Raw genomic sequence first — 144,179 nt, 5'->3', positions numbered from 1 at the left:
GACAGCACAGCAGGATCCTGATCGTTGCTGCCTGTCACACTGGACGATATCGCTAGCGAGGACGCTGCAACGTCACGGATCGCTAGCGATATCGTCTAGTGTGACGGTACCTTAAGATCGCCGATCTGACACTTTGCTGTGCACTGTGTCAGATCAGCGATCTGACATGCACAGCAGGGAGGCTTCCCGGCGCCTGCTCTGAGGAGGCACTGCGAAGCCACCTCCCTGCAGGACCCGGATGCAGCCCCGCGGCAATTTTGGATCTGGGCCTGCTGCAGGGAGGAGGTAAGAGACTCTCGCAGCAACGCGATCACATCGCCCCCTGAGGAAGTGTCTGGTATAGACACGAAACGTACGTCGGGGTCACCCGCCATCATTTGGGGCTCATTACCATCTGAGTAGTGTTGTGCACTGGGCCAGGTAAGTTTTGCCCTTAATTTATGATACAGTCCCTTTACTCTGCGGATCTCCAGCTGGGCTTGATCTATGTTGATTTACCTTGACCTTTTTTTTATGCCTTACTTTTGGCTTTAAACCTTGCTATAGAGCTCCCGCTGCTGCTGTGGATCCCCACATTATTATACAATACTTGGGCTTTATTTATTGTGCCTTATTGTTGGCTCTACTTACCTAGCACATGGACAAGCATTCAAATGTAAATCAGATAGATGTACTACCTCTGAACTCCCATGTGCACCTCACTACTGTATGTACTTCCGTGTCCTTGTCCTGATTGACAATTTTATTATGTGTTTTTGATTTTTTAAAATAAATTTTGTACTTTCTTACTAATTATTGGTTACTCCAGTTTTTCTCCTATTTATATAGTTACATTACGGAGTCAATAAAATAATGTGAATGTGGGTTGATACAACTTAGTATCTCCACCTTTTGGCATATTGAATATGCAATGGGGTTTTTTTCTTCTGGGTCTATAATATGATTGCAATATATTAAGAGGATAAAAACTTTGATGGGAGAGCAGCTTCTTTAAGGGTAACCGCCATTTTATTTTTTTTTCACATAAATCAGTATACAAAAATAAGTAACTTTATATCTTATCAGAGAAATATGCATTTTCTTCTGGACTGATCATTCACTTAAGTCTGTATTCTACATGATTGCTCAGTGGTTAGCACTGTTGGGGTCCTGGGTCTTTCTGCTTCTAGCTCCTCCCTAAAATGTCTGTGTCTGCCTCTAGCTCCTCCCCAGAATGTCTGTCTGCCTCTAGCCCCTCCCTAGAATGTCAGTGTCTGCCTCTAGCCTCTCCCTAGAATGTCGGTGTCTGCCTCTAGCTCCTCCCTAAAATGTCTGTGTCTGCCTCTAGCTCCTCCCTAGAATATCTGCGTCTTCCTCTAGCTCCTCCCCAGAATGTCTGTCTGCCTCTAGCTCCTCTTTAGAATATGTCTGCTTCTAGCTCCTACCTAGAATGTCTGTGTCTGCCTCTAGTTCCTCCCTAGAATGTCTGTGTCTACCTCTAGCTCCTCCCTAGAATATCTGCGTCTTCCTCTAGCTCCTCCCCAGAATGTCTGTGTCGGCCTCTAGCTTCTCTTTAGAATGTGTCTGCCTCTAGCTCCTCCCTAGAATGTCTGTGTCTGCCTCTAGCTCCTCCATAAAATATCTGTGCCTGCCTCTAGCTCCTCCCTAGAATGTCTGTGTCTGCCTCTAGCTCCTCCCTAGAATGTCTGCCTCTAGCTCCTCCCTAGAATGTCTGCGTCTGCCTCTAGCTCCTCCCTAGAATGTCTGCCTCTAGCTCCTCCCTAGTGTCTGCCTCTAGTACCTCCCCAGAATGTCTGTGTCTGCCTCTAGCTCCTCCCTAGAATGTCTGTGTCTGCCTCTAGTTCCTCCCTAGAAAGTCTGTGTCTGCCTCTAGCTCCTCCCTAGAATGTCTGTGTCTGCCTCTAGCTCCTCCCCAGAATGTGTGTCTGCCTCTAGCTCCTTCCTAGAATGTCTGTGTCTGCCTCTAGCTCCTCCCTAGAATGTCTGTGTCTGCCTCTAGCTCCTCCCCAGAATGTCTGTGTCTGCCTCTAGCTCCTCCCCAGAATGTCTGTGTCTGCCTCTAGTTCCTCCCTAGAATGTCTGTGTCTGCCTCTGGCTCCTCCCTAGAATGTCTGTGTCTGCCTCTAGCTCCTCCCCAGAATGTCTGTGTCTGCCTCTAGTTCCTCCCTAGAATGTCTGTGTCTGCCTCTAGCTCCAACCTAGAATGTCTGTGTCTGCCTCTAGCTCCTCCCCATAATGTCTGTGTCTGCCTCTAGCTCCTTCCTAGAATGTCTATGTCTGCCTCTAGCTCCTCCCTAGAATGTCTGTGTCTGCCTCTAGCTCCTCCCTAGAATGTCTGTGTCTGCCTCTAGCTCCTCCCTAGAATGTCTGTGTCTGCCTCTAGTTCCTCCCCAGAATGTCTGTGTCTGCCTCTAGTTCCTCCCTAGAATGTCTGAGTCTGCCTCTAGTTCCTCCCTAGAATGTCTGTCTGCCTTTAGCTCCTCCCTAGAATGTCTGTGTCTGCCTCTAGCTCCTCCCCAAAATGTCTGTCTGCCTCTAGCTCCTTCCTAGAATGTCTGTGTCTGCCTCTAGCTCCTCCCTAGAATGTCTGTGTCTGCCTCTAGCTCCTCCCTAGAATGTATATGTCTGCCTCTAGTTCCTCCCTAGAATGTCTGTGTCTGCTTCTAGCTCCTCCCTAAAATGTCTGCCTATAGCTCCTCCCTAGAATGTCTGTGTCAGCCTCTAGCTCCTCCCCAGAATGTCTGTGTCTGCCTCTAGCTCCTCCCTAGAATGTCTGTGTCTGCCTCTAGCTCCTCCCCAGAATGTCTGTGTCTGCCTCTAGTTCCTCCCCAGAATGTCTGTGTCTGCCTCTAGTTCCTCCCTAGAATGTCTGTGTCTGCCTCTAGTTCCTCCCTAGAATGTCTGTGTCTGCCTCTAGCTCCTCCCTAGAATGTCTGTGTCAGCCTCTAGCTCCTCCCTAGAATGTCTGTGTCTGCCTCTAGCTCCTCCCTAGAATGTCTGTGTCTGCCTCTAGCTCCTCCCCAGAATGTCTGTGTCTGCCTCTAGCTCCTTCCTAGAATGTCTGTGTCTGCCTCTAGCTCCTCCCTAGAATGTCTGTGTCTGCCTCTAGCTCCTCCCTAGAATGTCTGTGTCTGCCTCTAGCTCCTCCCTAGAATGTCTGTGTCTGCCTCTAGTTCCTCCCCAGAATGTCTGTGTCTGCCTCTAGTTCCTCGCTAGAATGTCTGTGTCTGCCTCTAGTTCCTACCTAGAATGTCTGTGTCTGCCTCTAGTTCCTCCCCAGAATGTCTGTGTCTGCCTCTAGCTCCTCCCTAGAATGTCTGTGTCTGCCTCTAGCTCCTCCCCAGAATGTCTGTGTCTGCCTCTAGCTCCTTCCTAGAATGTCTGTGTCTGCCTCTAGCTCCTCCCTAGAACGTCTGTGTCTGCCTCTAGCTCCTCCCTAGAATGTATGTGTCTGCCTCTAGTTCCTCCCTAGAATGTCTGTGTCTGCTTCTAGCTCCTCCCTAGAATGTCTGTGTCTGCCTCTACTTCCTCACCAGAATGTCTGTGTCTGCCTCTAGCTCCTCCCTAGAATGTCTGTCTGCCTCTAGCTCCTCCCCAGAATGTCTGTGTCTGCCTCTAGCTCCATCCTAGAATGTCTGTGTCTGCCTCTAGCTCCTCCCTAGAATGTCTGTGTCTGCCTCAAGCTCCTCCCTAGAATGTCTGTGTCTGCCTCTAGTTCCTCCCTAGAATGTTTGTGTCTGCCTCTAGCTCCTCCCTAGAATGTCTGCCTCTAGCTCCTCCCCAGAATGTCTGTGTCTGCCTCTAGCTTTTCCCTAGAATGTCTGTGTCTTCCTCTAGCTCCTCCCCAGAATGTCTGTGTCGGCCTCTAGCTCCTCTTTAGAATGTGTCTGCCTCTAGCTCCTCCCTAGAATGTCTGTGTCTGCCTCTAGCTCCTCCATAAAATATCTGTGCCTGCCTCTAGCTCCTCCCTAGAATGTCTGTGTCTGCCTCTAGCTCCTCCCTAGAATGTCTGCCTCTAGCTCCTCCCTAGAATGTCTCCATCTGCCTCTAGCTCCTCCCTAGAATGTCTGCCTCTAGCTCCTTCCTAGTGTCTGCCTCTAGTTCCTCCCCAGAATGTCTGTGTCTGCCTCTAGCTCCTCCCTAGAATGTCTGTGTCTGCCTCTAGTTCCTCCCTAGAAAGTCTGTGTCTGCCTCTAGCTCCTCCCTAGAATGTCTGTGTCTGCCTCTAGCTCCTCCCCAGAATGTCTGTGTCTGCCTCTAGCTCCTTCCTAGAATGTCTGTGTCTGCCTCTAGCTCCTCCCTAGAATGTCTGTGTCTGCCTCTAGCTCCTCCATAAAATATCTGTGCCTGCCTCTAGCTCCTCCCTAGAATGTCTGTGTCTGCCTCTAGCTCCTCCCTAGAATGTCTGCCTCTAGCTCCTCCCTAGAATGTCTGCGTCTGCCTCTAGCTCCTCCCCAGAATGTCTGTGTCTGCCTCTAGTTCCTCCCTAGAATGTCTGTGTCTGCCTCTAGCTCCTCCCTAGAATGTCTGTGTCTGCCTCTAGCTCCTCCCCATAATGTCTGTGTTTGCCTCTAGCTCCTTCCTAGAATGTCTGTGTCTGCCTCTAGCTCCTCCCTAGAATGTCTGTGTCTGCCTCTAGCTCCTCCCTAGAATGTCTGTGTCTGCCTCTAGCTCCTCCCAAGAATGTCTGTATCTGCCTCTAGTTCCTCCCCAGAATGTCTGTGTCTGCCTCTAGTTCCTCCCTAGAATGTCTGTGTCTGCCTCTAGTTCCTCCCTAGAATGTCTGTCTGCCTTTAGCTCCTCCCTAGAATGTCTGTGTCTGCCTCTAGCTCCTCCCCAAAATGTCTGCGTCTGCCTCTAGCTCCTACCTAGAATGTCTGTGTTTGCCTCTAGCTCCTCCCTAGAATGTCTGTGTCTGCCTCTAGCTCCTCCCTAGAATGTATGTGTCTGCCTCTAGTTCCTCCCTAGAATGTCTGTGTCTGCCTCTAGCTCCTCCCTAGAATGTCTGCCTCTAGCTCCTCCCTAGAATGTCTGTGTCAGCCTCTAGCTCCTCCCCAGAATGTCTGTGTCTGCCTCTAGCTCCTCCCTAGAATGTCTGTGTCTGCCTCTAGCTGCTCCCCAGAATGTCTGTGTCTGCCTCTAGTTCCTCCCCAGAATGTCTGTGTCTGCCTCTAGTTCCTCCCCAGAATGTCTGTGTCTGCCTCTAGTTCCTCTCCAGAATGTCTGTGTCTGCCTCTAGCTCATCCCTAGAATGTATGCGTCAGCCTCTAGCTCCTCCCTAGAATGTCTGTGTCTGCCTCTAGCTCCTCCCTAGAATGTCTGTGTCTGCCTCTAGCTCCTCCCCAGAATGTCTGTGTCTGCCTCTAGCTCCTTCCTAGAATGTCTGTTTCTGCCTCTAGCTCCTCCCCAGAATGTCTGTGTCTGCCTCTAGCTCCTCCCTAGAATGTCTGTGTCTGCCTCTAGTTCCTCCCCAGAATGTCTGTGTCTGCCTCTAGCTCCTCCCTAGAATGTCTGTGTCTGCCTCTAGTTCCTCCCCAGAATGTCTGTGTCTGCCTCTAGTTCCTCCCTAGAATGTCTGTGTCTGCCTCTAGTTCCTCCCCTGAATGTCTGTATCTGCCTCTAGTTCCTCCCTAGAATGTCTGTGTCTGCCTCTAGTTCCTCCCTAGAATGTCTGTGTCTGCCTCTAGTTCCTCCCTAGAATGTCTGTGTCAGCCTCTAGCTCCTTCCTAGAATGTCTGTGTCTGCCTCTAGCTCCTCCCTAGAATGTCTGTGTCTGCCTCTAGCTCCTCCCCAGAATGTCTGTGTCTGCCTCTAGCTCCTTCCTAGAATATCTGTGTCTGCCTCTAGCTCCTCCCTAGAATGTCTGTGTCTGCCTCTAGCTCCTCCCTAGAATGTCTGTGTCTGCCTCTAGTTCCTCCCCAGAATGTCTGTGTCTGCCTCTAGCTCCTCTCTAGAATGTCTGTCTGCCTCTAGCTCCTCCCTAGAATGTCTGTGTCTGCCTCTTGCTCCTCCCCAGAATGTCTGTGTCTGCCTCTAGCTCCTTCCTAGAATGTCTGTGTCTGCCTCTAGCTCCTCCCTAGAATGTCTGTGTCTGCCTCTAGCTCCTCCCTAGAATGTCTGTGTCTGCCTCTATTTCCTCCCTAGAATGTCTGTGTCTGCTTCTAGCTCCTCCCTAGAATGTCTGTGTCTGCCTCTAGTTCCTCACCAGAATGTCTGTGTCTGCCTCTAGCTCCTCCCTAGAATGTCTGTCTGCCTCTAGCTCCTCCCTAGAATGTCTGTGTCTGCCTCTAGCTCCTCCCCAGAATGTCTGTGTCTGCCTCTAGCTCCTTCCTAGAATGTCTGTCTGCCTCTAGCTCCTCCCTAGAATGTCTGTGTCTGCCTCTAGCTCCTCCCTAGAATGTATGTGTCTGCCTCTAGTTCCTCCCTAGAATGTCTGTGTCTCCCTCTAGCTCCTCCCTAGAATGTCTGCCTCTAGCTCCTCCCTAGAATGTCTGTGTCAGCCTCTAGCTCCTCCCCAGAATGTCTGTGTCTGCCTCTAGCTCCTCCTTAGAATGTCTGTGTCTGCCTCTAGCTCCTCCCCAGAATGTCTGTGTCTGCCTCTAGTTCCTCCCTAGAATGTCTGTGTCTGCCTCTAGCTCCTCCCTAGAATGTATGTGTCTGCCTCTGGCTCCTCTCTAGAATGTCTGTGTCAGCCTCTAGCTCCTCCCCAGAATGTCTGTGTCTGCCTCTAGCTCCTCCCTAGAATGTCTGTCTGCCTCTAGCTCCTCCCTAGAATGTCTGTGTCTGCCTCTAGCTCCTCCCTAGAATGTCTGTGTCTGCCTCTAGCTCTTCCCTAGAATGTCTGTGTCTGCCTCTAGTTCCTCCCTAGAATGTCTGTGTCTGCCTCTAGCTCCTCCCTAGAATGTCTGTGTCTGCCTCTAGCTCCTCCCCAGAATGTCTGTGTCTGCCTCTAGCTCCTTCCTAGAATGTCTGTGTCTGCCTCTAGTTCCTCCCTAGAATGTCTGTGTCTGCCTCTAGCTCCTCCCTATAATGTCTGTGTCTGCCTCTAGTTCCTCCCTAGAATGTCTGTGTCTAACTCTAGCTCCTCCCTAGAATGTCTGTCAGCCTCTAGCTCCTCTCTAGAATGTCTGTGTCTGCCTCTGGCTCCTCTCTAGAATGTCTGTGTCAGCCTCTAGCTCCTCCCCAGAATGTCTGTGTCTGCCTCTAGCTCCTCCCTAGAATGTCTGTGTCTGCCTCTAGCTCCTCCCTAGAATGTCTGTGTCTGCCTCTAGCTCCTCCCTAGAATGTCTGTGTCTGCCTCTAGCTCCTCCCTAGAATGTCTGTGTCTGCCTCTAGTTCCTCCCTAGAATGTCTGTGTCTGCCTCTAGCTCCTCCCTAGAATGTCTGTGTCTGCCTCTAGCTCCTCCCCAGAATGTCTGTGTCTGCCTCTAGCTCCTTCCTAGAATGTCTGTGTCTGCCTCTAGCTCCTCCCTAGAATGTCTGTGTCTGCCTCTAGTTCCTCCCTAGAATGTCTGTCTGCCTTTAGCTCCTCCCTAGAATGTCTGTGTCTGCCTCTAGCTCCTCCCCAAAATGTCTGTGTCTGCCTGTAGCTCCTCCCTAGAATGTCTTTGTCTGCCTCTAGCTCCTCCCTAGAATGTCTGTGTCTGCCTCTAGCTCCTCCCTGGAATGTATGTGTCTGCCTCTAGTTCCTCCCTAGAATGTCTGTGTCTGCCTCTAGCTCCTCCCTAGAATGTCTGCCTCTAGCTCCTCCCTAGAATGTCTGTGTCAGCCTCTAGCTCCTCCCCAGAATGTCTGTGTCTGCCTCTAGCTCCTCCCTAGAATGTCTGTGTCTGCCTCTAGCTCCTCCCCAGAATGTCTGTGTCTGCCTCTAGTTCCTCCCCAGAATGTCTGTGTCTGCCTCTAGCTCCTCCCCAGAATGTCTGTGTCTGCCTCTAGTTCCTCCCCAGAATGTCTGTGTCTGCCTCTAGTTCCTCCCTAGAATGTCTGTGTCTGCCTCCAGTTCCTCCCTAGAATGTCTGTGTCTGCCTCTAGTTCCTCCCTATAATGTCTGTGTCTGCCTCTAGCTCCTCCCTAGAATGTCTGTGTCAGCCTCTAGCTCCTCCCTAGAATGTCTGTGTCTGCCTCTAGCTCCTCCCTAGAATGTCTGTGTCTGCCTCTAGCTCCTCCCCAGAATGTCTGTGTCTGCCTCTAGCTCCTTCCTAGAATGTCTGTGTCTGCCTCTAGCTCCTCCCTAGAATGTCTGTGTCTGCCTCTAGCTCCTCCCTAGAATGTCTGTGTCTGCCTCTAGCTCCTCCCTAGAATGTCTGTGTCTGCCTCTAGCTCCTCCCTAGAATGTCTGTGTCTGCCTCTAGCTCCTCCCCAGAATGTCTGTGTCTGCCTCTAGTTCCTCCCCAGAATGTCTGTGTCTGCCTCTAGTTCCTCCCTAGAATGTCTGTGTCTGCCTCTAGTTCCTCCCTAGAATGTCTGTGTCTGCCTCTAGCTCATCCCTAGAATGTCTGTGTCTGCCTCTAGTTCCTCCCCAGAATGTCTTTGTCTGCCTCTAGTTCCTCCCTAGAATGTCTGTGTCTGCCTCTAGTTCCTCCCTAGAATGTCTGTGTCTGCCTCTAGTTCCTCCCTAGAATGTCTGTGTCTGCCTCTAGCTCCTCCCTAGAATGTCTGTGTCAGCCTCTAGCTCCTCCCTAGAATGTCTGTGTCTGCCTCTAGCTCCTCCCTAGAATGTCTGTGTCTGCCTCTAGCTCCTCCCCAGAATGTCTGTGTCTGCCTCTAGCAACTTCCTAGAATATCTGTGTCTGCCTCTAGCTCCTCCCTAGAATGTCTGTGTCTGCCTCTAGCTCCTCCCTAGAATGTCTGTGTCTGCCTCTAGCTCCTCCCTAGAATGTCTATGTCTGCCTCTAGCTCCTCCCCAGAATGTCTGTGTCTGCCTCTAGCTCCTTCCTAGAATGTCTGTGTCTGCCTCTAGCTCCTCCCTAGAATGTCTGTGTCTGCCTCTAGCTCCTTCCTAGAATGTCTGTGTCTGCCTCTATCTCCTCCCCAGAATGTCTGTGTCTGCCTGTAGCTCCTCCCTAGAATGTCTGTGTCTGCCTCTAGCTCCTCCCTAGAATGTCTGTGTCTGCCTCTAGCTCCTCCCTAGAATGTCTGTGTCTGCCTCTAGTTCCTCCCTAGAATGTGTGTCTGCCTCTAGCTCCTCCCTAGAATGTCTGTGTCTGCCTCTAGCTCCTCCCCAGAATGTCTGTGTCTGCCTCTAGCTCCTTCCTAGAATGTCTGTGTCTGCCTCTAGTTCCTCCCTAGAATGTCTGTGGCGGCCTCTAGCTCCTCCCTACAATGTCTGTGTCTGCCTCTAGCTCCTTCCTAGAATGTCTGTGTCTGCCTCTAGCTCCTCCCTAGAATGTTTGTGTCTGCCTCTAGCTCCTCCCCAGAATGTCTGTGTCTGCCTCTAGCTCCTTCCTAGAATGTCTGTGTCTGCCTCTAGCTCCTCCCTAGAATGTCTGTGTCTGCCTCTAGATCCTCCCTAGAATGTCTGTGTCTGCCTCTAGTTCCTCCCTAGAATGTCTGTGACTGCCTCTAGTTCCTTCCTAGAATGTCTGTGTCTGCCTCTAGCTCCTCCCTAGAATGTCTGTGTCTGCCTCTAGCTCCTCCCTAGAATGTCTGTGTCTGCCTCTAGTTCCTCCCTAGAATGTCTGTGTCTGCCTCTAGCTCCTCCCTAGAATGTCTGTGTCAGCCTCTAGCTCCTCCCTAGAATGTCTGTGTCTGCCTCTAGCTCCTCCCTAGAATGTCTGTGTCTGCCTCTAGCTCCTCCCCAGAATGTCTGTGTCTGCCTCTAGCTCCTTCCTAGAATGTCTGTGTCTGCCTCTAGCTGCTCCCTAGAATGTCTGTGTCTGCCTCTAGCTCCTCCCTAGAATGTCTGTGTCTGCCTCTAGCTCATCCCTAGAATGTCTGTGTCTGCCTCTAGTTCCTCCCCAGAATGTCTTTGTCTGCCTCTAGTTCCTCCCTAGAATGTCTGTGTCTGCCTCTAGTTCCTCCCTAGAATGTCTGTGTCTGCCTCTAGTTCCTCCCTAGAATGTCTGTGTCTGCCTCTAGCTCCTCCCTAGAATGTCTGTGTCAGCCTCTAGCTCCTCCGTAGAATGTCTGTGTCTGCCTCTAGCTCCTCCCTAGAATGTCTGTGTCTGCCTCTAGCTCCTCCCTAGAATGTCTGTGTCTGCCTCTAGCTCCTCCCCAGAATGTCTGTGTCTGCCTCTAGCTCCTTCCTAGAATGTCTGTGTCTGCCTCTAGCTCCTCCCTAGAATGTCTGTGTCTGCCTCTAGCTCCTCCATAAAATATCTGTGCCTGCCTCTAGCTCCTCCCCAGAATGTCTGTGTCTGCCTGTAGCTCCTCCCTAGAATGTCTGTGTCTGCCTCTAGCTCCTCCCTAGAATGTCTGTGTCTGCCTCTAGCTCCTCCCTAGAATGTCTGTGTCTGACTCTAGTTCCTCCCTAGAATGTGTGTGTCTGCCTCTAGCTCCTCCCTAGAATGTCTGTGTCTGCCTCTAGCTCCTCCCCAGAATGTCTGTGTCTGCCTCTAGCTCCTTCCTAGAATGTCTGTGTCTGCCTCTAGTTCCTCCCTAGAATGTCTGTGGCGGCCTCTAGCTCCTCCCTACAATGTCTGTGTCTGCCTCTAGCTCCTTCCTAGAATGTCTGTGTCTGCCTCTAGCTCCTCCCTAGAATGTTTGTGTCTGCCTCTAGCTCCTCCCCAGAATGTCTGTGTCTGCCTCTAGCTCCTTCCTAGAATGTCTGTGTCTGCCTCTAGCTCCTCCCTAGAATGTCTGTGTCTGCCTCTAGATCCTCCCTAGAATGTCTGTGTCTGCCTCTAGTTCCTTCCTAGAATGTCTGTGTCTGCCTCTAGCTCCTCCCTAGAATGTCTGTGTCTGCCTCTAGCTCCTCCCTAGAATGTCTGTGTCTGCCTCTAGTTCCTTCCTAGAATGTCTGTGACTGCCTCTAGCTCCTCCCTAGAATGTCTGTGACTGCCTCTAGTTCCTTCCTAGAATGTCTGTGTCTGCCTCTAGCTCCTCCCTAGAATGTCTGTGTCTGCCTCTAGCTCCTCCCTAGAATGTCTGTGTCTGCCTCTAGCTCCTCCCTAGAATGTCTGTGTCTGCCTCTAGCTCCTCCCCAGAATGTCTGTGTCTGCCTCTAGCTCCTCCCTAGAATGTCTGTGTTTGCCTCTAGTTCCTCTCTAGAATGTCTGTGTCTGCCTCTAGTTCCTCCCTAGAATGTCTGTGTCTGCCTCTAGCTCCTCCCTAGAATGTCTGTGTCTGCCTCTAGTTCCTCCCTAGAATGTCTGTGTCTGCCGCTAGCTCCTCCCTAGAATGTCTGTGTCTGCCTCTAGCTCCTCCCCAGAATGTCTGTGTCTGCCTCTAGCTCCTTCCTAGAATGTCTGTGTCTGCCTCTAGCTCCTCCCTAGAATGTCTGTGTCTGCCTCTAGCTCCTCCCTAGAATGTCTGTTTCTGCCTCTAGCTCCTCCCCTGAATGTCTGTGTCTGCCTCTAGCTCCTTCGTAGAATGTCTGTGTCTGCCTCTAGCTCCTCCCTAGAATGTCTGTGTCTGCCTCTAGCTCCTTCCTAGAATGTCTGTGTCTGCCTCTAGCTCCTCCCTAGAATGTATGTGTCTGCCTCTGGCTCCTCTCTAGAATGTCTGTGTCAGCCTCTAGCTCCTCCCCAGAATGTCTGTGTCTGCCTCTAGCTCCTCCCTAGAATGTGTGTGTCTGCCTCTAGCTCCTCCCTAGAATGTCTGTGTCTGCCTCTAGCTCCTCCCTAGAATGTCTGTGTCTGCCTCTAGCTCCTCCCTAGAATGTCTGTGTCTGCCTCTAGTTCCTCCCTAGAATGTCTGTGTCTGCCTCTAGCTCCTCCCTAGAATGTCTGTGTCTGCCTCTAGCTCCTCCCCAGAATGTCTGTGTCTGCCTCTAGCTCCTTCCTAGAATGTCTGTGTCTGCCTCTAGTTCCTCCCTAGAATGTCTGTGTCTGCCTCTAGCTCCTCCCTATAATGTCTGTGTCTGCCTCTAGTTCCTCCCTAGAATGTCTGTGTCTAACTCTAGCTCCTCCCTAGAATGTCTGTCAGCCTCTAGCTCCTGTCTAGAATGTCTGTGTCTGCCTCTGGCTCCTCTCTAGAATGTCTGTGTCAGCCTCTAGCTCCTCCCCAGAATGTCTGTGTCTGCCTCTAGCTCCTCCCTAGAATGTCTGTGTCTGCCTCTAGCTCCTCCCTAGAATGTCTGTGTCTGCCTCTAGCTCCTCCCTAGAATGTCTGTGTCTGCCTCTAGCTCCTCCCTAGAATGTCTGTGTCTGCCTCTAGTTCCTCCCTAGAATGTCTGTGTCTGCCTCTAGCTCCTCCCTAGAATGTCTGTGTCTGCCTCTAGCTCCTCCCCAGAATGTCTGTGTCTGCCTCTAGCTCCTTCCTAGAATGTCTGTGTCTGCCTCAAGCTCCTCCCTAGAATGTCTGTGTCTGCCTCTAGTTCCTCCCTAGAATGTCTGTCTGCCTTTAGCTACTCCCTAGAATGTCTGTGTCTGCCTCTAGCTCCTCCCCAAAATGTCTGTGTCTGCCTGTAGCTCCTCCCTAGAATGTCTGTGTCTGCCTCTAGCTCCTCCCTAGAATGTCTGTGTCTGCCTCTAGCTCCTCCCTGGAATGTCTGTGTCTGCCTCTAGTTCCTCCCTAGAATGTCTGTGTCTGCCTCTAGCTCCTCCCTAGAATGTCTGCCTCTAGCTCCTCCCTAGAATGTCTGTGTCAGCCTCTAGCTCCTCCCCAGAATGTCTGTGTCTGCCTCTAGCTCCTCCCTAGAATGTCTGTGTCTGCCTCTAGCTCCTCCCCAGAATGTCTGTGTCTGCCTCTAGCTCCTCCCCAGAATGTCTGTGTCTGCCTCTAGCTCCTCCCCAGAATGTCTGTGTCTGCCTCTAGTTCCTCCCTAGAATGTCTGTGTCTGCCTCTAGTTCCTCCCTATAATGTCTGTGTCTGCCTCTAACTCCTCCCTAGAATGTCTGTGTCAGCCTCTAGCTCCTCCCTAGAATGTCTGTGTCTGCCTCTAGCTCCTCCCTAGAATGTCTGTGTCTGCCTCTAGCTCCTCCCCAGAATGTCTGTGTCTGCCTCTAGCTCCTTCCCAGAATGTCTGTGTCTGCCTCTAGCTCCTCCCTAGAATGTCTGTGTCTGCCTCTAGCTCCTCCCTAGAATGTCTGTGTCTGCCTCTAGCTCCTCCCTAGAATGTCTGTGACTGCCTCTAGCTCCTCCCTAGAATGTCTGTGTCTGCCTCTAGCTCCTCCCTAGAATGTCTGTGTCTGCCTCTAGCTCCTCCCCAGAATGTCTGTGTCTGCCTCTAGTTCCTCCCTAGAATGTCTGTGTCTGCCTCTAGTTCCTCCCTAGAATGTCTGTGTCTGCCTCTAGCTCATCCCTAGAATGTCTGTGTCTGCCTCTAGTTCCTCCCCAGAATGTCTTTGTCTGCCTCTAGTTCCTCCCTAGAATGTCTGTGTCTGCCTCTAGTTCCTCCCTAGAATGTCTGTGTCTGCCTCTAGTTCCTCCCTAGAATGTCTGTGTCGGCCTCTAGCTCCTCCCTAGAATGTCTGTGTCAGCCTCTAGCTCCTCCCTAGAATGTCTGTGTCTGCCTCTAGCTCCTCCCTAGAATGTCTGTGTCTGCCTCTAGCTCCTCCCCAGAATGTCTGTGTCTGCCTCTAGCTCCTTCCTAGAATATCTGTGTCTGCCTCTAGCTCCTCCCTAGAATGTCTGTGTCTGCCTCTAGCTCCTCCCTAGAATGTCTGTGTCTGCCTCTAGCTCCTCCCTAGAATGTCTGTGTCTGCCTCTAGCTCCTCCCCAGAATGTCTGTGTCTGCCTCTAGCTCCTTCCTAGAATGTCTGTGTCTGCCTCTAGCTCCTCCCTAGAATGTCTGTGTCTGTCTCTAGCTCCTTCCTAGAATGTCTGTGTCTGCCTCTAGCTCCTCCCCAGAATGTCTGTGTCTGCCTGTAGCTCCTCCCTAGAATGTCTGCGTCTGCCTCTAGCTCCTCCCTAGAATGTCTGTGTCTGCCTCTAGCTCCTCCCTAGAATGTGTGTCTGCCTCTAGTTCCTCCCTAGAATGTGTGTGTCTGCCTCTAGCTCCTCCCTAGAATGTCTGTGTCTGCCTCTAGCTCCTCCCCAGAATGTCTGTGTCTGCCTCTAGCTCCTTCCTAGAATGTCTGTATCTGCCTCTAGTTCCTCCCTAGAATGTCTGTGGCGGCCTCTAGCTCCTCCCTACAATGTCTGTGTCTGCCTCTAGCTCCTTCCTAGAATGTCTGTGTCTGCCTCTAGCTCCTCCCTAGAATGTTTGTGTCTGCCTCTAGCTCCTCCCCAGAATGTCTGTGTCTGCCTATAGCTCCTTCCTAGAATGTCTTTGTCTGCCTCTAGCTCCTCCCTAGAATGTCTGTGTCTCCTCTAGATCCTCCCTAGAATGTCTGTGTCTGCCTCTAGTTCCTCCCTAGAATGTCTGTGACTGCCTCTAGTTCCTTCCTAGAATGTCTGTGTCTGCCTCTAGCTCCTCCCTAGAATGTCTGTGTCTGCCTCTAGCTCCTCCCTAGAATGTCTGTGTCTGCCTCTAGCTCCTCCCTAGAATGTCTGTGTCTGCCTCTAGCTCCTCCCCAGAATGTCTGTGTCTGCCTCTAGCTCCTCCCTAGAATGTCTGTGTCTGCCTCTAGTTCCTCTCTAGAATGTCTGTGTCTGCCTCTAGTTCCTCCCTAGAATGTCTGTGTCTGCCTCTAGCTCCTCCCTAGAATGTCTGTGTCTGCCTCTAGTTCCTCCCTAGAATGTCTGTGTCTGCCTCTAGCTCCTCCCCAGAATGTCTGTGTCTGCCTCTAGCTCCTTCCTAGAATGTCTGTGTCTGCCTCTAGCTCCTCCCTAGAATGTCTGTGTCTGCCTCTAGCTCCTCCCTAGAATGTCTGTGTCTGCCTCTAGCTCCTCCCCAGAATGTCTGTGTCTGCCTCTAGCTCCTTCGTAGAATGTCTGTGTCTGCCTCTAGCTCCTCCCTAGAATGTCTGTGTCTGCCTCTAGCTCCTTCCTAGAATGTCTGTGTCTGCCTCTACCTCCTCCCCAGAATGTCTGTGTCTGCCTGTAGCTCCTCCCTAGAATGTCTGTGTCTGCCTCTAGTTCCTCCCTAGAATGTCTGTGTCTGCCTCTAGCTCCTCCCTAGAATGTCTGTGTCTGCCTCTAGCTCCTCCCTAGAATGTCTGTGTCTGCCTCTAGCTCCTCCCAAGAATGTCTGTGTCTGCCTCTAGCTCCTTCCTAGAATGTCTTTGTCTGCCTCTAGTTCCTCCCTAGAATGTCTGTGGCGGCCTTTAGCTCCTCCCTAGAATGTCTGTGTCTGCCTCTAGCTCCTCCCTAGAATGTCTGTGTCTGCCTCTAGCTCCTCCCTAGAATGTCTGTGTCTGCCTCTAGCTCCTCCCCAGAATGTCTGTGTCTGCCTCTAGCTCCTCCCTAGAATGTCTGTGTCTGCCTCTAGCTCCTCCCTAGAATGTCTGTCTGCCTCTAGCTCCTCCCTAGAATGTCTGTGTCTGCCTCTAGTTCCTTCCTAGAATGTCTGTGTCTGCCTCTAGCTCCTCCCCAGAATGTCTGTGTCTGCCTGTAGCTCCTCCCTAGAATGTCTGTGTCTGCCTCTAGTTCCTCCCTAGAATGTCTGTGTCTGCCTCTAGCTCCTCCCTAGAATGTCTGTGTCTGCCTCTAGCTCCTCCCTAGAATGTCTGTGTCTGCCTCTAGCTCCTCCCCAGAATGTCTGTGTCTGCCTCTAGCTCCTTCCTAGAATGTCTTTGTCTGCCTCTAGTTCCTCCCTAGAATGTCTGTGGCGGCCTTTAGCTCCTCCCTAGAATGTCTGTGTCTGCCTCTAGCTCCTCCCTAGAATGTCTGTCTGCCTCTAGCTCCTCCCTAGAATGTCTGTGTCTGCCTCTAGCTCCTCCCCAGAATTTCTGTGTCTGCCTCTAGCTCCTTCCTAGAATGTCTGTGTCTGCCTCTAGCTCCTCCCTAGAATGTCTGTCTGTCTCTAGCTCCTCCCTAGAATGTCTGTGTCTGCCTCTAGTTCCTCCCTAGAATGTCTGTGTCTGCCTCTAGTTCCATCCTAGAATGTCTGTGTCTGCCTCTAGCTCCTCCCTAGAATGTCTGTGTCTGCCTCTAGCTCCTCCCTAGAATGTCTGTGTCTGCCTCTAGCTCCTCCCTAGAATGCCTGTGTCTGCCTCTAGCTCCTTCCTAGAATGTCTGTGTCTGCCTCTAGCTCCTCCCTAGAATGTCTGTGTCTGCCTCTAGCTCCTCCCTAGAATGTCTGTGTCTGCCTCTAGTTCCTTCCTAGAATGTCTGTGTCTGCCTCTAGCTCCTCCCTAGAATGTCTGTGTCTGCCTCTAGCTCCTCCCCAGAATGTCTGTGTCTGCCTCTAGCTCCTTCCTAGAATGTCTGTGTCTGCCTCCAGCTCCTCCCTAGAATGTCTGTGTCTGCCTGTAGCTCCTCCCTAGAATGTCTGTGTCTGCCTCTAGCTCCTTCCTAGAATGTCTGTGACTTCCTCTAGCTCCTCCCTAGAATGTCTGTGTCTGCCTCTAGCTCCTTCCTAGAATGTCTTTGTCTGCCTCTAGTTCCTCCCTAGAATGTCTGTGGCGGCCTTTAGCTCCTCCCTAGAATGTCTGTGTCTGCCTCTAGCTCCTCCCTAGAATGTCTGTGTCTGCCTCTAGCTCCTCCCTAGAATGTCTGTGTCTGCCTCTAGCTCCTCCCCAGAATGTCTGTGTCTGCCTCTAGCTCCTCCCTAGAATGTCTGTGTCTGCCTCTAGCTCCTCCCTAGAATGTCTGTCTGCCTCTAGCTCCTCCCTAGAATGTCTGTGTCTGCCTCTAGTTCCTTCCTAGAATGTCTGTGTCTGCCTCTAGCTCCTCCCCAGAATGTCTGTGTCTGCCTGTAGCTCCTCCCTAGAATGTCTGTCTGCCTCTAGTTCCTCCCTAGAATGTCTGTGTCTGCCTCTAGCTCCTCCCTAGAATGTCTGTGTCTGCCTCTAGCTCCTCCCTAGAATGTCTGTGTCTGCCTCTAGCTCCTCCCCAGAATGTCTGTGTCTGCCTCTAGCTCCTTCCTAGAATGTCTTTGTCTGCCTCTAGTTCCTCCCTAGAATGTCTGTGGCGGCCTTTAGCTCCTCCCTAGAATGTCTGTGTCTGCCTCTAGCTCCTCCCTAGAATGTCTGTCTGCCTCTAGCTCCTCCCTAGAATGTCTGTGTCTGCCTCTAGCTCCTCCCCAGAATGTCTGTGTCTGCCTCTAGCTCCTTCCTAGAATGTCTGTGTCTGCCTCTAGCTCCTCCCTAGAATGTCTGTCTGCCTCTAGCTCCTCCCTAGAATGTCTGTGTCTGCCTCTAGTTCCTCCCTAGAATGTCTGTGTCTGCCTCTAGTTCCATCCTAGAATGTCTGTGTCTGCCTCTAGCTCCTCCCTAGAATGTCTGTGTCTGCCTCTAGCTCCTCCCTAGAATGTCTGTGTCTGCCTCTAGCTCCTCCCTAGAATGCCTGTGTCTGCCTCTAGCTCCTTCCTAGAATGTCTGTGTCTGCCTCTAGCTCCTCCCTAGAATGTCTGTGTCTGCCTCTAGCTCCTCCCTAGAATGTCTGTGTCTGCCTCTAGTTCCTTCCTAGAATGTCTGTGTCTGCCTCTAGCTCCTCCCTAGAATGTCTGTGTCTGCCTCTAGCTCCTCCCCAGAATGTCTGTGTCTGCCTCTAGCTCCTTCCTAGAATGTCTGTGTCTGCCTCCAGCTCCTCCCTAGAATGTCTGTGTCTGCCTGTAGCTCCTCCCTAGAATGTCTGTGTCTGCCTCTAGCTCCTTCCTAGAATGTCTGTGACTTCCTCTAGCTCCTCCCTAGAATGTCTGTGTCTGCCTCTAGCTCCTCCCTAGAATGTCTGTGTCTGCCTCTAGCTCCTCCCTAGAATGTCTGTGTCTGCCTCTAGCTCCTCCCTAGAATGTCTGTCTGCCTCTAGCTCCTCCCTAGAATGTCTGTGTCTGCCTCTAGCTCCTCCCTAGAATGTCTGTGTCTGCCTTTAGCTCCTCCCTAGATTGTCTGTGTCTGCCTCTAGCTCCTCCCCAGAATGTTTGTGTCTGCCTCTAGCTCCTCCCTAGAATGTCTGTGTTTGCCTCTAGCTCCTCCCCAGAATGTCTGTCTGCCTCTAGCTCCTTCCTAGAATGTCTGTGTCTGCCTCTAGCTCCTCACTAGAATGTCTGTGTCTGCCTCTAGCTCCTCCCTAGAATGTCTGCCTCTAGTTTCTCCCTAGAATGTCTGTCTGCCTCTAGCTCCTTCCTAGAATGTCTGTGTCTGCCTCTAGCTCCTCCCTAGAATGTCTGTGTCTGCCTCTAGCTCCTCCCTAGAATATCTGTGTCTGCCTCTAGTTCCTCCCTAGAATGTCTGTGTCTGCCTCTAGCTCCTCCCTAGAATGTCTGTGTCTGCCTCTAGTTCCTCCCTAGAATGTGTGTCTGCATCTAGCTCCTCCCTAGAATGTCTGTGTCTGCCTCTAGCTCCTCCCTAGAATGTCTGTGTCTGCCTCTAGCTCCTCCCTAGAATGTCTGTGTCTGCATCTAGTTCCTTCCTAGAATGTCTGTGTCTGCCTCTAGCTCCTCCCTAGAATGTTTGTGTCTGCCTCTAGCTCCTCCCCAGAATGTCTGTGTCTGCCTCTAGCTCCTTCCTAGAATGTCTGTGTCTGCCTCCAGCTCCTCCCTAGAATGTCTGTGTCTGCCTGTAGCTCCTCCCTAGAATGTCTGTGTCTGCCTCTAGCTCCTTCCTAGAATGTCTGTGACTTCCTCTAGCTCCTCCCTAGAATGTCTGTGTCTGCCTCTAGCTCCTCCCTAGAATGTCTGTGTCTGCCTCTAGCTCCTCCCTAGAATGTCTGTGTCTGCCTCTAGCTCCTCCCTAGAATGTCTGTCTGCCTCTAGCTCCTCCCTAGAATGTCTGTGTCTGCCTCTAGCTCCTCCCTAGAATGTCTGTGTCTGCCTCTAGTTCCTCCCTAGAATGTGTGTCTGCATCTAGCTCCTCCCTAGAATGTCTGTGTCTGCCTCCAGCTCCTCCCTAGAATGTCTGTGTCTGCCTCTAGCTCCTCCCTAGAATGTCTGTGTCTGCCTCTAGCTCCTCCCTAGAATGTCTGTGTCTGCCTCTAGTTCCTCCCTAGAATGTCTGTGTCTGCCTCTAGCTCCTCCCTAGAATGTCTGTGTCTGCCTCTAGTTCCTCCCTAGAATGTCTGTGTCTGCCTCTAGCTCCTCCCTAGAATGTCTGTGTCTGCCTCTAGCTCCTCCCTAGAATGTCTGTGTCTGCCTCTAGCTCCTTCCTAGAATGTCTGTGTCTGCCTCTAGCTCCTCCCTAGAATGTCTGTGTCTGCCTCTAGTTCCTCCCTAGAATGTCTGTGTCTGCCTCTAGCTCCTCCCTAGAATGTCTGTGTCTGCCTCTAGCTCCTCCCTAGAATGTCTGTGTCTGCCTCTAGCTCCTCCCTAGAATGTCTGTGTCTGCCTCTAGCTCCTTCCTAGAATGTCTGTGTCTGCCTCTAGTTCCTCCCTAGAATGTCTGTGGCGGCCTCTAGCTCCTCCCTAGAATGTCTGTGTCTGCCTCTAGCGTCTCCCTAGAATGTCTGTGTCTGCCTCTAGCTCCTCCCTAGAATGTCTGTGTCTTCCTCTAGCTCCTCCCTAGAATGTCTGTGTCTGCCTCTAGCTCCTTCCTAGAATGTCTGTGTCTGCCTCTAGCTCCTCCCTAGAATGTCTGTGTCTGCCTCTAGCTCCTCCCTAGAATGTCTGTGTCTGCCTCTAGTTCCTCCCTAGAATGTCTGTGTCTGCCTCTAGCTCCTTCCTAGAATGTCTGTGTCTGCCTCTAGCTCCTCCCTAGAATGTCTGTGTCTGCCTCTAGCTCCTCCCTACAATGTCTGTGTCTGCCTCTAGCTCCTCCCCAGAATGTCTGTGTCTGCCTCTAGCTCCTCCCTAGAATGTCTGTGTCTGCCTCTAGCTCCTCCCTAGAATAACATAGTAACATAGTAACATAGTTAGTAAGGCCGAAAAAAGACATTTGTCCATCCAGTTCAGCCTATATTCCATCATAATAAATCCCCAGATCTACGTCCTTCTACAGAACCTAATAATTGTATGATACAATATTGTTCTGCTCCAGGAAGACATCCAGGCCTCTCTTGAACCCCTCGACTGAGTTCGCCATCACCACCTCCTCAGGCAAGCAATTCCAGATTCTCACTGCCCTAACAGTAAAGAATCCTCTTCTATGTTGGTGGAAAAACCTTCTCTCCTCCAGACGCAAAGAATGCCCCCTTGTGCCCGTCACCTTCCTTGGTATAAACAGATCCTCAGCGAGATATTTGTATTGTCCCCTTATATACTTATACATGGTTATTAGATCGCCCCTCAGTCGTCTTTTTTCTAGACTAAATAATCCTAATTTTGCTAATCTATCTGGATATTGTAGTTCTCCCATCCCCTTTATTAATTTTGTTCCCCTCCTTTGTACTCTCTCTAGTTCCATTATATCCTTCTGAGCACCGGTGCCCAAAACTGGACACAGTACTCCATGTGCGGTCTAACTAGGGATTTGTACAGAGGCAGTATAATGCTCTCATCATGTGTATCCAGACCTCTTTTAATGCACCCCATGATCCTGTTTGCCTTGGCAGCTGCTGCCTGGCACTGGCTGCTCCAGGTAAGTTTATCATTAACTAGGATCCCCAAGTCCTTCTCCCTGTCAGATTTACCCAGTGGTTTCCCGTTCAGTGTGTAATGGTGATATTGATTCCCTCTTCCCATGTGTATAACCTTACATTTATCATTGTTAAACCTCATCTGCCACCTTTCAGCCCAAGTTTCCAACTTATCCAGATCCATCTGTAGCAGAATACTATCTTCTCTTGTATTAACTGCTTTACATAGTTTTGTATCATCTGCAAATATCGATATTTTACTGTGTAAACCTTCTACCAGATCATTAATGAATATGTTGAAGAGAACAGGTCCCAATACTGACCCCTGCGGTACCCCACTGGTCACAGCGACCCAGTTAGAGACTATACCATTTATAACCACCCTCTGCTTTCTATCACTAAGCCAGTTACTAACCCATTTACACACATTTTCCCCCAGACCAAGCATTCTCATTTTGTGTACCAACCTCTTGTGCGGCACGGTATCAAACGCTTTGGAAAAATCGAGATATACCACGTCCAATGACTCACCGTGGTCCAGCCTATAGCTTACCTCTTCATAAAAACTGATTAGATTGGTTTGACAGGAGCGATTTCTCATAAACCCATGCTGATATGGAGTTAAACAGTTATTCTCATTGAGATAATCCAGAATAACATCCCTCAGAAACCCTTCAAATATTTTACCAACAATAGAGGTTAGACTTACTGGCCTATAATTTCCAGGTTCACTTTTAGAGCCCTTTTTGAATATTGGCACCACATTTGCTATGCGCCAGTCCTGCGGAACAGACCCTGTCGCTATAGAGTCACTAAAAATAAGAAATAATGGTTTATCTATTACATTACTTAGTTCTCTTAGTACTCGTGGGTGTATGCCATCCGGACCCGGAGATTTATCTATTTTAATCTTATTTAGCCGGTTTCGCACCTCTTCTTGGGTTAGATTGGTGACCCTTAATATAGGGTTTTCATTGTTTCTTGGGATTTCACCTAGCATTTCATTTTCCACCGTGAATACCGTGGAGAAGAAGGTGTTTAATATGTTAGCTTTTTCCTCGTCATCTACAACCATTCTTTCCTCACTATTTTTTAAGGGGCCTACATTTTCAGTTTTTATTCTTTTACTATTGATATAGTTGAAGAACAGTTTGGGATTAGTTTTACTCTCCTTAGCAATGTGCTTCTCTGTTTCCTATTTGGCAGCTTTAATTAGTTTTTTAGATAAAGTATTTTTCTCCCTATAGTTTTTTAGAGCTTCAATGGTGCCATCCTGCTTTAGTAGTGCAAATGCTTTCTTTTTACTGTTAATTGCCTGTCTTACTTCTTTGTTTAGCCACATTGGGTTTTTCCTATTTCTAGTCCTTTTATTCCCACAAGGTATAAACCGCTTACACTGCCTATTTAGGATGTTCTTAAACATTTCCCATTTATTATCTGTATTCTTATTTCTGAGGATATTGTCCCAGTCTACCAGATTAAGGGCATCTCTAAGCTGTTCAAACTTTGCCTTCCTAAAGTTCAATGTTTTTGTGACTCCCTGACAAGTCCCCCTAGTGAAAGACAGGTGAAACTGCACAATATTGTGGTCGCTATTTCCTAAATGCCCAACCACCTGCAGATTTGTTATTCTGTCAGGTCTATTAGATAGTATTAGGTCTAAAAGTGCTGCTCCTCTGGTTGGATTCTGCACCAATTGTGAAAGATAATTTTTCTTGGTTATTAGCAGAAACCTGTTGCCTTTATGGGTTTCACAGGTTTCTGTTTCCCAGTTAATATCCGGGTAGTTAAAGTCCCCCATAACCAGGACCTCATTATGGGTTGCAGCTTCATCTATCTGCTTTAGAAGTAGACTTTCCATGCTTTCTGTTATATTTGGGGGTTTGTAACAGACCCCAATGAGAATTTTGTTACCATTTTTCCCTCCATGAATTTCAACCCATATGGACTCGACATCCTCATTCCCTTCGCTAATATCCTCCCTTAAAGTGGACTTTAGACAAGACTTTACATAGAGACAAACCCCTCCTCCTCTCCGATTTTTACGATCCTTTCTAAACAGACTGTAACCCTGTAAGTTAACTGCCCAGTCATAGCTTTCATCTAACCATGTCTCGGTTATTCCCACTATGTCAAAGTTACCTGTAGATATTTCTGCTTCTAGTTCTTCCATCTTGTTTGTCAGGCTTCTGGCGTTTGCGAGCATGCAGTTTAGAGGATTTTGTTTTGTTCCAATCTCCTCACTGTGGATTGTTTTAGAAATGTTCTTACCTCCCTTCAGAGTATGTTTTCCTGGGTCGTCTTTGTTCGAGTCTAATGTTTTTCTTCCCGTCCCCTCTTCTTCAGAATGTCTGTGTCTGCCTCTAGCTCCTCCCTAGAATGTCTGTGTCTGCCTCTAGCTCCTCCCTACAATGTCTGTATCTGCCTCCAGCTCCTCCCTACAATGCCTGTGTCTGCCTCTATTTTCTCCCAAGAATGTCTGTCTGCCTCTAGCTCCTCCCTAGAATGTCTGTGTCTGCCTCTAGCTCCTCCCTAGAATGTCTGTGTCTGCCTCTAGCTCCTTCCTAGAATGTCTGTGTCTGCCTCTAGCTCCTCCCTAGAATGTCTGTGTCTGCCTCTAGCTCCTCCCTAGAATGCCTGTGTCTGCCTCTATTTTCTCCCAAGAATGTCTGTCTGCCTCTAGCTCCTCCCTATAATGTCTGTCTGCCTCTAGCTCCTCCCTAGAATGTCTGTGTCTGCCTCTAGCTCCTTCCTAGAATGTCTGTGTCTGCCTCTAGCTCCTCCCTAGAATGCCTGTGTCTGCCTCTAGCTCCTCCCTAGAATGCCTGTGTCTGCCTCTAGCTCCTTCCTAGAATGTCTGTGTCTGCCTCTAGCTCCTTCGTAGAATGTCTGTGTCTGCCTTTAGCTCCTTCCTAGAATGTCTGTGTCTGCCTCTAGCTCCTCCCTAGAATGCCTGTGTCTGCCTCTAGCTCCTTCCTAGAATGTCTGTGTCTGCCTCTAGCTCCTCCCTAGAATGTCTGTGTCTGCCTCTAGCTCCTCCCTAGAATGTCTGTGTCTGCCTCTAGCTCCTTCCTAGAATGTCTGTGTCTGCCTCTAGCTCCTCCCTAGAATGTCTGTCTGCCTCTAGCTCCTCCCTAGAATGCCTGTGTCTGCCTCTAGCTCCTTCCTAGAATGTCTGTGTCTGCCTCTAGCTCCTTCCTAGAATGTCTGTGTCTGCCTCTAGCTCCTTCCTAGAATGGCTGTGTCTGCCTCTAGCTCCTCCCTAGAATGTCTGTCTGCCTCTAGCTCCTCCCTAGAATGTCTGTGTCTGCCTCTAGCTCCTTCCTAGAATGTCTGCCTCTAGCTCCTTCCTAGAATGTCTGTGTCTGCCTCTAGCTCCTCCCTAGAATGTGTGTCTGCCTCTAGCTCCTCCCTAGAATGTCTGTGTCTGCCTCTAGCTCCTCCCTAGAATGTCTGTGTCTGCCTCTAGCTCCTCCCTAGAATGTCTGTGTCTGCCTCTAGCTCCTCCCTAGAATGTCTTTGTCTGCCTCTAGCTCCTCCCTAGAATGTCTGTGTCTGCCTCTACCTCCTCCCTAGAATGTCTGTGTCTGCCTCTAGCTCCTCCCTAGAATGTCTGTGTCTGCCTCTAGCTCCTTCCTAAAATGTCTGTGTCTGCTGTTATGTTTGCTAATGACAGGTGTTATGAAGGCAATCCAGAAACACAGTGTGCTTAGCGATCAGAGCGCACACAGTGATCTGACAAATACCCAAAAATACAAGAACGAGCTCTGAGACGTGGAAACTCTGTAGACTGCACACCTGATCCTATCCTAAACACAACTAAAAGCGGCTGTGGATTGCGCCTAACAACTACCTAGGCAACTCGGCACAGCCTAAGAAACTAGCTAGCCTGAAGATAGAAAAATAGGCCTGACTTGCCCCGGAGAAATTCCCCAAAGGAAAAGGCAGCCCCCCACATATAATGACTGTGAGTAAGATGAAAAGACAAAACGTAGGGATGAAATAGATTCAGCAAAGTGGGGCCCGATATTCTAGGACAGAGCGAGGACAGTAAAGCGAACTTTGCAGTCTACAAAAAACCCTAAAGCAAAACCACGCAAAGGGGGCAAAAAAAAACCACCGTGCCGAACTAACGGCACGGCGGTACACCCTTTGCGTCTCAGAGCTTCCAGCAAAACAAAAGACAAGCTGGACAGAAAAAAAGCAACAAAAAAGCAAAAAGCACTTAGCTATACAGGGAAGCAGGTCACAGGAACAATCAGGAGAAGCTCAGATCCAACACTGAAACATTGACAAGGAGCAAGGATAGCAGCATCAGGCGGAGTTAAGTAATGAAGCAGTTAACGAGCTCACCAGAACACCTGAGGGAGGAAGCTCAGAAGCTGCAGTACCACTTGTGACCACAGGAGTGAATTCAGCCACAGAATTCACAACAGTCTGCCTCTAGCTCCTCCCTAGAATGTGTGTCTGCATCTAGCTCCTCCCTAGAATGTCTGTGTCTGCCTCTAGCTCCTCCCTAGAATGCCTGTGTCTGCCTCTAGCTCCTTCCTAGAATGTCTGTGTCTGCCTCTAGTTCCTCCCCAGAATGTCTGTCGGCCTCTAGCTCCTCCTCATCGCCATAGAACTTTATGAGCACAAACTGTCATCTCTCAGCAATGAGGAAATTTGCCTTCACTGAAGATATTTTTTTCCTGTGAATTAATGATGAGTCCAGGAGGGGCTGGTCTCTTGCTGCCCAACGTATCCCACCCTTTTGACTAGTGGTATCTTAGCTGTACACAGGTCACCTGTAACTGGCCGGTATAACGCATGGGAGTGAACATCAGACTTCCTAGAGAGCAGGACGAGATTGGAGGGATTTAGCAGAAACCTGCAAATATCGAAACTTGTTCCAGCTTAATTATTCTGACATTACCCCACACAATTCTGGAGCACCTATTGGGGATGTACCTGGAATATTCCTCCTGAAAATGGATAAGTAGACAACTGGGCGTTATCATTCTCTGGCAATGAGGCGTGTTCCTTCACACTGAGACGCTCAGATATAAGACAGTATTTATGGGCGACAGTCTAAACGACAGCCGGAACTCACATCATTTCAAGAATGGTTTTGATTCAGTTACATAAAAAAGGAATACAAAAAAAATACGTAAAAAATAATTGAACACAGTAGAACAAAAATTAAAAAGGCAGAAAATTAAAAATATCTGCTGCGCTCCCCGGCAGCATGATTCAGACCTGCATGGGCCTTTGTGAAGCCTTGAAAATGCAGCTCTGAGACATGTTACCTGGGAGTGCAGCAGATATTTCTTTGGTTTTATACTGTTGTGTTCAATTTATTTTACACTATTAGATCAAAAAAAGCAATTCTTTTAAGATGCGATTGCCGTCTATTGTTTTGTCTGTTGCAATTCCTGGAGTATTTTGCACAGGGACAGGTGAGCCGATTGCTCCTCCGCACAGTATGTATGGAGCACACCCCGTTCTCATCACATCTTCAGAAGGAATAGGTTCTATGAAGAGGTTCTCCAAAACAGTCATTCTTTGGAGGGGGGAAGCAAGTAAAAACTGGTAAGACCCTTGTCAGCTATGGGGACGTGCGGAGGTATTCACAGGACCCCGGCTCGTACTGACCCAGTTGTTGCACTGAGGTCCTGTGAATTGTTCTGCTCATCTGTAGTCAGGAGCGATAACTGCGCCTCTATAACATCCCAATGTGATGACCGTAAGTCTGGGTTTACCGGCAGTCCCATGTAAAACCATGATTACACCAAGTGTCAAATTCTGCATGTCTGAGCACAGCTTATTAACGCCGGACACATTCGTCAGAGAACTCCATGAGATATTGACGTTGTATAAAAAGACAATTTTGTTGAATTTTTTTAATGAGGTTTTTCAGGTGAGATCATCATAAGATATAAGTGCTACAGTTTGAGTGCAATATCTCTAGATGGTTGAGATTTAGCGGACCGGTTTTTAGGGAGGTCACAGATTATTATGTGGATCTGCCAATCTAGACACACACGGATGGAAGATCAGGCACAAGTCGCAGGGGCGTCCCCAGACGCTGACCCCCTTATTGATGGATGGGCCTAATCTTTAAGAACCAGTGGGGCCTTCACTTGCTCGGCTACATCTTTTCCCAACAAGGCTTCCACTATGGAGAGGGCAAACTCAAAGCTGGTGCCAGGGCCGCGGCTGGTGATGAAGTGGCCGTCCCGCTCCACCCGGTTGTCAGAGTACTTGTAGTGACCTGAAGGGGGCGCAAGAGAGCTAATAAGACCATTAATATATACTACGAGGAAAGCATAAAGAATCAGTGCCAAAGGCCAAGAACAACGACTGCAACCTTTCAAGTGGTCTTAACGGTTAAAAAAAAAAAAAAAAAAAAAAAAACACAACAGTACCTCCATTCATCATCTTGTCCTTAGCCAGAGGGTGAGTGGTCACACTTCTTCCAAATCCTATTCCATGGGCCAGCAGCGCGGTGGGACCTGTGAGGAGCAGAATACACATTAACCCTCTATAGGATGCCAGGTAGGTAAGGGGGCTTAGGTGCAAATGCTACCGCCACCTCCTGACCCCCTAAGGCGACACTCCTACACATAGGGGAAACATCTGCCAGGACGAAGGTTGCACACTCTTAAGGTACCTTCACACATAACGATATCGTTAACGATATCGTTGCTTTTTGTGACGTAGCAACGATATCGTTAAGGAAATCGTTATGTGTGACAGCGACCAACGATCAGGCCCCTGCTGGGAGATCGTTGGTCGCTGGGGAAAGTCCAGAACTTTATTTCGTCGCTGGATCTCCCGTGGACATCGCTGGATCGGCGTCTGTGACACCGATCCAGCGATGTCTTCACTGGTAACCAGGGTAAACATCGGGTAACTAAGCGCGGCCCTGCGCTTAGTAACCCGATGTTTACCCTGGTTACCCGGGGACTTCGGGATCGTTGGTCGCTGGAGAGCGGTCTGTGTGACAGCTCTCCAGCAACCAAACAGCGACGCTGCAGCGATCCGGATCGTTGTCGGTATCGCTGCAGCGTCGCTTAATGTGAAGGGGCCTTTAGTTTAGGGGTGGGCTTCAGATCTTAGACCTCATTTGTTTACAAAAGGAGGTCTGATAGATTCCCCTGTGACAACCAGAATGCCCCAAACTGAGGGCTGGGCTCCTCCCTATTTGAGTCCGGTAGGTTGCAGACCCCCGCACATGTGGTGGATAAGCCCCTGACTCATCTAATTACAATCGGCCATTCTGCAGAGGGAGAAGTCAAATCTAACAGAGCATTCAGGCCCCAGAAGTGCGGTGACTGCAGCAGGCAGGAGAGACTGCACTGAACTGTCGGTGTGCACAGTCGAGCTCTCAACATATGGTGAGGAGGCAAGTCATGGTAATTAGGGAGCAGGATGGAGCGCTCATCTGCACAACGAATGAAGATGTTTTCCAGAAAACCAGGAGTAGAAATGCTCATCTCATAGAGGCCATGTCCCTTATGTGACCACCAGCTTGGACAAGACTTCGCACATGACCCTCTTGTGTATATTTGCACCACACAGCGTCCTTACCGGCACATATGGCGGCGATCAGACCCTTCTTGGCATCTTGTTCTTGTAAGACCTCTTTTACTGCAGGAGACTGGAGGAGAATAAGACAGGAGCATGAAGTGCGGAGAACCCACCACCACCAGCGTCATTACCGGCCTACTGATATTTCTACAAGACGTATCACCTCTGACAAGTTCTGAGCGCCCAGATTACCTCCCGGGAGCACCACCACATCATAGGGGCCCTGGAAGAGGAAAAAAAAATAAATAAAAATACATATACTTTCCTGGACCTGCTGAGCTACAAACCCGTTATTATGAAGATTACTAGCGCAGACCCCCAACAATCACCATGTGATGGAGTGTATGCTCTCAGCCTGTCTTCAGCAGCGCACCACTCCTATCTCCCGGTTCCTGGGGGTGGAGGGGCACACTCCTTCAGGCTGTGCAGCAGGTAGACCCCACAGCATTGCCTTTAAAATTTAAACAAGTGCATTGAAGATGTAATTAAAAGTGGACGACTAATTATTGCTTTACTCATTGGGCCTCATTAATCACACTGCCCATTGTATCCAATCACAGCTCAGCTTTCATTTTTACAGTGTGGTGTACAAAGTGAAACCTGAGCTCTGATTGGTTATCCAATCTAATCTAGCTGAAGCTTAACGAGCAGACAGGACGCTCAGCGAGGGTCGGTACAGGCAACCGGCAGCCAAGTGTATCATCTAAAGGCATAAAGAAGGAGGAAAGTTTGCAAAGATTTCTCAACTTAAAAAAAAAAAAAAAAAATCCAGGAATCGCTGGGTTAAATTGCAGACCAGAGAATAATTGGCAGGAGGAGTCTTCCTAAATTAGTCCAAGCCATGTCAGATGGTGGAGCGCCAGAAATTCTGACCTTTAGCTGCAGCCCTCACCAGTTATATAACAGCGCAGCACACGGCACTACAGGCTGAGCAGCCATGTTAGAGAAAAAAAAAAAAAAAGTATAAATAAAATTATATATATATATAACTTTTTTTTTTATTAAAGAAAAAAAAAAAAAAAAAAGGTCCAGCCCCCACTCATCAGTTTGCACTAGAGCTCTGAGCAAAGTGGATGGTGAGGGCACAGTGCAGACCTTCCCTAATATCCCTCTATTTAATGGAGCAGCTATACTAAAGGCAGCAACACCCATCACTCACATCTGCCGCACATCAGCCTGTAGGACATGGCCGACCCACGTTCATTAGACAGATGCCAAAAGGACAAGGGGGTAGGGCCTGTTGGATTTTAACATGCCTGATCGTTTGTTCTCACGGAAGATGAGGTGCCCTTCTGCCATTTCCAATTGGTCTTCCTTTCATGGCTGCAGTGGAGAAGTCCCATCTACAACACATGACCGCTGCAGCTAATCTACATGCTCAGCTGGGATGATTGGTTGCAGCGGTGAAGCACTATTGGTGGGATTCTTACCACTGCAGCCCTCAAAGATGACCCATGACAGCCGCAGCCAAGCATTAGCTTCAGTGATCTCATATTGACTTCAACGATTGGCTGCAGTGGTCTCGTGGTTGAAGCAAGACGTTATCGCTGCAGCAGTGAAAACTAAAAACCACCAGGGAGCAGCACAAGGAGGCAGGATGGAAAGTTTTCCATACGTTCTACTCTTCCATGGCTCTGCCCCAGGTATTGGTGAACATGTCTCCTGTGAGGATGGAGGATTGGAGAATATCTACAGCCACATGCTGGACGAGCCACAAGGGCCGGTTGCTGGTGGCCTCAGAGCCAAGTAATAGCCGCCAGTGCGCTATGGTAAAGGAGAGGTCTAGAAATGGAAAAACATGGCTGGTTCCTTCCTTGAATAGCACCTCCACAGGTTGGCTACGGTACTGCAGGATCGGGTTCATTCACTTCCATGGATAGCGCCGCCCCAGGTGGTCTATGGTACTGCAGGATTGGCCTCATGCACTTCCATGGATAGTGTCACCACAGGTGGTCTATGATACTGCAGGATCGGCCTCATTCACTTCCATGGATAGCGCCGCCCCAGGTGGTCTATGGTACTGCAGGATCGGCCTAATTCACTTCCATGGATAGCACATCCACAGGTGGTCTATGGTACTGCAGGATCGGCCTAATTCACTTCCATGGATAGCACATCCACAGGTGGTCTATGGTACTGCAGGATCGGCCTCGTTCACTTCCATGAATAGCACCACCCCAGGTGGTCTATGGTACTGCAGGATCGGCCTCGTTCACTTCCATGGATAGCGCCGCCCCAGGTGGTCTATGGTACTGCAGGATCGGCCTAATTCACTTCCATGGATAGCACATCCACAGGTGGTCTATGGTACTGCAGGATCGGCCTAATTCACTTCCATGGATAGCACATCCACAGGTGGTCTATGGTACTGCAGGATCGGCCTCATTCACTTCCATGGATAGCGCCGCCCCAGGTGGTCTATGGTACTGCAGGATCGGCCTAATTCACTTCCATGGATAGCACATCCACAGGTGGTCTATGGTACTGCAGGATCGGCCTCGTTCACTTCCATGAATAGCACCACCCCAGGTGGTCTATGGTACTGCAGGATCGGCCTCGTTCACTTCCATGAATAGCACTACCCCAGGTGGTCTATGGTACTGCAGGATCGGCCTCGTTCACTTCCATGAATAGCACCACCCCAGGTGGTCTATGGCAGAGGTCCCCAACTCCAGTCCTCAAGGCCCACCAACAGGTCATGTTTTCAGGATTTCCTTAGTCTTGCCCAGGTAATAATTGCATCACCTGTGCAATGCAAAGGAAATCCTGAAAACATGACCTGTTGGTGGGCCTTGAGGACTGGAGTTGGGGACCTCTGGTCTATGGTACTGCAGGATCGGCCTCGTTCACTTCCATGAATAGCACCACCCCACGTGGTCTATGGTACTGCAGGATCGGCCTCGTTCACTTCCACGAATAGCACCACCCCAGGTGGTCTATGGTACTGCAGGATCGGCCTCGTTCACTTCCATGAATAGCACCACCCCACGTGGTCTATGGTACTGCAGGATCGGCCTCGTTCACTTCCATGAATAGCACCACCCCAGGTGGTCTATGGTACTGCAGGATCGGCCTCGTTCACTTCCATGAATAGCACCACCCCAGGTGGTCTATGGTACTGCAGGATCGGCCTCATTGACTTCCATGAGCTAAGCCAGTAAAGCCCTGGCGGAGGGGCCTGTGCAGCTCTCGGAGAGGGTCAGTACACTGGATTACCTTAGTCCGGGCTTCCTCCAGGCTGGTGTCCGGACAGATGACCACGTCTCTGCTGCACTGCACCGGATCTTTGCCCGTCAGCCCCGCGACAGTCACGATGATCTGTTCATTACAAGACAGAAGAAGATAAAGCCCAATAAATAAGTGATTTATACAACCCTTCCCCCAATACAGCACTGGGGGGGCTATAATTGTGATCCATAGGCGAGTGCCAGCCCCGTGCCATCACGGTGATGCCCATAGTGCAGACATCGCACTCAAGTTTGCAAAAATTAAGGGGGAAAAAAAAAAAAAACCTTTGAAGGAGAATCCCTTTAAATTGTCACCACAGGGGGCTGCATCCATTGGACAGCATTGATTGGTGGACTCCGAGCCCCCTTATGTCGGCCCCCTGCCCCCGTGTACTCACCCCAGCTCTCCTCATCACATCAGTGGGGATGACCGTCTCCATCTCCTCGGCCCCCTTGGCCAGGATCACCAGCGCTCTCTTACCGGCCATACTGCTGGAGAAAGGTCTGCAGAATCCCGGCCGCACGCCTCCTCTATAACCAATCTACAGGGAGCCGCCGGGGACAAACTTCCAAAACGCGAATCAAGTTGGACGACTGCTGCCACCTGGTGTTCACGTGTGATTATGACACCTGCTCACATTCCACGTCTGCTCCTTGTACCTCAGGCCTCGTTCAGACGTCAGTGCTTTTCAGGTATGCGGCAAAAAAAAAAATATTCTACGTGTGTCAGCAGCGTTTCCTCGGTGATATTCAGGTATGGATAGATAAATCTAAATAATAAGACAGGACATGTGCGCATTACGCTCACTTTGTGGCGCACTTTTTCAGGTGGATGCTGGGACGCGTCGGCCTGAAAAAGACCTTAAAAAACATAACCATGGTGCTGATTATTATTGTTGTGTTTTTTTTTACCAGTGTGGAAAAAGAAGTCTCGTTAATATCTTGAGGCATTTCTGCTTTAAAAATGGTAAAAATTGAGTTACTGAACGAATTGGCGTTAAAAAAAAATGCAAAAACACAAAAAATGCAAAGAAAAACTCCAGACTTGACTCATTATTGCGTTTTTTGCCAGTTTTTGAGACTTTTTGATTTGCGCCCTTTTTCAAGTGTTTTTTTTTTATCGTCTGGTTCGTTTCTGACTTTTCCGTCAGGTGTTTTCCTCAGGATTCATCAAATGTGACTTTTTCAAAAGTGAAAATAAATGGGGTAAATCCACTTCAGTCACCCAATACACACCCCTTTTTCCCCTGGAGTTTTTTTTAATTATTATTATTAGTATTATAATACATTTTGGACCATTTTTTTTTTTACTGCACAAAATTCATGACGCCTGTGCGCCACATTGAAGAATTTGGTGCAAGGAAAAAAAATCAGCAATGAATACAAGACAAAAAAAAAAAAGAATAATAAAAAATTCAAGTAATGAATCGGGGCTTTGACTTTTTTTTTTTACTGTGGATTTTTTTATTTTTTGGGTGTTTGTGTCCCACGGAGAGATTGGCACACAGTTTAATTTTTACTGTAAGGCTATGTGCACACGTTCAGGATTTCTTGCAGAAAATTCCTGAGAAAAACCTGAAATTTTCTGCAAGAAATCTGCATGCGCGTTTATTGGTGCGTTTTTTTTCCGGACATTTCCCAATGCATTTTATAGTGGAAAATCCGCAAAAAAAACCCCGCAAAATTAATGAACATGCTGCGTTTTTTTTACAGCGATGCGTTTTTTTTCACGGAAAAAACGCATCATGTGCACAAAACATGCGGAATTCATTCTAAATGATGGGATGCATAATGTATGCTTTTTTTTTTTTGCGGTTTTATAGCGTTATCGTGAAAAACCACGGAAAAAACTGCGAAAAATCAGCAATGTGTGCACGCAGCCTAATATTAGCAATTAACTGTAAATTACTTGTTTATTGTTAAAGGGGTTTTCCAAGCTCTGGACGAGCACACTGTCTGCATCCCCCAGTAATCCCAGCACTAGTGGGCGATCATGTAACCGAAAGACGCATACTTGCGGCCACGTGATGAATTGAGTCTCCTAATTTAGATTGTTAGAAACGGTCGGCAGATGATGGCCCCACTGGTGTGGGGAATAGTGGCAGTGCGCTCATTGCGCACTGAGATATTGTGACTGCTGAAAGTTGTCTAGAGCTCGGAAAACACCTTTAAAAGTCTCCTCGACGTATCTCGGGCAGATGTATGGAGCCGGCTCAGGAGCTGAGCCCGCACCATACCAGGAGATGGCATATGCCTGTAACAGCAGCAACCGGAGCCAACTCCAATCGCTGCTATTTATCCATATAAATATCACTGGCAATCACTCACAGCAATATACAGTGGGTACGGAAAGTATTCAGACCCCTTTATATTTTTCTTTGTTTCATTGCAGCCATTTGGTAAATTGAAAAAAGTTCATTTTTTCTCATTAATGTGCACTCTGCGCCTCATCCTGACTGAAAAAAAAAGAAATGTAGACATTTTTGCGAATTTATTAAAAAAGAAAAACTGAAATATCACATGGTCAGAAGTATTCAGCCCCTTTGCTCAGTATTGAGTAGAAGCACCATTTTGAGCTAGTACAGCCATGAGTCTTCTTGGGAATGATGCAACAAGTTTTTCACACCTGGATTTGGGGATCCTCGGCCATTCTTCCTTGCAGATCCTCTCCAGTTCCGTCAGGTTGGATGGTGAACGTTGGTGGACAGCCATTTTCAGGTCTCTCCAGAAATGCTCAGTTGGGTTTAGGTCAGAGCTCTGGCTGGGCCAGTCAAGAATGGTCACAGAGTTGTTCTGAAGCCGCTCCTTTGTTATTTTAGCTGTGTGCTTAGGGTCATTGTCTTGTTGGAAGATGAACCTTCGGCCAAGTCTTAGATCCAGAGCACTCTAGAAGTGGATTTCATCCAGGATATCTCTGTACTTGGCCACATTCATGTTTCCTTCAATAGCAACCAGTCATCCTGTCCCTGCAGCTGAAATACACCCCCATAGCATGATGCTGCCACCACCATGTTTCACTGTTGGGATTGTATTGGGCAGGTGATGAGCAGTGCCTGGTTTTCTCCACACATACCGCTTAGAATTATCACCAAAAAGGTCTATCTTGACCTCATCAGACCAGAGAATCTTATTTCTCATAGTCTGGGAGTCATGTGTTTTTAGCAAACTCTATGCGGGCTTTCATATGTCTTGCACTGAGGTGAGGCTTCTGCGCACACTCTGCCATAAAGGCCTGACTGGTGGAGGGCTGCAGTGATAGTTGACTTTGTGGAACTTTCTCCCATCTCCCTACTGCATCTCTGGAGCTCAGCCACAGTGATCTTGGGGTTCTTCTTTATCTCTCTCACCAAGGCTCTTCTCCCACGATTGCTCAGTTTGGCTGGACAGACAGGTCTAGGAAGACTTCTGGTGGTCCCAAACTTCTTCCATTTAAGGATTATGGAGGCCACTGTTCTCTTAGGAACCCGGAGTACTGCAGAAATTCTGTTGTAACCTTGGCCAGATCTGTGCCTTGCCACAATTCTGTCTCTGAGCTCCTCGGCCAGTTCCTTTGACCTCATGATTCTCATTTGGTCTGACATGCACTGTGAGCTGTGAGGTCTTATATAGACAGGTGTGTGCCTTATAAATCAAGTCTAATGTACATTACTAATGGTAATGTTTGAGACTGTGGTCCCAGTTTTCTTCAGGCCATTGACCAGGTCCTCCTGGGCAGTTCTGGGCTGATCACTGACCTTTCTCAGAATCATCCTCAGGCTATGTGCACACATTGTGGATTAGGCTTAGGAATTTCTGGTGTGGATTCTGCAACTCTTGGCAGAAAATGCAGGTCCGGTTTGACGCGTTTTTGTGCGGTTTGCTGCAGATTTTTTGCGTTTTTTACCCCTGTGGATTTCTATAATGGAATGGGTACAAAAACGCTGCAGATCCGCAAAAAAGAAGTGACATTCTATTTCTTTTAATCCGCAGCTTTTCTGCACGGAATTTTCCGCACCATTAGCACAGCGGGTTTTTTTACCATTGATTTACATTGTACTGTAAATCACTTGCGGATCTGCAGTGATTCTGCACTGCAAAAAACAATGCGGATCCGCAGGAAATCCGCAACGTGTGCACATAGCCTCACCCCACGAGGTGAGATCCTGCATGGAGCCCCAGACCGAGGAAGACTGACAGTCATCTAGTGTTTTTTCCATTTTGTAATAATTGCGCCAACAGTTGTTGTCTTCTCACAAAGCTGCTTGCCTATTGTCCTGTAGCCCTTCCCAGCCTTGTGCACGTCTACAATTTTGTCCCTGCTGTCCTTAGATAGCTCTTTGGTCCTGGCCATGGTGGAGAGGTTAGAGTGTGTGTGGACAGGTGTCTTTTATACAGGTAATGAGTTCAGAGTAGGAAGACTGCTTAAAAAAAAACCTAATGTCTGTTGGAGCCAGAATTATTGCTGGTTGGTAGGTGATCAAATTTGTAATTAAATTGCATCTTCCTACATTAAATACGTAAAAATCATACAATGTGATTTTCTGGTTTTTATTTTGAGATTTTGTATCTCACAGTTGAAGTAAAACCTATGAGAAAAATGACAGACCTCTCCCTTCTTTGTAGGTGGGAAAACTCAAAATCGGCAGAGTATCAAATACTTATTTTCCCCACTGTATCTATAGATTATATATATTTATTAGTCTGGCATTTTAGTGAAATCCTATTAATTGTATTGGAGACAGGCTGCAATACCAGGCACAACCCATGAGCAGGAGGGGCGCCGATTCAGGAAAGGGCAGACAGTTTTCTGATACTGGGCAAATGCTTTACATCGGGTTGTTTAATTAAAACCGATTTAGCTGGGATGTACCGGTGGGCGGATTTTCAAACACCTGCAGCAAGATGCAGCGTGTTAGTCTGGGGTGCAGCATCGCTCCCTGTTATCTGCCACCAATGTCCTTATCACAATGTTGTCACTTTTCATATGAAAGCAAGAGAAAAGAATTAGTTCTATCCATTCGGTCTTTAAACTTTATCCAAGAACACATCCTGACATCAGTGAACGATCTCCGTGTACTGCACATCATGCCCCAGCGCCGCACATCATGCCCCAGTGCCGCACATCATGCTCCAATACCGCACATCATGCCCCAGTACCGCACATCATGCTCCAATACCGCACATCATGCCCCAGTACCGCACACCATGCCCCAGCGCCGCACATCATGCCCCAGCGCCGCACATCATGCCCCAGTACCGCACATCATGCCCCAGTACCGCACATCATGCTCCAATACCGCACATCATGCCCCAGTGCCGCACATCATGCTCCAATACCGCACACCATGCCCCAGTGCCGCACACCATGCCCCAGTGCCGCACACCATGCCCCAGCGCCGCACATCATGCCCCAGTGCCGCACATCATGCTCCAATACCGCACATCATGCCCCAGTGCCGCACATCATGCCCCAGTGCCGCACACCATGCCCCAGTGCCGCACATCATGCCCCAGCGCCGCACATCATGCCCCAGCGCCGCACATCATGCTCCAATACCGCACATCATACCCCAGTACCACACACCATGCCCCAGTGCCGCACACCATGTCTCAGTGCCGCACATCATGCCCCAGCGCCGCACATCATGCTCCAATACCGCACATCATGCCCCAGTACCGCACATCATGCCCCAGTACCGCACACCATGCCCCAGTACCGCACATCATGCCCCAGTACCGCACATCATGCTCCAATACCGCACATCATGCCCCAGTACCGCACATCATGCCCCAGTGCCGCACACCATGTCTCAGTGCCGCACATCATGCCCCAGCGCCGCACATCATGCTCCAATACCGCACATCATGCCCCAGTACCGCACATCATGCCCCAGTACCGCACACCATGCCCCAGTACCGCACATCATGCCCCAGTACCGCACATCATGCTCCAATACCGCACATCATGCCCCAGTACCGCACATCATGCCCCAGTACTGCACATCATGCTCCAATACCGCACACCATGCCTCAGTGCCGCACACCATGCCCCAGTGCCGCACATCATGCTCCAATACCGCACATCATGCCCCAGAACCGCACATCATGCCCCAGTGCCGCACACCATGCCCCAGTGCCGCACACCATGCCTCAGTGCCGCACACCATGCCCCAGTGCCGCACATCATGCCCCAGCGCCGCACATCATGCTCCAATACCGCACATCATGCCCCAGTACCGCACATCATGCCCCAGTACCGCACACCATGCCCCAGTACCGCACATCATGCCCCAGTACCGCACATCATGCCCCAGTACCGCACATCATGCCCCAGTACCGCACATCATGCTCCAATACCGCACATCATGCCCCAGTACCGCACATCATGCCCCAGTACCGCACATCATGCTCCAATACCGCACATCATGCCCCAGTACCGCACATCATGCCCCAGTACCGCACATCATGCTCCAATACCGCACCATGCCCCAGTACCGCACATCATGCTCCAATACCGCACATCATGCTCCAATACCGTACATCATGCTCCAATACCGCACATCATGCTCCAGTACCGCACATCATGCCCCAATACCGCACATCATGCCCCAGTACCGCACATCATGTCCCAGTAACGCACATCATGCCCCAGTACATCAGGGGTCGGGCGCTATTATACCTTCCTCCAGCCAGTGTTATACATCATGCAGGAACCGCGGGGGAGGAGCACGACACAGATCATCTTAGTGGTGGCGTCCGGCTCCGTCTCTGCAGTGGACATAAGACTGTGCAGCAGATTTATTAATCTGATCTTACAAAAAAAAAACTAGACCATATGGGCAAAACCTGCACCAGATTAATCCCAGTTGCTCACGCTTTGTAATAAAGGGGTTGTCCTTTAAATAATTTGATAAATATATGATCGCTGGGCGTCTATTTTGGGAGTTCTGCATTAAATTCTGTCCAATTTCCCCCTTTTTTTTTTTCTTTTTTTGTGTTGTTCCAATTCACACAAAAGAAATAAATATGTAAAAAAACAAAAACGTGTAACCGCAATCATTTTCTGGGAGAAATACTTCATTTTCTGGAACAATTCCTACAGTGCCAACACTTTCAGCCATGACTGTGTATCATTTTTGCTTCCATGTGTCCCCCCCCCACCGAATGCTGCTGCTGATCTGTTCTGCTAAGGGTATTTTCTAGACAGAATCAGTCTCCTCCTCCCTCTGGCAGCTGATATTATAACCAATGTTCATCTACCCTCTAAGAGTATTATCAGCTCTCCTGCCATACTACAGCAGATATCTGCTCTTTACCCGACCAGCAGAATGGAAAAACCATTTCTCTTGGCATCTGGGAGTGACCAGCGGCATGAGGTGGACCTGCGCATGGCTACGCATCATGACCACCAAGTGTTACCCCACTATGCAAAAATGTCACGGATATTATTTTTGATACCGTAAAGGGCAATTATTATTCATTTTTTATGAATGGTGATTTTTTTCTTTTTTTATGATCTATGTACTGAATAGGAAAAATAATGATGGGACAGCCCATGAGGAACGTCCAAGCAGCAGAAACGACTATGACCTGGAAAAGCAAGTTACAGGGCTGGATCAGGATGGTCCTGTGAAGGTTTTGTTCCTTTACTAACAGATTTTCCTTCTAAAACAATCAAATAAACCCATAAAAAACATAAAGACATCAGCATCATCAGACACATTAGTGTGACGTATCTAAGGACGACTTCTTCACAGCCATGAAGCGCTGGACGCTTTTTTTTTTTTCTGGCGCTGGAATGAAAATATTTGTCTTAAAACTTGAGAATTTGGGGAATGGAAATCGACATAAGTTTGGGTTACTCTGTATTCAGTGTCTAGTGATGACTACTCCTCTGCTTTGGGTCGGACACGACCAAAAATAAAACTGCCGGAAGTTCTATAAATAATAGAGAGGCGTTCCGCCGTGTGTGAACTAGAGCTCATCGTGGTAAAAGTGCTCGTCTTGGAGCTGCCGCCCGTAGTCTGTGGCTTCGCTGGTTAAGAAAATGTCTCTGTTCTGCAGAATTTCTGCTTCTGAAAGTCTCCCATCGCCGTCGGTGTCAATGGACTCGATCAGGTGATTCGCCTGTGGGAAAGGAGGCAAGGTACAAATGAGAAAACAAAAAACTGTTGACAGTGAGGCTCCTGCCAGTGTTTCCTGATCGCCTGCATCCAGGGTCCTGGACACTAGATTCCTTTTTTTTCTACCTAATGAGATTAGAACTGTTAGCAGATCAGGCGGCAAGTAGTATGGAGGAATATTTAATTATATAGTGTGTACTCCTTGTTGGTCTGGTACCCGACCACTACTGCGGTCTATCAAGAGATGGCCGACAGGGATTTCCAAGGCAAGCACAGTATTTACAAGCGCTGATCTGAAGGTCCCTGCGCTCCTCCGATGCTGCACAGGTAAAGAGAGCACACAGGTCGGGCCAGCAAAGCAACCACGCCGCCGGCCCAAACTGTCAATCCTCGGGGTCACATTGGCCCTGGCAAGCAGAAAACAGAGGAGCAGTGATATATATGATGGATTTCCACTGCACAGAGCACTTAGCAAGCCTGGGAAGGGTAGCTGGGCACTCGCAGCGGGAGGGTGGAAGTGATTTTTGGGGCATAGTTTCAGTGACAGTTTTTTACGGAAATAAGTGCCAACTACAACAGTAACTACCGTATTTTTCGGACTATAAGACGCACCGGACCATAAGACGCACCCCAAATTTGGGGTGAAAATTGGAGATTTTTTATATAAGTCTTATTGTCCAAATTTTAAGGTATCTTACCTGAGGGCTGGTGGGGGCAGAGCAAGGTCACAGGAGGCATGGGTGTCAGCAGAGGTGCGGTGATGCTGAGGCACGGTGGGCGGTACGGCGTGCACATGAGCAGGGTCCCTTCCTGCTTAGGTGGGTAACGCCACGGCCTGGTGTCCATGGAGGGGGGGGGTTGCGGCAGTGCTGTGGCGGCGGCAGAGGTGCGGTCACGTCCTCAGGTGAGGTGACGCCGCGACCCAGTATCCAATGTGAGCAGCAGAGCCGGGTTAATCACCGGTTTCTTAGTGGCGGCGGCCATCTTCCTAGGGCTGCGTGTGCGCAGATTGAGTGCTCTGCTTCCCGGGGCTTCAGGGAAAATGGCCATGGGAGGCCGCGTGTGCGCAGATGGAGATCACGGCGGCCAATTTCCTGAAGTCCTGGGAAGCAGAGCACTCAATCTGCACACGCGCGGCCTCAGGAAGATGGCCGCCACCACCGAGAAAGTCGTGATTCACCCGGCTCTGCTGCTCGCCTTGGATACTGGGCCGCGGCGTCACCTCACCTGTGCAAGACACCCTGCTAACGCCATACCGCTCACTGCACCTCTGCCGCCGCCACACCACTACCGGTAATCCTGCATTCGAACTATAAGACGCACCTCCCATTTTCCTCACAATTTTTTTGGGGGAAAAGTGCGTCTTATAGTCCGAAAAATACGGTATATTGAATTGCTGAGTTCAGGACATGGCATGAAAAGCAAAGTCGTCTTCATAGAGATAGAGACAGAGATACACACATACATATACTATATATAGATAGATATAGATATACAGCTCTGGCAAAAATTAAGAGACCACCACATCAAAACCCTGTCATGAGCAGCCCAATCTCCAGACCTGAACCCCATTGAAAACCTCTGGAATGTAATCTAGAGGATGATGGATAGTCACCATCAAACAGAGAAGAACTGCTTACATTTTTGCGCCAGAAGCAGTGTGAAAGAGTGGTGGAAAGCATGCCAAGACGCATGAAAGCTGTGATTAAAAATCATGGTTATTCCACAAAATATTGATTTCTGAACTCTTCATGAGTTAAAACATTAGTATTGTTGTTTCTAAATGATTATGAACTTGTTTCTTTGCATTATTTGAGGTCTGAAAGCGCTGGTTGTTATTTTTATTTTTTATTTTGACCATTTCTCCTTTTCAGAAAAAAGAAAAAAAAATGTATCGCTTGGAAATTCGGAGACATGTTGTCAGAAGTTTATAGAATAAAAGAACAATTTACATTTTACTCAAAAATATACCTATAAAGAGAAAAATCAGACAAACTGAACATTTGAAAGTTGTCTCTGAATTTTTGCCAGAGCTGTATATATATCTATATAAATTTTGCCCCAAGTAAAGAGCCTTACCTCTTCCTCGGACACTCCGACATTGTTAGGGACAATCCAGGAAAGCAATTCCGTGGGGTCCAGCTTCCCATCACCGTCCTTGTCATAGTCGTTCTCAAAACGATCTCTTTCAATGATTAACCACTGTGGATCTTCAGTAGCTTCTTAGGAGAAGGGTAAAGCAATGACTTACTGCCCGACAAGCATCCGCACACAATAATGAGCAAGGCTGGATTCAGATGTTTCACGGCCCGAGTACCGGCTGCGGGTCCCCAAACCCAACAGCCTCATGTACAGTATATGCCTGTAGGCTGTTCAGGTCCGGAGGTCCGTGCTCAGTCCTGGGAAACCAAAGTCCGTCCTACTCGGACGTCTGAACTGAGGGAACTGGACACATCATTTTGTCCTACAAAACTGCCCCCGTTGTGGTATAGGTGACGTAATGTGCATCAGTAAAGCTATAACGCCCCTCTATATAAGTAAAAAAAACCTTTACCTTTATCCCCCTTCTAAGCTTTCTATCATGTGGGTAGCGTTGGATATCGGTCCACTCCTCTAATCAGTAGGGACACCAACCACCATGGTTTGATGGACCGACGTCAAACTGCTCTCTGAGAAAATCCCGCTCCTGCACGCTGATGTCCGGCTAGCCGGTGATGTTCATTGAAGTTGCCCATCTCCTTATTCGATCTGCACATGCTCCGGAAGTCGTACGCCCAGCTTCAATGCACGTGCCCAGGTAGCTGGCTGTCAACACGCAGGCGACTGATTTCTTCAGAGATCATCGTGACATAGGGACAATCCAGGCCATCAGTAAAATTAATGGATGGAGGGGCGTCACTGAGCCAATATCCAGTGCCACCCCAAGACTGGAAGTCAAGGATCTCCATAGAAGGGAAATAAAGATTTAACTGTGTGGATGATTGGTTGCAAGAACCATTATGGGGGATGATCATCACCAAAGGGTCCAAAAGTCATCTCATCCTGGCGGGGCTATGCTAGGACTTCTATACAAATATCTCTACTTTCCCAGTATACGACATAACATGTAGGACACAATATACCTGGATCTTGTGAATATTCGCCGAGATATTCATCTAAACTAACAAATCCATCGCCATCCTTGTCGTGTTCTTCTAAGGCTCCTTCAATCACAAATTCCTAAAGAAAATGAGACGGAAATTAGAGGACAATGACTGACGGACAATTTCTATTTAGCGATGTACAGCAGACAAGATGCCATAATAGGGTGTCATGCCCAATCCAACGTTCCCGCATCATATACCACCGAGAGTCAGGAGACACAAAGTGCAGCATGGTGGAGGATCCCATATAACACATTGTCAGAACGCTCGGCTTCTTTACTCCACACTCTCATCTTACCAGCATATAATCGGTTTCTTCAGGATGTTCAAAGTCTGTAAACTCATGTAAATTTAATCCAGAATTGTTATCCTGTTCCGCGCGCTCAAAACGCTTCTTGTCCTTCATGTGGATCTTCGGGGAAAGGAAAAAAAAAAAATCAGAGATTAATATGGCGTCCAACGCCTTCCGGAAAATGACAGCACTGAATAGAAGAGCTTGAACTGCTCCCCCTGTTTCTGGACAAGCTTGGACACAACCTATATGGGCTGCAAACTTATGCAGAAGTGCAGGAGCCGGAAGGTTAAAGAAGATCTATACGTGAAGGAAATATTGCCCCTCGAGAATGCTCGTCTGTCTGGTGAAATGATCATCGTTCTCGGCAGCACATAGTGCTGTGTAAACAGGAGAAGTGCTGCCGAGAGAACAATGCCAGCCAATGTGCACTGAACAATCAATGACATATCGCACATCTGACGTGTGGTCTGCCTGTGTAAACGGGCTGATAGATGACCACCGATCAGCAAACATGCTGCTGGATGCCTCATAATGTAAATGGACCATAAAGGGGACCTGTCACCCGACTCATGCTGCGGGCAGCATAAATCAGAGCCTGGATGCATCACTTAAAGACATAGTTTTAAGATCTAGATTTAGATGGCGACCATAGCCGGACATTGACTAGTCCAGCCGGCTCTTCCCAGTGCTGCCAGAGGTGGCTGACAGGTCTCCTGATATAGGAGACACCTGTCAATCATCTCCAGTGGCGTCTGCAGAAGCCGGCCCAGGGCGGAGCTGGACTGGTCTCTGGACGAATCTGAATGTTTCTGACATATTTTTGGCAGTATGAATAAGGTGAAGGTTTCCCTTAAAGCTGATGGGGTTGTTATTACCTGCGTCATCCCAATGTCTGAGCCCAGCCGTATGTCCGCCATGTTCCTGCTGATGATCGAGTACGTGCAGTGACGTGCATACCCATCATACAGCACTAACATTCATGTATAACAAATATGCATATTTCTGAGTGTTAAAGAGTAACTTGACTTTGAAAGTGTTTTTTTTTTTCCCATATTTGGCAGGCGCTTTAATTGCCTGCAGATCAATTGGGTCTGGGTCCTGAGACCCCCAGTGATTGCTCAACAGACCCCAGAAGAGTACACAGCTTCTGTCTGAGCGCACACAAACAGGAGTATAAAACCAATGGAAAGCATAGACTACAAACCTATGTTTTCTATTAAATCCATACTCTGCCTTGTGTCCACCATCAGACAGGAGCGGAGCTGAGCTCCTGTCTGCTGTTACACACTGTTCGGAGCAATCCACGGGGGTCTCAGGATCCAGACCCCACCCATCTGCCTGGCAAATAGGAAAAAAAACATGTTCAAAGTTTAGTTACTCTAAGAGTTTAATGCAACCTAAGAATATAGGCAGAGTACAGTAATTCGGGCATAGAGTCGGATTATCATCCCTGTAAAGAATGGTCGCAGTCTCCTCACCAGACGGAAAGATTCTTCCTCATCATCTTCAAGTATAGTATCTTCAGAATAGTCGATGATGCGATCGTACATGTGGATGTTGTATTCCTCCCAGGTCACGGTACCATCCTTATCCAAGTCCACTTCTGCAAACTGCTCCTTGGTGTCTTCCAAAATGTAATGCTTAAAGGACTTCTGAATCCACAAGCTCAGCTCATCTTAGGGAAGAAGAGTATGGGAAAGCTGAAAGAAATATCCTTGTCCCCCAATAGTTTCCTCTGGCATGTGACCACTGCAGCCAATCATTGGCCGCAGCTATCAAATGCTAACCACAACGGAAGAGGAGACCAGTAGGAAGCACGACGTGCAAGACAGAGAAGCTCCTGGGGATCGATACGTTATTATATGCCATTTCTTATTTTATACCAGACTGGGTTCAGATGTAAACTTACAGAAAGAGACGCATTTAGAACAGGTGCGGTTCCAAAATCCAGCTGCCACCCACTACCTTCAGCAGGTGCTGGCTCCATATGTGTTACATTGCTTCCATTCACTTCAATGGGAATGGTATAAATATGTACATAGTGACTCCTCACCCTACGGAGGCCACAGGGAAGTAGAATGTTATAGCACTCCACTGGTGATGCTTGCAAGGAGCCACTCTCTTTAAAGTACAGGTCCTTCTCAAAAAATTAGCATAGTGTTAAATTTCATTATTTACCATAATGTAATGATTACAATTAAACTTTCATATATTATAGATTCATTATCCACCAACTGAAATTTGTCAGGTCTTTTATTGTTTTAATACTGATGATTTTGGCATACAACTCCTGATAACCCAAAAAACCTGTCTCAATAAATTAGCATATTTCACCCATCCAATCAAATAAAAGTGTTTTTTAATAACAAACAAAAAAACCATCAAATAATAATGTTCAGTTATGCACTCAATACTTGGTCGGGAATCCTTTGGCAGAAATGACTGCTTCAATGCGGCGTGGCATGGAGGCAATCAGCCTGTGACACTGCTGAGATGTTATGGAGGCCCAGGATGCTTCAATAGCGGCCTTAAGCTCATCCAGAGTGTTGGGTCTTGCGTCTCTCAACTTTCTCTTCACAATATCCCACAGATTCTCTATGGGGTTCAGGTCAGGAGAGTTGGCAGGCCAATTGAGCACAGTAATACCATGGTCAGTAAACCATTTACCAGTGGTTTTGGCACTGTGAGCAGGTGCCAGGTCGTGCTGAAAAATGAAATCTTTATCTCCATAAAGCATTTCAGCCGATGGAAGCATGAAGTGCTCCAAAATCTCCTGATAGCTAGCTGCATTGACCCTGCCCTTGATGAAACACAGTGGACCAACACCAGCAGCTGACATGGCAGCCCACACCATCACTGACTGTGGGTACTTGACACTGGACTTCAGGCATTTTGGCATTTCCTTCTCCCCAGTCTTCCTCCAGACTCTGGCACCTTGATTTCCGAATGACATGCAAAATTTGCTTTCATCAGAAAAAAATACTTGGGACCACTTAGCAACAGTCCAGTGCTGCTTCTCTGTAGCCCAGGTCAGGCGCCTCTGCCGCTGTTTATGGTTCAAAAGTGGCTTTACCTGGGGAATGCGGCACCTGTAGCCCATTTCCTGCACACGCCTGTGCACGGTGGCTCTGGATGTTTCCACACCAGACTCAGTCCACTGCTTCCTCAGGTTCCCCAAGGTCTGGAATCGGTCCTTCTCCACAATCTTCCTCAGGGTCCGGTCTCCTCTTCTCGTTGTACAGCGTTTTCTGCCACATTGTTTCCTTCCAACAGACTTACCATTGAGGTGCCTTGATACAGCACTCTGGGAACAGCCTATTTGTTGAGAAATTTCTTTCTGGGTCTTACCCTCTTGCTTGAGGGTGTCAATGATGGCCTTCTTGACATCTGTCAGGTCCCTAGTCTTACCCATGATGGGGGTTTTGAGTAATGAACCAGGCAGGGAGTTTATAAAAGCCTCAGGTATCTTTTGCATGTGTTTAGAGTTAATTAGTTGATTCAGAAGATTAGGGTAATAGGTCGTTTAGAGAACCTTTTCTTGATATGCTAATTTATTGAGACAGGTTTTTTGGGTTATCAGGAGTTGTATGCCAAAATCATCAGTATTAAAACAATAAAAGACCTGACAAATTTCAGTTGGTGGATAATGAATCTATAATATATGAAAGTTTAATTGTAATCATTACATTATGGGAAATAATGAAATTTAACACTATATGCTAATTTTTTGAGAAGGACCTGTATTATTGGGGGGACTATTTTATCAATGTTTGTGCGGGGGCACTCTACGGACGGTATTCTGTATGGGAGGCACTGTTTATACAGGGCACTGCTGATGGTATTGTACACTAGGGGTGCTGTGTCGATACTACAAGGGAGCACTCTATGCTGAAAGGGGCTGTTCACATTGCGATTTGGCACTTCCACTTGAATCCTCAGAAAACAGGATTCGGACAAGAGCCATAAAGCGCAATGAAAAACGGAAATCTAATGGACACTGGGTTTTGTTTAGTGGTGCAATCTACTTTTCTTCAGAGCATCCACTGGAATAAAGCTCAAAGTCTATCAGACCAAGATCTGTCTCACCAGACGGCTCCGTCAGAGGTTTCGTCTGCATCCTGTTTGGGGATCCAATGGAAGGGAGATATTACAATGTTAATGGATCCTAATAGTATTGTTTATTGTGGGGGCTATGTTCACATGGATTCCGAGGGGCAATCTACAGGAAGGAAGGAGGAGAGGGAAGAAGGGAAGGAAAGAGAAGGAAAGAAAAGAGAAGGGAAGGAAAGAGAAGGGAAGGAAAGAGAAGGGAAGGAAAGAGAAGGGAAGGAAAGAGAAGGGAAGGAAAGAGAAGGGAAGGAAAGAGAAGGGAAGGAAAGAGAAGGAAAGAGAAGGGAAGGAAAGAGAAGAGAAGGGAAGGAAAGAGAAGAGAAGAGAAGAGAAGGGAAGGAAAGAGAAGAGAAGGGAAGGAAAGAGAAGGGAAGGAAAGAGAAGAGAAGAGAAGGGAAGGAAAGAGAAGAGAAGGGAAGGAAAGAGAAGAGAAGGGAAGGAAAGAGAAGGGAAGGAAAGAGAAGAGAAAAGAAGGGAAGGAAAGAGAAGAGAAGGGAAGGAAAGAGAAGAGAAGGGAAGGAAAGAGAAGAGAAGGGAAGGAAAGAGAAGGGAAGGAAAGAGAAGAGAAGGGAAGGAAAGAGAAGAGAAGGGAAGGGAAGGAAGAGAAGAGAAGGGAAGGGAAGGAAAGAGAAGAGAGGGGAAGGAAAGAGAAGAGAAGAGAAGAGAAGGGAAAGAGAGAAGAGAGGAGAGGAGAGGAGAGAAGACAAGAGAAGAGAAGAAAGGAAAAGAAAGAAAGAAAGAAAGAAAGAAAGAAAGAAAGAAAGAAAGAAAGAAAGAAAGAAAGAAAGAAAGAAAGAAAGAAAGAAAGAAAGAAAGAAAGAAAGAAAGAAAGAAAGATGGATTGGTAGATCATGTGCGCTGCCACGCTAAACTGAGAGCTATAAAAGTGTCCTGTTCTTTTGTTTGACCAGAGTTGTGACCGCTGGGACCCCATCGATCAACAAGTTATCCTCTATTCTCCGGACAGGTTATAACTTTTTTTTTCCCCACCAGACAACTACTTTTAGGTCTGAAAGTATAGCAGATAATGGCAGAATTAGATGATGTCATAGGGACAACAAATTATCCGCATAAAATATTATATAAAATAATCGAGTAAAAGAGTAAAGTAAAAGCCGCGCCAGGTCCAGCGGTCTCTCCTACCTACTGTCAGGTAGCCGTTGGCATCAATGTCAATCTTTCTAATGATAGATTTCAGTCTTTTCTGTTGCTCTTCTGGACTCAGCTCTGCAAAATCGTCGGCTTCTTCCTTACAGGAAAACAAATGGCAGAACATTGCTTCACACAAACAAGGTCCTCGTTATCACTTAGAATGTGCAAGTCTGCAGCTACCATACTTATTGGCTGCAAGAAGAAAGTGAGCGAGGATCAGACTAGATGGGGATTGGTTTCTTTGCAGCTATGGAGACACACAGGTATGCATACAAGCTGTATACACAAAACGGTACAGAATTTCAGAACGGTGAAGACTGACAACAGCCGTACACAATGACATCTATGGTCGGAGCGACCACTCCCTGGTCATAAGGACGAAGCAGAGCAGCGCCCTAGGTGTCCCCTTCTCTGTAGGGATCACACAATCTGAAGCACCAGAAATGGGGAGCCAAAGTCACAGAGTAGCCCCTGCTTTAGACGTCAAGATTAATTTGGAGGTCTGAATTAATTCAGGGGGGCCATTGTGCCTGAATTCACTTATGGATCTTGAGGACTGTATTTTGGGGTCCGATCTGGAGCTGGACGTGTCACATGCCCGGCTCCCATCACCGTAAACCTGCACATGGAGAGCATGGAAATTGCACTGCCCTCCCTAGGACGGAGCTGATAGATCTCCCCCGTACCTCTCCTCCCAGGAACATCTTCTTGTCATAGTCCGTGTCGTGCTCATCGTTTTCGTAGAGGCTATCATCGGGATGATTGGGGGATCCGTGCAGGTGGGATGCGCTGAGGGTCAGGCACGCAGACAGGACCAGCAGTAACGCTTCCATCTTCAGCCCTGATGGAGAGAACAAGACGAGTGTCACTCCTAGAATGCTCAGTACGACGCTCATTAATGACATGCACTCATCACAGGGAGAACACCACCACTCTCAACCATTCCTGCTTTCCTAACTCCCCTCCTCTTCTTCCACGAGCCATTACTTAGTTATTTTCCTATACCTATGACCATGTAGGTCTTGCTTATAGACGCAGGAACTGTACTTTTGAGTGACACCGTTCATTTTACCATATAAAGTACTGAAAAACATGGGAAACAGAAAAAAAAAATCTAAGTGCAATGAAATGGCCAAAAAAAAACCAAACAATTCCTCCATTGTTTGTGGGTTTTGTTTTTACGGCGTTCAGAGTGCGGTAACGATGACCTGGGAATAAGATTCTGTAGGTCAGTATGAATATATATATATATATATATATATATATATATATATATATATATACATACACATACATACCAAATTTATACAGTATTTTTTATTATTATTATTTTTGTGGTGAAAAAAAATCTGAAATTTGTAAAAAAATAAAATTAAATTAAAAAAAATTGGTTTGTGTTGCCATTTTCTTAAACCTGTAAATTTTTTTTTCTCGTGCCGATTCGCATGAGAAAACAATCACAGCACTCCTAGTAATACAGGGGAGTGCCACAATAAATCTATCACAGTACAAAGGCAAAAGACACAAAACAAAGGCTGTCCTCCTAATAAAACCTACAAAGGAGAGCGACACGACAATGACCAACCCCAGGAACAATGAGGAATAACTCAGCCACAGGATCCTCTGCGAGTCCTGGGGCCACGCTCCTGAGGATGGGCTGGGAATATACAATCTGCAGACTATTTTCTGCACCGGCGTCACCATAAACCACAGAGCAGGGCCGGATTGCTGATTTTTACGATCCAAAACGCTTGTTTTACTGTAGCGGAAGCTTACTAAATCCATTCACCTGGAGATCTGTGGATTCTTTAAGGCACAAGTTACTGATCCATGGGACAGGACGCTGCGATCAGGGGTCTAACACCCGGCACCCCCACTCATCAGCTGTCCGCAGCGACAGTTATAAACCTTACAGAACCCCACAGCTCCGTACATTGTCCACAGCTGATCAACAGCAGAGCCCTGGGTCAGACCCCCACACACCTGATATTGGGGAGCTATCCTAAGGATAGGTGAATAATGGGGAACCTGCTGTGATAACTGGGGATCTAGGAGGGGCTGTTGCAACAACTGTGGATCTAGGAGGGGCTGCTGCGACAACTAGAGATCTAGGAAGGGCTGCTGCGACAACTGGGGATCTAGGAGGGGCTGCTGCGACAACTGGGGATCTAGGAGGGTCTGCTGGGACATATGGGAATCTAGGAGGGACTGCTGGGAATCTAGAAGGGACTGCTGGGACATCTGGGAATCTAGGAGGGTCTGCTGCGACAACTGGTAATCTAGGAGGGACTGCTAGGAATCTAGGAGGGTCTGCTGGGACATCTGGGAATCTAGGAGGGTCTGCTGGGACATCTGGGAATCCAGGAGGGACTGCTGCGACAAATGGGAATCTAGGAGGGACTGCTGGGAATCTAGGAGGGGCTGCTGGGACATCTGGGAATTTAGGAGGGACTGCTGCGACAACTGGGGATCTAGGAGGGGCTGCTGCGACAACTGGGGATCTAGGAGGGTCTGCTGGGACATCTGGGAATCTAGGAGGGACTGCTGGGAATCTAGAAGGGACTGCTGGGACATCTGGGAATCTAGGAGGGTCTGCTGCGACAACTGGTAATCTAGGAGGGACTGCTAGGAATCTAGGAGGGTCTGCTGGGACATCAGGGAATCTAGGAGGGTCTGCTGCGACAACTGGTAATCTAGGAGGGACTGCTAGGAATCTAGGAGGGTCTGCTGGGACATCTGGGAATCTAGGAGGGGCTGCTGGGACATCTGGGAATCCAGGAGGGACTGCTGGGACAAATGGGAATCTAGGAGGGACTGCTGGGACATCTGGGAATTTAGGAGGGACTGCTGCGACAAATGGGAATCTAGGAGGGACTGCTGGGAATTTAGGAGGGTCTGCTGTGACAACTGGGGATCTAGGAGGGGCTGCTGCGACAACTGGAGATCTAGGAGGGGCTGCTGCGACAACTGGGGATCTAGGAGGGGCTGCTGTGACCACTGGGGACCTAGGAGGGGCTGCTGTGACAACTGGGGACCTAGGAGGGGCTGCTGCGATAACTGGGAATCTAGGAGGGGCTGCTGCGACAACTGGGAATCTAGGAGGGACTGCTGGGAATCTAGAAGGGACTGCTGGGACATTTGGGAATCTAGGAGGGACTGCTGCGACAACTGGGAATCTAGGAGGGACTGCTGCGACAACTGGGAATCTAGGAGGGACTGCTGGGACATCTGGGAATCTAGGAGGGACTGCTGCGACAACTGGGAATCTAGGAGGGACTGCTGGGACATCTGGGAATCTAGGAGGGGCTGCTGCGACAACTGGGAATCTAGGAGGGACTGCTGGGAATCTAGAAGGGACTGCTGGGACATTTGGGAATCTAGGAGGGACTGCTGCGACAACTGGGAATCTAGGAGGGACTGCTGCGACAACTGGGAATCTAGGAGGGACTGCTGGGACATCTGGGAATCTAGGAGGGACTGCTGCGACAACTGGGAATCTAGGAGGGACTGCTTGGACATCTGGGAATCTAGGAGGGACTGCTGGGACATCTGGGAATCTAGGAGGGGCTGCTGGGACATCTGGGAATCTAGGAGGGGCTGCTGGGACATCTGGGAATCTAGGAGGGGCTGCTGGGACATCTGGGAATCTAGGAGGGACTGCTGGGACATCTGGGAATCTAGGAGGGACTGCTGCGACAACTGGGAATCTAGGAGGGACTGCTGGGACATCTGGGAATCTAGGAGGGACTGCTGGGACATCTGGGAATCTAGGAGGGACTGCTGGGATTTTAGGAGGGTCTGCTGTGACAACTGGGGATCTAGGAGGGGCTGCTGCGACAACTGGAGATCTAGGAGGGGCTGCTGCGACAACTGGGGATCTAGGAGGGGCTGCTGTGACCACTGGGGACCTAGGTGGGGCTGCTGTGACAACTGGGGACCTAGGAGGGGCTGCTGTGATAACTGGGAATCTAGGAGGGGCTGCTGCGACAACTGGGAATCTAGGAGGGACTGCTGGGAATCTAGAAGGGACTGCTGGGACATTTGGGAATCTAGGAGGGACTGCTGCGACAACTGGGAATCTAGGAGGGACTGCTGCGACAACTGGGAATCTAGGAGGGACTGCTGCGACAACTGGGAATCTAGGAGGGACTGCTGGGACATCTGGGAATCTAGGAGGGACTGCTGCGACAACTGGGAATCTAGGAGGGACTGCTGCGACAACTGGGAATCTAGGAGGGACTGCTGCGACAACTGGGAATCTAGGAGGGACTGCTGGGACATCTGGGAATCTAGGAGGGACTGCTGGGAATCTAGGAGGGACTGCTGAGACAACTGGGAATCTAGGAGGGACTGCTGGGACATCTGGGAATCTAGGAGGGACGGCTGAGACAACTGGGAATCTAGGAGGGACTGCTGGGACATCTGGGAATCTAGGAGGGACGGCTGAGACAACTGGGAATCTAGGAGGGACTGCTGGGACATCTGGGAATCTAGGAGGGACGGCTGAGACAACTGGGAATCTAGGAGGGGCTGCTGGGACGTCTGGGAATCTAGGAGGGGCTGCTGGGACGTCTGGGAATCTAGGAGGGACTGCTGGGACATCTGGGAATCTAGGAGGGACTGCTGCGACAACTGGGAATCTAGGAGGGACTGCTGGGACATCTGGGAATCTAGGAGGGACTGCTGGGACATCTGGGAATCTAGGAGGGACGGCTGAGACAACTGGGAATCTAGGAGGGACTGCTGCGACAACTGGGAATCTAGGAGGGACTGCTGGGACATCTGGGAATCTAGGAGGGACTGCTGGGAATCTAGGAGGGACTGCTGAGACAACTGGGAATCTAGGAGGGACTGCTGGGACGTCTGGGAATGTAGGAGGGGCTGCTGGGACATCTGGGAATCTAGGAGGGACGGCTGAGACAACTGGGAATCTAGGAGGGACGGCTGAGACAACTGGGAATCTAGGAGGGACTGCTGCGACAACTGGGAATCTAGGAGGGACTGCTGGGACATCTGGGAATCTAGGAGGGACTGCTGCGACAACTGGGAATCTAGGAGGGACTGCTGGGACATCTGGGAATCTAGGAGGGGCTGCTGCGACAACTGGGAATCTAGGAGGGACTGCTGGGAATCTAGAAGGGACTGCTGGGACATTTGGGAATCTAGGAGGGACTGCTGCGACAACTGGGAATCTAGGAGGGACTGCTGCGACAACTGGGAATCTAGGAGGGACTGCTGGGACATCTGGGAATCTAGGAGGGACTGCTGCGACAACTGGGAATCTAGGAGGGACTGCTGGGACATCTGGGAATCTAGGAGGGACTGCTGGGACATCTGGGAATCTAGGAGGGGCTGCTGGGACATCTGGGAATCTAGGAGGGGCTGCTGGGACATCTGGGAATCTAGGAGGGGCTGCTGGGACATCTGGGAATCTAGGAGGGACTGCTGGGACATCTGGGAATCTAGGAGGGACTGCTGCGACAACTGGGAATCTAGGAGGGACTGCTGGGACATCTGGGAATCTAGGAGGGACTGCTGGGACATCTGGGAATCTAGGAGGGACTGCTGGGATTTTAGGAGGGTCTGCTGTGACAACTGGGGATCTAGGAGGGGCTGCTGCGACAACTGGAGATCTAGGAGGGGCTGCTGCGACAACTGGGGATCTAGGAGGGGCTGCTGTGACCACTGGGGACCTAGGTGGGGCTGCTGTGACAACTGGGGACCTAGGAGGGGCTGCTGTGATAACTGGGAATCTAGGAGGGGCTGCTGCGACAACTGGGAATCTAGGAGGGACTGCTGGGAATCTAGAAGGGACTGCTGGGACATTTGGGAATCTAGGAGGGACTGCTGCGACAACTGGGAATCTAGGAGGGACTGCTGCGACAACTGGGAATCTAGGAGGGACTGCTGCGACAACTGGGAATCTAGGAGGGACTGCTGGGACATCTGGGAATCTAGGAGGGACTGCTGCGACAACTGGGAATCTAGGAGGGACTGCTGCGACAACTGGGAATCTAGGAGGGACTGCTGCGACAACTGGGAATCTAGGAGGGACTGCTGGGACATCTGGGAATCTAGGAGGGACTGCTGGGAATCTAGGAGGGACTGCTGAGACAACTGGGAATCTAGGAGGGACTGCTGGGACATCTGGGAATCTAGGAGGGACGGCTGAGACAACTGGGAATCTAGGAGGGACTGCTGGGACATCTGGGAATCTAGGAGGGACGGCTGAGACAACTGGGAATCTAGGAGGGACTGCTGGGACATCTGGGAATCTAGGAGGGACGGCTGAGACAACTGGGAATCTAGGAGGGGCTGCTGGGACGTCTGGGAATCTAGGAGGGGCTGCTGGGACGTCTGGGAATCTAGGAGGGACTGCTGGGACATCTGGGAATCTAGGAGGGACTGCTGCGACAACTGGGAATCTAGGAGGGACTGCTGGGACATCTGGGAATCTAGGAGGGACTGCTGGGACATCTGGGAATCTAGGAGGGACGGCTGAGACAACTGGGAATCTAGGAGGGACTGCTGCGACAACTGGGAATCTAGGAGGGACTGCTGGGACATCTGGGAATCTAGGAGGGACTGCTGGGACATCTGGGAATCTAGGAGGGACTGCTGGGAATCTAGGAGGGACTGCTGAGACAACTGGGAATCTAGGAGGGACTGCTGGGACGTCTGGGAATGTAGGAGGGGCTGCTGGGACATCTGGGAATCTAGGAGGGACGGCTGAGACAACTGGGAATCTAGGAGGGACGGCTGAGACAACTGGGAATCTAGGAGGGACTGCTGAGACAACTGGGAATCTAGGAGGGACTGCTGGGACATCTGGGAATCTAGGAGGGACGGCTGAGACAACTGGGAATCTAGGAGGGACGGCTGAGTCAACTGGGAATCTAGGAGGGACTGCTGGGAATCTAGGAGGGACTGCTGAGACAACTGGGAATCTAGGAGGGACTGCTGGGACGTCTGGGAATGTAGGAGGGGCTGCTGGGACATCTGGGAATCTAGGAGGGACGGCTGAGACAACTGGGAATCTAGGAGGGACGGCTGAGACAACTGGGAATCTAGGAGGGACTGCTGGGACATCTGGGAATCTAGGAGGGACGGCTGAGACAACTGGGAATCTAGGAGGGGCTGCTGGGACGTCTGGGAATCTAGGAGGGGCTGCTGGGACGTCTGGGAATCTAGGAGGGACTGCTGGGACATCTGGGAATCTAGGAGGGACTGCTGCGACAACTGGGAATCTAGGAGGGACTGCTGGGACATCTGGGAATCTAGGAGGGACTGCTGGGACATCTGGGAATCTAGGAGGGACGGCTGAGACAACTGGGAATCTAGGAGGGACTGCTGCGACAACTGGGAATCTAGGAGGGACTGCTGGGACATCTGGGAATCTAGGAGGGACTGCTGGGACATCTGGGAATCTAGGAGGGACTGCTGGGAATCTAGGAGGGACTGCTGAGACAACTGGGAATCTAGGAGGGACTGCTGGGACGTCTGGGAATGTAGGAGGGGCTGCTGGGACATCTGGGAATCTAGGAGGGACGGCTGAGACAACTGGGAATCTAGGAGGGACGGCTGAGACAACTGGGAATCTAGGAGGGACTGCTGAGACAACTGGGAATCTAGGAGGGACTGCTGGGACATCTGGGAATCTAGGAGGGACGGCTGAGACAACTGGGAATCTAGGAGGGACGGCTGAGACAACTGGGAATCTAGGAGGGACTGCTGGGAATCTAGGAGGGACTGCTGAGACAACTGGGAATCTAGGAGGGACTGCTGGGACGTCTGGGAATGTAGGAGGGGCTGCTGGGACATCTGGGAATCTAGGAGGGACGGCTGAGACAACTGGGAATCTAGGAGGGACGGCTGAGACAACTGGGAATCTAGGAGGGACTGCTGGGACATCTGGGAATCTAGGAGGGACGGCTGAGACAACTGGGAATCTAGGAGGGACTGCTGGGACATCTGGGAATCTAGGAGGGACGGCTGAGACAACTGGGAATCTAGGAGGGACGGCTGAGACATATGGGAATCTAGGAGGGACGGCTGGGACATCTGGGAATCTAGGAGGGACTGCTGGGACATCTGGGAATCTAGGAGGGGCTTCTGCGGGGGGGGGGGGCAGGACGTCCCCCACTGACACATATACTAACAGGTCACTGAGCACTGGCCATACACTGGGGTCTCACCAGAGGGAGGAGCAGTGCTGCCCCACACAGCAGAGGGGAGCGCAGGAACCAGCATCGTCTCTCCTGTCCTGGGAGGATGTGACAGGTCGAATTCCTGATTCATTAGAAGCCATGAGAGGGAACAGGAGAAAAAAAAACCGTTGCCCATGGCAACCAATGGATTTAAAGGAAGAAGCTGATTGGTTGCTACGGGTAACAACTCCCCTCTACCAATCTATGTAGAGGAGTATGGAGTCTGAGGGTCTGCAGTCGCTGTGACACCAGAAGTCCCAGCAGAGGGCAGGTGTAGGTTTATAACAACAGTATGATGGAAAACTACAACTCCCAGGATGCCACAGGCTGCAGACCACCACCACATGCAGTGCAAAGGAAACCGCCACGCGTGACGCAACAGTTACACGATGGCGCTGCTCCTACCGTCAGCCATCGGTGAGAAGTCCAGCAGCAGCAGACTCCCACTAATGCCCCCACATCAGGCTCTGGGCCACAAGCGCCATTACGCCTACGTCATACACCACGCCCACCTCTGCCGCGTCGTCAAACATGACGTCACGCGCCGTTGTGATTGGAAGGCGCAGGAAAGCAGTGGGCGGGGTCTGAAGTTGTGGCAGTGCTGCGCATTCGCCTTCTTACTTGTGGGCAGCGGGCGGTGCTGGTGGTGACGCTGATTGCTGGGGCAGGCCAGGTATTAGCTCTGTCTAATGTTATCCCTTCCCCAGTACTGTATTGACCACTTATTCCCCAAGAACATTTATTTTATAGGGTTTTTTCTGGTTTCAGAAAACTGATTTTTCTCAGTTATAGTTTCTTTTAAAATAATTAAAAAAAATAATAAAACCTTCTTTCCTGCCCTCCCTGGGTCCAGCACTCCTGGCTTCTTCTGCAGCCAGTGACTGAGCTCAGTGTCACTACCTGAGCTGACCACACAAGACGCTGCACTTAATGATTGGCTGCAGCGCCGCCGCCTTGACCTCAGACAATAGTCGTGAACCTGAGCAGCAGCAGAGAGTCGAGGCTGGACCCGGGAGGGGTGAGTAAAGCACATGTGCCCGCTTGCTTCAACATCTGCACACGGAGTGACTGCTGACTTGTACTCTTAAGACCGAACAACCCCTTTAATAATCGCTAACGTTCCATAAATTCATGGCCAGTCCACAAAAAAAGTGGTGGTGTCTTTAAAAAAAAAAAAAACCCCACACCATCCTTGTTTTTTTTTTTTTTTCCCCCCAGTTTGTACTACACATAGCAAAGGCAGATCGTCGCAGCGCCAACACAGCCAGAAAAGGCAAGCGCCTCAGGAGAAGCATAGTGGCAGCCGGTGGGTGAGGCTGCGATCACATGTCCAGCAATCATCTGTTAGAACAGATCCAGCAGCAATATCCTGGCTGGAAAGTTCTGGAGATACTTTTTTTTTTTTTTTTTTATCTATCTTAAAAAAAACTTTTCTTTCTTATTTTTTTACCAGTGAAGCCTATAGAAAACAGCTCTATTAATTAGTCATCTGTGGTTTATATATATATAAATATAATATATAATAAATAATATATTTATATTTATTTACTGGATCAGTTTCAAATGGAAGAAAACAGAAGGCTAATTAACTGATCCGTTTTCCATAAACGTCAATGTTAAAAAAAAAAAAATATATATATAAATATATATAATATTTTTTTTCGTGTCAGCACTACTTCCTTGTCATTGGATTGATTATGGGTTTGTTCTAAATTATTTTAAAAAGTTGGTGCCTGGCGTAAGAGAATGATCAGTCCTGATCGCCATGTTGGACCTAGCAGCCGGCTAACTTTACAGCTACTGAGGTGTCGGGTTTGGAGCTTTCCCTAGATCAGAGGTATAAAACCATGTGTAAAGCCCCTTATATTGGTGTCCGGGGGCCAGACCGTTGCTGGATCGCCCCCCGTTGTGTTCATTGTCTGGACACCTGCACATTAGTGATCAATGAACATGTTATCTGAGCATGCTCGTTAATGGAGTATTTCCAGCGTGCTAAATAAAAAATGCTCTGGTCACCGTGGCTGTTGGATAGCCGCAACACATGCAGGGATTGCCTAACAGACAGGTGTTCTGACTGTCGAACAGCCGCGAGACATGGAGCCACAAACATATTTTTTGAGCACCCCGGAAATACTCAATTAGGACAGGAGCATGCTGAGATAACACCTTTTCCGAGCACGATCGGTGTAAGCTGCAACAGAAATGTAGTCGAGCCCCTGCCTGCCATGGGAAAATAAAGTAGGACATTTGGGAGGGGAAAAGGACGACGGGTAACACCAGCCATTTACCAGAACTCAGGCATATAACAATTAAGCAGTCCGCAAAGTACAACTACAACTCCCAGCGTGCCCTGACTGTGCATGCTGCGAGTTTAGCTTCGTGACAACTGTAATAAATGACTGTAGTATTTCTACTGACACTGACTCGTACTACAGAACCCAAAAATGTGTAATCGACTTCTAAGACTCCCAATGCCAGCATGTGGGGCAGAGATCGGCTCTTGGGACCCTCAATCCCATGCGATGACACGTTTAGTTCCCCAGTCCAATTCCCCTAATAGGGGTCATCGTGCTCTATGGGAACATGAGTCCGTTATAAGAGAATATTGTGTGAGCATCCTGTGCCCAAACTGGCAATGGGGGGGGAGGGTAAAAATTTGGCAATTGCCCCCATGCAACGGCACTAATATAATTACATCTTGGCGCATATGACAGATGCAGGGCATATCTGGAGAGTTTTACAGCTTAGGCTGTCTGTTGTTAACTTCCATTTTTATACTATAATTGAGCAAAAAAAAAAAAGGTTTAGCAATAGAAACGACTCATTTGATTGGATTTTTAGGCACCCTAATAAAAGGCATCTGGTTGCGTCCACTCTGGATGACAAAAAAAAGCGTGGTCTACACAACTTTATTTGTTCTACAAAAAAAATAATGATTGGATCTTTTTTTTTAACATTAAAGTCTACGGGAAACAAGTCTTAAGGAATGGTCATCTGTTGTCATCCGTTCAACAGATCTGTTTTTTAAGCTCTGCGTATGTCCAGAACAAAATCATATAGAAACTGAAGCGTTTTACGAACCATGTATAACAATCTTTATTAGAATAAAAACATATTAGTAAAAGGTATTACCCACAGGTGGAATGAGCCAAACAAAAAATCTTAATGGCACCACTCCTGAGCAACTGGTAAAGCCCATTGAATCATAATACGATACAACTGCACAGGACGGGGTCCCTGCTAGAGTAAACACTACACCTCACAGGGTGTCTTTTAAGCCAGAAAGAATCTAATCATCTGCAGGAAAACACACACAACAGTCTTTAGGCATAGTATCAATAGGTAGCAAGGACTTAAGGTACCGTCACACTAAGCGACGCTACAGCGATACCGACAACGATCCGGATCGCTGCAGCGTCGCTGTTTGGTCGCTGGAGAGCTGTCACACAGACAGCTCTCCAGCGACCAACGATGCCGGTAACCAGGGTACAAGGAGGAGTGCAGAGAAGCAGAGCGCCGGGGACAGACAGCGGTATGTAAGTATGTAGTGGTTGTTTTTTTTACTTTAACGATGGTAACCAGGGTAAACATCGGGTTATTAAGCGCGGCCCTGCGCTTAGTAACCCGATGTTTACCCTGGTTACCAGCGAAGACATCGCTGAATCGGCGTCACACATGCCGATTCAGCGATGTCAGCGGGAGATCCAGCGACGAAACAAAGCTCTGGACTTTCTTCCCCGACCAACGACATCACAGCAGGGGCCTGATCGCTGCTGCCTGTCACACTGGACGATATCGCTAGCCAGGACGCTGCAACGTCACGGATCGCTAGCGATATCGTCTAGTGTGACGGTACCTTTACCGAAGCTCAAGAGATGGTGCCACAGCCCCTACGCGCGTTTCGGCGCTGTGCCTTCGTCAGGGGGAGTCCAGAACACTAGAGGAGATCAGAGATCCCTCTATTGCGTATGTCCAGAACACTAGAGGAGGTCAGAGATCCCTCTATTGCGTATGTCCAGAACACTAGAGGAGGTCAGAGATCCCTCTATTGCGTATGTCCAGAACACTAGAGGAGGTCAGAAATCCCTCTATTGTGTATATCCAGAACACTAGAGGAGGTCAGAGATCCCTCTATTGCGTATATCCAGAACACTAGAGGAGGTCGGAGATCCCTCTATTGCGTATATCCAGAACACTAGAGGAGGTCGGAGATCCCTCTATTACGTATATCCAGAACACTAGAGGAGGTCAGAGATCCCTCTATTGCGTATGTCCAGAACACTAGAGGAGGTCAGAGATCCCTCTATTGCGTATATCCAGAACACTAGAGGAGGTCAGAAATCCCTCTATTGTGTATATCCAGAACACTAGAGGAGGTCAGAGATCCCTCTATTGTGTATATCCAGAACACTAGAGGAGGTCAGAGATCCCTCTATTGTGTATATCCAGAACACTAGAGGAGGTCAGAGATCCCTCTATTGTGTATATCCAGAACACTAGAGGAGGTCAGAGATCCCTCTATTGCGTATGTCCAGAACACTAGAGGAGGTCAGATATCCCTCTATTGCAAATGTCCAGAACACTAGAGGAGGTCAGAGATCCCTCTATTGCGTTTATCCAGAACACTAGAGGAGGTCAGAGATCCCTCTATTGCGTTTATCCAGAACACTAGAGGCGGTCAGAGATCCCTCCATTGCGTATATCCAGAACACTAGAGGAGGTCAGAGATCCCTCTATTGCGTATGCCCAGAACACTAGGGGAGGTCAGAGATCCCTCTATTGCGTATGTCCAGAACACTAGAGGAGGTCAGAGATCCCTTTATTGCCTAGGACCAGAACATTAGAGGAGGTCAGAGATCCCTCTATTGCGTAGTCCCAGAACACTAGAGGAGATCAGAGATCCCTCTATTGCGTAGGCCCAGAACACTAGAGGAGATCAGAGATCCCTCTATTGCATTGGACCAGAACACTAGAGGAGGTCTGAGTTCACTCTATTGCGTATGTCCAGAACACTAGAGGAGGTCAGAAATCCCTCTATTGTGTATATCCAGAACACTAGAGGAGGTTAGAAATCCCTCTATTACGTGGGACCAGAACACTAGAGGAGATCAGAGATCCCTCTATTGCGAAGGCCCAGAACTGTAGAGGAGATCAGAGATCCTTCAATTGCGTAGGCCCAGAACACTAGAGAAGGTCAGTGATCCCTCTATTGCGCATGTCCAGAACACTTGAGGAGGTCAGAGATCCCTCTATTATGTAGGACCAGAACACTAGAGGAAGTCAGAGATCCCTCTATTGCGTATGTCCAGAACACTAGAGGAGGTCAGAGATCCCTCTATTGCGTATATCCAGAACACTAGAGGAGGTCAGAGATCCCTCTATTGCGTATATCCAGAACACTAGAGGAGGTCAGAGATCCCTCTATTGTGTATATCCAGAACACTAGAGGAGGTCAGTGATCCCTCTATTGTGTATATCCAGAACACTAGAGGAGGTCAGAGATCCCTCTATTGCGTATATCCAGAACACTAGAGGAGGTCAGAGATCCCTCTATTGTGTATATCCCGAACACTACAGGCGGTCAGAGATCCCTCTATTGTGTATATCCAGAACACTAGAGGAGGTCAGAGATCCCTCTATTGTGTATATCCAGAACACTAGAGGAGGTCAGAGATCCCTCTATTGTGTATATCCAGAACACTAGAGGCGGTCAGAGATCCTCTATTGCATATATCCAGAACACTAGAGGAGGTCAGAGATCCCTCTATTGTGTATATCCAGAACACTAGAGGAGGTCAGAGATCCCTCTATTGCGTATATGCAGAACACTAGAGGAGGTCAGAGATCCCTCTATTGTGTATATCCAGAACACTAGAGGCGGTCAGAGATCCCTCTATTGCGTATGTCCAGAACACTAGAGGAGGTCAGAGATCACTCTATTGCAAATGTCCAGAACACTAGAGGAGGTCAGAGATCCCTCTATTGCGTTTATCCAGAACACTAGAGGCGGTCAGAGATCCCTCTTTTGCGTATATCCAGAACACTAGGGGAGGTCAGAGATCCCTCTATTGCGTATGTCCAGAACATTAGAGGAGGTCAGAGATGACTTTATTGCGTAGGCCCAGAACACTAGAGGAGGTCAGAGATCCCTCTATTGCCTAGGACCAGAACATTAGAGGAGGTCAGAGATCCCTCTATTGCGAAGACCCAGAACTCTAGAGGAGATCAGAGATCCTTCAATTGCGTAGGCCCAGAACACTAGAGGAGTTCAGTGATCCCTCTATTGTGTAGGCCCAGAGCACTAGAGGAGGTCAGTGATCCCTCTAGTGCGCATGTCCAGAACACTAGAGGAGGTCAGAGATCCCTCTATTGCGTAGGCCCAGAACACTAGAGGAGATCAGAGATCCCTCTATTGCGTAGGCCCAGAACACTAGAGGAGATCAGAGATCCCTCTATTGCATTGGACCAGAGCACTAGAGGAGGTCAGAGATCCCTCTATTGTGTATATCCAGAACACTAGATGAGTGTCAGAGATGACTTTATTGCGTAGGACCAGAACTGTAGAGGAGATCAGAGATCCTTCAATTGCGTAGGCCCAGAACACTAGAGAAGGTCAGTGATCCCTCTATTGCGCATGTCCAGAACACTTGAGGAGGTCAGAGATCCCTCTATTATGTAGGACCAGAACACTAGAGGAGGTCAGAGATCCCTCTATTGCGTATATCCAGAACACTAGAGGAGGTCAGAGATCCCTCTATTGCGTATGTCCAGAACACTAGAGGAGGTCAGAGATCCCTGTATTGCAAATGTCCAGAACACTAGAGGAGGTCAGAGATCCCTCTATTGCAAATGTCCAGAACACTAGAGGAGGTCAGAGATCCCTCTATTGCGTATATCCAGAACACTAGAGGCGGTCAGAGATCCCTCTATTGCGTATGTCCAGAACACTAGAGGAGGTCAGAGATCCCTCTATTGCAAATGTCCAGAACACTAGAGGAGGTCAGAGATCCCTCTATTGCGTTTATCCAGAACACTAGAGGCGGTCAGAGATCCCTCTATTGCGTATATCCAGAACACTAGGGGAGATCAGAGATCCCTCTATTGCATATGTCCAGAACACTAGAGGATGTCAGAGATCCCTCTATTGCGTATGTCCAGAACACTAGAGGAGGTCAGAGATCCCTCTATTACGTAGGCCCAGAACACTAGAGGAGGTCAGAGATCCCTCTGTTGCGTATGTCCAGAACACTAGAGGAGGTCAGAGATCCCTCTATTGCGTATGTCCAGAACACTAGAGGAGGTCAGAAATCCCTCTATTACGTAGGACCAGAACACTAGACGAGGTCAGAGATCCCTCTATTGCGTATGTCGAGAACACTAGAGGAGGTCAGAGATCCCTCTATTACGTAGGCCCAGAACACTAGAGGAGGTCAGAAATCCCTCTATTACGTAGGACCAGAACACTAGACGAGGTCAGAGATCCCTCTATTGCGTATGTCCAGAACACTAGAGGAGGTCAGAGATCCCTCTATTACGTAAGCCCAGAACACTAGAGGAGGTCAGAGATCCTTCAATTGCGTAGGCCCAGAACACTAGAGGAGGTCAGAGATTTCTCTATTGCGTATGTCCAGAACACTAGAGGAGGTCAGAAATCCCTCTATTACGTAGGCCCAGAACACTAGAGGAGGTCAGAGATCCCTCTATTACGTAGGCCCAGAACACTAGAGGAGGTCAGAAATCCCTCTATTACGTAGGACCAGAACACTAGAAGAGGTCAGAGATCCCTCTATTGCGTATGTCCAGAACACTAGATGAGTGTCAGAGATGACTTTATTGCGTAGGCCCAGAACACTAGAGGAGATCAGAGATCCCTCTATTACGTAGGCCCAGAACACTAGAGGAGGTCAGAGATCCCTCTATTACGTAGGCCCAGAACACTAGAGGAGATCAGAGATCCCTCTATTACGTAGGCCCAGAACACTAGAGGAGGTCAGAGATCCCTCTATTACGTAGGCCCAGAACACTAGAGGAGGTCAGAAATCCCTCTATTACGTAGGCCCAGAACACTAGAGGAGGTCAGAGATCCCTCTATTGCGTACGTTCAGAACACTAGAGGAGGTCAGAGATCCCTCTACTGCGTATGTCCAGAACATTAGAGGAGGTCAGAAATCCCTCTACTGCGTAGGCCCAGAATACTAGAGGAGTTCAGAGATCACTAAATTGTATATGTCTAGAACACTAGAGAAATCAGAAATCCTTTTAGGAAAAACGTATCCGATCAAAAGTTTGTTTTAAAACAGATCTGTTTGACTGACCCATTTAAAGGGAACCTGTCACCTGAATTTGGCGGGACTGGTTTTGGGTCATATGGGCGGAGTTTTCAGGTGTTTGATTCACCCTTTCCTTACCTGCTGGCTGCATGCAGGCTGCAATATTGGATTGAAGTTCATTCTCTGTCCTCCATAGTACACGACTGCACAAGGCAAGATTGCTTTGCGCAGGCGTGTACTATGGAGGACAGAGAATGAACTTCAATCCAATATTGCAGCCAGCATGCAGCCAGCGGGTAAGGAAAGGGTGAATCAAACACCTGAAAACTCCGCCCATATGACCCAAAACCAGTCCCGCCAAATTCAGGTGACAGAGTCCCTTTAAGTTTTTTTTTTCTGCTAGATTTTCTAGAAAATGATCCCAAACGGACGTGTGAACAGATGTCAGATGACGTCAGTATGAGGCCGGCGTCACACACAGCGTAAAACAATACGGTCCGTATATTACGGCCGTAATACGCTGAAAAGTCCCGAAAATAGTGGTCCGTAGCTCCTCCGTAGGCAGGGTGTGTCAGCGTTTTTGCGCATGGCATCCTCCGTATGTAATCCGTATGGCATCCGTACTGTGTGGTTTTCTCGCAGGCTTGCAAAACCAGCATACCGCTATAGAAGTGATCCATGTGTCCCAAAAAGAAAAAAAAAATATATATATAGTCAGTAGACACATATATGTATATATATTAATATTTTTTCCAGCGCTATACAGCTTGAAAGCCAGTAATTCAATTACCGGCTTTTTCTTTCTCCTTCCTAAAACCCGACATGATTTGAGACATGGTTTACATACAGTAAACCATGTCTTCTCTCCATTTTTTTTGCAGATTCCACACTACTAATGTCAGTAGTGTGTATCTGCAAAATTTGGCCGTTCTAGCTCTTAAAATAAAGGGTTAAATGGCGGAAAAAATTGGCGTGGGCTCCCGCGCAATTTTCTCCGCCAGAGTAGTAAAGCCAGTGACTGAGGGCAGATATTAATAGCCTGGAGAGGGTCCATGGTTATTGGCCCCCCCCTGGCTAAAAATATCTGCCCCCAGCCACCCCAGAAAAGGCACATCTGGAAGATGCGCCTATTCTGGCACTTGGCCACTCTCTTCCCATTCCCGTGTAGTGGTGGGATATGGGGTAATGAAGGGTTAATGCCACCTTGCTATTGTAAGGTGACATTAAGCCTAATTAATAATGGAGAGGCGTCAATTATGACACCTATCCATTATTAATCCAATTGTAGTAAAGGGTTAAATAAAACACAAACACATTATTTAATGAAATAAAAACAATGGTTGTTGGAGTATTTTATTCTACGCCTAATCCAGTCACTGAAGACCCTCGTTCTGTAAGTAAAAAAACATAATAAACCAACAATATCCTTACTCTCCGCAGATCTGTAAAGTCCAACGATGTAAATCCTTCTGAAGGGGTTAAAACATTTTGCAGCAAGGAGTTCTGCTAATGCAACGCTACTCCTCGCTGCAAAACCCCGGGGAATGAGGCTAAATATAGATCAATGATCTATATTTAGCTTCATTTGCGGTGAGGCGCCCTCTGCTGGCTGTTCATAGATCGTGGGAACTTACCTAGAAAGCTCCCAGGCTTTCTAGGAAAGTTCCCACGATCTATGAACAGCCAGCAGAGGGCGCCTCACCGCAAATGAAGCTAAATATCGATCATTGATCTATATTTAGCCTCATTCCCCGGGGTTTTGCAGCAAGGAGCAGCCTGCATTGGCGGAACTCCTTGCTGCAAAATGTTTTAACCCCTTCAGAAGGATTTACATCGTTGGACGTTACAGATCTGCGGAGGGTAAGGATATTGTTGGTTTATATGTTTTTTTACTTACAGAACGAGGGTCTTCAGTGACTGGATTGGGCGTAGAATAAAATACTCCAACAACCATTGTTTTTATTTCATTAAAATAATTTTAAATAATGTGTTTGTGTTTTATTTAACCCTTTACTACAATTGGATTAATAATGGATAGGTGTCATAATTGACGCCTCTCCATTATTAACCCCTCTGTGACCTTAGACGTACTATCCCGTCGAGGTGCCCTGGGCTTAGCTGACCCTGGACGGGATAGTACGTCATAGCCGATCGGCCGCGCTCACGGGGGGAGCGCGGCCGATCGCGGCCGGGTGTCAGCTGCTTATCGCAGCTGACATCCGGCACTATGTGCCAGGAGCGGTCACGGACCGCCCCCGGCACATTAACCCCTGGCACACCGCGATCAAAGATGATCGCGATGTGCCGGCGGTGCAGGGAAGCACCGCGCAGGGAGGGGGCTCCCTGCGGGCTTCCCTGAGCCCCCCGCAGCAACGCGATGTGATCGCGTTGCTGCGAGGGTCTCCTCACCTCCCTCCCTGCTCGAGCCCCGGATCCAAGATGGCCGCGGATCCGGGTCCTGCAGGGAGGGAGGTGGCTTCACAGAGCCTGCTCAGAGCAGGCACTGTGAAGGCTGCAGCGCTGCATGTCAGATCAGTGATCTGACAGAGTGCTGTGCAAACTGTCAGATCACTGATCTGTGATGTCCCCCCCTGGGACAAAGTAAAAAAGTTAAAAAAAAATTTTCCAAATGTGTAAAAAAAATAAAAAAAAATATTCCAAAATGATGAAAAAAAAAAAAAATATATTATTCCCATAAATACATTTCTTCATCTAAATAAAAAAAAAAAACCAATAAAAGTACACATATTTAGTATCGCCGCGTCCGTAACGACCCGACCTATAAAACTGTCCCACTAGTTAACCCCTTCAGTAAACACCGTAAGAAAAAAAAAAAAAAAACGAGGCAAAAAACAACGCTTTATTATCATACCGCCGAACAAAAAGTGGAATAACACGCGATCAAAAGGACAGATATAAATAACCATGGTACCGCTGAAAGCGTCATATTGTCCCGCAAAAAAAGAGCCGCCATACAGCATCATCAGCAAAAAAATAAAAAAGTTATAGTCCTGAGAATAAAGCGATGCAAAAATAATTATTTTTTCTGTAAAATAGTTTTTATCGTATAAAAGCACCAAACCATAAAAAAATGATATAAATGAGGTATCGCTGTAATCGTACTGACCCGAAGAATAAAACTGATTTATCAATTTTACCAAACGCGGAACGGTATAAACGCCTCCCCCAATAGAAATTCATGAATAGCTGGCTTTTGGTCATTCTTCCTCACAAAAATCGGAATAAAAAGCGATAAAAAAAGTCACGTGCCCAAAAATGTTTTCAATAAAAACGTCAACTCGTCCCGCAAAAAAAAAGACCTCACATGACTCTGTGGACCAAAATATGGAAAAATTATAGCTCTCAAAATGTGGTATTGCAAAAAATATTTTTTGCAATAAAAAGGGTCTTTCAGTGTGTGACGGCTGCCAATCATAAAAATCCGCTAAAAAACTCGCTATAAAAGTAAATCAAACCCCCCTTCATCACCCCCTTAGTTAGGGAAAAATAAAAAAAAATGTATTTATTTCCATTTTCCCATTAGGGCTAGGGTTAGGGCTAGGATTAGGGTTAGGGTTAGGGCTAGGGTTAGGGCTAGGGTTAGGGCTAGGGTTAGGGCTAGGGCTAGGGTTAGGGTTAGGGTTAGGGCTAGGGTTAGGGCTAGGGTTAGGGTTAGGGCTAGGGTTAGGGCTAGGGCTAGGGTTAGGGCTAGGGTTAGGGCTAGGGTTAGGGTTGGGGCTACAGTTAGGGTTGGGGCTAAAGTTAGGGTTAGGGTTTAGATTACATTTACAGTTGGGAATAGGGTTGGGATTAGGGTTAGGGGTGTGTCAGGGTTAGAGGTGTGGTTAGGGTTACCGTTGGAATTAGGGTTAGGGGTGTGTTTAGATTAGGGTTTCAGCTATAATTGGGGGGTTTCCACTGTTTCGGCACATCAGGGGCTCTCCAAACACGACATGGCGTCCGATCTCAATTCCAGCCAATTCTGCGTTGAAAAAGTAAAACAGTGCTCCTTCCCTTCCGAGCTCTCCTGTGTGCCCAAACAGGGGTTTACCCCAACATATGGGGTATCAGCGTACTCAGGACAAATTGGACAACAACTTTTGTGGACCAATTTCTCCTGTTACCCTTGGGAAAATACAAAACTGGGGGCTAAAAAATAATTTTTGTGGGAAAACAAAAAGATATTTTATTTTCACGGCTCTGCGTTATAAACTGTAGTGAAACACTTGGGGGTTCAAAGTTCTCACAACACATCTAGATAAGTTCATTGAGGGGTCTAGTTTCCAATATGGGGTCACTTGTGGGGGGTTTCTACTGTTTAGGTACATTAGGGGCTCTGCAAACGCAATGTGACGCCTGCAGACCATTCCATCTAAGTCTGCATTCCAAATGGCGCTCCTTCCCTTCCGAACCCTCCCATGCGCCCAAACGGTGGTTCCCCCCCACATATCGGGTATCAGCGTACTCAGGACAAATTGGACAACAACATTTAGGGTCCAATTTCTCCTGCTAACCTTGGAAAAATACAAAACTGGGGGCTAAAATATAATTTTTGTGGAAAAAAAAATATTTTTTATTTGCATGGCTCTGCGTTATAAACTGTAGTGAAATACTTGGGGGTTCAAAGCTCTCACAACACATCAAGATGAGTTCCTTAGGGGGTCTACTTTCCAAAATGGTGTCACTTGTGGGGGGTTTCTACTGTTTAGGTACATTAGGGGCTCTGCAAACGCAATGTGACGCCTGCAGACCATTCCATCTAAGTCTGCATTCCAAATGGCGCTCCTTCCCTTCCGAGCCCTCCCATGCGCCCAAACGGTGGTTCCCCCCCACATATGGGGTGTCAGCGTACTCAGGACAAATTGGACAACAACTTTTGGGGTCCAATTTCTCCTGTTACCCTAGGGAAAATACAAAACTGGGGGCTAAAAAATAATTTTTGTGGGAAAAAAATTTTGTTTTATTTTTATGGCTCTGCATTATAAACTTCTGTGAAGCCCTTGGTGGGTCAAAGTGCTCACCACACATCCAGATAAGTTACTTAGGGGGTCTACTTTCCAAAATGGTGTCACTTGTGGGGGGTTTCAATGTTTAGGCACATCAGTGGCTCTCCAAACGCAACATGGCGTCCCATCTCAATTCCTGTCAATTTTGCATTGAAAAGTCAAACGGCGCTCCTTCCCTTCCGAGCTCTCCCATGCGCCCAAACAGTGGTTTACTGCCACATATGGGGTATCAGCGTACTCGGGACAAATTGGACAACAACTTTTGAGGTCCAATTTCTTCTCTTACCCTTGGAAAAATAAAAAATTGGGGGCAAAAATATAATTTTTGTGAAAAAATATGATTTTTTATTTTTACGGTTCTGCATTATAAACTTCTGTGAAGCACTTGGTGGGTCAAAGTGCTCACCACACCTCTAGATAAGTTCCTTAGGGGGTCTACTTTCCAAAATGGTGTCACTTGTGGGGGGTTTCAATGTTTAGGCACATCAGTGGCTCTCCAAACGCAACATGGCGTCCCATCTCAATTTCTGTCAATTTTGCATTGAAAAGTCAAACTGCGCTCCTTCCCTTCCGAGCTCTCCCATGCGCCCAAACAGTGGTTTACTGCCACATATGGGGTATCAGCGTACTCAGGACAAATTGGACAACAACTTTTTGGGTCCAATTTCTCCTGTTACCCTTGGTAAAATAAAACAAATTGGAGCTGAAGTAAATTTTTTGTGTAAAAAAGTTAAATGTTCATTTTTATTTAAACATTCCAAAAATTCCTATTAAACACCTGAAGGGTTAATAAACTTCTTGAATGTGGTTTTGAGCACCTTGAGGGGTGCAGTTTTTAGAATGGTGTCACACTTGGGCATTTTCTATCATATAGACCCCTCAAAATGACTTCAAATGAGACGTGGTCCCTAAAAAAAAATGGTGTTGTAAAAATGAGAAATTGCTGGTCAACTTTTAACCCTTATAACTCCCTAACAAAAAAAAAATTGGTTCCAAAATTATGCTGATGTAAAGGAGACATGTGGGAAATGTTACTTATTAAGTATTTTGTGTGACATATCTCTGTGATTTAATTGCATAAAAATTCAAAGTTTGAAAATTGCGAAATTTTCAAAATTTTCGCCAAATTTCCGTTTTTTTCACAAATAAACGCAGGTACTATCAAAGAAATTTTACCACTATCATGAAGTACAATATGTCACGAGAAAACAATGTCAGAATCACCAGGATCCGTTGAAGCGTTTCGGAGTTATAACCTCATAAAGGGACAGTGGTCAGAATTGTAAAAATTGGCCTGGTCATTAACGTGCAAACCACCCTTGGGGGTAAAGGGGTTAATTAGGCTTAATGTCACCTTATAATAACAAGGTGGCATTAACCCTTCATTACCCCATATCCCACCGCTACACGGGAATGGGAAGAGAGTGGCCAAGTGCCAGAATAGGCGCATCTTCCAGATGTGCCTGTTCTGGGGTGGCTGGGGGCAGATATTTTTAGCCAGGGGGGGCCAATAACCGTGGACCCTCTCCAGGCTATTAATATCTGCCCTCAGTCACTGGCTTTACTACTCTGGCGGAGAAAATTGCGCGGGAGCCCACGCCAATTTTTTCCACCATTTAACCCTTTATTTTAAGAGCTAGAACGGCCAAATTTTGCAGATACACACTACTGACATTAGTAGTGTGGAATCTGCAAAAAAAAAAGGAGAAAAGACATGGTTTACTGTATGTAAACCATGTCTCAAATCATGTCGGGTTTTAGGAAGGAGAAAGAAAAAGCCGGTAATTGAATTACCGGCTTTTTGCTATATCGCGGCTGTATGAAGTTAGAATATATATACATATATGTGTCTCACTGACATATATATATATTCTATGTGTACATATTTATTCTACCTATTCTAATGTAAGCTGTCAGTGTGATTTTACTGTACACCGCACTGAATTGCCGGCTTTTCTCTCTAACACCGCTGCGTATTCCTCGCAAGTCACACTGCTGGTCCGTGTGTAATCCGTATTTTTGGGGCTTCCATAGACTTTCATTGGCGTTTTATTTGCGCAATACGGTGACAAACGCAGCATGCTGCGATTTTCTACGGCCGTAGAAAGCCGTATAATACTGATCAGTTTAATACGGCAGATAGGAGCAGGGGCATAGAGAATAATTGTGCCGTATTTTTTGCGAGTTTTACGGACGTAGTTTCTGCGCTCTTACGTCCGTAAAACTCGCAAGTGTGACGCCGGCCTAAGTGCAAGTATATATGTTAATGTACTGTAGCTATGTCATTCAATGAGGAAAATGGAGTATATATTGTTCTGCAGGTGACTTTATTTATTCCTATACGTAAAAACACAAACTGGCTACATTTCATTTCTCGTTCAAATAGTTTAATAATTTTTGCTTCTTTATTTTTGCAATACGTGGGCACTAATATTTACATAATTTAAATATATATATAATTTTTTTAAAATTTTGCTAGGAACACAAACATGAACTTTAAATTGAGTTCGATATTCCATAATAATTATTCTTACACTTTTTTTTTTTTTCTTAGGGTTTTTTCCTAATTTTTATATTTATTTTTTTCGTATATTTCACACATTGTGGCTCCTAAGAGATCATGAAAAAGACTTTGCGGGCGGCATTTCAACATTTATTTATTTTCTCAATGTCTGATTTCCTCTGTAACTGAGGCTGGCAAATTAGCCCCAGTTACAGGTAAAATTTGGCCTCTTGGCTGTACCGTAGAGCTGATCTGAATCTGTTAGGACCCAGCAGCTCCTGCTCCCTGTCGGCGATTACATGATCGCTGGGATCGGAGAGGAAAGCACTGTCAGTGACTTGGTGCCGGGCACCACGGGACTCCTGCAGAGTTCATGTCTGGGCAGTATGAGCTACTCAAGCTACATGTCCATGAGCGGCACGATATTAATCAGGAGATTTCGGTTATGGCCAATCAGTGGAGTCTGCACATGACCCAGAAATAACAAATTATAGGCCATGATTGATCATAGTATTGTGGGAAAGTCCAGATCGCACAACAAGGAAACCTTTCTGGTTGTGAAACGCTTTTCTCATAACTATAATATATTAGTTTACTGAACTCTATTGTCATCGGGACTTTTCTTGGGCGTTAGATTTTTATGGATCTTTCCTAGAGTAATATTACAAGTATTAAATGTCAGACACAGATTGTCTTTCTTTTTTCACTTAGGTTTTTTTTTTAGATAAATAATGCAAATGTTGTAGCTGATTATATTTTCTTCTTAAAGGGGACTTCCGCTGGAATTTTTAGATGTAAACTGAGTACCTCGTCTATTTGCTGCTGCTCGACTGATTCTGGAACAGTTTTTCTTTTTCTTCTTTGCCTCTCCGTTCCAAAGTAATATCCTCCCGGAAATAATGATGCAAACTTTCCTTTCATCCAACTGGGCGTGTACCACAGAACATCTCTTTGGGCGTGGCCAGGTTTTGATTGGCCAATGTCACAGGAAAAAAAGTAAATGCTCACAGAGAAGTTCTGTGGTATACGCCCAGTTGTTCGAAGGGGGGTGAAACAATGTGGAACAAAGGAGCACAGAAGAAAAAAAATAACTTCCAGAATCAGTGGAACAGTGACAGTTGGAGAAGGCGCTCAGTTTAACCCCTTAGTGACAGAGCCAATTTGGTACTTAATGACCAGGCCAATTTTTGCAATTCTGACCACTGTCACTTTATGAGGTTATAACTCTGGAACGCTTCAACGGATCCCGCTGATTCTGAGATTGTTTTTTCGTGACATATTGTACTTCATGTTAGTGGTAACATTTCTTCGATATTACTTGCGATTATTTATGAAAAAAACGGAAATATGGCGAAAATTTTTAAAATTTTGCAATTTTCAAACTTTGTATTTTTATGCCCTTAAATCAGAGAGATATGTCATGAAAAATAGTTAATAAATAACATTTCCCACATGTCTACTTTACATCAGCACAATTTTGGAAACAAAATTTTTTTTTGTTAGGGAGTTATAAGGGTTAAAAGTTGACCAGCAATTTCTCATTTTTACAACACCATTTTTTTTAGGGACCACATCACATTTGAAGTCATTTTGAGGGGTCTATATGATAGAAAATAATGAAGTGTGACACCATTCTAAAAACTACACCCCTCAAGGTTCTCAAAACCACATTCAAGAAGTTTATTAACCCTTTACGTGCTTCACAGGAACTGAAACAATGTGGAAGGAAAAAATGAACATTTAACTTTTTTTTGCAAACATCTTAATTCAGAACCATTTTTTTTATTTTCACAAGTGTAGAAACAGAAATGTAACCATAAATTTTGTTATGCAATTTCTCCTGAATACACCAATACCCCATATGTGGGGGTAAACCACTGTTAGGGCGCACCGCAGAACTTAGAAGTGAAGGAGCGCCGTTTGACTTTTTCAATGCAGAATTGGCTGGAATTGAGATCGGACACCATGTCACATTTAGAGAGCCCCTGATGTGCCTAAACAGTGGAAACTCCCCACAAGTGACACCATTTTGGAAACTAGACCCCTTAAGGAACTTATCTAGATGTGTGGTGAGCACTTTGAACCCCCAAGTGCTTCACAGACGTTTATAACGTAGAGCCGTGAAAATAAAAAATCGCTTTTGTTTACACAAAAATGATCTTTACGCCCACAAATTCTTATTTTCACAAGGGTAACAGGAGAAATTAGACCACAAAAGTTGTTGTGCGATTTCTCCTGAATACGTCGATACCCCATATGTGAGGGTAAACCACTGTTTGGGCGCACCGCAGAGCTTGGAAGTGAGGGAGCGCCGTTTTACTTTTTCAATGTTGAATTGGCTGGAATTGAGATTGGACGCCATGTCGCGTTTGGAGAGCCCCTGATGTGCCTAAACAGTGGAAACCCCCCACAAGTGACACCATTTTTGAAACTAGACCCCTTAAGGAACTTATCTAGATGTGTGGCGCGCACTTTGAACCCCCATGTGCTTCACAGAAGTTTATAACGTAGAGCCGTGAAAAAAAAAAATCGCATTTTTTCTACAAAAATGATCTTTTTGCCCACAAATTTTTATTTTCACAAGGGTAACAGGAGAAATTAGACCACAAAAGTTGTTGTGCAATTTCTCCTGAGTACGCTGATACCCAATATGTGGGGGTAAACAACTGTTAGGGCGCACCGCAGAGCTTGGAAGAGAAGGAGTGCCGTTTTACTTTTTCAATGTAGAATTGGCTGGAATTGAGATCGGACGCCATGTCGCGTTTGGTGAGCCCCTGATGTGCCTAAACAGTAGAAATCCCCCACAAGTGACCCCATTTTGGAAACTAGACCCCCCATGGAACTTATCTAGATGTGTGGCGAGAACCTTGAATGCCCAAGTGCTTCACAGAAGTTTATAATGCAGAGCCGTGAAAATAAAAAATATTTTTTTTTCCACAAAAAAGATATTGTAGCCCCCAAGTTTTTATTTTCACAAGGGTAACAGGAGAAATTGGACTGCAATAGTTGTTGTCCAATTTATCCCGAGTACGCTGATGCGCCATATGTGGGGGTAAACCACTGTTTGGGCGCACGGCAGAGCTCGGAAGGAAGGAGCGCCGTTTTGGAATGCAGACTTTGATAGAATGGTCTGCGGGTATTATGTTGCATTTGCAGAGCCCCTGATGTACCTAACCAGTAGAAACCCTCCACAAGTGACCCCATTTTGGAAACTAGACCCCCCAAGGAACTTATCTAGATGTGTGGTGAGAACTTTGAATGCCCAAGTGCTTCACAGAAGTTTAGAATGCAGAGTCGTGAAAATAAAAAATATTTTTTTTTTCACAAAAAAGATTTTGTAGCCCCCAAGTTTTTATTTTCACAAGGGTAACAAGAGAAATTGGACCCCAGAAGTTGTTGTCCAATTTATCCCGAGTACGCTGATGCCCCATATGTGGGGGTAACCCACTGTTTGGGCGCACGGCAGAGCTCAGAAGGGAGGGAGCACCATTTGACTTTTTGAGCGCAAAATTGGCTGTCGTGTTTGGAGACCCCCTGATGTACCTAAACAGTGGAAACCCCCCAATTCTAGCTCCAACCCTAACCCCAACACACCCCTAACCCTAATCCCAACCTCATCCATAATCCTAATCACTAACCCTAACCATAATCACAACCCTTACCCCAAAACAACCCTAATGTCAACCCTAACCATAACCCTAATCAAAACCCTAAATCCAACACACCCCTAATCCTAATCTCAACCCTAACCTCAAACCTAACCCTAATCCCAATACACCCCTAATCACAACCCTAACCTTAACCCTAATCCCAAACCTAACCCTAATCCCAAGCGTAACCCTAATGCCAACCCTAACCCGAATACCAACCCTAATCCAAACCCTAACCCTAATCCCAGCTCTAACCCTAACTTTAGCCCCAACCCTAACCCTAGCCCTAGGGCTACTTTCACACTTGCGTCGTTTGGCATTCCGTCGCAATCCGTCGTTTTGGACAAGAAACGGATCCTGCAAATGTGCCCGCAGGATGCGTTTTTTGCCCATAGACTTGTATTGCCGACGGATCGTGACGGATGGCCACACGTCGCGTCCGTCGTGCACTGGATCAGTTGTGTTTTGGCGGAGCGTCGGCACAAAAAAACGTTCAATGAAACGTTTTTTTGTACGTCGCATCCGCCATTTCTGACCGCGCATGCGTGGCCGTAACTCCGCCCCCTCCTCCCCAGGACATAGATTGGGCAGCGGATGTGTTGAAAAACTACAGCTGCTGCCCACGTTGTGCACAATTTTCACAACGTGCGTCGGTATGTCGGGCCGACGCATTGCGACGGCCCCGTACCGACGTAAGTGTGAAAGAAGCCTAACCCTAAGTTTATCCCCAACCCTAACCCTAAATTTAGCCCTAACCCTAGCCCTACCCCTAGCCCTACCCCTAGCCCTACCCCTAGCCCTACCCCTAACCCTACCCCTAACCCTACCCCTAACCCTACCCCTAACCCTACCCCTAGCCCTAACCCTACCCCTAATTTTAGCCCCAACTGCTGTTCTCCTGCCGGCCGGCAGATGGAGACAGATGGCGGGCGCACTGGGCATGCGTCCGCCATGTTCTGCTGCCGGCGGCCAGGAGGAGCAGCAAGAGGATCCAGGGACCTAGGTGAGTATGCTAGGGTCCCCGAATCCCCCTATTTCTCTGTCCTCTGATGTGCGATCACATCAGAGGACAGAGAATTACACTTTACTTTTTTTTTTTTTTTTTTTTTTGCGGTCGCCGGTAAACAGTTAATTACCGGCGATCGCAAAACAGGGGTCGGTAATACCGACCCCGATCATGCTCTTTGGGGTCTCGGCTACCCCCGGCAGCCGAGACCCCAAAGATTCTCCCGGTGCCGGCCGGCGGGCGCACTGCGCATGCGCCCGCCATTTTGAAGATGGCGGCGCCCACCGGGAGACACGAGGAGCATCGGGGGAGCTAGGTGAGTATTGGGGGGCCACCTGGGACCCCTTTTCTCTGTCCTCCGATGTGCGATCACATCGGAGGACAGAGAAATTAAAAAGAGATCGCTTTTTTTTTTTTTTTTGCGATCGCCGGTAAACGGTTAATTACCGGCGATCGCAAATGCGGGGTGGGTTAAAAAACCCCCGAATCATGTTCTCTGGGGTCTCGGCTACCCTCGGCAGCCGAGACCCCGGAGAAAATCGGCCTGTGGGGGGCGCTATGGACTTTTTCCACAGCGCCGTTAATTAACGGCGCTGTGGTTTAAGTACCCTTAGCGGCCGCCGTTAAAAGGCATATCGGCGGTCGCTAAGGGGTTAAATGAAAAAAAAAAACAACAAAAGGATCTCTTTAAGTACCTTTTTGAGGCCAGCCATGTTGGGAGTACAGCCTACCATTTTTTGTCTGTATAGACAGTGCTGCAGGGTGTGTGTGAAGCAGAATATTAATATTTTATCATCAGTGATGCATTCCCTTAAAGTATTTGTGCGTGTATATTATTATTATTATTATTATTATTATTAATAATGACCTTCAGCTTGATCTTGAGCCATGGTGACTTGATGGATGAACGATCTGTAGGAAGATCGATCTTGTGCAAGCCTAGATAGGTCGACCAGGGTCATTTCCATTATCTTGATTGTATCAAGCCAACGGGTTGTTGGTCTTCCTCTTCGAGGGGTATAGTTGAAGAGGTTTTCCCACAATAGGCATTTATCCTCTAGACTGTGGATAGGTTATAAATATCTGATTAGTGGGGTTCCACCATCGGGACCCCAATGATCACTAGAGCAAGGGTCCTTAGCACCTTATTCCATTTACTGTATGACCACAGTCAGTCAAGGCTTGAAAGGAACAAAAGTTGAGCTTGTGGTAAAGTAGACAGTGTTCACTGTAGTAGCACCTGCATTTTAAACCCCCCCGACTAGTGTGCAGCGAGGAGGACCGGGAGGCTCAAGACCCTCATCTGGTGATTATGGGGGTCCCAGCAGTGGGGTCAAGAGCAATCATTTATCACCCTTCCTGTGGATGGCGTTAAATGACTATTGTGGGAAAACACTTTTGATGGTAATCTCTTTGCAGATGGAGTTTTCCACCTATTGAGACATATGGGCAGAGGTCCTATTACCCAAGCTCTAGAGCTAACGCAAATCGTGGTTCCCCAGTGTCCCATTAATTTGGATGGCGCATTGTAATACTACATTTCTACTGCACTGAGAAAGGGATTGACCAGAGTCGAGGAAAATGACTCACTGCCAGTGTTCCCGATGTCCACGACCGGCTTTCAGCTTCTTGGTCTAAGCCATAGCCTACGTCATCACACAGAGATCCAGGAAGTGGTAAGAAAATGAAATGTCAAGTATATTGAGCTTTATTTATGTAAAACCGGGAAGCCCTTTAAATTCTAGGAACAAGGAATAACTTAAGGATGTATAAGCACATTCATCATCCGGGTTTGTTCCCCACAAGGCTTCTTGCATCTCTAAGTAAACAGAAAATTCCCCGGCACATCAATGTTTATTCGTTTTTATTCATCATCCACTTTGTGTAAATGTGGCTCTCCGGCTCGCGTCCCACCGTATCCTGGTGGCCACCTTTAACTGTATGCGTCAGTCTTACTGGAAAGTATAGCCAGGTCACCCTAGGAACTGGCAGACAGGAAGGAATGTTCTGAGCAGTCTGTGGTCACGGAAGGTTCTTCTACTCATACACGTGGGAGGAATCGGGACTGCAGACTGTCAGGGTTTCCTCAGCTTTTAAAGAGGAACAGCTCAATGGTGAGTGGCTCATATCAATCGCTTGATCATACTTTCTAAAGGTCCGTGTACATGAAGCATTAAACAACCACCAACCAGCTATTTGTTTGCCGATTGGCGGTGGTTTCATAGCTTGGTCGAACGGGCAGGCTGCTTTTAACTGTGATAGGTCATTCAGTCAGCTATTATTCTCGGCAGCACAAATCCTGTTTACACAGAACAAAGTGCTGCCAAGAATGATGATCTTTTGGACAGCTCAAAAGATCATTTCACCCAACAACCGCCGGTCTTGCAGTGTATGCAAGAGTGCGAGAAGAGGACATGATGTGTTACGCAGGCACCGCCATCCACATCACACTGTCTAACCCTCATCTATATGCCAGCGCACGCTCATGTCATTCTGCCCTGTTTGGAGAATTGGAAACCTCTCGGCAACATGCATGCTCCGGCCTTGTGCATGATAGATGACATAACGTTAGCTATTTACATCAGGTAACGTAAGCGGGCTGGATTTTGAAAGATCGGCGCCATCTGGCAGTCGGACTGGGCTACCAAGGGCCACTGGTAACATTGACTACTCTTCATATGCAGGATTGGGCTCCCTATAAGGGCCCACCAAGGAATTCACCTGTTCCCCCGATGGGCCAGTCCGAGTCTATCTGGCAGCAATTTCCATATTACAGGTATTTTTAGGCACTCTGGACTGAGGTGGTGGTGTAAAACATATTTTAGAAATCGTAATACTTCAGCTGGAGCCATTTTTAATAGGGAGCCGAAATCAGAAGGTCTCTTTAAGTTAATTGGGATGCACACTTTGATATATGACTGGCTTTGGGTACAAGAAACTTTATCCTGCTCCTTTAGAAGTTTGAAGAATGGAGAATAAAAATCTAATTTAGTTAAATTATAGCCTAATGTTCAGTAGAGCCGCACAAATATGTCCTCTTTATTCTTTGCCAAATTTCTGGATCGGGGCGCACAATGACTTCAGTCACCTGAAACAGCCTCCGGGAATAAGACTTAGGAAGGAGGGGAAACTCCGCCGTACAATAGGGCTGTAAGTAATATAAGCCCCGTATCTGGAAATGGCTCGTATCATCCTGTTCCCTTTTACAATCTTTTACCAGTATAATGATATTCTAGCATCCATCATTCTTCATTGAGTTTCCCAAAGGAAGATATAAAATATGGCTTTTCCGTAGACCACTCAATGAAGTATGATGGATGCTCTAATATCATTGGACTGGTAAAAGATAACAAAAGGTAAAATGCTAAACTACTACTAGGCCTCATTTATCCAAACTGTCTAGTAGGAAAACATTGATATGTTGCCAATAGCAACCAATCAGAGCTCAGCTTTAATTGTATAACCTTCTCTGGGAAAATGTAAGCTGCATTCTGATTGGTTGCTATGGGTAACAAGGACATTTTTACTGTTAGGCAGTATGGATAAATTAGGCCTCAGTGTGGAGGCTAAAGGCAGACTATAAATTCATACAAATGATAAACGTATATTAAAAATTTATGTAAAGCCGAACTGATTGAACAATTATTGATGAAAATACCCAGATTAAAGGAGAATGCTACCATGAAACTAGGATATAAGTAATAAATATCAAGATTCAGCAATCACAGATGTCTAAGATACTTAGCCCTAGCGTAATGCAAACCACCATACTAATACTAGCTAGGATGGAAAAGGGGAAAGAAATCAAAAATAAAGGAAAGAGGAACAAATGTTTGGTGTAGGATAAAGAGGTGCGGGGTAAGTCACCCCCCTGGGGCACAAGCTCTCCCAAAATGCATCCAAGAAAGGTTTACACATCTTAAGAGGTTAGGAAATTGCGCCAAATGGTGGAAGGGGAGAGGCTAATATCAGCTGATAACACTTCCATTCTTATAAGATACCCCCAACTCCTCCAGCCATTCCAGGATAGTTGGAGGTCCAGTCTCACACCAATGGCGAGGCACGACTGCCATTAAAAAGTTATGAAGTATAAAGTTATTTCAGGCACATTACAGATTGCAATATCACTTTAAGGGGTTGTCCAGGCTTGGGCTTCAAGTCTGCAGTCACTCTACATGACTGCAGACTAGTGAATCCTTATTGCGGGCTGTCGAGAATCTCTGGGCGGGCACTTGACAGGTATGGGATTTAAAAACATTCGGTCACATGCAGACTAGACATGCGCAGCTTGGCTCAATGGAAGTGAACTGAGCTAGGCCGGACACGTCTAGTCGGAATGTGGCCAGAAGTCACACGACCGCCCGCTCCCGACACCAGAGAATACTGACGGCACACACTGAGTGCTATGAGAATTCACAAGTCTGCAGTTAGCCATAAACATTATTTAGCCGTCTCCAAACTACCCCTCCCCTAAAGACAGAATCATTCCTTTTTTTATGGAAGAGTTGCTGCCAGAATCATCTGAATTAACATTTCAATGGGCAAATCTTTCTTTCCCTGAAGTCATTGGATGATTTGTTGACCTTTCCAAAATGTGAAGGTTTAGATCACTTTTATCAAATCTTTTATTCATCTTTTATCAAACCATTTTATTAAGTGCATCTTTTTGTGTTTCCTATGCACCCTGAAATAAAGGCACAAATGCAAAAAGCCTTCTGGACCTCATGCAATAAGAAACATTGTAGGAAGATTGTGTTTCTATAAAGGGGTGAGCCAGTGACTTAATTGTCCTCCTTGTACATCAGTGAAATTTAAGGATTTCATTTTTGTTAACAAAGAATCCATGAGCCCACTATGTCTGATTGGGTGTTTGCAATTTGTAACTCTGTTATCTGTCTTTTTCCGAGCTCCTTTCAGCTGTTTTATGACCGCAACAAAGTTGAATGTACAGGGAAACAAAAGGACCGTAAAAGCCAAACGGTACAACATTTTTTTTTTTTTATTGAGCCCAATTGCAAATATTATTTTTTTTTATTTACACGGATTTAAGTTTAAAATAAAAAAAATGTCCCCAAAGGTAGAGAGCCCTTTTTGGCACCTTAGTAATAGTTTTGTGGCCTAATTTGGTAAGATATCTAATAGGCATGTTATCAGATTTAATATGTGCACTTGCGTCAATTTTCATGAGTAGAACAATTATCTGGAAATATTTGGATTGCTGAAGCGGAAGTGTGAAGATAAATAGCCTATTCAGCTGTAACGGGAAGTATTAACGTGATTCAGTGTTATTATTTTGGCTTTTAGCTAGAATAAATCTTTTTTTAGCACTTGTAATACCCTTTGATACCACTATGTTGTAAGATCTTCAAGAGACATGCAAGGTAGTCTAAGTAGGGTTTCCTTTTTTAAGTGCAGAACTCTAGAAAAGCTAGAACCCCATAAATAATAATAACAAGGAGTCCTGTGGCTCAGACCCCCAATGATCAGCTCTAATCTGTGGAAGGACCCAGTTGTAAGGATAAGAGGATATAGCTATTTGGATGACATTAAGCTTATAAGATCGACGTGTTAACCGGTGGTCTCGGCTAAAGTATTGATGGTGGATTGTCTGATCAATGGACATCTGACGATCCCTAGAATAAAGTGGCAGCGCTAATGGAAACACATGGTACCATTTATTTATTCATCTGACTGCTCCAGATTTTATATGGTCGTCCAGTGACTAAGGCGAAACAACAGTGCTGCCGCTGGAGAAAGTCTACCGGGGCAACACAATGCTTTCCTAGTGATACAATCATCAATGGCAAGACCTCTGGACATTCATTGCATATCCTAGCTTCAAAAAAATATATATTTTTTTTTTCTTTTTTAATTTGGGTAAATTTTTCTTAAAGAGAACCTGTCCGCCAATTCATGTTGTCCAAACCTCGGGCAGCATTAATCAGTGAAGACTGCAGCCAGGTATGAGGAGCGTACCAAAGAAAATATAGTTTTAAGACCCAGCCAGGGACCATAGCAAGAGGCAAGACGAGCCCCTGCCAGATTCGCCCCGCACTCCTCCAGTTGATTGACAGGTCTCTACCATGTGCGTTCAGAGAGCGACACCCGTCAATCATTAGGAAAAGAAGTCAGAGGGCAGCACCAGACAAGTCAATTCTCTCCTTCTAATCCCCAGATCTTCAAACTATATATATTTTTGAAAGCACCAGAACATTTCAGAGAAAAACAAACCTGGTTTTAATCATGCAGCCAGGTTTTGAGGGGTTCCCTTTAACTGTACCTAGTATATCACCATCTAAAAGAAGTGGTCTTTACAAGAGAAGGCATCGGAGGGCAGCATAGATTAGGGACAAAGATTTTAGCACTAAGTCATTAAGTATTGTGATCTCTGGAGTCCTCATGAATTGCTAGCAAGCCCCACCCTCCCAGTGGTGATTGACAGGTTTCTCCCTACTACTGTTCATAGGGAGCACACTCATGAATACTGAGGAATCCTGAGCTCATAGTCCTCGACTCACACTGCAATTGTAATTTTATCAAAACGACACAATTAAGTGACACATCACTGAAATCCGAGTGTTTGTCACTACTTTATGCAAATGCATTTAATGTGGGAAAGATTCCCTTTAACTTGATTGCTCACTGATTGTGTTCCAGTTTATAATTCTTGGGTAATCCTGGAAATTAATGTCATTGTCAAAGAATAAAAAAAATGTTTTGAGATAAGTTGTTGATGAACTTTACCTTCCTTTTGCTTTATAGGGATTATTTTGGAAGGAAATAAATGTGCCCAGAGGAAACCCCCATGATGACATGAGGAGAGCTTACCTACATGTGTAAGAGACGATGATGAGGATATGAGCTTTCACAATTAAAAAACACATTGCTTTGGTAAGGGTAGGTACAGAACATGAAAATTGGTGGTGTTGCTTTCAACAAATTATCACAAAGTCATGTTTTTTTGTGTACTGAAATGTAAAGGGAAATGTTGGTAAAATTATCCAAAAAGGAGGCATTCAAAGACCCCAATAATTTTTCTCTCTTCCCTCAGGTTAAATAATTGGTCAGTGACCAATAACGGGTCCACAACACAAGACGCGGGTGACTGCACAAGATGAGTGTTGGTGTCACTGATGTGACCGGTATATAGACGACGTTCCTACTTTAAGCGATGACGCAGTCAGTCCCAGGAGATAGGCTATAATATTGGAAGGAAGGGTATATAGGATATATGGTTTATATGGGGGGTTTACAGAAAAAATAAATCCATTTTCTATTAGAATCTTTTCATTTTAATCATCAATGAACATGTTCCCCTGTAAGGACCATTTGCAAGAGTCTGGAACTGGCTTAATTTTTTACTTGTAAAAGTTGAACAATGACTTTTTTTTTTTAAGAATCTCAATGATTTTTAAAGGATGTAAAAAAATCTACGTATCTGCAGCTCCCACCTAGATCTAAGGCAGTTTGTTCCATAATCTATAGTGATGTCACTATTCCACAAACCACCGGACCACTGCGACCAGTCACCTTCTGCTGATGGAATGGTGACGTCAAAGCTTCCTATCTCTGCGCAGACCACAGAGCGAACTGCGCGGGATCCAGTTGGGTGTCGGTAGGAGAGTATGGCTGATTTTGTTTTTAACCCCTTAACCCCCAAGGGTGGTTTGCACGTTAATGACCAGGCCAATTTTATCAATTCTGACCACTATCCCTTTATGAGGTTATAACTCTGGAACGCTTCAACGGATCCTAATGATTCTGACATTGTTTTCTCATGACATATTGTACTTCTTGATAGTGGTAAAATTTCTTTGATATTACTTGCGTTTATTTGTGAAAAAAACGGAAATTTGGCGAAAATTTTGAAAATTTCGCAATTTTACAACTTTGAATTTTTATGCCCTTAAATCACAGAGATATGTCACACAAAATACTTAACAAGTAACATTTCCCACATGTCTACTTTACATCAGCACAATTTTGGAACCACATTTTTTTTTTCCGTTAGGGAGTTATAAGGGTTAAAAGTTGACCAATATTTTCTCATTTTTACAACTCCATTTTTTTTAGGGACTACATCACATTTGAAGTCACTTTGAGGGGTCTATATCAGGGGTGTCAAACTGCATTCCTCGAGGGCTGCAAACCATGCGGGTTTTCAAGATTTCCTTAGCTTTGCACAAGGTGCTGCAATCATTATGTGTGTAGGTGATTAAATTATCACCTGTGCAGTACAAGGAAATCCTGAAAACATGACCTGTTTGCAGCCCTTGAGGAATGCAGTTTGACACCCCTGGTCTATATGATGTAAAATACCCAAGTGTGACACCATTCTAAAAACTGCACCCCTGAAGGTGCTCAAAACCACATTCAAGAAGTTTATTAACCCTTCAGGTGTTTCACACAAATTTTTGGAATGTTTAAAAAAAAATGAACATAACTTTTTTTCACAAAAAATTTATTTCAGCTCCAATTTGTTTTATTTTACCAATGGTAACAGGAGAAATTGGACCCCAAAAGGTGTTGTGCAATTTGTCCTGAGTACGCTGATACCCAATATGTGGGGGTAAACCACTGTTTGGGCGCACGGCCGAGCTCGGAAGGGAAGGAGCGCCATTTGACTTTTCAGTGCGAAATTGACTGGAATTGAGATGGGACGCCATGTCGCGTTTGGAGAGCCACTAATGTGCCTAAACATTGAAACCCCCCACAATTGACACCATTTTGGAAAGTAGACCCCCTAAGGAACTTATCTAGATGTGTGGTGAGCACTTTAACCCACCAAGTGCTTCACAGAAGTTTATGATGTAGAGCCGTAAAAATAAAAAATCATATTTTTTCACAAAAATGATCTTTTCACCCCAATTTTTTTATTTTACCAAGGGTAACAGAAGAAATTGGACCCCAAAAGTTGTTGTGCAATTTGTCCTGAGTACGATGATACTCCATATGTGTGGGGGAACCACCGTTTGGGCGCATGGCTGAGCTCGGAAGGGAAGGAGCGCCGTTTGAAATGCAGACTTAGATGGATTGGTCTGCAGGCATCACTTTGCATTTGCAGAGCCCCTGATGTACCTAAACAGTAGAAACCCCCTACAATTGACCCCATATTGGAAACTAGACCCCCAAAGAAACTTATCTAGATGTGTTGTGAGAACTTTGAACCCCCAAGTATTTCACTACAGTTTATAACACAGAGCCGTGAAAATAAAAAAATTCTTTTTTCTCCACAAAAATGATTTTTTGCCCCCCAAATTTTTATTTTCCCAAGGGTAACAAGAGAACTTGGACCCCAGAAGTTGTGCAATTTGTCCTGAGTATGCTGATACCCCATATGTTTGGGTAAACCCCTGTTTGGGCGCACTGGAGAGCTCGGAAGGGAGGGAGCACTGTTTTACTTTTTCAACGCAGAATTGGCTGGAATTGAGATCGGACGCCATGCCGCGTTTGGAGAGCCCCTAATGTGCCTAAACACTGGAAACCCCCCAATTCTAACTGAAACCCTATCCCAAACACACCCCTAACCCTAATCCCAACCCTAACCATAACCCTAATCACACCCCTAACCTGAACATGCCCCTAACCCTAATCCTAACCACACCCCTAACCCCAACACACCCCTAACCTCAACACACCCCTAACCCTAATCACAACCCTAACCACACCCCTAACTCCAACACAACCCTAATCCCAACGGTAACCCTAACCACACCCCTAACCTTGGCACACCTTTAACCCTAATCCCAACCCTAATCCCAACCGTAAATGTAATTCTAACCCTAACTGTAGCCCCAACCCTAACTGTAGCCCTAACCCTTACTTTAGCCCCAACCCTAACTTTAGCCCCAACCCTAACTTTAGCCCCAACCCTAACCCTAACTTTAGCCCCAACCCTAACCCAAACTTTAACTCTAACTTTAAACCCAACCCTAACTTTAACCCCAACTCTAACTGTAGCCCTAACCCTAACTTTAGCCCCAACCCTAACCCTAATGGGAAAATGGAAATAAATACATTTTTTACATTTTATTATTTTTCCCTAACTAAGGGGGGTTTGATTTACTTTTATAGCAGGTATTTTAGCGGATTTTTATGATTGGCAGCTGTCACACACTAAAAGACGCTTTTTATTGCAAAAAGTAGTTTTTGCGTCTCCACATTTTGAGAGCTATAATTTTTCCATATTTGAGTCCACAGAGTCATGTGAGGTCTTGTTTTTTGCAGGACGACTTGATGTAGTAGATCTAGTAGAACCATTTTCGGGCACGTGACATTTTTTGATCGCTTTTTATTCCGATTTTTGTGAGGCAGAATGACCAAAAACCAGCTATTCATGAATTTCTTTTGGGGGGGCGTTTATACCGTTCCACGTTTGGTAAAATTGTTAAGGCAGTTTTATTCTTCGGGTCAGTACGATTACAGTGATACCTCATTTATATCTTTTTTTTTTTTAAGTTTTGGCACTTTTATACAATACAAACTATTTTATATAAAAAAAATAATTTTTGCATCGCTTTATTCTGAGGACTATAACTTTTTAATTTTGTCGCTGATGATGCTGTATGGCAGCTCATTTTTTGCGGGACAAGATGACGTGTTCAACTGTACCATGGATATTTATATCCGTCTTTTTTATCGTGTGTTATTCCACTTTTTGTTCGGCGGTATGATAATAAAGCGTTGTTTTTTGCCTCGTTTTTTGTGACGGTGTTCACAGAAGTGGTTAACTAGTGGTACAGTTTTATAGGTCGGGTCGTTACGGACGCGGCGATACTAAATATGTGTACTTTTATTTTTTGGGTGTTTTTTTTAGATAAAGAAATGTATTTATTGGAACAATATATATTTTTTTCCTTTTATTTAGAAATTATTTTATTTATTTTTTTACACATGTAAATATTTTTTTTTTATTTACGTTTTTACTTTGTCCCAGTGTGGGAAATCACACTATAGTGTCAGATTGCTGAGCTGACACTTTGCAGTGCACTGTTTCAGATCAGCGATCTGACATGCAGGGCTGCAGGCTTACCAGCGCCTGCTCTGAGCAGGCGCTGGTAAGCCACCTCCCTGTAGGACACGGAAGGAGCCCCACGGCCATTTTGGATCCGGGGCCTGCAGGGAGGAGGCGGTAGGAGACGCGTTGCTCCGAGGGTCTCAGGGAAGCACGCAGGGAGCCCCCTCCCTGCGCGATGCTTCCCTATGCCACCGGAAGGCTGCGATCATGTTTGATCGCAGTGTTCCGGGGGTTAATGTGCCGTGACCGCTCCTGGCACATAGTGCCGGATGTCAGCTGCGATAGTCAGCTGACATCCGACAGCGATCGGCCGCGCTCCCCCCATGATTGCGCTGGACGTACTACCCCATCACTGGGAATTAGGTCCCAGGTCACCTCGACGGGATAGTACGTCTTATGGGATTAAGGGGTTAAAGAAGCACTCCTCTCGTCAGTTTTTTTTTCCCTTGAGTATATTGCAATATACAAAAAAAGATTGCACTCTGTCGTGCCAAAGCATGTCGAATATGAAATACATGAAATATGAATAGCAAAATGGCTATTGAAATGTATTTCATATTCAACATGCTTTGGCACGACAGAGTGCAACCTTTTTTTGTATATTCTATATGGAGGTAGCTGCTCCTGGTGTGCGCCTATTCACACTAGTTTGGATGTGCCAGTCGTTTTTCTGTCATTGAGTATATTGCAGTCATCACATTCTATAGCACTGTGTACTTACAATTGCTCATTTTGCCTTTCTAGCCAGTCAATTCTTCTCTTTTCACTGCTCTATGTAGAAACAGGAAGTCTCCTTTCCCTCAAGAAATTATTCCCCTCTTCACCTCCTGACCCAGCTGCTCTGCCCTTCCTCCCGCCATTGATTTTTGCAGTGACTGATGATCTCCTGTTTCTATATAGAGCTTAGATGGATTCAGCTGATTTTGTTTTTAATCACATGATGTTGTAAACCTAATGGAAAAGAGAAGAATTAGCTGGGCAGAAAGGCAAAATGAGCAATTGTAAGTACACAGTGCTGTATAATATGATGATTGCAAAATATCAAGAGGATAAAAACTTTGCTGGGACGAGGAGTGCTTCTTTAAATGTCCCATCCCCTGGAAAAAGTCTTATTTTGCCCGGACAACCCATTTATTGAACATATAAATTCAATTATTGCTACACACATAAAAATTAAGGTCAACTGTTTTCAATCAAAAAGTGTATGTCATCCACTAATGACAAGGTAATCTCATATGGATGGACCCCAGCGCTCCTGACTCTGCTTTCTCTGTGCCTGAAGGCCTCATATGTGACAGGTTTACACCCCGAGGAAGGGTGCACACCCCTCAATGCACAATTCGGGTTTTTCCTGTATATTTTTTGCATAGTGATGTAAGTGGGGAAAGTCACATTTGATACCTGCAGTGACCTGTGTGCAATCAGCAGGAATCGTGCACTTGTCCCATTCATCAGAATAAGGCTTGTCCCAACAAATATCAGGCGGGTCCGATTATGGGGATACCAAATTTGCAAAGATCTTTGTTTTAAGTGGTGACAAACACTCAGAAATTTACTAAAAAAAAATGTTGCTTTGTGTCGCTATTTTCCGAAACTCGTAACATTTTTATTCTTCTGTTGACTTAACTGTGCGAGGGCTCGTGGTTTTTTTTTTTTGTGCTGAAGTGATGGCTTTATTGATACCAATTTGGGTTCATGCAACATTTTTAACATTTTATATTGCATTTTTAGAGAAGGGTGGTAAGGTAACCAAAAAAAAAAAATCACATTTTCTGACATTTTGATTTTTTTTTTCTGTCGCTTACCATACAGCTTGATTAATTCTATGTTTTAATGGACTAGAGTTTTACGTATCCATCAATACCAAGTATTATTTATTTTTTATTTATTTATTTTTATTCGGAAAAAAAGAGGTCTCCATAGCCCCGTCCACCCACGGGCACCCCAGTGCCAACATATATGGATACATCAATTTGCGTTAATGAGGTAAAGAGGTTGTCCACTTCTTGGACAACACCTCAATCACTATGTTGGACACTTCTAAAATAGTAACTCCTCTGTTGCCAGCGCTGTTCCAGCGGTGTCAGCACTGGCTTTCCCAGGGTGACGCAATCAGGGCTGTGGAGTCTGAGTCTGTGTCATGGAAATTGAGGAGTCGGAGGTTTGGCTTACCGACTCCATAGCCCTGGCAGGGCTGTGGAGTCGGAGTCGGAGCCCATTTTGGTGGAGTCGGTGTCATGGAAATTGAGGAGTCTGAGTCGAAGGTTTGGCTTACCGACTCCACAGTCCTGTCCGCAACCCCTGCAGGCAATCAGCAGTGGCTTCACTCCCCTCCTTCAGACATAGTTGATATCCGGAGGAAGTGAGGGCTACTGCTGCTCTCTCACTTCCTCCAGATGTCTGATTTTTCTGAAGGAGGGGAGTGAAGTGGCCGCTGATTGGCTGCAGGGCTCGCGAGAATCAGTGTTGACACCACTGGAATGGCGCCCGCACTGGAGGTGAGTATAGGTGGTAGCAGTTAATAAGAAACAGAACATGGCGATAAAGAAGGAGTTGTCTTAGTAATGAACCACCCCATTAAGGATGAGGCCTATTTTGTTCCTTAAGATACAGTGGTCTTATAAGTCCATGCTTTAATCCAAGAGTCATAGATTTTTCTTTTTTTCAGTTGACGTAGCCATATGAAGCCTTGTTGTTTTAGGGACAAGAGTTATAATTTTAATGACACCTTTTTGGGGTGCATATAATTTACTATATCACTTTTCTTAATTTTTTGGAGGAGATGGAAAAATAAACTTTTCTGTTACTATTCTTTAGGTTTTGTTTGCACATGTTAACTTTATTCCGCAGTCAGTGCAGTTATCAGATTACTAAGTTCATGTAGTTTTATTTGTTACTAGATGGTGGCCCGATTCTAACGCATCGGGTATTCTATAATATGCATGTCCACGTAGTGTATTGCCCAACCACGTAGTATATTGCCCAGTCACGTAGTATATTGCCCAGTGATGTAGTATACAGCACAGACACGTAGTATATTGCCCAGCGACGTAGTATATTACCCAGCCACGTAGTGTATTGCCCGGCCACGTAGTATATCGCCCAGCCACCTGGTATATTGCCCAGCCACGTAGTGTATTGCCCGGCCACGTAGTATATTGCCCAGTGATGTAGTATACAGCACAGACACGTAGTATATTGCCCAGCGACGTAGTATATTACCCAGCGACGTAGTATATTACCCAGCCATGTAGTGTATTGCCCAGCGACGTAGTATATTACCCAGCCACGTAGTATATTACCCAGCCATGTAGTGTATTGCCCGGCCACGTAGTATATTGCACAGCCACGTAGTATATTGCCCAACCACATAGTATATTGCCCAGTGACGTAGTATATTGCGCAGCCACGTAGTATATTGCGCAGCCACGTAGTATATTGCCCAGCCACGTAGTATATTGGCCAGTCAGATAGTATATTGCCCAGCCACGTAGTATATTGGCCAGTCAGATAGTATATTGCCCAGCCAGGTTTGTCAAAGTTTAAAAAATAAAAAATAAACATATACTCACCTTTCCGAGGGCCCCTTGTAGTCCACGGCAGCTTCCGGTCCCAGGGTTGGTATCAGAGCGCAGGACCTGTGATGACGTCGTGGTCACATGACCGTGACGTCATGGCAGGTCCTTCTCGCGCAGGGCCTGTGATGACGTCGCGGTCACATGACCGTGATGTCATGGCAGGTCCTTCTCCCATACCATCTTTGCCACCGGAACCTGCAACGGAAGATGGCGGTAGGCGCGAGCGACTACGGAGGGTGAGTATAGCAGGTTTTTTAATTTTTATATTTTAAACATTATATTTTTTACTATTGATGCCGCATAGGCAGCGTCAATAGTAAAAAGTTGGGGACACACAGGGTTAATAGCGGCGGTAACGGAGTGCGTTACCGCCGGCATTAACCCTCTGTTAGCGGTGACCGGAGGGGAGTATGCGGGCGACAGGCACTGACTGCGGGGAGTAAGGAGCGGCCATTTTCTTCCGGACTGTGCCCGTCGCTGATTGGTGGCGGCAGCCATGACAGGCAGCTGGCGAGACCAATCAGCGAATAAATAACGGTGACAGACAGACAGACGGAAGTGACCCTTAGGCATTTATATAGTAGATACCTTTTTTACACACAATTACTAATTTCCCCCCTTTTTTTTTACAAAATAATTTGCAGTTGTGCGGCTGCATTAGAAGAACTATACAGTGCGGGAAATAAGTATTTGATACCTTGCTGATTGTGTAAGTTTGGCCACTGACAAAGACATGAACAGTCAATAATTTTTAGGGTAGGTTAATTTTAACATTGAGAGATAGAATATAAAAAATAAAATCCAGAAAATCACATTGTATAAATTATATACATTTATTTGCATTTTGCAGTGAGAAATAAGTATTTGATCCCTCTGGCAAACAAGACTTAATACTTGGTGGCAAAACCCTTGTTGGCAAGCACAGCAGTCAGACGTTTTTATAGTCGATGATGAGTTTTGCGCACTTGTCAGGAGGAATTTTGGTCCACTCCTCTTTGCAGATCATCTCTAAATCATTAAGATTTTGAGGTTGTCGCTTGGCAACTCGGAGCTCCAACTCCCTCCATAAGTTTTCTATGGGATTAAGGTCTGGAGACTGGCTAGGCCACTCCATGACCTTAATGTGCTTCTTATTGTGCCACTCCTTTGTTGCCTTGGCTGTATCTTTTTGGGTCATTCTCTTACTGGAACACCCAGCCACAACCCATTTTTAATGTCCTGACGTAGGGAAGGAGGTTGTCACTCAGGATTTTACGATACATGGCTCCACCCAATCTCCCATTGATGCGGTGAAGTATTCCTGTGCCCTTATCAGAAAAAACACCCCCAAAACATAATGTTTCCACCTCCATGCTTGACAGTGGGGATGGTGTTCTTAGGGTCATAGGCAGCGTTTCTCTTCCTCCAAACACAACGAGTTGAGTTAATGCCAAAAACCTCAATTTTTGTCTCATCTGACCACATCACCTTCTCCCAATCTCTCACAGAATCATCCAGGAGTTCATTGGCAAACTTTAGACAGGCCTGCCCATGAGGCTTCTTGAGCAGGGGGACCTTGCGGGCACTGCAGGATTTTAAAACTTTATGGCGTAATGTGTTACCAATCGTTTTCTTGGTGACTGTGGTCCCCGCTGCCTTAAGATTATTAACAAGTTCCCCCTGTGTAGTTTTAGGCTGACCTCTCACCTTCCTCATGATCAAGGATACCCCACGAGTTGAGATTTTGCATGGTGCCCCAGATCGATGTCGATTGACAGTCATTTTGTATTTCTTCCATTTTCTTACTATTGCGCCAACAGCTGTCTCCTTCTCACCCACCATCTTGCTTATGGTTTTGTAGCCCATTCCAGCTTTGTGCAGGTCTATGATCTTGTCCCTGACATCCTTATAAAGCTCTTTGGTCTTGCCCATGTTGTAGAGGTTAGAGTCTGACTGATTAATTGAGTCTGTGGACAGGAGTCTTTTATAAAGGTGACTATGTAAGACAGGTAACGAGTTGATTAGGAGCGTCTAACTGGTCTGTAGGAGCCAGAACTCTTAATGGTTGGTAGGGGATCAAATACTTATTTCTCAGTGCAAGATGCAAATAAATTTATATAATTTATACAATGTGATTTTCTGGATTTTATTTTTGATATTCTATCTCTCAATGTTAAAAATTAACCTACCCTTAACATTATAGACTGTTAATTTCTTTGTCAGTGGGCAAACTTACAAAATCAGCAAGGGATCAAATAATTATTTCCCTCTCTGTAAACTATATGGACACAAGTATTGGGACGCACCTCTTAAAGTGTACCTGTCATCACCGAAATATGAATTAAATGCACAATCATGCAGCTCTGCTGCTTCTCATCCTGTATATTTTTTCAGCATATCCCTGGGTTGATATCCCCTACTTTTACAGCACAATTTCAAGCCAAACTTGGGTGTATTGTATTATATTATACGTGTGGGCCTCATACAGTGTGGGGGGCTGTGGGGCCTTCAACGTGTGAGAGCATAATAATGTAGGGGGAGATTTGTGAATATTATACACGATGACGGGGAGTTAGTGGGTATCATATTGTTCTGGAGAGACCGGGGGCATCATACTGTGTAGGGGGCTGTTGGGGCATTATGCAGTGCGTGGGGATTGTATTGTGAAGGCATTGTACTGTATGTGGGGCTATTGTATGGTGAGGCTGGCCACTGTGGGCATCGTACTGTATGTGGGGCTATTGTATGGTGAGGCTGGCCACTGTGGGCATCGTACTGTATGTGGGGCTATGGTATGGTGAAGCTGGCCACTGTGGGCATCGTACTGTATGTGGGGCTATGGTATGGTGAAGCTGGCCACTGTGGGCATCGTACTGTATGTGGGGCTATGGTATGGTGAAGCTGGCCACTGTGGGCATCGTACTGTATGTGGGGCTATGGTATGGTGAGGCTGGCCACTGTGGGCATCGTACTGTATGTGGGGCTATTGTATGGTGAGGCTGGCCACTGTGGGCATCGTACTGTATGTGGGGCTATTGTATGATGTGGCTGGCCACTGTGGGCATGGTACTGTATGTGGGGCTATTGTATGGTGAGGCTGGCCACTGTGGGCATCGTACTGTATGTGGGGCTATTGTATGGTGCGGCTGGCCACTGTGGGCATCGTACTGTATGTGGGGCTATTGTATGGTGTGGCTGGCCACTGTGGGCATTGTACTGTATGTGGTGCTATTGTATGGTGTGGCTGGCCACTGTGGGCATCGTACTGTATGTGGGGCTATGGTATGGTGAGGCTGGCCACTGTGGGCATCGTACTGTATGTGGGGCTATTGTATGGTGTGGCTGGCCACTGTGGGCATCGTACTGTATGTGGGGCTATAGTATGATGTGGCTGGCCACTGTGGGCATCGTACTGTATGTGGGGCTATTGTATGGTGAGGCTGGCCACTGTGGGCATCGTACTGTATGTGGGGCTATAGTATGATGTGGCTGGCCACTGTGGGCATCGTACTGTATGTGGGGCTATTGTATGGTGCGGCTGGCCACTGTGGGCATCGTACTGTATGTGGGGCTATTGTATGGTGAGGCTGGCCACTGTGGGCATCGTACTGTATGTGGGGCTATTGTATGGTGCGGCTGGCCACTGTGGGCATCTCACTGTATGTGGGGCTATAGTATGGTCTGGCTGGTCACTGTGGGCATCGTACTGTATGTGGGGCTATTGTATGGTGTGGCTGGCCACTGTGGGCATCGTACTGTATGTGGGGCTATTGTATGGTGAGGCTGGCCACTGTGGGCATTGTTCTGTATGTGGGGCTATTGTATGGTGTGGCTGGCCACTGTGGGCATCGTACTGTATGTGGGGCTATTGTATGGTGTGGCTGGCCACTGTGGGCATTGTACTGTATGTGGGGCTATTGTATGGTGCGGCTGGCCACTGTGGGCATTGTACTGTATGTGGTGCTATTGTATGGTGTGGCTGGCCACTGTGGGCATCGTACTGTATGTGGGGCTATGGTATGGTGTGGCTGGTCACTGTGGGCATCGTACTGTATGTGGGGCTATAGTATGGTGCGGCTGGCCACTGTGGGCATCTCACTGTATGTGGGGCTATAGTATGGTCTGGCTGGTCACTGTGGGCATCGTACTGTATGTGGGGCTATTGTATGGTGCGGCTGGCCACTGTGGGCATCGTACTGTATGTGGGGCTATAGTATGATGTGGCTGGCCACTGTGGGCATCGTACTGTATGTGGGGCTATTGTATGGTGAGGCTGGCCACTGTGGGCATCGTACTGTATGTGGGGCTATTGTATGGTGAGGCTGGCCACTGTGGGCATTGTTCTGTATGTGGGGCTATTGTATGGTGTGGCTGGCCACTGTGGGCATTGTTCTGTATGTGGGGCTGTTGTATGGTGTGGCTGGCCACTGTGGGCATCGTACTGTATGTGGGGCTATAGTATGGTGAGGCTGGCCACTGTGGGCATCGTACTGTATGTGGGGCTATTGTATGGTGCGGCTGGCCACTGTGGGCATCGTTCTGTATGTGGGGCTATTGTATGGTGAGGCTGGCCACTGTAGGCATCGTACTGTATGTGGGGCTATAGTATGGTGAGGCTGGCCACTGTGGGCATCGTACTGTATGTGGGGCTATAGTATGGTGAGGCTGGTCACTGTGGGCATCGTACTGTATGTGGGGCTATTGTATGGTGTGGCTGGTCACTGTGGGCATCGTACTGTATGTTGGGCTATCGTATGGTGCGACTCGCCACTGTGGGCATCGTACTGTATGTGGGGCTATTGTATGGTGCGGCTGGCCACTGTGGGCATCGTACTGTATGTGGGGCTATCGTATGGTGCGGCTGGCCACTGTGGGCATCGTACTGTATGTGGGGCTATAGTATGGTGAGGCTGGCCACTGTGGGCATCGTACTGTATGTGGGGCTATAGTATGGTGAGGCTGGCCACTGTGGGCATCGTACTGTATGTGGGGCTATAGTATGGTGAGGCTGGTCACTGTGGGCATCGTACTGTATGTGGGGCTATAGTATGGTGAGGCTGGCCACTGTGGGCATTGTACTGTATGTGGGGCTATAGTATGGTGAGGCTGGTCACTGTGGGCATCGTACTGTATGTTGGGCTATCGTATGGTGTGACTCGCCACTGTGGGCATCGTACTGTATGTGGGGCTATTGTATGGTGCGGCTGGCCACTGTGGGCATCGTACTGTATGTGGGGCTATTGTATGGTGTGGCTGGCCACTGTGGGCATCGTACTGTATGTGGGGCTATTGTATGGTGTGGCTGGTCACTGTGGGCATCGTACTGTATGTGGGGCTATTGTATAGTGTGGCTGGCCACTGTGGGCATCGTACTGTATGTGGGGCTATAGTATGGTGCGGCTGGCCACTGTGGGCATTGTACTGTATGTGGGGCTATTGTATGGTGCGGCTGGCCACTGTGGGCATCGTACTGTATGTGGGGCTATCGTATGGTGCGGCTGGCCACTGTGGGCATCGTACTGTATGTGGGGCTATAGTATGGTGAGGCTGGCCACTGTGGGCATCGTACTGTATGTGGGGCTATAGTATGGTGAGGCTGGCCACTGTGGGCATCGTACTGTATGTGGGGCTATAGTATGGTGAGGCTGGCCACTGTGGGCATTGTACTGTATGTGGGGCTATGGTATGGTGTGGCTGGTCACTGTGGGCATCGTACTGTATGTTGGGCTATCGTATGGTGTGACTCGCCACTGTGGGCATCGTACTGTATGTGGGGCTATTGTATGGTGCGGCTGGCCACTGTGGGCATCGTACTGTATGTGGGGCTATTGTATGGTGTGGCTGGCCACTGTGGGCATCGTACTGTATGTGGGGCTATTGTATGGTGTGGCTGGTCACTGTGGGCATCGTACTGTATGTGGGGCTATTGTATAGTGTGGCTGGCCACTGTGGGCATCGTACTGTATGTGGGGCTATAGTATGGTGCGGCTGGCCACTGTGGGCATTGTACTGTATGTGGGGCTATTGTATGGTGCGGCTGGCCACTGTGGGCATCGTACTGTATGTGGGGCTATAGTATGGTGCGGCTGGCCACTGTGGGCATCGTACTGTATGTGGGGCTATTGTATGGTGTGGCTGGCCACTGTGGGCATCGTTCTGTATGTGGGGCTATTGTATGGTGTGGCTGGCCACTGTGGGCATTGTACTGTATGTGGGGCTATTGTATGGTGTGGCTGGCCACTGTGGGCATTGTACTGTATGTGGGGCTATTGTATGGTGAGGCTGGCCACTGTGGGCATCGTACTGTATGTGGGGCTATGGTATGGTGTGGCTGGTCACTGTGGGCATCGTACTGTATGTGGGGCTATAGTATGGTGCGGCTGGCCACTGTGGGCATTGTACTGTATGTGGGGCTATTGTATGGTGAGGCTGGCCACTGTGGGCATCGTACTGTATGTGGGGCTATTGTATGGTGAGGCTGGTCACTGTGGGCATCGTACTGTATGTGGGGCTATTGTATGGTGAGGCTGGTCACTGTGGGCATCGTACTGTATGTGGGGCTATTGTATGGTGAGGCTGGCCACTGTGGGCATTGTATTGTATGTGGGGCTATTGTATGGTGTGGCTGGTCACTGTGGGCATCGTACTGTATGTGGGGCTATTGTATGGTGAGGCTGGCCACTGTGGGCATCGTACTGTATCATAGTAACATAGTAACATAGTTAGTAAGGCCGAAAAAAGACATTTGTCCATCCAGTTCAGCCTATATTCCATCATAATAAATCCCCAGATCTACGTCCTTCTACAGAACCTAATAATTGTATGATACAATATTGTTCTGCTCCAGGAAGACATCCAGGCCTCTCTTGAACCCCTCGACTGAGTTTGCCATCACCACCTCCTCAGGCAAGCAATTCCAGATTCTCACTGCCCTAACAGTAAAGAATCCTCTTCTATGTTGGTGGAAAAACCTTCTCTCCTCCAGACGCAAAGAATGCCCCCTTGTGCCCGTCACCTTCCTTGGTATAAACAGATCCTCAGCGAGATATTTGTATTGTCCCCTTATATACTTATACATGGTTATTAGATCGCCCCTCAGTCGTCTTTTTTCTAGACTAAATTATAATCCTAATTTCGCTAATCTATCTGGGTATTGTAGTTCTATCATCCCCTTTATTAATTTTGTTGCCCTCCTTTGTACTCTCTCTAGTTCCATTATATCCTTCCTGAGCACCGGTGCCCAAAACTGGACACAGTACTCCATGTGCGGTCTAACCAGGGATTTGTACAGAGGCAGTATAATGCTCTCATCATGTGTATCCAGACCTCTTTTAATGCACCCCATGATCCTGTTTGCCTTGGCATGCCTTGGTATGTGGGGCTATTGTATGGTGTGACTCGCCACTGTGGGCATCGTACTGTATATGGAGCTATCGTATGGTGCAGCTGGCCACTGTGGGCATCGTACTGTATGTGGAGCTATCGTATGATGTGGCTGGTCACTGTGGGCATCGTACTGTATGTGGGGCTATTGTATGGTGAGGCTGGCCACTGTGGGCATCGTACTGTATGTGGAGCTATTGTATGGTATGGCTGGCCACTGTGGGCATCGTACTGTATGTGGGGCTATTGTAAGGTGCGGCTGGCCACTGTGGGCATTGTACTGTATGTGGAGCTATCGTATGGTGTGGCTGGCCACTGTGGGCATCGTAGTGTATGTGGGGCTATTGTATGGTGTGTCTGGCCACTGTGGGCATCGTACTGTATGTGGGGCTATTGTATGGTGCGGCTGGCCACTGTGGGCATCATACTGTATGTGGGGCTATGGTATGGTGTGGCTGGTCACTGTGGGCATTGTACTGTATGTGGGGCTATTGTATGGTGCGGCTGGCCACTGTGGGCATTGTACTGTATGTGGAGCTATCGTATGGTGTGGTTGGCCACTGTGGGCATCGTAGTGTATGTGGGGCTATTGTATGGTGTGTCTGGCCACTGTGGGCATCGTACTGTATGTGGGGCTATCGTATGGTGTGGCTGGTCACTGTGGGCATCGTACTGTATGTGGGGCTATCGTATGGTGAGGCTGGCCACTGTGGGCATCGTACTGTATGTGGGGCTATTGTATGGTGCGGCTGGCCACTGTGGGCATCGTACTGTATGTGGGGCTATTGTATGGTGCGGCTGGTCACTGTGGGCATCGTACTGTATGTGGAGTTATCGTATCGTGTGGCTGGCCACTGTGGGCATCGTACTGTATGTGGGGCTATTGTATGGTGTGGCTGGCCACTGTGGGCATCGTACTGTATGTGGGGCTATTGTATGGTGCGGCTGGCCACTGTGGGCTCCGTACTGTATGTGGGGCTATTGTATGGTGCGGCTGGCCACTGTGGGCATCGTACTGTATGTGGGGCTATAGTATGGTGAGGCTGGTCACTGTGGGCATCGTACTGTATGTGGGGCTATAGTATGGTGAGGCTGGCCACTGTGGGCATTGTACTGTATGTGGGGCTATAGTATGGTGAGGCTGGTCACTGTGGGCATCGTACTGTATGTTGGGCTATCGTATGGTGTGACTCGCCACTGTGGGCATCGTACTGTATGTGGGGCTATTGTATGGTGCGGCTGGCCACTGTGGGCATCGTACTGTATGTGGGGCTATTGTATGGTGTGGCTGGCCACTGTGGGCATCGTACTGTATGTGGGGCTATTGTATGGTGTGGCTGGTCACTGTGGGCATCGTACTGTATGTGGGGCTATTGTATAGTGTGGCTGGCCACTGTGGGCATCGTACTGTATGTGGGGCTATAGTATGGTGCGGCTGGCCACTGTGGGCATTGTACTGTATGTGGGGCTATTGTATGGTGCGGCTGGCCACTGTGGGCATCGTACTGTATGTGGGGCTATCGTATGGTGCGGCTGGCCACTGTGGGCATCGTACTGTATGTGGGGCTATAGTATGGTGAGGCTGGCCACTGTGGGCATCGTACTGTATGTGGGGCTATAGTATGGTGAGGCTGGCCACTGTGGGCATCGTACTGTATGTGGGGCTATAGTATGGTGAGGCTGGCCACTGTGGGCATTGTACTGTATGTGGGGCTATGGTATGGTGTGGCTGGTCACTGTGGGCATCGTACTGTATGTTGGGCTATCGTATGGTGTGACTCGCCACTGTGGGCATCGTACTGTATGTGGGGCTATTGTATGGTGCGGCTGGCCACTGTGGGCATCGTACTGTATGTGGGGCTATTGTATGGTGTGGCTGGCCACTGTGGGCATCGTACTGTATGTGGGGCTATTGTATGGTGTGGCTGGTCACTGTGGGCATCGTACTGTATGTGGGGCTATTGTATAGTGTGGCTGGCCACTGTGGGCATCGTACTGTATGTGGGGCTATAGTATGGTGCGGCTGGCCACTGTGGGCATTGTACTGTATGTGGGGCTATTGTATGGTGCGGCTGGCCACTGTGGGCATCGTACTGTATGTGGGGCTATAGTATGGTGCGGCTGGCCACTGTGGGCATCGTACTGTATGTGGGGCTATTGTATGGTGTGGCTGGCCACTGTGGGCATCGTTCTGTATGTGGGGCTATTGTATGGTGTGGCTGGCCACTGTGGGCATTGTACTGTATGTGGGGCTATTGTATGGTGTGGCTGGCCACTGTGGGCATTGTACTGTATGTGGGGCTATTGTATGGTGAGGCTGGCCACTGTGGGCATCGTACTGTATGTGGGGCTATGGTATGGTGTGGCTGGTCACTGTGGGCATCGTACTGTATGTGGGGCTATAGTATGGTGCGGCTGGCCACTGTGGGCATTGTACTGTATGTGGGGCTATTGTATGGTGAGGCTGGCCACTGTGGGCATCGTACTGTATGTGGGGCTATTGTATGGTGAGGCTGGTCACTGTGGGCATCGTACTGTATGTGGGGCTATTGTATGGTGAGGCTGGTCACTGTGGGCATCGTACTGTATGTGGGGCTATTGTATGGTGAGGCTGGCCACTGTGGGCATTGTATTGTATGTGGGGCTATTGTATGGTGTGGCTGGTCACTGTGGGCATCGTACTGTATGTGGGGCTATTGTATGGTGAGGCTGGCCACTGTGGGCATCGTACTGTATCATAGTAACATAGTAACATAGTTAGTAAGGCCGAAAAAAGACATTTGTCCATCCAGTTCAGCCTATATTCCATCATAATAAATCCCCAGATCTACGTCCTTCTACAGAACCTAATAATTGTATGATACAATATTGTTCTGCTCCAGGAAGACATCCAGGCCTCTCTTGAACCCCTCGACTGAGTTTGCCATCACCACCTCCTCAGGCAAGCAATTCCAGATTCTCACTGCCCTAACAGTAAAGAATCCTCTTCTATGTTGGTGGAAAAACCTTCTCTCCTCCAGACGCAAAGAATGCCCCCTTGTGCCCGTCACCTTCCTTGGTATAAACAGATCCTCAGCGAGATATTTGTATTGTCCCCTTATATACTTATACATGGTTATTAGATCGCCCCTCAGTCGTCTTTTTTCTAGACTAAATTATAATCCTAATTTCGCTAATCTATCTGGGTATTGTAGTTCTATCATCCCCTTTATTAATTTTGTTGCCCTCCTTTGTACTCTCTCTAGTTCCATTATATCCTTCCTGAGCACCGGTGCCCAAAACTGGACACAGTACTCCATGTGCGGTCTAACCAGGGATTTGTACAGAGGCAGTATAATGCTCTCATCATGTGTATCCAGACCTCTTTTAATGCACCCCATGATCCTGTTTGCCTTGGCATGCCTTGGTATGTGGGGCTATTGTATGGTGTGACTCGCCACTGTGGGCATCGTACTGTATATGGAGCTATCGTATGGTGCAGCTGGCCACTGTGGGCATCGTACTGTATGTGGAGCTATCGTATGATGTGGCTGGTCACTGTGGGCATCGTACTGTATGTGGGGCTATTGTATGGTGAGGCTGGCCACTGTGGGCATCGTACTGTATGTGGAGCTATTGTATGGTATGGCTGGCCACTGTGGGCATCGTACTGTATGTGGGGCTATTGTAAGGTGCGGCTGGCCACTGTGGGCATTGTACTGTATGTGGAGCTATCGTATGGTGTGGCTGGCCACTGTGGGCATCGTAGTGTATGTGGGGCTATTGTATGGTGTGTCTGGCCACTGTGGGCATCGTACTGTATGTGGGGCTATTGTATGGTATGGCTGGCCACTGTGGGCATCATACTGTATGTGGGGCTATGGTATGGTGTGGCTGGTCACTGTGGGCATTGTACTGTATGTGGGGCTATTGTATGGTGCGGCTGGCCACTGTGGGCATTGTACTGTATGTGGAGCTATCGTATGGTGTGGTTGGCCACTGTGGGCATCGTAGTGTATGTGGGGCTATTGTATGGTGTGTCTGGCCACTGTGGGCATCGTACTGTATGTGGGGCTATCGTATGGTGTGGCTGGTCACTGTGGGCATCGTACTGTATGTGGGGCTATCGTATGGTGAGGCTGGCCACTGTGGGCATCGTACTGTATGTGGGGCTATTGTATGGTGCGGCTGGCCACTGTGGGCATCGTACTGTATGTGGGGCTATTGTATGGTGCGGCTGGTCACTGTGGGCATCGTACTGTATGTGGAGTTATCGTATCGTGTGGCTGGCCACTGTGGGCATCGTACTGTATGTGGGGCTATTGTATGGTGTGGCTGGCCACTGTGGGCATCGTACTGTATGTGGGGCTATTGTATGGTGCGGCTGGCCACTGTGGGCTCCGTACTGTATGTGGGGCTATTGTATGGTGCGGCTGGCCACTGTGGGCATTGTACTGTATGTGGAGCTATTGTATGGTATGGCTGGCCACTGTGGGCATCGTACTGTATGTGGAGCTATCGTATGATGTAGCTGGCCACTGTGGGCATCGTACTGTATGTGGGGCTATTGTAAGGTGCGGCTGGCCACTGTGGGCATCGTACTGTATGTGGGGCTATTGTAAGGTGTGGCTGGTCACTGTGGGCATCGTACTGTATGTGGGGCTATTGTATGGTGTGACTCGCCACTGTGGGCATCGTACTGTATGTGGAGCTATCGTATGATGTGGCTGGCCACTGTGGGCATTGTACTGTATGTGGGGCTATTGTATGGTGCGGCTGGCCACTGTGGGCATTGTACTGTATGTGGGGCTATGGTATGGTGAGGCTGGCCACTGTGGGCATCGTACTGTATGTGGGGCTATTGTATGGTGCGGCTGGCCACTGTGGGCATTGTACTGTATGTGGGGCTATTGTATGGTGCGGCTGGCCACTGTGGGCATTGTACTGTATGTGGGGCTATTGTATGGTGCGGCTGGCCACTGTGGGCATTGTACTGTATGTGGGGCTATTGTATGGTGCGGCTGGCCACTGTGGGCATTGTACTGTATGTGGGGCTATGGTATGGTGAGGCTGGCCACTGTGGGCATCGTACTGTATGTGGGGCTATTGTATGGTGTGGCTGGCCACTGTGGGCATCGTACTGTATGTGGGGCTATTGTATGGTGCGGCTGGCCACTGTGGGCATTGTACTGTATGTGGGGCTATTGTATGGTGCGGCTGGTCACTGTGGGCATTGTACTGTATGTGGGGCTATTGTATGGTGAGGCTGGCCACTGTGGGCATTGTACTGTATGTGGGGCTATTGTATGGTGTGACTGGCCACTGTGGGCATCGTACTGTATGTGGGGCTATTGTATGGTGTGACTGGCCACTGTGGGCATCGTACTGTATGTGGGGCTATCGTATGATGTGGCTGGTCACTGTGGGCATCGTACTGTATGTGGGGCTATTGTATGGTGCGGCTGGCCACTGTGGGCATTGTACTGTATGTGGGGCTATTGTATGGTGAGGCTGGCCACTGTGGGCATTGTACTGTATGTGGGGCTATTGTATGGTGTGACTGGCCACTGTGGGCATCGTACTGTATGTGGGGCTATTGTATGGTGTGACTGGCCACTGTGGGCATCGTACTGTATGTGGGGCTATCGTATGATGTGGCTGGTCACTGTGGGCATCGTACTGTATGTGGGGCTATTGTATGGTGCGGCTGGCCACTGTGGGCATCGTACTGTATGTGGGGCTATTGTATGGTGCGGCTGGCCACTGTGGGCATCGTACTGTATGTGGGGCTATTGTATGGTGTGGCTGGTCACTGTGGGCATCGTACTGTATGTGGGGCTATTGTATGGTGTGACTGGCCACTGTGGGCATTGTACTGTATGTGGGGCTATTGTATGGTGCGGCTGGCCACTGTGGGCATTGTACTGTATGTGGGGCTATTGTATGGTGAGGCTGGCCACTGTGGGCATCATACTGTATGTGGGGCTATTGTATGGTGTGACTGGCCACTGTGGGCATCGTACTGTATGTGGGGCTATCGTATGATGTGGCTGGCCACTGTGGGCATCGTACTGTATGTGGGGCTATCGTATGATGTGGCTGGTCACTGTGGGCATCGTACTGTATGTGGGGCTATCGTATGATGTGGCTGGTCACTGTGGGCATCGTACTGTATGTGGGGCTATGGTATGATGTGGCTGGCCACTGTGGCCATCGTACTGTGTTGTGCGGCTCATGAAAGCGGCATCATCCTCCCTTTTGTAAACAGCCCCATGTATCTGTATATACACCAAATAATCTGGCATTTATACATTGATAAAACTGTGCGATTGAATTACTTGGCTTTGTAAATGCTGCGTTCACACTAAATCCCAGTTAGAGATGTTCGGTGATCGTACAACCATTGAGGCAATTGTCACATCAGGAGCTCACAAGTGACCTGTCAGTCTGGAGCCATGGTTGATGCTTACCTGCTGTTTGTTTGCTGCACGGTTCTATTGGGGCAGTTATCAATGAGTACCGTGTCTACCGGGAGTCTGCGGTAGTCTGAGACTCGCCTCCTGGCTCACCATTGCTTTACACTGTTGCCGCCTCATTTTCCAGATCGGATTCTGCTTTGGAAAAATTTAATAAGCATAGTGTTCAATAAAAAAAAAAATCCAATGTACAAATTGAAAAATGGTATCCATTTAGATATCGATATATATATATATATATATATATATATATATATATATATATATATATATATATATATATATATATATTTTATATATATATATATATATATATATATATATAATATACAGTATATGTTTGTTATACAGAAGAAATTCTGGGGGGATAGAAACAGAGCAGATATTTTGGTGATGGGATGGGAAATCGGGGACAAATTACTGGTAGGTTGAACGGAAGAACATTGAAAGTGAGGTTTGAAGGAACACACAGATCTTGGCCTTTAATATACCAATATCCAAAATATGAGAAATCGTCTGACACGTTGTCCAAAATGCAAACTTAGAGATTCAGACTTACTACGTGGGTTGTGGAGTTGCCTTAAAGTACAAGAATTCGGGAAAGACATAAAACCTATATTGGAAATATAAAGAGTACATCCTGTTTTTTCTTACTATTTTATTTGCGATCGTTTTAATTTGATAGCAAGAAAATAAAAGTTTGTAAACTAAATGTACATCAGTTTATTGCATAATTACAGATGTTAAAAATCAATAAAAAGTAATGTAAACAAATATTAATTATCATCCATGTATTGTCCAGTTACCAAGAGCAACCATCCATATTTTCATTGTCTTCGTCAGCAAAGACGAGGATGAAGAGCAGCAGCTTCTACATACGGACAACGAGGAACAACGCGGCCACAAACAGGAGAAGAACCTAAAAGAGGAAACGAAAAGTTCTACACAATTAGCTGTGATGTATCCGCCGACATATACCAAAAGGCAACAAAGAAAAGGGTCATAAACAGAAGTTCCCCCCTAGTTCCTCGTGGATTGTAAGCTCTTGTGATCGGGGCCCTCGCTCTTCGTCTTTGAGTTGTTGTTCTGTAATGTCTGATGTTGTCTGTACCAGGATCCTCTCTGTGGAATACGTTGTCACTATAGAAATAACATTATTACTTATTTTGCACCCCAAGGAAATGAAAAAACAGTCTGTATCCGAAATAAGCAGACCCCATTGTAAGGGCGAAGGCTTAGTGATCAGGGTCCTCTCCGTCCGACGCTCGGCATTGTGCTTGGTGATGTACGGCTGCATGCAGCTGCCATGAAGCCCCTGGCCGGGGCGCAGTGCTTGTGCTGATGCTAATACAAGAGGCGGTTTGCACTCTGCCTTTATGGTGTCAGCAGAGCTTTGGTGACTTTCCTGCTCTCTGCTCCTCAGCACTCGGCCCCCCGATCTGTAACGTTATGGGGTCTCCAATTTGTAACTGAGTTCCTGCACTTCTTTCCACTTCTCAATAATCACTCACAGGTGATGGGGGAAGATTTAGGAGGAAGAAATGTCATGAACGGACGTGTTACACCGATGGTTTCTATACAGGACCGCGCTGGTACCGGAGCTCTGCACCACCGGCCGATCTCTCACATGTTAGTAAAGGCGGCCGGCATAGCGGGGGCGGAGGTTATACATCGGGGGCAAGAGGCTGGATGTTATACACCTGGGGCAAAGGGGCTGGATGTTACACATCGGGAGCGAGGGGCCGGATGCTATACACTGGGGGTAATAGGACCTCAAATGATTGACATGTGTAGCAATGCTTTTGTCCATGCTGATGGCAACGTGCCTCAGTGGTTAGCATTGTACTATGTATAGGGCAGCACGTAGCTCAGTGGTTAGCACTATACTATGTATAGGGCAGTACATCTCTATGCATAAGGGACTATGCATAAGGCAGCATGGTGGCTCAGTGGTTAGCATTGTACTATGTATAGGGCAGCATGGTGGCTCAGTGGTTAGCACTGTACTATGTATAGGGCAGCATGGTCGCTCAGTGGTTAGCACTGTACTATGTATAGGACAGCATGGTGGCTCAGTGCTTAGCACTATACTATGTTTAGGGCAGCATGGTGGCTCAGTGGTTAGCACTGTACTTTGTATAGGGCAGCACAGTGGCTCAATAGTTATCACTGCTATGTATAGGGCAGCACAGTGGCTCAGTGGTTAGCACTGTACTATATAGGGCAGCACGGTGGCTCAGTGGTTAGCACTGTACTATGTATAGGGCAGCACGGTGGCTCAGTGGTTAGCAGTGTACTATATAGGGCAGCACGGTGGCTCAGTGGTTAGCACTGTACTATGTATAGGGCAGCACAGTGGCTCAGTGGTTAGCACTGTACTATATAGGGCAGCACGGTGGCTCAGTGGTTAGCACTGTACTATGTATAGGGCAGCACGGTGGCTCAGTGGTTAGCAGTGTACTATGTATAGGGCAGCACAGTGGCTCAGTGGTTAGCACTGTACTATGTATAGGGCAGCACGGTGGCTCAGTGGTTAGCACTGTACTATGTATAGGGCAGCACAGTGGCTCAGTGGTTAGCAGTGTACTATGTATAGGGCAGCACAGTGGCTAGCACTATACTATATAGGGCAGCAGGGTGGCTTAGTGGTTAGCACTATACTATGTTTAGGGCAGCACGGTGGCTCAGTGGTTAGCACTGTACTATGTATAGGGCAGCACGGTGGCTCAGTGGTTAGCAGTGTATTATGTATAGGGCAGCACAGTGGCTAGCACTATACTATATAGGGCAGCACGGTGGCTCAGTGGTTAGCACTGTACTATGAATAGGGCAGCTCAGTGGGTAGCACTGCAGCTTTGCAGCGCTGAGGTTCTGGATTCAAGAACAACATCTGCAAGGAGTTTGTATGTTCTCCCCGTGTTTGCGTAGGTTTCCTCCTGGTTCTCCGGTTTCCTCCCACACTGCGAAGACATCCTGATCGGGAATCTATGATTGTGATCCCCATCGGGGACAGCGATGATGTCTGTAAAGCGCTGTAGAAATGAATGGCGCTGTATGTGAGTAACATAATGTATTAAAATGTGTATGTGGAGGAGACGCCGGTGGAGCAGACCGTGTGCTCCTTCTCAGGAGACGCCCGTGTCGTGCACAAGAGGAGCGCTGATCTCCATTACTGCAGGAGCAGAACGATTATACAGCACCGACTTCGAAATCCCTACAGACAAAATATCAGGTAATTGCAGAATATATGTGAGATGTGAGGGGGAAGAGCTTAGGGGTCGACAAATGGGAGCATTAGTCACTTGTGGCCTCCTCCCCTATGGGAAAGTACAAATTACACAGAGGCAGAATTCATCACTGGTAGAGAGGAACCGAGCAGCAGCCGCTCCGTGACAATGTTATCTACACTCCTCTGTGGCCGTGTGGGGTGACATCTACGTCCACGACCTATAGTGTACGGGAGATGTAAGTCCTCCATCATTATCGTACCATGCCGTGATCAAGGGCGACAAATGTTATATCTTAGATTCTGACTTTATCTTCAGTCATTGTGGTCTTGTCACTTCCAGATATTGGATTCATCCAGCACAGAAGAGGACACCCCGGCACGGTCTGGTGACCCGTCTCCGACATCGTAAGTCATATTGATGGCTGTCCATTATTTGTAGCGTCTCCTATTCTAACAATGGGTGCGAATTGTCGATTACTGGCATGATTTTACTGTGACACAGTCCTGATTGTAATGGAAACTACTCCAATAAGACGGATATTTATTAGGTAATTGATAATTACACTATTAAATACTGTTACATATTCTTGTAATCAATGCTCCTTCTGGCATTAATGGCTCCAGCGCAACTGGAAATAGATATTGTCACATGTTGATCCCAATCATCCATAATAAGTTTGACCGGTTACTACGTATAGGATATCACTGTGATGAAGGTGTTAAGTCGTCCCTGTCGTATCAGTTACCTTTGCGGAATAGGCAGCCATGTATGTGCAGGAAGAAAAGCACTATTTCTGCCTGCATTTGTCACCAGTTTGCCCATTGAAGGCGCTACCTCTAATTTTCAGTTGCCTCTGAGTTAGTGGATGGAGGCTAACTGCTATGGTGTCTCCTTTATGAGGCGCAGAGAGACTGGAGAGATTCCTTTTCTCCAGTCTTTCTGTAGCCCATCCTCAGAAGCAGCAGCATTATAGAGGACATTATACAGTAGTATTGAATAGTGTAGCTGTGAATCCTGCTTTGTGATGAGATAAAACACTTACTAGAAAACGGCAGCATAGAGGGCATTATACAGTAGTACTAAATAGTGTAGTTGTGAATCAATCTCTGTAATGAGATAAAACACTTACTAGGAAGCAGCAGCAGCATAGAAGACATTAGTAAGTAAGTGAATAGTGGAATTGTGAATCCAGTTCTGAGATTAGATAAAGCACTTACTAGAAAGCAGCAGCATAGAGGGCAGTACTAAATAGTGTAGTTGTGAATCCATCTCTGTGATGAGATAAAACACTTACTAGAAAGCAGCAGCATAGAGGGCATTATACAGTAGTATTGAAAAGTATAGTTGTGAATCCAGCGGTTTGATGAGATAAAACACTTACTAGAATAGTGGAGATAGAAGATCTTATACATTACTAATGAATTGTGGAGTCGTGAATTCAGCTCTGAAATGAGGGAAAAAAACACTTATTAGAAAACCGTAGTATAGAGGACTTTATACAGTTGGCTGTGCACAGATAAAAGTTAAAATGGCAGATTTTAATCTTTTCCATGTACGAATGATCATCAGTGATGATCACCCACAGCTTGCTTTGTCTGCCCTTCCTGACACTGTAGATGCTCTTCCCTCTCTCCACACTGTGGAGATCTGTGGACAGCTCCTTCCTGCTGCTACCTCTAATACTGCGAGGAGGAAGGGAGAGAGCCATCAGAGCCAGGAAAATAACTTTTTGTAACACTTTTTTCTGAGTAGTCAGCTAGGTAAAGCAGTTAACAGGGGTGTCCAATACTTTAATATTGATGGTCTATTCTTACGATAGGTCATCAATAGCAGATTGGTGGGGGTGCAATACCCAAAACCTCCACCGATCAGTTGATGCTGTTGCCAGTTGCTGCCAGATGTGCTTAGTGGTAGAGCTGAACGGCATAGCTCCATCATCTGCGTAGTAGCTGCAGCGGAGCCCTTATTCATTTTAAAGTGCTGCTGCACCTGACTATGGCCACTATACTGTTAACCGAGTACATAAGGCTACCACCATAACCTGGAGCAGCTGATCAGCGGAGGTGACGGTTGTCGCACCAACGCCAACCTCGTATTGATGACCTATCCTGAGGATAGCCCTTCGATATTAAAGCACTGGATAACTCCTTTAATAGACACTCAATGAAAAGGTGTAAATAGCTGTTACGTGTATGACAAGCTTAAAGTTTGAGACAACTAATTGTGGAAGTTCTCAGATGTCTAATTTGCTGCGGTGACTACTACCAGAACAGAGAGGGACTGATCATTTTTTGAAGAACCTAGGATGCCTCCAATGTTCATATGCACCATCAGGAAGGACTGGTGGTGCCATATGGTCAGTGACCATGTGCTCCTTCTAAATGCCAGATTGTGCTACCAGAATGGTAGAAGTTTGATCCTTTTAGGAAGGCTGTTGATGCCACCAACACAGCAAAGGTTTTATTCTTAAGGAATGACTACTGGAAGGTTTAATCACTTGAGAAGGTCTGCTGGTGCCACCAATGCAGCAAAGGCTTGAATCTTTGAGAAGGATGGCTGGTGATGCCAGCACAGTAGAGGCATGATCCATGTTGGATCATGATGCAACCAACACAGCAAAGGCATTAATCTTAAGGAATGAGTTCTGGGGCAGCTAAATGAAGGTTTAGTCACTTGTGAAGGTATTCTGGTGCCACCAACACAGCAAGGGCTTGATCCTTTTAGAATGATGGCTGGTGATGCCTGTATAGTAGAGGCATGATCCATGTAGGATCATTATGCTACCAACACAGCAAAGGTATTAATCATAAGGAATGAGTGCTGGGGCAGCTAAATGAAGGTTTAGTCACTTGTGAAGGTCTGCTGGTGCCACCAACACAGCAAGGGCTTTTGCCTTGGAGAAGGATGGCTGGTGATGCCTGTATAGTAGAGGCATAATACATACAAATATCCTCATAATATTAATAAGACCCCTCCATTAATACATAATGGGCATATATAGAGAAACAATGAAGAGACTGGGTCAAGAGTAAATATAATTATAAAATCGATCTATTTATTTATAACAACAGAATAAAAACAGCATTACATAACACACAACATATAATAATAAGGTGAGAAACAATCACATAAACGGAGTCGTAACACAGCCAGAGACTGAGCTAGCCTCCCCCTAATACACTCCCTGCCAGCCAAGACGTAACAAGCCTAGCTGCACATATGCTGCATTCTATCGGTGAACATCAGAGGTAAAGTAACATAAGTAGTTACATTCAGTAGTCTAAATCTCGCTGGGTGTGAACGCTCATATTTAATCTGACATGTGCCGAATATCATAACAAGAGCTACAAATGCATCAAGATAAAGACAATTATAATACCTGCAGTCATGTTGATCAGCCGCACCAGAGAGGAGAGGGGGGGTTTTGGCTCAGACTGGAGCGCACCTCGACGCGCGTTTCGCCGGACCACCGGCTTCGTCAGGAAGTGGAGTCTAAGTGCTGCCCCGGTCTATTTATGGTGGTCATGCCCCCCTAAATTGCCGGCATGTGTGGGGGAATTGCGCAACGCCGCCATGTTGCAACGCCACTGAGAGCGACAGCGCTCAATGCGCGCGTCATCCCGTCACATGACCGGGTCACCTGACCCGGCAGGTAACCAGGGCGACGCGTCGCAACCATAGAGCGCCGCCTCACAGCGACGGTACAGCGCATGCGCGTCGTGCGCCAACACACAACCCGGCAGAATATAGGTATCTAGGTACAAATATCTATCTCAATAGTCACCTATACCGCCGCAGTCGCAGCATATCTATTGCTAAGAGTTAGGGGGTAGGTGATAAAACCTGGTGGTGCCATATGGTCAGTGACCATGTGCTCCTTCTAAATGCCAGATTGTGCTACCAGAATGGTAGAAGTTTGATCCTTTTAGGAAGGCTGTTGATGCCACCAACACAGCAAAGGTTTTATTCTTAAGGAATGACTACTGGAAGGTTTAATCACTTGAGAAGGTCTGCTGGTGCCACCAATGCAGCAAAGGCTTGAATCTTTGAGAAGGATGGCTGGTGATGCCAGCACAGTAGAGGCATGATCCATGTTGGATCATGATGCAACCAACACAGCAAAGGCATTAATCTTAAGGAATGAGTTCTGGGGCAGCTAAATGAAGGTTTAGTCACTTGTGAAGGTATTCTGGTGCCACCAACACAGCAAGGGCTTGATCCTTTTAGAATGATGGCTGGTGATGCCTGTATAGTAGAGGCATGATCCATGTAGGATCATGATGCCACCAAACAGCAAAGGTATTAATCATAAGGAATGAGTGCTGGGGCAGCTAAATGAAGGTTTAGTCACTTGTGAAGGTCTGCTGGTGCCACCAACACAGCAAGGGCTTTTTCCTTGGAGAAGGATGGCTGGTGATACCAGCACTGTGGAGATGTGATCCATGTTATACGAACACCCATGTTGGATAAAGTGAACATGATATTCAGAAAACATGATGGCTCTCCATACATGGCCCAATTATCACAGTGTGTGGATGGCCAGGAGATGACGCAGACCTGACCTAGAGCAAGATACCTGTTATCAATAAGCCGATTACAATGACTCTCAGCTGCTGACAGTAATAGGCAACGATCGGCCCATGCACAGGGTCCTTTATAGTGGTCTTTAAAAGAGCAATATGTCTATAAAGTTCTTCATGCAGTTCAGGTATCACCCTGGCAGTTCACTAGTGACTAATCCCAATACTCTCGTTCTTTCCTGAATGGTCATAAGTGACGTACTGTGACCTTTAAACATTTTTTACAACCCACAGCTGACATTTTGTGTTAACCTAGGAAATTATATATATGTGTGAGCTAAAATGATGCTCAGACCTTTACTGTACTCTGTAACAACCCAGTTATTTGAGGACTAGGAGCCAAAGGAGCCTACAGATTTCTCTAGATATGAGCAAGAGAGTTTCAAAAAAACATCAGTAAGTTCCATGAGTTGCCAGCAGGTCACATTTCCTGAGCTCAGTGCACTCTGTCGGGTATAGATAGGATCTGAACTACATGATCCTGGCAGCTATGGGTTAACGGGGGCGCCGGTAATTGAGCTTCTTCACTACAGCACTATATGTACTATAGTGTTCTTTACTTGAGAGGGCAGCTTGAGTTTATTTTTCTGGTACACTGTATAGTATACAAGAGCTTCTTCAGCGTTCTGTACATTATACATAGTGTATCAGAAAAATAAAGCCGTCCTCACAGGTAAAGAGGAAAACAGTACATATAGTGCTGGAGTGTACTGTAGGGCAGATATTACTGGATAGCCAATCAGGGCATGCACTTCAGTAATCCATGTGTTCTACCAGTGAAATGCCCATTCTGATTGGCTAAATTTTCAAACCAATCAGATGTGCCCAAAATATGGATTTTGGCACTGTACATTAGATAGATGATAAATAGATAGATAATAGAATAGAGTAGATTTATTTCTTAAGAATGTAACTAAGAGTTCACTAGAGTTTTATTTTTATCTGATATTGCGGTCTCATGAGCGCGTGCTGAAAACATCAAATTAAATATCGCAAATTGTGGTCACAGCTAGAAGCCAGTTCTGCACGTCACCACTAGGCGGCTCCGTTCTCTGCGTTCTCGGATCCCGTTTCTTCTTCCTTTTGTTTTCATTCTCTCTTTTTCTTTCATTCTTACATTTCTGTGAAAACTGAAATCATAACGGAAAACCCAAAATAATTCATAAATAGAATTACAAAAAATACATGAAAACTCCATACAAAAAAAATAAAATAAAAATACTGCAAATTGTGATTTGGAAGACAATATTTTATATCCTTTGTTCTATTTTTCTATTTCTATAGTTCCGTTGAGTTCATAGAGAAAGTAATTTATATTCTGGAAATCATTAGACTATTTTTTACTGAAAAAATGCCAGAAAATGAAAAAGGTTTCCAATGGAGACCTTTTTTCTTTGGACTATAACCATATACATTAGGTCAATCCTTGCTCCGTAAAATGATTACCGGTAAGTAAAATATTAGCCGGTAAGTAACATCGATCTTGTCACAATGGCCCCAGACAAGCATTGAGATATAAGGCACCCTAAACATTAAGTAAAAGTTGACCAAACCCGACAATTCCCGTGGGATCGGCTGACCATCTGACATGCAGGGTGGCCTCCTGACTGTCCTCCGAGAGATCATGTCCTGACCTGCTGAATTTCAGGGCTGATCCTTTTGTTTTGCGCAGAGATAAGCCCATGCCAGATAGAGGACAGCGTGATCCTATCCAGAAGAGTTGGGAGAGATCACTGTCGGTCACACAATCTACAGTATGTATGGGAGTCTTTAGGCAATAAGGAAACATGGAACAAATTTGGTGGCTGAACGACTGGCTCAGAGCATCTCCAAAATGTCCGGGACGTTCCAACCATAGAGTGGTCACAAAGCGTCTATAATGGGCACGTCAGAATCAGAGCTGGACCACGGAGCAATCCAAGAAGGTTGTCTCGTCTGAAGAATGTGGACGGCAGCGGCATTTGACTCACGTGGGGAATTGATAGCATCACTAAACACTTTGGAAGTAGTCATCGCGGTATAGGAAGTATGACCCTCTGGGCAACGGTTTGTGGTGTAACCTTGGGTCCTGACCTTCTTGTGGATGCTATTTTTACCTAATCTTTTATGATGACCAATTTACACTCCTTGATGGTAACAGTATTCCTTAATGGCAGGATCGTACTCCCTTGTTGCACTGCAAAAAAATTGCACAGTAATGGCTTTATTAGGAACTTGTCAAAGAGCTGAAGGTGTTAAAGCTTCCATCTCATTGAGTATTAATATGCTAAAAAAAATAAACATGTCCTGTCTACAGAGGCCCACCGCAGCTTGCAGGTCTGAAAGGGTGTAGGGGATCCACTCAATCTTTAGCAGCGGTTTCAGGTAGGCAGGCACAAAGTGTCTTGGTCCAAACCAGAGATTTATTTTAGTCCATAAATCTCTCCAAAATAAACAAAAACAGTCTTGTCTTAACACAAAAATTTTCAATAAATAAAACAGTCAATATAAATGAATTAAACTTTGCAGAACTAGTCAGCTTCTTACAGCGCTGATCAGTACACCAGAGGTGTTTCCAACTCAACCCCCAGCACTAAATCACGCAGCTAAACTGCCTTCTTTAGCCCGTTCCAAGCCCTGGAACTGAAAGTAAGGGGATAGCCAGTCCCTCCAAACTCTATGGCCATTCCTAAAACCTGGACCCAAAAATCCCATCCCATTAAGAAAGACTCCTCAGCTCTATACATGTTGGAGCCTGCATCTCTGGGTCCTACATCACCTAGGCTTGGCAACCATCTATGACTTATCCAGCTGTCACTCACTGTACAAGGGGTAGTCTCAAGTTTGAAAGTTATCCCCTTTCCATGTGCCAAAGATCAGCTGAGGTCAGCACTCGGCAATCTCCTATGGTCCCATTAAGAGTGAAATGAGTGGGAGTACACATGATCGACTTCTGCTCCATTCAGACAAGACTCTTCAGGGCCTCGATTCTCAGGATGGGTGGAGCTTCAGTGGTCAGTCACACACCGATCAGGACTTTATCCTCTATCTGTGACGCTAGACAGAGACAGAGTAGTCAAGAGGTCTAAGGTCAAAAGCCAGAAAGGTATATCAAAGACAAAGGGATAAGACAAAGTCAGGATAGTCAGGAGCAAAGTCCAGGGTCTGGTAACTAAGGTTAGAATGCGTCAAAGGCAAAAGGGTAGTCAAAAGGCAAATCCGAGGTCCGGCAACAAAAGATCAAAGTAAACGCACCACTGAGCTGAAGCTGCATTGGCAATGCCCTAACATTGCCAGCCAGATAAAAAGCTTGGCAATTATATGGAAAGAAATACACTTGGAGGAAGCCCAAACACTACGCTGACAGCCTGACATGCCCCTGACATCAATATGGTGTCTGAACAGTCACTCCCATAGTCCCTATGACACAGCGAGTGGCGAGATCGTGAGACTATCCTATGGAAAGGGTGTAACTTCCAGCAGTCCAGTAAAGAAAGTCCAGCAGAATTCCTATAGGGAACACCTTCCTCCATGTATACTTTTGCCTCCTACGTTATCCTCATTGCTCCAGTAATTTATTAACATTGACTTTTGCTTGCAAAGACATATACAGTATATACACTCTGCATGCGATACTATATGACTCATTTGGCACAAGTAGGTGATGAGCATTTCTGCCAAACCACCATAAATGTGTTACAGATAAAAATAGTTCCTCCTCCATTACCTTCTCTCAGAACCTGTGCTGCAGTACTTACAGTCCTGTCTGTGGGCGGCATGGTATAGAGCAGGAGGGACTGAGCACATTGATGCTGAGCTAGTCCCGTTCACTCATTAGGACCGCCCACTGGACTCTTAACACCTAAAAGTGCAATTCATAAAGTAAAAGTCGTACTGAATCTTTACCCACAGACCTACAATAGGAAAAAGAAGTGTCTGATACACTGCCGATTTTGCAAGTCTTCCACCTACAAATGCCTAGTGTACACAGAAAGCTGCCAATCAGTGGTGTGTGCAGGGTTATACAGAGCTATGCATTCAGAGAGCTGATACATCTGCAGCAGATTTAATAGTGATTTTCTCTTAACTTCAGAAAGCGAAAGCAGCTCATGGCTGGAATCAGGGTCTCTGCCCCTTCATCATGTTGCTCTTAGATGGGGCACAAACATCCTGGTGACAGATTCAATTAAAAAAAAAAGATAATACACTGATATAATAAATGGAATCCTCTTTTTTGAAGGAGAAGGTCTGCACCGAGGAGAAAATTCCAACCTCGCATTAGTGACTTGTACCACTTTTCCCCTCTGTAGACACGCTTATCAAATCATGACATCTTGATACCCAGATAATATTATGTACAGTCTGCACTGACGTGCATTGTATTTATCCAGTAAGGCTCCGGGTTGTTGTTAATTCTTTGTCTTGTTTTTTTTTTATCTTGCAGATTTTTATCTGCTTTCTAGCAGGATTTTACCATCATTGAGGAAGTAGGAATATTAAGCCGCACAGAATGGACAGACTGACGTGGAGTTTGGTTTCTGGAGTTTTCCAGATCTTGTACCTTCACGTTGTTCTTGGCAACAATTGCTATAATACCACTGGAAGCTGTTGTTCACACTGTAACCCCGGTAAGTGCTTTTTTTATCAGCTCAGTCAGTGACACAGAAAACTAATATGTTACATTTCATTAAAGGGGTTCTCCAAACATATCATAGGGGTGACCTATCCTTGGGTGTGTCTTATCAGCAAGGCACCCGGTATTCTATGGATAGGGAATACTTTGATTTTGTGGAAATACCCTTTTAATCCAGCACCATTTTTAATTTATGACAGAAGATTAAAATTCCTGTTTTTGCATCCTAGTAGAAGCAGATCCCTCCAGCTGAGGACTTCATGGATAAGACAGAGATGGTTTATTACCGCTTTTGTCTTCTTATTTTGTCTGTTACATAGCACTCAAGGAGCACTGTGTAGGGAATAGAAACAATGGCACTGCCAATGCCTCTATTATACCTAGGCGTCTGTCTAGTATGGCTGAGCTCCCGGGTTATAGGAGACCCAGGTCACGTCTGCAAGTAACTTCTGTCATTGTAGGGATCTGATTTCTCCTGTAACTAGGGACCACATAGATGCCCCAGTTACAGTGGAATAAATGCATCATAAAGGAACAAAAAAATATCTGACATCTTTTATGATCTCTTGGAGGACAAATTATGTAAAAGAAATATGTAAAACATCTGGAAAATATAGTAAAATATATAGGAGTCCCAGGTCACTTCTGCAGGTGACTTCTGTCATTGTAGGGATCTGATTTCTCCTGTAACTAGAGACCATATAGATTCCCCAGTTACAGTGGAATAAATGCACCATAAAGGAAAAAAATATGAGGCATCTTTTATGATCAAATTATGTAAAACAAATATGTAAAACATCTGGAAAATATGGTGAAAAATGAAAAATCCCGACTTAAGAAAAATACTAAAATTCAATACATTTTCTTATGAATATATAACAACTGACCCCCTCCCCCCAAAAAGAAAACTACTATAAATTAAGGATCGACTCTTAATATTCAGGTGAATTCATTCTTCAGGTTGTAAGATAAAGAATATTTCACAGTGAAAAATGTAAACAATATTAATAAACCAATAATGGCTTCTTGCTGTATTTGTAATGCAAATGTCATGATCCAGACCGGGTTTTGGGTCTTGTCTTTCCTTTCTCAGTCTGGTCATGTCAGGGGTTAACTTTCTCTGCCCCGTTCCGGTGTTGCGCTGTATCCTGCAGACAGTGTCAGTTATATTTCCTGCCTACGGCGTGTGTAGCTGGCTCTGATGAAACCCTGATTTGTCCTGCTGTGTTTAGCTGACCTTGCCCGTGTCTGTTCGTACCTCTCTTCCCGCCCCTTACTCTGTTTGTCCCTGTGTGTTTGGATTCCCTGGTACTTGACTCTGCTTTGGCTCTGACCTGCTTCTGTCTCGCCCTTCTGCTACGGACCGGTACTGACCTTCTGGCGCTCCTTTGACTCTGTCTTTGGAATTTCCCTTTGTACTACGCTGCTCTCTGGTATCTACCCAGCTTGTCTGACCATTCTGCTGCCACCTGGTGGTAGCCTCGCTGCAGTACTGCTGGTCTGCTATGAGCAGGATTTCAGCCCTCTCTCTACTCTGCTGCCACCTAGTGGAGTCTACACTTACCTGCGGAGCTGCAGCGTGACAGCAAAACGAATGAGTAAATTAATCATATGTTCCCCAAAAAATAAATAAATTGGCTGGTTATTAAGACCCTTTTCGACCTGGTCATAAAAAAATATACGTTTTTTTTTGCCTAAATGTAAGTGAAAAATTAACCAACTTTCTAGACTTCTTTGTGAGTCAATCCTGAGCCATTGACTCACCTACGGTTCTAATATTTCCTTCTAAGGATAAGAAGTTGGTGAAAAACTCAAACAATATATTCAGCAGGAGAAGGGTTAGAAAAAAAAAGGGATTTTTCTAAACTGCCACATATTCAATGAGATTCTTTCTCCAGTAGATCCCAGTAATTCTGGGATTATTTGTAAGGTGCCCCCCGAATATGTGGGTGCTATATAATGCTGTATATTACACCTGGTTACTATATGTGTGCCGACATTCTCTTTTACTGTCTTATTTTATGTAATGATTATTTAATAACCATTGTGACCATTTTCCTATGTTCCATAGGCTTTTACCTGACCCAAAAATGTGGCGCGTGCGTCCAATGTCCTGACGGAGGCTACGCAGATAAGCCAAACGATAGATTTAGCTGTAAGCTTTGTAATCGCTGTGAAGGTAAAGTGATCGAGTGTGTCGCAGAGAAAATGTGGTCACTGATTCCTGGGGGGATCCACTTAATCTGTAGGGGGTCGGAGTAATACAAACTCTCAAAATGTGCAGCATTGTTACAGCAGTGTGACAGCAAGCTGCAGCTTTACTAATGGGACCCCCAATCCCGCTCCTCTGGGAACTTACCGTCCATGAAGCAATGTCTCACCAAAAATGAATCCTGAGATCAATCCTGTACAATTCTGCAGGCTTCAGAGCTGAAATCTCCCAGTGCTTGAGTTTGCTACAGGTGATTTCCATTCTGGGAAATGTCATCCTTACACTGTAGGAAAAAACAACTTTTTTCTTGCATCATAGGAGAATATGCTAGAGATGCCCCTGACAAAAGCAGAATAATGGACTTCAGTACAGGATTAGTAATGTAATGTACTCTACAAGCAGAATAGTGAGTGCAGCTCTGGGGTATAATACAGGATGTAACTCAGGATCAGCAATGTAATGTATGTACACAGTAACTGCACCAGCAGAATAGTGAGTGCAGCTCTGGAGTATAATACAGGATGTAACTCAGGATCAGCAATGTAATGTATGTACACAGTGACTGCACCAGCAGAATAGTGAGTGCAGCTCTGGGGTATAATACAGGATGTAACTCAGGATCAGCAATGTAATGTATGTACACAGTGACTGCACCAGCAGAATAGTGAGTGCAGCTCTGGAGTATAATACAGGATGTAACTCAGGATCAGTACAGGATCAGTAATGTAATGTATGTACACAGTGACCGCACCAGCAGAATAGTGAGTGCAGCTCTGGAGTATAATACAGGATGTAACTCAGGATCAGTAATGTAATGTATGTACACAGTAACTGCACCAGCAGAATAGTGAGTGCAGCTCTGGGGTATAATACAGGATGTAACTCAGGATCAGTAATGTAATGTATGTACACAGTGACTGCACCACCAGAATAGTGAGTGCAGCTCTGGAGTATAATACAGGATGTAACTCAGGATCAGTACAGGATCAGTAATGTAATGTATGTACACAGTGACTGCACCAGCAGAATAGTGAGTGCAGCTCTGGAGTATAATACAGGATGTAACTCAGGATCAGTACAGGATCAGTAATGTATGTACACAGTGACTGCACCAGCAGACTAGTGAGTGCAGCTCTGGAGTATAATACAGGATGTAACTCAGGATCAGTAATGTAATGTATGTACACAGTGACTGCACCAGCAGAATAGTGAGTGCAGCTCTGGGGTACAATACAGGATGTAACTCAGGATCAGTACAGGATCAGTAATGTAATGTATGTACACAGTGCCTGCACCAGCAGAATAGTGAGTGCAGCTCTGGAGTATAATACAGGATGTAACTCAGGATCAGTAATGTAATGTACAGTGGGGCAAAAAAGTATTTAGTCAGTCAGCAATAGTGCAAGTTCCACCACTTAAAAAGATGAGAGGCGTCTGTAATTTACATCATAGGTAGACCTCAACTATGGGAGACAAACTGAGAAAAAAAAATCCAGAAAATCACATTGTCTGTTTTTTTTAACAATTTATTTGCATATTATGGTGGAAAATAAGTATTTGGTCAGAAACAAAATTTCATCTCAATACTTTGTAATATATCCTTTGTTGGCAATGACAGAGGTCAAACGTTTTCTGTAAGTCTTCACAAGGTTGCCACACACTGTTGTTGGTATGTTGGCCCATTCCTCCATGCAGATCTCCTCTAGAGCAGTGATGTTTTTGGCTTTTCGCTTGGCAACACGGACTTTCAACTCCCTCCAAAGGTTTTCTATAGGGTTGAGATCTGGAGACTGGCTAGGCCACTCCAGGACCTTGAAATGCTTCTTACGAAGCCACTCCTTTGTTGCCCTGGCGGTGTGCTTTGGATCATTGTCATGTTGAAAGACCCAGCCACGTTTCATCTTCAATGCCCTTGCTGATGGAAGGAGGTTTGCACTCAAAATCTCACGATACATGGCCCCATTCATTCTTTCATGTACCCGGAGCAGTCGTCCTGGTCCCTTTGCAGAGAAACAGCCCCAAAGCATGATGTTTCCACCACCATGCTTTACAGTAGGTATGGTGTTTGATGGATGCAACTCAGTATTCTTTTTCCTCCAAACACGACAAGTTGTGTTTCTACCAAACAGTTCCAGTTTGGTTTCATCAGACCATAGGACATTCTCCCAAAACTCCTCTGGATCATCCAAATGCTCTCTAGCAACCTTCAGACGGGCCCGGACATGTACTGGCTTAAGCAGTGGGACACGTCTGGCACTGCAGGATCTGAGTCCATGGTGGCGTAGTGTGTTACTTATGGTAGGCCTTGTTACATTGGTCCCAGCTCTCTGCAGTTCATTCACTAGGTCCCCCCGCGTGGTTCTGGGATTTTTGCTCACCGTTCTTGTGATCATTCTGACCCCACGGGGTGGGATTTTGCATGGAGCCCCAGATCGAGGGAGATTATCAGTGGTCTTGTATGTCTTCCATTTTCTAATTATTGCTCCCACTGTTGATTTCTTCACTCCAAGCTGGTTGGCTATTGCAGATTCAGTCTTCCCAGCCTGGTGCAGGGCTACAATTTTGTTTCTGGTGTCCTTTGACAGCTCTTTGGTCTTCACCATAGTGGAGTTTGGAGTCAGACTGTTTGAGGGTGTGCACAGGTGTCTTTTTATACTGATAACAAGTTTAAACAGGTGTCATTACTACAGGTAATGAGTGGAGGAAAGATGAGACTCTTAAAGAAGAAGTTACAGGTCTGTGAGAGCCAGAAATCTTGATTGTTTGTTTCTGACCAAATACTTATTTTCCACCATAATATGCAAATAAATTGTTAAAAAAACAGACAATGTGATTTTCTGGATTTTTTTTTCTCAGTTTGTCTCCCATAGTTGAGGTCTACCTATGATGTAAATTACAGACGCCTCTCATCTTTTTAAGTGGTGGAACTTGCACTATTGCTGACTGACTAAATACTTTTTTGCCCCACTGTATGTACACAGTGACTGCACCAGCAGAATAGTGAGTGCAGCTCTGGAGTATAATGCAGGATGTAACTCTGGATCAGTAATGTATGTTCATAGTGACTGCACCAGCAGAATAGTGAGTGCAGCTCTGGAGTATAATACAGGATGTAACTCAGGATCAGTACAGGATCAGTAATGTATGTACACAGTGACTCCACCAGCAGAATAGTGAGTGCAGCTCTGGAGTATAATACAGGATGTAACTCAGGATCAGTACAGGATCAGTAATGTATGTACACAGTGACTCCACCAGCAGAATAGTGAGTGCAGCTCTGGAGTATAAAACAGGATATAACTCTGGAATGCTTGAAGGGGTTTGTCCACTACTAGGACAGCCCCTTCTTAAACCAAATGTTTGGCCCCCATAAAATAATAATGCCTATACTCACCTCCCGTGCCATCGCCATTCTCATGGTGCCAGCACTCTTTCTCCCCGGGGCTGTGATGCGGTGTTGTGACACATGGTGTCCGGCGGCCACTCAGCGCTGGTGTCCCTGTCTCTGCCTTTGGACAAACTGGCCATGAAGAGGAATTCAGGGATCAGCTGCAGCCTGGTCTTCCTCTTCATGGCCAGTTTGTCCAAAAGGCAGAGACAGGGACACCAGCGCTGACTGGCTGCCGGACACCATGTGTCACAACACCGCATCACAGCCCCGGGGAGAGAGAGTGCCGACACTGTGGGAATGGCGCTTGCTCGGGAGGTGAGTATAGGCTTTATTATCTTATCAGCACCGACCATTTAGTTTAAGCAGGGGTTGTCCTAGTAATGGACAATTAACTCAGGACAGGCGCGCCGAGTTAGCGCAATGTAAGTCACACTAACCACTAACTCAGCACGCCTGCACCGAGTGCAGAGGGCAGCCGGCTGTCGATCAGCATGATGCCGTCATTGACGCCCTGTCGACAGATCAGTGTGCAGAAGAAGGAACTGCTCTGTCGACGTCATATCACAGGAAGAAGAGGAATCACCACTAAGAGCAATTCTGCGACCGCTCCGTGCCGGGAGAGACCGGCGCTGCAGAAGAGCCCAGTAGTTAGCCAGTCCCTACCGATAAGTGCCTAGCCCCACAGGAGAGGATAACCCCGGATAACCCCTTTCAGTGATGGGCACCAGTTTCATATTTTGCAAGGCTGGCCATGCCAAGCACTTGTGTCTTATGACTAGTTTTGGATCTTCCTCCACAGTCTGCGCATTCAGTGCATATTTATGTTTTGTGTTTTTTTTTTTGTTTTGTTTTTTTCTTTTACTACAAATCTACTATATAATTATGTATAGAAAAACACAAAAAAATCACACAATAAGTCATAATGAATGTATGGGGAAAACCTTGACCCTTGATTTTGCAAGTCATTTTGTATACTTTACTAGGGGGATCCCTCCGGCTGTCCCTTTCTCCCTGGGAATTTACCTTCCATGAAGCAATATAAAGAGTTATGAGTTTTAGCCGCAGCGCAACACAATGTTATCTAAGTGATCGTAATGTGGAAAACACATAAGAAACCACTTAAAAGAGGAAGTGAATGACACACATGAAAATATTCTCAAATTTTCCCACAGTTCTCATACTTTACGATGATTTCCTTATCAACCAAAATATTTATAGATCTCCGTTGTCCCCGGCTGACATTATTATTGTTATAATCATAGTTAAAGGGATATTCCAGGGTAAAGGCAACACACTTATGTAATGTGACTCCGTAAATGGTTTGGCCCCCACGTGTCTGTGTGTGCGCTCCTGACTTGTAGGCATGCTTCTGATGAGACAGCGGGTGGTGTCCTGGTGGATCTACTCCTAGGTCTGGATGAGGGCATCAGAGGCTCCTGGATAGTCTTTGTGATGTCAGATGTGTGGATATAGAATGTCCGAGAGGTTCTTAATTGGATCCATGTCTGGGGAACATGAGGGCCAGTCACTGGCAGGAAGGCCTTCAGTCCAGGAGCTTCTGACATTCTGGACCAATGAGCCTGAGCATTCTCCTGAGCCAAGAGTAGCCCAGGGCCACTGTACCATCGTAAGGTCTTGAGTCAATGGCACTGAGGATTTAATTGCAATACCTATCAGCAGTCAGGGTAATGTTGGCCATCACAATGACAAACATCTCAAGATCATCACTCACTCACTACCAATCTGGTCATAGCGGATGATATTCACCACAGCATCTCCATACTCGTTCACGTCTATCTCATCTGCTCAGTGTGACCTTGCTCTTATCTGTGAAAAGAACGAGGCGTCAATGTTGGACCTGCTACTTCTGGTGTTCTCTGGCAATTGAGCTGGATGGTACTGGTCTGTGAGCAGAGGTCCCATTATAGGATGGTGGAACCACACCAGTAAACCATGAGAGGACATTGTATAGGGCAGTGTTCCTCCCGTTCCCCCTTACACACAAGAACTCGTAGTCCTGCTATTGGGTTGATACTCTTCTACAACTCTCTTGTCCAACTCTCCTGTAACGGCCATGTCCTAGTGTCTTCTCCATGCTCTTGAGACCTTGCTGGGAGACACCACAAACCTTTTTTGCTGGCATGTATGGATCGACGAGGAGCTGGACTACCTGTGCAACCAAAATTGGCTCCTGTTAGGAGTAGTGAGAAGGACACCAGCAAAACTAGGGAAGAATCAGTCAGGAAGGATAAGGAGAAAAACAATTGTCTGTGACCACCAAACGCACAAATATTTCCTTTTTGGGGTCGTTGTTCTGTTCCTCTCCAGTATTCATGTTCTCTTTTTCATTGACACTGATTGACAATCCCATACACATTGTACTTTCTAACTGGACAGATTCCTTGGGGTATAGATCTAGGTATGGAGCCTTTCATGGCATGGTTATAGATTTCCTAATTTCTGGGGCTTTCAGGTTCTAAAATAACCGAGCGCATCATATTGGATATGCCAGAATATAATGTATATGAATTTTCGCACTCTTTTCCAGGACCGTTTACCTATAAATCCACGTGTACATCTACGAGAGACGCTGTGTGTACATGTACAGCCGGGAAGAGATGCAAAGATGAAAAGTGCTCGCAGTGCACAAAAGCCCAATGTCCGGCGGGGCAGCAGCGTGTTGGAGAAAGTAAGCGCTCGTTTCTGGACAAGCCTAGTATTTTCTAAGAGGTTATGTCCCAGTGATGACCCTACTTGTCCCAGTGATCTGCCGGGCATGTGTCATTTTGGGGACAGAAAGCCCCATACAAACCTATGAGAATTTTTCGAGCAAATGTAAAAAAATGAAAGTAGAAATCTGATGATTGGTTTTTCACATTTTTTAGCTTCCGTGTATATTTGATGGTTCACCTTAAAATCTCCAATAGGGGGAGCTCACGCGAGTCAATTAATGATAGAGTTATCTGTGTCTGTCTTCAGTAACGCCCCCTAGTGGTGGCTGCAGAGAGACACATGTTATAATTGACCTCTATGGTTGTGTGAAGGGTAGAGATTGGTGGCAGGACGGCGGCGCTCAGTCCTCTAGAAAAATATTGTATGAAATGACTCGATCCAGAATTGTGGACTGATTGAGATTCACTCTTGATAATCATTTCTGTTATGCTGTAATAAAAGCTGTTAAATCTTTCTTTAATACTATTTTCTCTTACAGGCTGCAGTAACTGCCCCCCAGGAACCTTCAACGACGGGAAGGAACTAAAATGTACACCATGGAAAAAGTAAGGACTGCTGGTTTATCTGTATGGCAACATATATCTCCTCCCGATGGGTGATGCATGTGTGATCAATGGGGGTCCTCATCATAATAACAGGGGTTCCCAGCCACCGTGTGCATGGATCAGCAGTGTGCACGTGTGACCAATGCTCATTTCACTGTCTATGTGAGCAGTTGTTACCCATGCACACTACTTTCTCCTATAGACCCATAGAAGTCAATGGAGCAGTGCCGACCATGCGCTCTACTGTGATCCCATGGGCCCATGAAAGTGAATGGACGGGGGGAGGGGTGACCCATTGTTACTACCTTCACCCATAGACCCATAAAAATAAATGGAGCAGTATTCACACATGCACACTACTGTATCACCTAGACCCCTAGAAGGGAATGGAGTGGTGGTCACGTATGCACACTACTGCACTCCCATAGACCCATAGAAGTGAATGCAGCAGTGTTCACGCATGCACACTACTGTCTCACATAGACCCATAAAAAGAAATAGTGTGGTGGTCATGCATGCACACTACTGTACTCTCATAGAAGTGACGGAGCTGTCTCCCATAGACCCACAGAAGTGGATGGAGCAGTGGTCACGTATGGGCACTACTGTCTCACATAGACCCATAGAAGTGAATGGCGTGGTAGTTACCCATGCACACTACTGTATTCCCATGGACCCATAGACGTGAAGGGAGTGGTGGTCACCTATGCCCACTACCAAATCAGGCAATAAATGATCTGTACACCATGCGCTATTAACCATATCTCCGGGATTTTGGTGGTATCACACAACTTGGTAAATGTTCATTGTACGTTTGTGGAGTTAATATTTTTGTGTGCACACAGTTGCTCGGCCGTCGGAGGTGAAATTATCGCTCATGGAAACCTTACATCAGATGTGGTTTGTGGTGCCTACCACACCAAGGTCACGCCGTCATCCTCATCATCCACCACTCCCAGCATCACAACGAGTGAGTCCTGGTAACACAGTATAAGATTGACCAGGGGAAGCAGAGTACTCCATGAACACAACAATGTATTGGGAATATTCAGCAAATCCGTAATTATCTATTCCTTCAAAATGAGGACATCTCAAATTGGCTACAATCTGATCTTTATGGTCCTTCCTAAGGCCCCATACACATTAGATAAAAGTTGGCCGAGGATCGGACGGTAAGGGTACCGTCACACAGTGGCATTTTGATCGCTACGACGGCACGATCCGTGACGTTCCAGCGATATATCCGTGACGTTCCAGCGATCTCGCTGTGTCTGACACGCTCCTGCGATCAGGGACCCCGCTGAGAATCGTACGTCGTAGCAGATCGTTTGAAACTTTCTTTAGTCGTCAAGTGTCCCGCTGTGGCAGCATGATCGCATGGTGTAACAAAGGTGTGCACGATATTGTATACGATGTGCGCATAGTAACCAACGGCTTCTACATCGCACATACGTCATGAAATTATCGCTCCAGCGTCGTACATTGCAAAATGTGACAGCAGTCTACGACGCTGGAGCGATATTGTTACGATGCTGGAGCGTCACGGATCGTGCCGTCGTAGCGATCAAAATGCCATTGTGTGATGGTACCCTTAGAATTCAATTACCCAATCTTTTTGTTTGGTGGGGAGATAAGCCAGCAACTCTCTCATAGAGAACCCAGGAATGCCCCAGAAAGATAGCAGTCAGCCAAAATGATAGTTCAGACAACGGCTGCTAGTGTGCATGGACAGCTTTACACTACAAGCCAGCATGGTTGCTTCAGTCTGTGCCCCCCATCATTGTCACACCCTTCCTTCCTGTAAAGTGCACGGTCTGTAACTGCTAGGACAGATAAAGTCAAAGTGCCTGAAATAGTGGCCACGCCGTACACCAAGGTGTACTGGGAGCTGATCTTTGGTAGTCATTAAGAAGAACGTCCTGGCAGGGCTCTACCGGAATATGTCTATAGTGATGTCATGGAGAGGAATGTTCTAGCAGGGCGCTACCTGAATATGTGTATAGTGATGTGATGGAGAGGAACGTCCTGGCAGGGCGCTACCTGAATATGTTTATAGTGATGATGGAGAGGAATGTCCTGGCAGGGCGCTACCTGAATATGTCTATAGTGATGTCATGGAGAGGAACGTCCTGGCAGGGCGCTACCTGAATATGTTTATAGTGATGATGGAGAGGAATGTCCTGGCAGGGCGCTACCTGAATATGTCTATAGTGATGTCATGGAGAGGAACGTCCTGGCAGGGCGCTACCTGAATATGTCTATAGTGATGTCATGGAGAGGAACGTCCTGACAGGGCGCTACCTGAATATGTGTATAGTGATGTCATGGAGAGGAACGTCCTGGCAGGGCGCTACCTGAATATGTCATTAGTGATGATGGAGAGGAACGTCCTGGCAGGGTTCTACCTGAATATGTGTATAGTGATGTCATGGAGAGGAACGTCCTGGCAGGGCTCTACCTGAATATGTCTATAGTGATGTCATGGAGAGGAACGTCCTGGCAGGGCGCTACCTGAATATGTGTATAGTGATAATGGAGAGGAATGTTCTAGCAGGGCGCTACCTGAATATGTCTATAGTGATGTCATGGAGAGGAACGTCCTGGCAGGGCGCTACCTGAATATGTCTATAGTGATGTCATGGAGAGGAACGTCCTGGCAGGGCTCTACCTGAATATGTCTATAGTGATAATGGAGAGGAATGTTCTGGCAGGGCGCTACCTGAATATGTCTATAGTGATGTCATGGAGAGGAACGTCCTGGCAGGGCGCTACCTGAATATGTCTATAGTGATGTCATGGAGAGGAACGTCCTGGCAGGGCTCTACCTGAATATGTCTATAGTGATAATGGAGAGGAACGTCCTGGCAGGGCTCTACCTGAATATGTCTATAGTGATGATGGAGAGGAACGTCCTGGCAGGGTTCTACCTGAATATGTCTATAGTGATGTCATGGAGAGGAACGTCCTGGCAGGGCGCTACCTGAATATGTCTATAGTGATGTCATGGAGAGGAACGTCCTGGCAGGGCTCTACCTGAATATGTGTATAGTGATGTCATGGAGAGGAACGTCCTGGCAGGGCTCTACCTGAATATGTCTATAGTGATGATGGAGAGGAACGTCCTGGCAGGGCTCTACCTGAATATGTCTATAGTGATGTCATGGAGAGGAACGTCCTGGCAGGGCTCTACCTGAATATGTCTATAGTGATGTCATGGAGAGGAACGTCCTGGCAGGGCTCTACCTGAATATGTCTATAGTGATGTCATGGAGAGGAACGTCCTGGCAGGGCGCTACCTGAATATGGTATACGCAGTGTCTTCTTATTTATTCATACTACGGGGCTGGGATTCACAGGCAGGGTGTCCGCATAGGCGCAGTCAGCTAGACTGCATATGAGGACAGACGGGCAGCGCTCACTGCGCCTGCCCAAGGCAGGAGAAAAGAGCGCAGGCGCTGGCTCATTTCAAAACAGCGGTGAGGAGGCAGCAAGAAGATTTGAGTGATGGCTGTGTGGCGTCTGCAGCAGGGGGGGAAAGGCCTGCCTCCTTGACTGAAGAAAAGGTATTTAGGACAAATTACAAAACTGATTATTTCGGCAGTTACAGCACCCAGAACTAAAAGAGCCACCTTGTCAGAATGCATCATTACTGCTGCACAAGGTGGCTCTTTTAGTTACAAAAGCCTGGGGGGTAGGGGGTTACAGGTTCCCTTTAAGGATGGCTTGTTTCACCTGCATGGAGAGCTCCTTTGACCGCATGTTTACTTCACAGCAAAACCTTCCAAATGCAAGCACCACACCTCAAATCAACTCCAGGCCTTTTATCTGCTTAATTGAGAATGACATAACGAAGGGATTGCCCACACCTGTCCATGACATAGCCTTGGAGTCAATTGTCCAATTACTTTTGGTCCCTTTAAAAACAGGGTGGCACATGTTAAGGAGCTGAAACTCCTAAACCCTTCATCCAATTTTAATGTGGATCCCCTCAAATGAAAGCTGAAAGTCTGAACTTCAACTGCATCTGAATAGTTTTGTTTAAAATTCATTGTGGTAATGTCTATAACCAAAATTAGAAAAATGTTGTCTCTGTCCAAATATATATGGACCTAACTGTATGTAATGTACGTTCCATTCAGCTGTCATATAAGTGCATTTTTCTCTTCATTATTTTAGAGCTGGGAAAAGTTATGAGACCACCATCTGAAGAAAGTAATTTACAGATTATCTATATTGTCATCACCTCATCACTCGGGCTGCTTCTTATAGTCATATGTGTCGCGTGCCGGCAGAAATTGATGGAAAAAATTAAACAAGCTTGCCAAAAAAGTAAGTAAATTATAATATCTGCCCATGAGAAAATGCATTATGAAAGTAAATAATATTTTATAGGATTATTTTATACAAATGTTTGACTAATCCTGCTATCAGCGGCATATGCGGAAACTCCATTTGGATTCTGTGGAACCTTTGAGCTTTTTAGAACCTGGTTAGGAGTTCCCCAACAGACAGCAATATCAAACGCTGTCACTTTAAGAGTAAGCATGGGGTAGTCATAAAGTTTTACTCACGGTAAAAAAAAAAGTTAGGAATTACTACCATTCTGTTCAATAAAACACCATCAGCAATCACTGCGGATTGGCACGAAACCCTTATCTTGAATTTTGAGTTATTTTTCATGTTCTGAACGGGAGCCAGTTTGGAGAAGATGCCTTTAGTTCATGTCAAATAGTATTCCTCCACAGTGATTGCTCCGACCGGATTAATGCATATGGCCATTGCTCTCAAGAGCTGGTGAGGTGGATTCACTAAGCCTGTAGTTCAGGGTGAGCAGCATGGACAAGAGATGGTGGAGCAGGTCTTGCCAGATGGCACATGGATCAGTGAGGACCAGTTCAACGGGGTATGCAGGATGGGAGACATACAAACAGAGCAGGAAACTTTAGCTGAAGCAGAGCCAGGTTTTGAGGATACTCATGGGAAAAGTAGATGTACTGTATATACAAACTAGTAACTTGCTTGCAGTGTTACGGTTAATAGTTAATGTATGCATCAGTAACTTGTAGAAAGAAAATAGTTAACTGAAGGATAGCAGAAAAGTATTGGCAAGTTGAAAAATTGCTTGCAGAGATGCAATTACTTGATTGCAGAAACCGAGGTACGAACATCGCTGACAACAGTAACAAGAAGTTGGTAATCTGTAAACTTGATTGCAGAGTGATACGTGTTCACAACTCCTAGATAAGCTGGACTGATCTGGGAAATAAACGCTAGTAGTTGAATGTAAGTCACATTTCTGACTGCCCAAACCAAACTTAAAAAGCCTTAGTTGATGATGTCGGAGAGGTTTTCTGGGTTACCACAGCAATCCTTCATGGACTAGTTCATAATGGCCTGGCGCCTGACCCAGGACAAGTAAGTAACAAGGTCTCCAGTAATTTATGGCAGAGTAACCGAAATGGAGGTACTATAACCTGTACCCTCACTGAGTAATTTGTAGCTGTGAAAAAATTTTTCTTGATGGAACGCTTGCATCTACACCCAGTGTCGGTCCGGGGTGCCAAGGTCCCACCAGTAACAATGACTTTGAGGGTTTTGACACTTTTGTTAAATGAGTTTAAGATTGCAAAAAGTGTTTGGTTTTACACAAAAAAAAATCAATAAAGTTAATGAGCTGAGCTGCAACACCAGACACAGCCTACGTATAATGTGGCACTTTTTACTTTTTCTTCATTAGTTCCAAAACCTGTAGTGAAACAGGCAGAAGAAGAAGATGGCTGTAGCTACCACTATCCAGAGGAGGAAAATGGAGGAGAAAATGAACCCATGACCTTAGAAGCATAACACTACCATAAATCCATTTCTTAATATGAACAGGATCCGTTTTCTCCTACAGCGTTACACAGAATTTCTTCTATATTGAGCGGAAGTTTCAGTAATGAAGGATTCAGATACCTAAGGAATGAGACAAGTATTAAGAGACATTCTGACAACCAATAAATCATGAACCCAAAACCTTTATGGTATGAACTTCACTGCGCAGAAGATACATCCAGAGGTATACGGGTCAATAAATAATGGTCGACACTTGAAGGAGCCCAGGAAAGAAGATATTTTAGCAAAGATATAGAGCAACTTGTGTCCAACCCCAGAGCCGTACTTAGTGTTACAGTTATAATACTACATGTGAAAAAAAGAAACTGTAATATAGCTTATTATAGAAATCTGCTTCTTTCCCGTCCTGGACTGATCTTTCATTCTAAATTCATGGGTAAAATCTGTCTTAAGTGAATACAGATTTTCATATTACTGAGATAGTGGGCGGCACGGTGGTGCATTGGTTAGCACTGCAGCCTTGCAGCGCTGGATTTCTGGGTTCAAACCCCACCAAGGACAACATCTGCAAAGAGTTTGTATATTCTCTCAGTGTTTGCGTGGGTTTCCTCCGGGTTCTCCAGTTTCCTCCCACATTCCAAAGACATACTTATAGGGAATTTAGATTGTGAGCCCCATCAGGGACAGTGATGATAATGTGTGCAAACTGTAAAAGCGCTGCAGAATATGTCTGTCTGCCTCTAGCTCCTCCCTAGAATGCATGTCTGCCTCTAGCTCCTCCCTAGAATGTCTGTGTCTGCCTCTAGCTCCTCCCTAGAATGCCTGTGTCTGCCTCTAGCTCCTCCCTAGAATGTCTGTCTCTGCCTCTAGCTCCTCCCTAGAATGTCTGTCTCTGCCTCTAGCTCCTCTCCAGAATTTGTGTCTGCCTCTAGCTCCTCCCTAGAATGTCTGTCTCTGCCTCTAGCTCCTCCCTAGAATGCATGTGTCTGCCTCTAGCTCCTCCCTAGAATGTCTGTCTCTGCCTCTAGCTCCTCCCTAGAATGTCTGTCTCTGCCTCTAGCTCCTCCCTAGAATGCATGTGTCTGCCTCTAGCTCCTCCCTAGAATGTCTGTCTGCCTCTAGCTCCTCCCTAGAATGTCTGTGTCTGCCTCTAGCTCCTCCCTAGAATGTCTGTCTGCCTCTAGCTCCTCCCTAGAATGTCTGTGTCTGCCTCTAGCTCCTCCCTAGAATGTCTGTGTCTGCCTCTAGCTCCTCCCTAGAATGCCTGTGTCTGCCTCTAGCTCCTCCCTAGAATGTCTGTCTCTGCCTCTAGCTCCTCCCTAGAATGTCTGTCTCTGCCTCTAGCTCCTCTCCAGAATTTGTGTCTGCCTCTAGCTCCTCCCTAGAATGTCTGTCTCTGCCTCTAGCTCCTCCCTAGAATGCATGTGTCTGCCTCTAGCTCCTCCCTAGAATGTCTGTCTCTGCCTCTAGCTCCTCCCTAGAATGCATGTGTCTGCCTCTAGCTCCTCCCTAGAATGCATGTGTCTGCCTCTAGCTCCTCCCTAGAATGCATGTGTCTGCCTCTAGCTCCTCCCTAGAATGTCTGTGTCTGCCTCTAGCTCCTCCCTAGAATGTCTGTGTCTGCCTCTAGCTCCTCCCTAGAATGCCTGTGTCTGCCTCTAGCTCCTCCCTAGAATGCATGTGTCTGCCTCTAGCTCCTCCCTAGAATGTCTGTCTCTGCCTCTAGCTCCTCCCTAGAATGCATGTGTCTGCCTCTAGCTCCTCCCTAGAATGCATGTGTCTGCCTCTAGCTCCTCCCTAGAATGTCTGTCTGCCTCTAGCTCCTCCCTAGAATGTCTGTGTCTGCCTCTAGCTCCTCCCTAGAATGTCTGTGTCTGCCTCTAGCTCCTCCCTAGAATGTCTGTGTCTGCCTCCAGCTCCTTCCTAGAATGTCTGTGTCTGCCTCTAGCTCCTCCCTAGAATGTCTGTCTGCCTCTAGCTCCTCTCCAGAATTTCTGTGTCTGCCTCTAGCTCCTCCCTAGAATGTCTGTGTCTGCCTCTAGCTCCTCCCTAGAATGTCTGTTGGCCTTTAGCTCCTCCCTAGAATGTCTGTGTCTGCCTCTAGCTCCTCCCTAGAATGTCTGTGTCTGCCTCTAGCTCCTCCCTAGAATGCATGTGTCTGCCTCTAGCTCCTCGCTAGAATGTCTGTCTCTGCCTCTAGCTCCTCCCTAGAATGTCTGTCTCTGCCTCTAGCTCCTCCCTAGAATGTCTGTGTCTGCCTCTAGCTCCTTCCTAGAATGTCTGTGTCTGCCTCTAGCTCCTCTCTAGAATGTCTGTGTCTGCCTCTAGCTCCTCCCTAGAATGTCTGTGTCTGCCTCCAGCTCCTCTCTAGAATGTCTGTGTCTGCCTCTAGCTCCTTCCTAGAATATCTGTGTCTGCCTCTAGCTCCTCCCTAGAATGTCTGTGTCTGCCTCTAGCTCCTCCCTAGAATGTCTGCCTTACCTCAATACAGATTGTACCCTTGAAATGAAATTGAAAGTTCAGTCCAGGAAGAGAAAGAAGTAGATTTATCTGATAAGATATACAATTGGGTGAAAAAGAATTTGCCCCCTTCCCAATTTCCTATTCCTTTCTATGTTTGTCACACATGTTTCAGATCACCAAACAAATGTAAAGATTAGACAAAGATAACACAAAATGCAGTTTTTAAATGAAGGTCTTTATCATGAAGGGAAAAAGAAATCCAAGCCTACAGGGCCCTGTGTGAAAAAGTGATACCACCACCACCTTCTTAAAACAAATTCACTGTGGTTTATCACATCTTTCGGAAGTGGAGTTCAAATTCCCTAGCCACACCGAGGCCCGATTACTGCCACACCCATTCTAAAATCAAGAAATTACTTAAAAAGGTCTATCCTGACAAAGTGCCTCAAAAGCTAGACATCATGCTGCGATCCAAAGAAATTCTGGAACAAATGAGAAACATGGATCCATCAGTGTGGGAAAGGTTATAAAGCAATTTCTAAAGCTTTGGGACCCCAGCGAACCACAGTGAGAGCCATTATCCACAAATGGCAAAAACATAGAACAGAGGTGAACTTCCCAGGAGTGGCTGGCAGACTAAAATTACCAAGAGCGCAGCAATGACTCATCCAAGAGGTCTCAAAAGACCCCACAACATTCCAAGAACTGCAGGCCTCACTTGCCTCAGTGAAGGTCAGTGTTCATGACTCCACCATAAGAAAGAGACTAGTCAAAAATGGCCTGCATGGCTCCAAAACGAAAACCACTGTTGAGTAATAACATAAAGACGCATCTCAATTTTGCCAGACAACATCTTGATGATCCCCAAGACATTTGAGAGAATATTCTGTGGACTGAAGAGACAAAAGTTTAACTTTTTGAAAGATGTATATCCCATTATATCTGGAGTAGAAGTAACACAGTATTTCAGAAAAGGAACATCATACCTGCAGTAAAATATGGTGGTGGTAGTGTGACGTTCTGGGGCTGTTTTGCTGCTTCAGGATCTGGAAGACTTGCTGTGGTAAATGGAGGAATTCTTCTGTCTACCAAAAAAAATCCTGAAAGAGATTGTCCGACCATCTCTTCGTGACCTCAAGCTGAAGCGCACTTGGGTTATGCAACAGGCCAATGATCCAAAACACACCAGCAAGTCCACCTCTGAATGGCTGACCTTAATCCGATTTATGATGCTGTGGCTTGACCATAAAAAGGCAGCTTATGCTTGGAAACCCTCCAATGTGGCTGAATTACAACAATTCTGCAAAGATGAGTGGGTCAAAATTCCTCCAGAGCGTTGTAAGAGACTTACTACCAGTTAATACAAATGCTTAATTGCAGTGGTTGCTGCTACGGGTGGCCCAACCAGTTATTAGGTTTAGGGGCAATCACTTTTTTATACAGCGCCTGGTAGGTTTGGATTTCTTTTTCTCTTAATAATAAAGACCTTCAGTTAAAAAAATGCGTTTTGTGTTATCTTTGTCTAATAATTAAATTTAATTGCTGATCTGAAAGGTTTAAAGTGTGACAAACATGGAAAAGAATAGGAAATCAGGACGGGGGCCAACACTTTCACATAACTGTACTACAAAGTTGCTTATTTTCATGTATACTATTACTTAATGAAATAATTAAAATTATGTTTACACTTTAATAGTTCTGTATTCAAAACCAGCTAATATTGGTTAAATCAAATTCCCGACCAGAGGACTAGCCCTTGGGCAGGAGTTATAGAATAAAGGGGTCTATGAACTGTGGCCAAATCCCATAGAGCTGGATACATAATGTTGGGTTTTATGATGATATATAGATATATTTTTATAGAAATAATTTATTAGTTCTTGATGAGTTTATGGCCTATGTGCAATCATAGTAGCTTTACGACTTAAAGTGGATGTTTAACTTTCTAATCGAATGGTATTTTGTATATGATCAAAAATTACGCATCTTTACTAACAGCTTTTTTTTTTTTAAATTTAAATTACTGTAAAATCTTTTACTATTTTGTGCCAAAGCCAATGACCTGTATGTACATACTAAGATTATCCTCCTTCACTTGTACTCCCTGTTCTCCTTACTTTGCCTCTTCCTATCAGTAGCTTGACCAGTTAGAAATATGACTACACATGGTATGTTTGTAGTCTGTTGCCATGGTGACACATTTAGTTTGCAGAGATGCAGTAAACACAAAACGGTAATAATTATTAATCATGACTATATGCAAAGTTGCCTAATTTGGCGCAACTTTAGATTGCCGTGAAGATGGACATGGCCTAAATCTTAGAGGGCTATTTACTTCTGTATAGATGACCAGTACTGGTCCATCGTCTATTTATAATAGTCTTTTTTCTTAAAATGCAAAAATGTTTTTGTTTTTTTTTTACAATGACTATTGTATGAAGCTGCTTACATTTAGTTTTTAATTTTTGTAAAAAGAACTGCGTTGAATACTACTAATGACCATTTGATAAATGTAAAAATTGTTCTATGTACCGTATTTGCTTTGTTCTAAAAAATTCCCAATGTCTGCGTTTCTTCCCAAGTAGAACTCAGGAATTTTTATTTATTTTTTTTCTTCATTTTTTTAATACATTGGTTTAGTTTTTTTTTTGTTACAAAGCTTAGGTTAGGAGGGACGTAGCAATATCAGGGATTCTAAAATAGAGGGCGGTCTTCTATTTGGGGCCACACAATAGTTATAAAGAGCATTTCGTGCCTAAAAGGGATTTATTATGTCTGTGCATTACATGGGCAGGCCATTGCTTTCAACAGTCACAATGTACATCATTTCTACCGTGGTAGTATATGGGCCCCTGCATGGGGCCAAAAGGTATAATCACTCGTGATGAGCGAATATACTCGTTACCCGAGATTTCCCGAGCACGCTCTGGTGTCCTCCGAGTATTTTTTAGTGCTCGGAGTTTTAGTATTCCTCAACTCAGCTGAATGATTTATATCTGTTAGTTAGCTTGATTACATGTGGGGATTCCCTAGCAACCAGGCAACCCCCACATGTACTTATGCTGTCTAACAGATGTAAATCATTCAGCTGCGTCGCTGAAAACGAAATCTCCAAGCACTAAAAAATACCAGGAAGAACCCCCGAGCATGCTCGAGAAATCTCGAGTAACGAGTATATTCGCTCATCACTAATAATCACTTTAGTTTTTTTTTAGTCAAATATATATTTTTCTGTATTTTTTTTTCTGCATATTGTATGTAATAAAAGTAAAAAAAACAAAACATTTGTCAATTGTCATTTCTGAATTTTAGTGGAACACTGCACGGTATTTAGCTTTCATAGGAAATAATCAGAAGGCAAAATAAATAACTCTACCGGCTAAAAGAGCTCTGACCTCTCCAGGCATAAACATTACAAGATGTCTGAAGAAGTCATGTGGTTCTTCTCCCGGAAGTCCGTTTTAGAGAGAGAGAGACAGAATTTTCTCGCTCCCCATACATTTCAGTAAGGCTTGGGTTCATGTTCAGGTAAAGTTCGGTCCAGATCTTTTATCTCCTCTTTGATGTAATTTGGGACTTCCATGCAAGTGCTTCTCACTAAATTAAAATATCATCAAAAAATGAATTTATTTCTGTTCTTCCAAACAAAAAGTGAAACTCGTGAAATAATCACTCTGTAATGACTATATAAAATATACGAGTTTCACTTTTTGTTTTGAAGAAGTGAAATAATTTCATTTTTTTTGATGATATTCTAATTTTGTGAGAAGCACTTGCATATCAGACTTGTTATTTCAGGACATCTCACAGGTGCATTGCATTGCCTTCATCGACTTCCGGATTCTCTTTCCAAAATCAGCAGCCATCCGTGTGAGGTAAAAGAAAACATGACCGGGCCACCTTCTTCCATCCGGATGCTCACTTGCCAAATCTAGGTGCTTTTGGGAAGTAGACAAAGATCACCATGGGCTCGCTGCCGGTCTGTGGCTGCCCCACACACTGCAACGCATGTGATGTTCTGATCAAAGCTGGTTCAAATCAATTCACAGGACCCGGTCCATTGACCCGATCAGTAATCTGTGGCTGCTGGACGGGAGACATGAGAACATTCTCCTCCATCTCGGCATTCCCAGCTCTTTTTTGGATTAACCAGCCTCGTATGTTGTCATTGTTGCGTTATCACACATTTGTGACGTCACAACAGTCAAAAGAGCCATGAGCATCAAGAGGTAGGAGAGTTCCCAGTGCTCCAGTCCACCGGCCAGATATTAGTGACGTGGCCCACGGACAGGGTCCTGAAAAGGGATTTGCGCCAACTTTTTCAAAAGTATGTGTAGATCTCGAGTGGGAACAGACCCGATAGGTTATTCTTGGGTTCTTATGTGCATAATTAATCCTAGGGCTCTTATGATCCTGTTGATCTTTCACCACTTGTCCTTCTTTGGATTTCTTCTTCCGAATCCCCAGAAAAATCCCCAAACATCTGCCATTTTGTCGCCCAGCTATCTCGATTCGCTTGTGACTTGCATTGAGGTCTATGGCAAGTGAGTCTCATGCAACTTGGAACCAGTGGTAGAGGTTGCAAGTCATGATGCGAGACCATAGAAAATCATAGGGTCGCGCAACATTTTGCCATTTAGTCCCAGCCGAAAAGGAGACAGAAGACCTTACACATACAAAGGAAGCCTGGGTGACTCCGGGACTAAATAAAAGCCCCAGAGTTGATAAGTTTTGACTGCTGCCACTTTACTAGACTCTGAGCATGTGACGGAGATCCAAGACGTCATAGTGCAGCTCACGTGAGAGCTGAGAGATAAGGTGGTCATAAAATACACGGTAGAGTAACAAAAATGGTCATTCAATTCATTCATTGAGAGACTGGGTATGTGAGAATGGGTGAGCTAATCATGACCGCGTGTGCGCAGAGCAGCTGTAGTAAAAGGGAAACCACAAATTCACACCATGTCACATAGCTGTGTGCGCGCTGATCCCGCGTGACTGCGCGGCTTTGTAGGTCTCTTACAGCAGACGTGGGGCTGTGCTGTAGGAAAGATTTGACATTTTCTCTTCATTTCAGTGGTTTTTATGACGAAAGTCGTCATAATGATAGTGAAGGGTTAGGTTTTTCAAAATATTCTGAATGTCCCTCTCAGCTTTATCTTTCCCCAGCCATTTGCTTCACTTTGGGGGGTTGGGGGGGAGAGGAGGGCGTTGGCGCCATGATGGCTTTGAAGCCACTGCCCAGTAATCATCTCTGTATTGAAAGCAGCCCTTAAAAGATGGCAGTTATAACCCAAAGAAATATCCTAACAGGGTATACTAATTAATATCACCAGGCACCCATTCATTAAGGGTGGCACTCCATTGTAGCAAAAGTGCATTAACCCCTTCAAGCCACAGCCAACTTCCATTTCCATTTTTTCCCTCCCCTTCTTCCCAGAGCCATAACTCTTATTTTTTTCTAACCACGTAGACAGAAGAGGGCTCGTTGATTGCGGGACGACTTGTACTTTTAAATGACACCATTCATTTAACCACATGAATTTTTTTCTCCTGTTTTCGAGTATACCAAGTGCAATAAAATTGTGGAAAAAAAAATAAAAAATTCTGACATTGTTTTTTGGGAATTGTTTTTACAATGTGCATTGTGTGGTAAAAATGATCATGCAATAGGATTCTCCTCATCAATATGATTACGGCGATACCAATTATGTCCATTTTTTAAAATTATTTGAGTGGTGAAAAGAAATCAGAAGTTTGTAAAAAAAAAAAAAAAATTGGGGGGTTGTGTAATCATTTTTCCTACACCCGTAACATTTTTATTTTTCGGCCGATAAAGCTGTGTGATGGCTTATTTTTTGCAGGGGGAGACGTTTATTAGTATCATTTTTTTCTACATGTGGCTTTTGATTATTTGTTACAGCATTTTTTGTGGAATTGGGCGACAAAAAAAAAAAATAATAATTTTGGCGTTTTTTGAATTGTTTTCGTTGTTTACCGCTCGGGTTAGTTGTTTTAATACTTTGATAATTCAGACTTTTCTGAACGTGGTGAAACCACATATGTATTTTTAAAATACATCTTTATCTTCAATGTGGGGAAAGGGATGATTTCAGCTTTTATTTTTTATTAATTTAAAAAAATAAAAATAAATAAATTTTTTATATATATATATATATATATATATATATATATATATATATATATATATATATATATATATATATATATATATATATATATATATATATATAAATTTTTTTTTTTTTTTTTTAACTGATCTTGTCAGCCCCCTTAGGGGACTTAAAGATGCAATTGCCAATCGCTTGTGTGATATGCTTCAATCTTACATAGTCTCCTTTATCATGTATATTACATCCCTTATTACACAGTGCCCTCTCCATATGTAAGGGACGGAGCTGTACATATTGGATTATATAGAGATGTTTTTTATTAAATATTGTCCTCTCGTTGGATATATAACGCAATGACGGCTGATGGCGCATGGGAAAGATTATTTCCTGATGGAGGAGCATCTGACCAGAAAATCAGTCAATCAGCAGTCAATGTGTATATATAATAAGAGAGGACTATGTAATAAAAGAGGGCACTGTGAATAACAAAAATATACTATATAAGGGATAAGTATACATAACTAGAGAGGATAAGTAATAAGGGGCGGTGTTATACATAGTAAAAGAGGAAACTATGCAACTAAGGACAGCACTAAACATAATGAGTACACCATCTACCAAGGGACTGTGCTATGCAAAATAAGTCAGTACAGTATATACTAAGGGACTTGCTATAGATAATAAGCGAGTACACTATATACTAAGGGACTGTGCAATAGATTAGCGAGTACTCGATATACTAAGGGAATGTGGTATACATGAGTGCGTACACTATACACTAAGAGATAGTATTATATAATACTATATATTATAGGATATAACATTATATCCTATAAACTAGGACTGTGCCATACATAATAAGTATACATTCCTGTATCCGTGTGCAGTGTCGGTGTGCCCATTTTTACAGACACATTGAGCATGTCCTATTCTGATCCTCAAAATTGGATCAAAACAAAACATTCTCTGACCGTCACGGATCTCATTCTCAGAGCCGTGATTTTCATGAATGGACCCATAAATGGACCCATAAAACTCTTCAAGTCCGTGTGCCGTTCGATAGAAATTTGGTAGCACTCAGGCCACGTTCTCACATTTGGGTGAAATGTCTAAGGGATTTTACAGATAATATTATAGTCACACAGTGCAGATACAGAATAATATTTACATCCAGGCACTTACCGCTGACGTCTCGTCTAATTAGAGTCGTTTTGTGCGGTTTCTTCTCCGCCTGGTCAGACCTTTATGTCGACATCCCCAGGCACGACTCGTCTTGTCACGATGATCGTCACAGCTCTAAAAACAACCAGGTCACATACATTGTATACATACATGTCTCCCCCGCACTGTGCCCCTAAATATAGATATATACCCACCATTAATATACTATTAGCTACGCACCAATCAAAATATAAAGTGATAATGGGGGCACAGTGCTGCTTAACTGTAATCTTCACCACACTATAAATATATTCAGTCTGTGACTCCCCAGTTACCTGTAAGGCAATGTGCACAGGCTAGGTTTTTGTTGCAGAAAATATACAAAATTTTACAGTACAAGCGAAGTGAATGAGATCCCTGATGTCTCACACATGCTGCTTGCTTTTTCCTTGCAGATTTGCAGCAGATTTAAATCTGCATAATGTCAATTCATACTGGAACAGGAGGAAAATATGAGTTCTACTAGGTATATATACAAAGTATAACAAAGTTTATTGAAAATATAACAAATAATTACACAAACTAATATAAGAAAAACATACATAAAAACACATGTGCAAAGGATAACACACCAAGGACCACAGGGTCCGCCACTAGCCTAATCAATACGTGCCCTGACAGAGTCCGCTCCTAAAGTGCATGTGCATAAAAGTAACAAGGCACTGGTAAGTATATCTGCCAGATGACGTATATAACTAGCCCCCCCAAAAAGAGAGATACATGGTCCCCATAAAGGGGTAGTAGTAATGAAGGAGGGCCGGCAGGTACTTACCAATAGCTAGGACAGGCGGGTCCTGGGCTGGGTGTGCACAGAAAGCCCCCCGACGCGCGTTTCGCGTCCCTTCCTAACGCTTTTTCAAGGGAAGTCACTTTCTGTGCACACCCAGCCCAGGACCCGCCTGTCCTAGCTATTGGTAAGTACCTGCCAGCCCTCCTTCATTACTACTACCCCTTTATGGGGACCATGTATCTCTCTTTTTCGGGGGGCTAGTTATATACGTCATCTGGCAGATATACTTACCAGTGCCTTGTTACTTTTCTGCACATGCACATGCACTTTAGGAGCGGACTCTGTCAGGGCACGTATTGATTAGGCTAGTGGCGGACCCTGTGGTCCTTGGTGTGTTATCCTTTGCACATGTGTTTTTATGTATATTTTTCTTATATTAGTTTGTGTAATTATTTGTTATATTTTCAATAAACTTTGTTATACTTTGTATATATACCTAGTAGAACTCATATTTTCCTCCTGTTCCAGTATGTGATCTTGAGTGGGTATAATCCTTTGGTGTGTTCTGGGCGAATTCTCGCCCTCCCTACTGACGGGAATATGTCAGTGAGGTTTTTGTGGCTAATAATGTCAATTCATGCAGCGTATTTCACCCATACTAATGAGTGGGGGAAAATACGTAACAAAAAATGTAAAAAGTGTGACAAAAAAATATTTTACGCTGCGTTCTTTCTGCCAACACATTAAAATATGCAGCAGAATTTTTTCCTGCAAATCCTGATTGTGTGCACACAGCCTTAGTCCCTGCCCTGTGTCCCTCCATTCATTATAAGTCCTTGATAGCATCGTAATGAATATGCGGGAGGGAGAAGACATTATCAGGTACTCAGCATCCTCCTCCACCTACCAATTCATTACAAGTCCCTGACAGTGTCTTCTCTCACCTTACAATTGATTACAAAGAGTCCTAGGCATATTGCCCTCTCCCCACACCCCATCATTGTCCTCTTCCCCACACCCCATCATTGCCCTCTCTCCCCACACCCCATCATTGCCCTCTCTCCCCACACCCCATCATTGTCCTCTCCCCACACCCCATCATTGCCCTCTCCCCACACCCCATCATTGTCATCTCCCCACACCCCATCAGTCATCTCCCCCACACCCCATCATTGCCCTCTCCCCC

The 144,179-nt window shown here is 46.4% G+C and overlaps 3 protein-coding genes and 1 long non-coding RNA gene across 5 annotated transcripts; 2 read left to right on the top strand and 2 right to left on the bottom strand.

Moving 5' to 3' along the window:
- Positions 1-26,519: 26,519 nt before the first annotated feature.
- PARK7 (Parkinsonism associated deglycase) lies at positions 26,520-32,008 on the bottom strand. The gene is made up of 6 exons (XM_069740726.1): positions 31,850-32,008; positions 31,441-31,542; positions 28,388-28,447; positions 28,225-28,294; positions 27,060-27,146; positions 26,520-26,905 (listed from the first exon to the last, which is right to left on the bottom strand). The coding sequence occupies exons 1-6, from the start codon at positions 31,937-31,939 to the stop codon at positions 26,745-26,747; spliced, it is 570 nt and encodes a 189-aa protein (XP_069596827.1). The 5' UTR covers positions 31,940-32,008; the 3' UTR covers positions 26,520-26,744.
- Positions 32,009-39,055: 7,047 nt separating this feature from the next.
- On the bottom strand, positions 39,056-56,996 carry RCN2 (reticulocalbin 2). Of its 2 annotated transcripts, none has more exons than XM_069742086.1 (8): positions 56,866-56,996; positions 48,940-49,094; positions 48,245-48,350; positions 44,470-44,666; positions 42,995-43,108; positions 42,676-42,772; positions 41,633-41,775; positions 39,056-39,557 (listed from the first exon to the last, which is right to left on the bottom strand). In XM_069742086.1, exons 1-8 carry the CDS (start codon positions 56,873-56,875, stop codon positions 39,405-39,407), a joined length of 975 nt encoding a protein of 324 aa, XP_069598187.1. In that variant the 5' UTR covers positions 56,876-56,996; the 3' UTR covers positions 39,056-39,404. The 2 variants fall into 2 exon arrangements, with proteins under 2 accessions (XP_069598187.1, XP_069598188.1); XM_069742087.1 differs by having other exon boundaries at positions 41,633-41,772.
- Positions 56,997-57,083: 87 nt separating this feature from the next.
- LOC138651183 (uncharacterized) lies at positions 57,084-84,694 on the top strand. Its single transcript, XR_011315449.1, has 4 exons — positions 57,084-57,133; positions 78,315-78,571; positions 83,658-83,786; positions 83,947-84,694. It is a non-coding gene; the product is annotated as an uncharacterized lncRNA (long non-coding RNA).
- Positions 84,695-108,318: 23,624 nt separating this feature from the next.
- Positions 108,319-134,240, top strand: TNFRSF9 (TNF receptor superfamily member 9). Its single transcript, XM_069741387.1, has 9 exons — positions 108,319-108,772; positions 108,877-108,941; positions 117,541-117,724; positions 119,801-119,908; positions 125,881-126,021; positions 126,544-126,610; positions 127,456-127,580; positions 130,787-130,939; positions 132,348-134,240. Exons 3-9 carry the CDS (start codon positions 117,607-117,609, stop codon positions 132,452-132,454), a joined length of 819 nt encoding a protein of 272 aa, XP_069597488.1. The 5' UTR covers positions 108,319-108,772; positions 108,877-108,941; positions 117,541-117,606; the 3' UTR covers positions 132,455-134,240.
- The last annotated feature ends 9,939 nt before the right edge of the window (positions 134,241-144,179 follow it).

This window comes from Ranitomeya imitator, chromosome 10 (assembly GCF_032444005.1).
Source record: "Ranitomeya imitator isolate aRanImi1 chromosome 10, aRanImi1.pri, whole genome shotgun sequence".
In the NCBI taxonomy this organism is placed as follows: Eukaryota; Metazoa; Chordata; class Amphibia; order Anura; family Dendrobatidae; genus Ranitomeya; species Ranitomeya imitator.
This window is presented reverse-complemented; position numbering and strand designations above follow the sequence as displayed.

Bases quoted from the DNA above. Each gene is read 5' to 3' on its own strand.
- PARK7 (XM_069740726.1), bottom strand. From the start codon at position 31,939: ATGGCCGGTAAGAGAGCGCTGGTGATCCTGGCCAAGGGGGCCGAGGAG. The intron at 28,448-31,440 runs GTAATCCAGTGT...TTCCTCTTCCAG, and splicing joins TGGAGGAAGCCCGGACTAAG to GGCCCCTATGATGTGGTGGT. The intron at 27,147-28,224 runs GTAAGGACGCTG...TGCTCCTCACAG, and splicing joins GATCGCCGCCATATGTGCCG to GTCCCACCGCGCTGCTGGCC.
- TNFRSF9 (XM_069741387.1), top strand. From the start codon at position 117,607: ATGGACAGACTGACGTGGAGTTTGGTTTCTGGAGTTTTCCAGATCTTG. The intron at 126,611-127,455 runs GTAAGGACTGCT...GTGTGCACACAG, and splicing joins AAATGTACACCATGGAAAAA to TTGCTCGGCCGTCGGAGGTG. The intron at 127,581-130,786 runs GTGAGTCCTGGT...TCATTATTTTAG, and splicing joins CACTCCCAGCATCACAACGA to AGCTGGGAAAAGTTATGAGA.
- RCN2 (XM_069742086.1), bottom strand. The intron at 43,109-44,469 runs GTGAGGAGACTG...CTTTCCCCGAAG, and splicing joins AGGAAGAATCTTTCCGTCTG to ATCCACATGAAGGACAAGAA. The intron at 39,558-41,632 runs GTAAGGCTCTTT...CCTTTCCCACAG, and splicing joins TCGGAGTGTCCGAGGAAGAG to GCGAATCACCTGATCGAGTC.